At 44.9% G+C, this 121,896-nt stretch overlaps 1 protein-coding gene across 1 annotated transcript; it reads left to right on the forward strand.

Moving 5' to 3' along the window:
- Positions 1-42,379: 42,379 nt before the first annotated feature.
- TRPV6 (transient receptor potential cation channel subfamily V member 6) lies at positions 42,380-121,189 on the forward strand. Its single transcript, XM_048504571.1, has 15 exons — positions 42,380-42,607; positions 90,682-90,779; positions 91,461-91,583; positions 93,424-93,564; positions 97,848-97,946; positions 100,084-100,259; positions 101,567-101,713; positions 104,081-104,293; positions 105,387-105,473; positions 106,383-106,459; positions 108,259-108,424; positions 108,921-108,987; positions 110,109-110,377; positions 112,471-112,583; positions 120,508-121,189. Exons 1-15 carry the CDS (start codon positions 42,480-42,482, stop codon positions 120,785-120,787), a joined length of 2,184 nt encoding a protein of 727 aa, XP_048360528.1. The 5' UTR covers positions 42,380-42,479; the 3' UTR covers positions 120,788-121,189.
- Positions 121,190-121,896: the final 707 nt, after the last annotated feature.

The raw sequence follows: 121,896 nt of genomic DNA on the forward strand, positions 1-121,896 counted from the left end.
AGTATTCATATTACATTTAAAAAGGTGAAATATGAAGGATATTGCTGAAATGAGGTATAAATGATTAATAACCTTTATGATATATTACATATTATCTTGAAAAGGGTGGGTCTGGTGAGGGGAGGGACTTCAATTAGGTATAATTCCATAGACTCCACCTTCCAGAGTGGCCATTTTCTCCAGGTGAAATGATCTCTGTCACTTGGAGATCAGATGTAATAGTGGGAGGTCTCCAGGCACCACCTGGAGGTTGGCAGCCCTAACTTTATGGCATTATACTCATAGAGAGAGAAGTCCCTCTTCTCTCCAAAACGTACTCTCCTCAGACTCCACCCTCAAAATCTCCAGGAATTTCCCAACACACAGCCAAGGGGTGGTTATACCTCACATCAGGAATGCAGCCATTCAACCAGCAGATGGAGTCTGGACACAAAACAAACTTTCAGTTTGCCTTTTACTTGTTTTGTTACAAATTATAGCATGGGAAAAATCAAAATGTACCAATCTGGTCATTATCTCCATTGGCTAAAAAAACTTCAGCAGAAAATTTTTACGATTTTTGAAGGCCCTCAAAAGTTCATATAATTTTTATTTGGCAGGTTTTCTGTAGTCCAAGTTCAGTGCATCTCTGAGCTCTGTCCACAAGGAGGATCCAAGAAAGACCCTTGACAGGATCCCTCTTGGTGAGTGATGGGATACATATGGCTAGTAGTAGGCAAGCACAGCTTTGATGAAGGCATCAGCAGCCTGAAGTGTGGTTCACATAGAAATTAATAGCAACCATGCAATTGTATGCCAATCTGTTAGTATAACCCAAAAACTACTTTAAGTAGGCCTTGATCCAACTGCTGGAATTGGGACTGGGTAAGGCTAAATCCCTGGACAAACAATGCTTTTGTAATATTGAATTGCAGATTGAGTTAGCACTGCTTCCAAAGATGCATTATGATTTAGTATCTTGGTTGGGAGGGGTCTGGCTCCATATTTATCTAACATTACCTCACCTCAACTAAGATGGACTTTTTCCAGAGCCCAATTTGATGCTCTACTTTCTGCTGTCCTCTCTAGTAGATTCAGCATCAACCAAGTGAGATGCACAAATGTTCATGCACAGCAGAAGTGATGGGGGTCTCACACATTCTCCTGGACTGTGAATTCTACTCTGAGATTAGAAGATTTACTGTCGATCTTTAGATACATCACTTCAGCTACTTGAAAGTCTGGTGCCTCTATCTTCAAAAATGTGCAGCCTGCTTACTTGCTCAGAAATTCCCCATTGGCTACAATGGAGCCAAGGCACTGCAAATCAGAGAATCTGTGCAAATTTCTTGGGATGCCTGACAGGAGTGCATTTTTAAAGCTAGTAGCACCAAAGTTTCAGGGTATCATCCAGGGACTGTCCTGATGATACCACCTGAGTTTGGTGAGGTTTGTTTCAGGGGGGCAAAATTTATGGGTACCCCTCAAAGGGGTAGCCCCCATCTCCTGTTAGCTCCCATTGGAAACAATGGGGGAGATGGGGGCTACAAAGTTTATAACTTTGATCCCCCAAACCAAACTTCACCAAACTTTGGTGGTATCATCAGGACACTCTCCGGAGGAGACCCTGAAATTTTGGTGCCACTAGCTTTAAAAATGTGCACCCTACAGACCAAAACTCGAAAAACACCCCCAAAATACAAAAAATCAGACGGGCCTGAATTTTTCGGATATACCCAAATATTTGGGTATATCTGAATATGTTATTTGTCTTATTCGGGCATACAGATAATTTTATGCCCAAATAAATCCGAATCCAAATTTTACTGAATTTCTAGGGTATTGACCAAGCCTACATCCCATCTAATCTGTTCAATAAATTTTACTTTTGTTTGACAAACTTGCCTGAGTTCTTTTGTGCCTTGAAAAGGGGGATTTACCAAAAGGGAAAACAGATTCTTGTTCCCAAGGCTGAGCAGATAAGCTTTAAACACCTCATACATTACCATCAAAACTGTTCAGTCATAGAAAAGGTGGGAAAACCTGCCTAGAATAGTTAGGAAGGCAAATGGATATGCCACACCAGTCCTTTAAAAAAAAAACTGATGATCACCAGTATTTTAACCATTTCATTGATCAAATTGAAGCACATTTTCTGAAATCTCAGAATAATGGCAATTTTGATCTATATTGAGTTTAAACCTGCCACTCTGCTAAACAGAGTTTGAAATCTTCTTTTAGTTTAAGGAGCCTTCCTGCAACAGAATTGGCTCTGCAGCTGGTGAATGAACTAGTTGATGGTGGAGGAAAGTGGCATCAAGTCTCGGCTGACTTATGGCAACTCCATCTTTTCAAGAAAAGAGTTGTTCAAAAGTTGTTCTGGCTTTGCCTGCCTCTGTGGAGCAGTCTTTAACTTCCTTGCTGGTCTCCCATCTAACCAGGTCTGATTCTGCTTTGCTTTCCAGATCTGAGAAGGTCAGGCTAGCCTGGGCCATCCAGGACAGGTCCGGAACAGTTAAGAGAACGTTTTTAGTCTGGGGAAAGGTTTCAGACTTTGCTGAGCAGAGCAATGGGAGCTCTCCATTGAAAACAGTGTACAATAATTTACAATGCAACAAACTTACAATATAATATCTTTTTCAGTTCCCTATCATCAGATCCAGTCCTGACCAGGATGACCCAGGCTAGCCTGATCTTGTCAGAGTTCAGCACTGTTGGTCCTGTTAGTACTTGGATGGGAGTTGCTAAGCTGAGGAAGGGTATGGCAAACAATTTCTGTTAGTCTCTTGCCTTAAGTTGGCTACGACTTGATGGTACTTTATATACATGCATTATCAGATCCAGAATAGTCTTTGAAATGTGCTTTACTGATTGAAACATTTTAAAATGGTTTTTAAAATTCAGGATCTGTCAATAGTTATTAGCCATGGCTGCGAGATGAGAGTTTCCTGGAAGCACAGGAGGAGGGGCCACTGCTGAAAACAGCATGCTAGAATAGCTGGTGTGATCTGGAAGGGTCAACTTGCCTTGCATTCACCATTTGTTTAAAGCATACTGGCGCACTCCGCTCCAGAAGGATGAAAATGCCATTATATGCTGCTCCTCTAAAGCAATTTGTGTGATGACACGGTGCAGTGGCAAGTACAATAATTTAATTACCAAATTCCTCAGGATATATGCGTTCACATATTTTGAACAAACTGAGTGATTTGTGAACTTTGGACGTGTTAGTCATTGACAAAATTCTAACAATGGAAAACACAGCTTAGAATCTGTCTGCTCCATACCAGCCAATATTTGTGGAATGTATGCCAGGCAGGAGTGCATCCAGGGTTCACTCTATATTCCCCCCGCGTCCCGCCCCCCCTGCGCCCCCCTGACCTTTTCCAGCAGCTTTCTGCTGGCTGAAAATGGACCAGGCTGGTGGGGCGGGGGGGGCAGGCCTGGCAAGGCGAGACATAGCGAGGGGGGAAGGGGGCGGGGTGATTTTTGCACCCACTAGGCACATGCCCGGTGCAACATGCACCCCCTTGTCCCCTTGTAGCTCCACCACTGATCCCAGGTGACATTTGTATCACATACCTTCAGCAGTTTGGACTTTTTTTGCATTCTGATTCAAACTCACCATATATGATTTTCTTTAAAAAAATAACAAGTCAAAAAATCTGCTTCTGATAAAAGCAATACTAACCTCGCCTTTATATCCATTTCTGCTTGCAGTACAGAAGAGGCGGCCAGATTGATTCATGGGCTCTGACAAAGTGAGTGCTCTTTTTAGAAATGAAGACACCTGACGGCTCAATACAAAATGAGAAAGATCATTTCTCCCCATAGATCTACTGAAAGCAAGCTGCAGTCTCAATTTGCCCCTAGCTGTGCAGGAAAGGAAGTATGGGTTTTAACCCTTCAGCCTCTTTATGAAACCAGACTCCCAACTTCGTTATTAGCATTTTCAAACAGGAAAGGTGGGCCAAACTTGAATCCGATGGGCAACTAAGATATACAATCTTAATCCCTTCTATTTGAGCCCTGAAACAGAAAAGTTCATCATGAACAAGGACCAACCCTTTGAGGCGGGGTATGCCAGTGAGTTCAAACGATATACTAAGTTCAACTATATTTTGCAAGCAACATTTCTGGAAGGCACAATATATGAGGGCTAAAGAACTGGAACAATCTGGAATGCATTGCTGTGAGTGTTAACAATTTGTCTGGGTCTCCAGGGTGCATGAATGTGGTTCCACAGGTACTGGAATCTACATGCCATTTTCTTTCCACGGAGAGCAACATAGCAATTTCCCCTGTTCAGCCCAGCCTTAATTACAGTCTAGACAGTGGTTGCAGCACCACGTCCCATTTTGAGAACCAACAAAATATCCACATTTTCTCCAGTTCTGTCCCTAGATTTCAAAGATGTTCTCAGGAGTGCCGTCTGCTCAGAAGCAAGACAGGGCAAGTGTGGTGCAGTGGTTAGAGTATGATGATTACTATAACCCAGGAGGCTGGCAGCTCTAGACACCTGTATTCTCTGACCTGGCACAAGATCTCTGAACGGGAACTGATGAACCAAACTTATTCAAAGCTCAGTTGACTGAGACCCAAGGAAAGTTCTTTTCTCTTGCTGCCCCTCACATCTGGAATGCCCTCTTCCAAGAGCTGAGGGTGACCTTTTCATAGTGATTTAAAGACCCATAGGCTAAGGGCAGAGGTGGGATCCAGCAAATTCTCACAGGTTCCCGAGAGTAGGTTACTAATTATTTGTGTGTGCCGAGAGGGGGTTACTAATTGGTGATTTTGCCACGTGATTTTTGCCTTAGTTACGCCCCTCCTCTCAGCAGTAGTGCGCAGAACTTGAAGCAGTCTAGAAGGAGGTGCACCAGTGTGTGTGGCAGCCTGTGCCTGCGTGCATTCGTTTCCCACCCAAGGACCGGCGCAGCGGCTGCGTCCTTGCCACAGCCTTGCCCAGGAATGCCCCACCCCCGGAATGCCTGGTCACGCCCCCGTCATGCCCCACCCAGCCCCATTGGCGCTACCCCACAGTTTGAATCCCACCATCATGGGAACCTGTTACTAAAATTTTTGGATCCCACCACTGGCTAAAGGCCAATATGGGGATTTATATGGTGGCACTAGGGTGGCTAACTCTGGCTTGGGAAATTCTGAGCACTTTGAGGGTGGAGCCTTGGAAGGGTGGCTTTTGGGGAGGGGAGAGACTTCAACAGGATATAATGCCACAGAATCAACTCTCCAAAGCAGCCATTTTTTTCCCCAGAAGAACTGATCGCTGGGGATCAGAGGATCAAAAAACAATTTTGCAATCTGTTGCAGATCTGTTGCAAATCTGGGAATCTCTGAGACAGCCAAGTGGTTGCTGCTGGCTGAAAAGCTGCCTCTCTCTTAAATTCTGCCATTGTTTGACTGTTTTCAATGTTATTTTTGTTTTGATGCTGTGTTGTGAATTGCCTTGGGCAGCAATCATGGTCCAAAGATGTGCTGTAAGCTTTAGGATACAGCCTGCCCTCGAGCTCTTGGATTATCTGGGGTTTAACTCCTTACCTGCAGACCCTAAGGGAAAAACTACAATCCTAGCATTCTATGTCAGATCCCATGTCCTAGTGACCAATCCATGGATATGGGCAGTTTTCTAACTTGGACAAGTTCTGATATCAGCCCTGTGGAACTTTGTGCCACAAGGTCTGGTGGTGGCTACTGACTTAGATGGAATTGAAAGGAAGTTGGGCAGATTTAATGAAGAAAGGCTTCTGCTGACTCTTAGCCATTGTATCTGAGCATGACCTCTGGGTTCAGAGGAAGAATGCTTCCAGTTGTCAGATGCCAGGGAGAAGTCAGTGGGATAGGGTAGCTGCCAAGAAACTTTGTTTGTGGGCTGACTGGCCACTGTTGGAAACAGGATACTGCCTAAATGGAGCATTGCTCTGATTCATTTGTTCATATGCTTGGATTTTGACAGAATGTTGAAGAAGAAGAAGAAGAAGAAGAAGAAGAAGAAGAAGAAGAAGAAGAAGAAGAAGAAGAAGAAGAAGAAGAAGAAGAAGAAGAAGAAGAAGAAGAAGAAGAAGAAGAAGAAGAAGAAGAGGAAGAAGAAGAAGAAGAAGAAGAAGAAGAAGAGGAGGAGGAGGAGGAGTTTGGATTTATATCCCACCTTTCTCTCCTGTAAGGAAACTCAAGGTGGCTTACAAGCTCCTTTCCCTTCCTCTCCCCACAACAGACATCTTGTGAGGTAGGTGGGGCTGAGAAAGTTCTGAAGAACTGTGACTAGCCCAAGGTCCTCCAGCAGGAACACGTGCAGAAACACATCTGGTTCACTAGATAAGCCTCTGCCACTCAGGTGGAAGAGTGGGGAATTAAACCTGGTTCTCCAGATGGGAATCCACCTGATCTTAACCACTACCCCACACTGGCTCTTAAACATTGTTTCTTCTTCCTGCACCCTGCAAACATTTCAGCCAGTTCAGCTTTCAGCCACAGCCTAGGAGAGGGTTGTAGAGTTTGGGTGGCTGCCCAATGTAGGAAACCTTTTATCTTTTTTTGAAGTTCAAGCTTTCTTTCCTTCTCAGTCCAGTTACAGAGTTCCTATAGACTTGAAAACATTCTGTTCTCAAGTATCCACCCGCAAAGTTCTACTGGGAGCTGGAACTGGTTCTGCTGGTATTTGGTGATTGTTGTGACGCAATCGAGGTAAGGATTCATTGGAGGGGACCAGTTATGGTATGCAGCCAAGCACAGGGGTGACATATGGACTCAACACAACCATACTCAAATTTGGCATGGATTCCTCTTTGTGAGTTCATTCAAACAACTGTTTGAGTCTCAAGAAGCTCTAAGCCATGAGAAGGTTCATTACATTTCAGCTGAAATGACTGTGGGGGTTTTTTTCCTTAGTTAATTATGCCATAGTGCAGGTTCTGCTACTATTATTCATTCCAGTAGTTTTTGTGCTCTATTTTCCCACTAGGTTGGGAAATACCTGGACATTTTGGGAGTGAAACCTGAGGAGGGTGTGGTTTGAGGAGGGGAGGACTTCAATCGGGTACAGTGCCATAAAATCCAACTCCCAAAGCAGCCATTTTCTCTAGGTGAACTGATCTCAGGGTCATGTGGGGACAGGGGTGGAGTAAGGGGAAACCGTGCCCAGTGCGTGGGCGCACCCTGTGCCCCTGCCACGGTGTCCCCTGACCCACCCCAGAATGCCCCAGAACACCCCACCATGCCCCTGTCACACCTTCTCGATGGCCAGGCCACACCTCCGCCACTGCTCTGCCCAGGGTGTCGCCCCCCCCCCGTCCTGTGGGTGCTACGCCATTGTGTGGGGAGGCTGAATCGAAAGCAGTTCCCTCCTTTATCAATGGAAGTTGAAAACGGGAAATGTATGTTTTTGAAGCGCATGTCTTTGCTCCTTTAAACTTCATAGCAACTCTAGACTTCCACCAATGGAATCTGGGTTTTGAATAGTGAAACTGAGTGGAGATTGAAGGGTTAAATATAATCTCTTGAGGCTACACAAGTTGCATTTTGCATTTTATGGAGGGACTGAGGCATGGAACCATTGTCTTATGTATTTGAGCCACCTGAGAAGTGGCTTGAATATCTGTAGAAGTTGTCCTAGTTCAGCCATACTGTTTATTTGCAGTAAACAGGAATCATTCATCTCTACCGCTTTCGAATACATGACTTCCACGGGTATTTGTTTGAACTTGAAAAGCATTTCAAGATGGTTGAGGGCAGGACCAAAGGTAGGGTTGCCAGGTGATGGCTATTACAACTGATTTCATTGTAACAATGATCAGTTCACCTGCAGAAAATGGCCGCCTTGGAAGGTGGACTCCATAGCATTATACCCTATAGAACACGTCCCCCCACCCCACCCCCACCCCACCCTTCTTCCTTCTCAGTCTCCATCTCCCAAATCACCAGGTATTTCCCAACCTGCAGCCGGCAACCCTACCCGAAGGAGACGAAGAGTAACTGTAGAACAGGTATTTGCTCTTTCTATGTCTGCAGCAAACCCAGTGACACCAAATGTTTAAACTGGAAAATGCCCTTGAGTACTGCTGGCAGTGTTACAAGCCTTTCTTTTGCAAATTCTGTGCAATTGCCACAATTGCTCACAATTCCTTATCTAGGTAAGGATCAGTTGAAGCTTGCTGTAATTCATAGCTTTGCGGACTGCTGGAACGGTCTTCTGATTTTACTCACAATCTAAGTAAACTATAGTTTAGGGCTTCAGGTCATCTATTTTTTAATTTAAAACCTTTTGATGCCACCTTTCCAAGTGATCAGGGTCCACCAGGAGGCAAACGTTTGAGCAATTAAAAATACAGTAAAGGTGACAAAATTATTCACAGCCCATCCGGTTGGGGGGGAAGGGTTTGGGGGAACTGTACAGCCTTGCGCTGGTGCATTTGCTCTCGCTGAGGCACTTACCCTGGTGTAGGAGGCAAACAGGCCGGCAGCCACCCTTCCCTCAGCCCAGCTGCTTCAAAAGCTGGAAATTCCATGGCAGAATGGACACCAGCATGGGTGGTGGCAGGCTGAGGCATTCCCAGAGGTGGAGCCAATATTAGTCAGCTGCCACCCAAGGTTCAAGGCCAGGAGCACAGCCCTTTGGCCCTTGGATTTATGTTGCCCTTTGGCTGGCTCAAGTCCTGAAAGTCCTATGGAGGGTTTTGGAATGGTGTTGGGGGTTGTTTGTGTGTGTTTTTTGCTCTCCTCACTACCGGAAAACCCTCTTTGTCAGGTTGCCACCTGTCTAGCTTCAGAACCTCCACAGATGACCAGCGTATACAGGTAAGTGCATATGAGGAAAGGCAATCATAAACGTGTATTGGTTCCAGGCAGTACAGGGCTTAAAAGGTCTGACCCCATATGTCCCAAGAAGGCCTCTGCGCTCTGCAGAGGCGAATCTTCTGGTAGCCCCCCGCCCCTCAATGATACGGCTAGCCTCTACCCGGGCCAGGGCTTTTACCCCAGGCCCCTGCCTGGTGGAACACTCTTCCTCCATCTGTTAGGGCTCTGTGGGACCTTGGGGAGTTCCGCAGAGCCTGTAAGACTGAATTGTTCCACCAGGCTTTTGGGGAGGCTGGCCGTGGATTTGCCACCCCTCACGATACCCCACTTTGATTCTGTTTATGTTATTCTCAGCTTTTTGCCGAGTCCCCTCCAAAGCCTGGGGTCGGGCGCTGGCAATAAATTTTTATGTGCCACTGCTACTGTATTTTAAATGATTTTAATGCTTTTATATTTATTTTTCCTATTACTGTATTTTTATGTGCCTATTGGCCTTTGTTCATCGCTCAGAGCCCTTCGGTGATTGGGCAGTATAAGAAAATTAATAAATAATAATAAATAATAATCAGCACATTATGAGAGGCTTCTAAATACAATTTTTCTTACTAAATTGCAAGTTGTAGACCTTTTTAATAATGTGATCGCCAGGGCCTCTTAGAGTTGATCCAATTTAGCATGCAGGGTTGCTGACCTCCAGGTGGGGCTGGGGATGACCCGGAATTACAGTTGTTCTGACAACAAAGATCAGCTCTCCTTGAGAAACTGGCTGCTTTGGAGGGTGGATTCTATGAGTAGACAGGTATAACTGTAGCCTCTTCCAGATACATGGATCTGAGCAAGTTCCTCATCATCCCCGCCAAGATGTGACAGGGATGAGATGGGCAACTGTAGTCCGATGGAAGCATCTGGAGAGGGCTGCGAAGCTTGACACCTAACACCTGGGCGTGTTCTATGGCATTACACTCCACTGAGGTTCCTCTTCTTCCCAGTCCTCACCACCCAGGCTCCACTCCCAAATCTCCAGGAATTTCCCAAACTCGACTTACAAACCCTACGAGCATATCTTAATGCTGTCCTAACAGGAAGTGACTGCAATGTTTGATTGCTCTTCAGGTCTCCATAATGAAACAGAAAGCTTGCTGTGACCCACCCACTAACTAGAAAATAAAAGATAATGCAATTAATAGAAGGATGTTGCGAATCTAAATTATTCTCACCGGGTAGCTGATTTGTGGAAAGGTGAGAAACATTTGGGTAAAACAGGCAATTTAGCCATGGGTCATTTAAATGAACAGTTCATTAAAAAATGAGATAAAAATAGATTTTAATCTGAGAATGATCTTACTATGTAATGATCTCCCTTAAACACAGCTAGATGAAGAGAAGGAAGCTGTTTTCTGGGGATATTTTAAGGGAGCATGACTAGCCCCTTAGGACAAAGTGTGATGATAGTTTTGTAGCCACTGTGGAGATATCATATGGTCGACAATGTAGTGACAGCACTACATTGGTGGAAGGCTATCACATAATTTTCACTTCTGGGGATCTAGAGCTCAGCAAAACCCTTACAGTATAAACCTAAATTATTAATTTCATTGGGCTTGAACTGGGGTAACTCTTCTTCAGATTGCCCTATTAATGAACTTTCGCCTTCTTCCACTTTCCCCAAGTGGTATAAATGGTCAAAAATTGTGGTCCTGGTTGATGAATTACAGACATTGTGATGTATTCAACCACTCATGAAGCAGAGTCTCCCTGATTTTGTGGTACCAAGCGTTGACACCTCCTCCATGTAGGTCTTAGGGGTGGGTGGAGTTTCAGAAACAGCGTTAGAATAAAATGCAGGGGGGGAGGGTCACTGGGATGTGGGAATAAACAGAAATTGCATCCTGTTTTCAAAACAAGTCTTTGGAATACCATGGCTGAACGTATGCCACTATCTTTTGTAAATATAAGAGGCGCTGAGGGAAGTAGTGAAAGGAAATAATTGTCTGCACCAGCAACAAGAATTGTGAGACTGAAAGAACGTATTATTTCACAACACACCCAACTTCATTGTACTTAGCACAGCTAATAGGAAAGTTAATGGCACACCTGAAGAAAAGGCTTAAGCTGGTTTCATGTTAATTCTCTCTCTTCAGGTAAATGTAGATCTGTTAGAGCAGCAGAGGTAGAGTTAACAGAAGTCTAAGGCTGTTTCTGCACAGCCACGATGGGGGTTGGGTCGGCGTACACGAACGGTCCTGGTTGCGGTGGGGAAGACGGCGCCACGGAGCACCATCGTCCAATTGACCTACCTGCTCTGCGACCATCCGGCGCGTTGCCGAGGCCAGGAGACACACACACCCTGCCCTGCGCAACCGCTCCGGCGTCGCAGGGCAGGGTGTGTGTGTCCCTAGGCCTCGGCAATGCGCCGGACGGTCGCAGAGCAGGTAGGTCGACCGGGCACAGGGGGGAGGGAAGGCGCCTTCCAGCCACTGCCATTCGCACAGCAGCGGCTGGAAGCCGCCGTTTTCCATAAACCTCACTCAGGAAGCGAGATGGGAAATAAACGGCTTCACGCCGCTTGGGAGGAGCGAGGGCGGCGCGGCTGCAAAGCAGCTGCGCCTCCCGTGTGAACGGCTCCCTGGGGACGGCGTTTTTGCTGTCCCCAGGGCGCTGTATTAGGCCCGTGCGGAAAGGGCCAAAGCATCCTCACTGAATAATAATTCACAGAATTCTTTGTAGGAAGCCAGTTAGTGCCATCAAATCAATAGAAGCATCACCTACCAAACTGAACTGTATTGACTGAAGTGGGTTACTCTTTATTGTGTGTGTGTGTTTCATCCTTTAAATGTATGTATCCTAGTCAGCCGTAATAAAATCTTTCTTAGCAGCTATGATTGTGTTAATAGGGTAAATTCTTTAGCTCCAGGATATTTCTGCTTCATTAGCATCACCTCTCTAAACAAATACATGTGAATGTGCATCCCACTGATTTCAAAGGACTTCATTTCCAGGGAAGTGTGTGGTAGACGGCACCCCAAGGTTAAGCAACTGGTCTACAGCACCATTCAAGATGAATAAGAAGCCATTTTCCTTGACCCGCAAAAATGCGCCCTGTAGAGCACTGAGTACAGCAGTTCACCCAGTGCTTTTGTTCTTTGAAATTCTGCCTTTAAATGTATAATGTAACATATCTCCATTCATATAATTTCAAAGAACAGTTTTCTAGCAGTGTGATTGCATGTTGCAGTCCACTGGCAGGCATAGTTTCTAACCTAAGATTGCACATGGAGGAAAGGTCTTAAAAGCAGTGTTGAGCTACATGTTCTTTTGGGAATGCAGAAGTAATGGGGTGGGGGTGGGGATTTGCTTAACCTCCCTCCCTTCCACCTGCAGTTATTCCCCCAAGTTGCTTTTCCCTTGTGGGGCTCCTGGCAAAACCAGATCCACAACATTAGGGGAAGAGTTAACTTGTCCCCTCCAAATTTCTCCTTCCTCATAAGAGCAGGATCCTGTTACAGATGTTTGCATGGACCAGGTAGTTACGCCCTCCCCTCTGTTGCAAATCTTGAACTGAAGGCCTGAAGGATGTCATAAATGCAGCCTCTGTACCATCATAGGCATCTAAGGGAGACCAGTCACAGCAGACAAGAGCAACCTAACCGGCGGCGGAGCCTGTCAGGCGATCCTTCATATTATAGTAGGTCTTTAGTGATAGTCTTTTGGTCAGCCACATTTGTGGGGAAAGATTCAAGACTGCCCTTGGCCCTTTTGGGCTCCTTCTATGCACACATTCAAAGAATGCATGTAAGAATGAGTAATTTTTAAAATTGGCCCTTCCTGTGCATTCCTTTCTTGGGGGAGGGGGTAGAAGGATTGGGCAATAGCAAAAAATACTAAGTTTCTAAAGAAACAAAGCAGTTGATAAGCAAATAAATCCTTCATCTGACCCTCACCTTCATTTTTCCTTGGGAGAGGCTGACAGCCTATTGAACAAAAATGAAATAAACTCCAGCAGTAGGCCAAAGCTGGCCAGATGCCTCAGGAAGGAGTAGGGATGCCAGCCTCCAGGTGGAACCGGGGGATTCCCTGGAATTACATCCCCTGACCACAGAGATCACTTCCCTGGGAGAAAGTGGATCCTTTGGAGGGTGGACTATATGGCATTGTACCTACTGAGGTTTCTGTCCTCTCAGGCTCCATCCCCAGATGTCCAGGAGTTTCCCACCTGGACATGGTCACCCTCCCCTACTCTCTGGGATGTGGTCATTGGAGTTCCTTAGGGCTGTTTGACTTCATGTGGAAACAAGCTAGTGAAAGAAGGTATTGGTGAGAATTTGGAAGCAAATATACATGCCAGAGCTCTTGAAGTGTTAGTGGGGAGCAGAAGGGATCTCGAAAAGCAAAATAGCAAATTGTAAGCCAAAGAAGCACACATGATTTGGAATTCTGCATTTCTGGAAGGAATGTTTTGAAGGAACTGCTGTTTCAGGATCAGAATACAGATACCATATATACTCACATATAAGTCGAATTTTTCAGCACATTTTTTGTGCTGAAAAAGCCCCCAACTTCTATAAGCACTAACGCAATTTGTCATGTGTATTTTAAAAAAAATATTTCCTTTTTAGGGTTTCTTTACTTTGTCGGCCACGCAGGGGCGCAAGTTTTTAGGGCTAGTGGCACCTAAATTTCAGGGATTTTTCAGGAGACTCTCTTGATGATATCACCCAAGTTTGGTAAAGTTTGGTTCAGGGGTCCAAAGTTATGGATCCCCAAAGGGGTGCTCCCCATCCCCATTGTTTCCAATGGGGAGCTAATAGTAGATGGGTTACATTTTGAGGGTCCATAACTTCTGGGACCCCTTGAACCAAACTTCACCAAACCTGGGTGGTACTCATCAGGATGGTCTCCCTAAAGATACTCTGAAATGTTGGTATTAAGCTAACATAAACATTCCTCCTGACCAAAAAAATCCAGTTCTTCTGAAGCTGATTTTAACTCCTTGTGTTTCTTTAGCTTAAGGTTGCTGGTTGAGCTAAGGTATTTGTACTTTTACAGTTATTGATGAGACCATATTGTTTTTGTTGACCCTCTTTTTCACTTACAGAGCTAGTTTCCTGTTTTTCTTTGAAATAAATATTCAAAAACATTTAACCTACTGATGCCTCAATTAATGTAATTTTATTGGTATCTATTTTTATTTTTGAAATTTACCAGTAGCTGCTGCATTTCCCACCCTCAACTTACATGTGAGTCAATAAGTTTTCCCAGTTTTCTGTGGCAAAATTAGATGCCTCGACTTATATGCTGGTCGACTTATACACAAGTATATATGGTATGTCTAGTTTAAATGCCAGCATGGTGTAGTGGTTGAGAGTGGTGGACTCTAATCCGGTGTTTGATTCCCCACTCCTCCACATGAATGGCAGACTCTAATTTGGCGAACTGGATTTGTTTCCCTGCTCCTTCTTTTGTTTTGAGGGGGATGTTTGCGAAGCTACACCAACATGATTAGAGAAGCTGCAATGTGCACATATTTGTGTCACTGTAGCTTCGCAGACATCCCCCTCAAAACAAAATGAAAGAAAAAATGACACGTGCATGGGATCGCTAGGCAAAACAAACTTTATTCATCTACTTTCTACAGTGAAATCATGGGCAGATGAGGTCAAAGCAGAGGAAAACTTAGTGGAAAACTTTCACCAAATGGTGGAGGCGGGGAGAATCTCTGCAGGGCACAAAACAGCAGACACAACGATATGCAGCAGGCAAAAAAACCCAAGTCCATTTTGCCTGGCAACACTTGTGTTCCCCCTTGCTGTGGAAACACAAAATGCCAAAACAGATCTTTTTAGAATGTCCCAAAGACATTGTGTGGAATCCACCACAATCTTATAACTTTAGTCTTCCTTCCCTGTGTCATACTCACAATAACAATCTTGTAAGGAAGGTTAGGCTGAGACTGCTTGACTGGCCAAGAGCTTCCATAGCAGAGTGGGAATTTGAACTTGGGTCATAAACATCAAAATATAGCACCCTAACATCTACACCCACTGGCTCTCTTTAGTTGCTTTTTGCCACAAGATTTTTTTAAAAATAATTTTTATTTTACCAACAAAATGTTATCAAGAAAAAGTTACAGAAAAAGGGAAGAAAGTTAAAAAACAAAAAAATTAGCAAGCAGGAAAAAATAAAGTAAAAAACTTTTGAAAGGAAAAAATATTTTTTTTAGAAAAATCTACTTCTGGAAGCTCACAGCTCACACAGAATCTCAGGAGCCGAGAGCTGAGGAAAAACCTCGTTCTCAAGCCACCAAAATTTCTCCTTTCAGCAAGAATAGTCAGGAGTAGTCAGAGGCCCCTTCCGCACACACAAAATAATGCGTTTTCAAACCACTTTCACAACTGTTTGCAAGTGGATTTTGCTATTCCGCACAGCTTTAAAGAGCACTGAAAGCAGTTTGAAAGTGCATTATTCTGCATGTGCGGAATGAGCCAGAGATTCAACTGGAGTGAAGTGCCATTTCCTCGGAGGTTTTGCCCCCAGATTTGAGTGGTGTGTATATGATGGTCTCACCCAAGTTTGAATAAAGCAGAATGATAGGGTCATTCAACACATTACATAACATCATTTTTCCCTAGCCCATCTACATATAGAAGTATAGCTTATTGGATAAAATCTTGTACCTAGATTGGAGAGAATAAAATTTGAATCCTGGATTTATACCCAGAAGACTTGAATTTGAATCTTTACTGAAGTTCACTGGAAAATCCATCTATGCAGATATTCCTAGCCTGTGTCACAGGGTTGTTGGGAAGATAAATAAAATGAGGACACATGTGCAAATCTGGTTTCCTCACAGGAAGAGCAGGGTAAATATGTATGAAATAACAATGTGTTCTACCAGTCTCGCCTTCCTCACCAGTGGACCTGTCTGAAATTTAAACAGGTGTCAGTTTCATTTTTAATGTTTTTTTTTAAAATAGTCAAGTTGCACTATTCAGGCTGCCCTAACTTTATTTGCATATTATGCAAATCACTAATTGTAGACATTACTTGTTGCCTTTTCTACCGGGGTCTTTCTGTCCACTTCCCCAGAAGACAACTGGGGAATTATCACAGAAAATATTTGTTTGACAGATCTGTTGCTCATACCAAGACATGCTCAGATTTTCTTCTGAGCAAAGTCTGTCTGGGAAACAGGAAGATGGATCCTGGCCGGCCATGTGGGCTCTGGTTTCATGGCTCCAGTTTGATTAATGTACGAGAAGTCCTTGCATTTTTTCCTGTTGTTTCAATCCTTGACAATTAATACTCACAGAATATACAGTTCAGCTTGTAGCATTTAATATTGGGGCTGCCAATTACCAACTCCAGGTTGAGAAATTCCTGGAGATTTGGGACTGGAGCCCAAAGACAGCAGGGTTTGGGGAGAGGAGGAACCTCGCCAGAGTAAAATGCTGTCAAGTCTACTATCCAAAGCTGCCATTTTCTCCAGGAGAACTGGTCTTGTAAGCTGGAGATCAGATGTAATTCTGGGAGATCTCCAGGCCCCATCTGCAGGTTACCAAGCAAGCAACTATGTGCACACTTATGTGCAAGATTGTGAATTTACTAAGTCTACAATATATGCACTTATAGAGTTGTATCTTTGTAATGCCCCAGTACTCCTTCAAATATTTTTGAATACTTGAAGGTGCGTTGGGGCATTACTGCGACACAATTCCATAAATGTTTATACTGCAGACTTCACAAATTCATAAATTATACAGTCTATGACTGCTCTCCTTATTGTGTACATGCAATTGCTTGCTTGATTACTTCAGTTGCACACACACACACCCTTTCTATTGTACATACTATGGATTCCCAGCTGGAGGTTGGAAACCGTAGTTGGTGAGTAGAAATCATATTTATAACCAGCTATCTTTTCTAAATAGAATCCTTGGGGACATCTGTAGAAGAGTTATTTGTGGAGAGAGCATGTGTGCACGAGTACAGCCTCTTCTGAATTGGGGCAATATCCACATGGTGTTTCTTATGTTTACTAGAAACAGCCGAGTCAGACCATTTGCTCATAGATTTAAAATGTTGTGCAAACATGCCTCCTGGGAAATATAAACGGCATAACTTAATTTGTCTCCCTAGGTCACTTTCTCATCATCCCTCCTATTTCTTCTCCTGTTTTTCTCAGTCATGGAGGAGTCCCTCTGAATTTAACAACGATTTCTTACTCTTTGAAGCTCAGTTTTGATTCCTTGCTTTCGACCCCATAATAGCCACACTTTTTACCTTTCTCTTCCCTGTTTCAGACTCTGTCTTTCTTCTGTCTCCTTTAGGGATGCCACATCTTCCAACTTGTCCAAGAGTTTGAACCTCCTTTTCATTAGTTGGGTCCAAATTTGACCCTGACAATGCCCAATTAGCCAGCCGAGTTACAGAAGCTCTTGAGGCTCCAGGGACAGACATGCCGCTTGGAGTATTTTTGCTTTCATCCAGAGTCAAGAGTGTCAAACTTCACAAGTGTCTAGTCAATGAGGAGAAGTCATTCTGTTCTAGATGGAACTCATTCTATTCCAGATGATAATGATAACTCTGTTGTCTTTTAAAAAATATTTTCCCCCTTTGAATACACAAACCACAAGTCCCTGTACCCATCCTTGCTTTAAAAATAATCAAACAATGCTTTTTCAGTTTCAACATATAAAGTCAAACTGAGGTAGGGGGAGACACCTTGCATATTTGATTTATTACATTTTACTTCTAGCTTTTCTTCACCAAGGAGATGAAAATGGCGGACTTGTCTTTTCCACTGCATACTCACAAAAACCTATGAGGTAGGTTATTCTTAAATCCTATCATCTGTTCAGTCTCTCTTCTCCTTATTGCTGGTTCTCTCCCCACCTGTTCTGACATCCTCTCCCAACCTATTTCCTTTTACCTCCTGCATCACTGGTCTCCAGACGCAATTTAGGCAACCAAAAATGATACCTGGAGCATGGATATTGCTTTTACTGTTTTAGAAATTATTATTTATTAAGCCATCCCATTTTTTTTGAAACTGGAAAGTCTCTGGTTTCATCATTATTGTGGAGCCAGGAGTGGTGATGAGAGAAGAGTGCGACACAGGAGAAATCTGCTTAAAAGAGAACCAGAAGAGAGAACCTATTTACTATTTATGAGCACAGTGTTTCCACTTTCTGCCAATCATTTCACCATGACAGTCCCTTTAGAAGAAGAAGAAGAGTTTGGATTTATATCCCCCCTTTCTCTCCTGTAGGAGCCTCAAAGGGGCTTACAATCTCCTTGCCCTTCCCCCCTCACAACAAACACCCTGTGAGGTAGGTGGGGCTGAGAGAGCTCCGAGAAGCTGTGACTAGCCCAAGGTCATCCAGCTGGCATGTGTGGGAGTGTACAGGCTAATCTGAATTCCCCAGATAAGCCTCCACAGCTCAGGCGGCAGAGCAGGGAATCAAACCCAGTACCTCCTTTAGACATACTTTAGAAGTCTATATAAGTATGGGTCCTTTTTTGGTAGAATTATTTTGTTCACAGGTGTCAATAACCTGACACCTTGGTTTGCCATGTCTTCAGGGGAGGCCAGGAGACTATGGAAACCTGCCTGACTGTAACTGCTTGTAGTGGGTGGGTGGTGCTATGCGTTGCTATGTAAGAATGTGCCGGCTTAATTGGAACACTTTTCTCAGGACAGAAGTGTACCTAGAGTGGACTCTTATCTGGGACAACACAGCCTTGGGAAAATGCAAGCTTGTACTGGGAGGTAAGAAGAAGGGGTTGCCTTGCAACAGGGCAAAGGAGGGTATGCTGGGGAAAACGAATGGGATGGTTGGGCACGAAAGCTTTAGTTTTAGCAAAGATTCTTGAAATATAATCTGTTCGAGCTCCAATCAACAAATCAATTTCATATTCACTGAGTCTGTTTTTTGGGGAGATCCACTGAACACAAAAACTGGGGCTGCACCTATCAACAGAGGCTTTGCTGGTATACACTGACAGGCAGGCACAGTAGAGTGTAGACTAAGCAGAGATAGAGGGAGATGCTATCCCTTCCCTCCCCAATAGGCATGCAACTCATCAACAGGTTGAGAGGACAAAGACTTCTTTCACTCTCCTATTCTGATAATGAAAAGCTATTAAAAGATGTGCAAGAGCTCAATAGTGCTGAAGGATCAAATGATCTCTCCTTGTGCAAGAAAAGTGCTGATTCAAGATCGGAGGATTTATTTGAATGTATTTAAAAACAGCCTAGAGGACCAATGTGCCCATGTCCAACGACTCTTATATCAAAGCCCTCAATGCAATTGTTTTTAAAGTCCTCAAAATGTCAGTGAAACTGGATCAGGGATAGGAGACCTAGGGAGCTTTGACAACTTTGCTGACTGCATTCTTCCATATCTACTTACAATCTTTGCGAGCTTCTCTCAAAACAAAACTAATTGGGCCTTGTAAAAGTGTTTATATGACGCACCTGCATGTAACAGCATCAGGCTCTCTCAATATGATGCAATGTACACAAGTCTCAAAACAAAGTCATGACTGAAGACACCGTACATATTGCACCTCCCTGGGATTAGCTGCAATATAATTAGTGCATCTCATTAATCCTAGCTCAGTTCCAGGGTGGACAAACTTGATGTGAAGCCGGGATCTGATTTATATTGTCCTGACTGAGGGGTTTCGTTCTTTTCCTGACTTGCTAACCTATGTTCGAAACGTCTGGTGCTCAGTCACTCCTGTGCTCCTTTGCCATGCAGTTAGTCAGGCAGGGAATGTGATTGTAAAAGGATCGGAGCAAAAGGACGTTATATAATATTATCAGCCATGCCAACATTTTTATTGCTGGGAGTAAGGAACGTCCTGAAGAGTCTCAGTTTGTTTCCCACCTGTAAAACTGATCATAAGGAGTGCCAAGTTAAGGACGTGAAAAAGTCTCTGCCATTTGCGCAGTTATAAAATTCACTGGGTAGCTTTCAGCGGCCACACACACCCCACCCAGCGCCTCCTGGCCAAGAATCAAACTATCCATGCACAATTTTTTATTTATTTATTTATAAAAATGTATACCCCAAAATCATAGCCGTATCTCTTGGCAGCTTATGCTGGGAAAAAACAACTTTAAAACCACTGCCCCCCCCCCACTCAGCCTTGTGATCGGGTGCCATATATATATATATCTATGTGAGTATATATGTAATTTAATTGATGCTGCTATAGGAATTTATGGGTTTTTAATATTATTTATGTTTATTGTTTTATTGCCGAGATGGCCTTGTACACGGCTCAGAGCCCTTCGGGGGTTGAGCGGTCTATCAAGTTGTTGTTGTTGTTGTTGTTGTTGTTGTTGTTGTTGTTGTTGTTGTTGTTGTTGTTGTTGTTGTTGTTGTATTAATATTATTAATATTAATACAATAACAATAATAACAACATCATAAATGAAATATAACAATCAAAACAACAATAAAAATAACATTAAAATAACCCCAACCCACACTTCCCTGCCCCCACCCCCCAGACCAGTAGCTGTAGACAGGGTTTTCATGGAGGCTAACCAAACAACTTTGACAGGCATTTGTGGGAAGAGAACGGTGAAGCATCACCAGTGAGATGTTTAAGTGATGCTCAGAAATGGGCAGAACAAAATAACTGCGGATTAAGGAACACACTAAAAATCAAGCGAGTAGAAATCCACACAACCACAAAATGTCAAGCACATTTTTTTTTTAAAAAAAGAGCAAGGAATCCCTCTGTTTTCCCTGAACCTGCAGCAAAAGCTGCTAGAGCAAATCTGGATACCTGAACAAAGTATGAAGATTTAAATGGTCAGACTTGCAGAAAATACTGTACGTGGAAACAGTGCCAGTCAGGTTTGCCATCTGAACCTTATTTTGGGATGGAGTGTAGAGCTGCCAACACCAGTGCCGTAAATTCCTGGAGGTCTGGGGGTGGAGCCTGGGGAAAGAGTTTGTGGAGGGGGAGGAGCTCCACCCTCCAGAGCTGTCATAGCCTTCAAGGGGATAGATCTCTGGACTTGATGATAGATAGATAGATAGATAGATAGATAGATAGATAGATAGATAGATAGATAGATAGATAGATAGATAGATAGATAGATAGATAGATAGATAGATAGATAGATGATCGATCGATCGATCGATCACTGTAACTTCAGGAGATCTCCAAGGCAAACATGTCTGGAGATTGGTAGCCTTTGATGGATTGGAGAGAATATCCCCTCCCCCCACCCAGCCCTCATAGATCTTGGTTGAAAAGAATTGCCTTTCCCAGCAGCTGACAAAGCCAGCCCTTTCTGTTCTAAATCAAACTGAGGATTGTTTGCAATCAAAATTGCAAGCTGCTGTCGAAAATCACCAATGTTTTTATGTTGAAGATTGCTCCTACTTTAACACAATACTGCAGGTTCCCAAAATTCTTCTCATCTATTCATTGGCAGTTCTCCCAAAGCAAACAGTTGCAACATATAACTAAGTTTCTTCTGAAGCTAAAATAGTGCACTGTGAAGAAAGCAATAATGGTTAGGTGGCTGGGACTGCAAAATTATTTTTTCACAATCCTAATAACTTGAGACAAAATAAAAGAAATTGCAGAAGAAATTTTGTTTTGTTAAACATGAAGACTTGAGGTGGCTTTCTAGGAAGTCAAAGGTCTGGTAGAGAATGGCAGCAGGTTGTGAGCATGTCCTTAATATGGTACAGGACTCCATTCAGCAAATACATTATCTGCCTTTGCTCAAATAGTTCATGGAATGCCATCCTGAGAGGAGCCCCAAACACCATAAAATGTGACCTACCCACCTGCCTGCCAACACTCAGTTTATGAAATTCAGATTACATTGCTCTGCCCAGCCCTTTCAACATTTCCCAGGGGAAAGTTAGCATGCCAGGGCAGGGAGATCATTCATGGTTTCTAGCTTCTGCCAGTACAGCCCGGTGAGGAACTCTCAACAGTGAGGAACTCTCAACGAGGTAACTGTATATAAAAAAGAAACTCTTAATGGGGTAACTGTACAAAATTGCACCACCAGTATATGTAGAGATGTAACCCTACCTTTCTTTAAACCATAGTTTAAAATTTTGGAGTCAACCACACAAGCATGCACTAGGGGTCAGATTAAGACAAATAGAGGGCCTACATGATGTCAAGATGCCAACTGTGACATTTTGGGGTAGAGCCTAGGGTGGATGAGGTTTGAAGAGACGAAGAACCTCAGCAGAGTATCACGTCTCCCTCTAAAGTAGTTTGCCAGGCCCTCCTTGGCCACCTGTGGCGGGGAGGGGGGGAGGTAAGAGTAGCCAGATTCAGGTTAGAAAACTCTGGAAATTTGGGGAGTCCTCCCAAGACTCTCCCCCTCCCCTCAAAATCGCAAGGAGTTTCCCAACCTGGACCTGGCAACCTTACCCTTCCCATGCCAGAGCCCAGGGGGACCTGGCAAACCTATGTTCCTTAATCCCATAGTGTGATCGTCCAAAGCCACAACACTCTTAGTCCTAATGATTTGTCTTCAGGGACTGGACTCTTCAGTAATGAGGTGGGAGTGGCACTTGCTTTCTGCAGCTTTGGAGCCTCCTGCTGGAAGATGCCAGCATTGCACTTAACAATGCTAGATCATATGATGGATCAAATCAAAGGTTCTTTCTCGTTGGACTCTCTCTTCAATCATGGTGTGCCTGATGTCTTTGGAGAAGCTCATAAATGGGATTGGAAAATTCAAGTCCCATAAATCTCGGAGCCATATTCTTTGGACTAAGTACACTTATGGTTGCTGATTGAAATGTAGCTAATGGTTAGGAAAGGCCAGATTTAGAATGATTGGCAGGTTAAATCAGATTTGCTGGTGTTTGTTTTTGTTAAGGGGGTAGAGGCAATGGCGTGTAAGGGAACAAACATTTCTCATATTGGGAAAAAATGATAATTAGGGTTGCCAACATCTAGGAGAATTAAAGTGCATTTCATTGCTCAGGGTCCACAATTCCCATCAGCCTCTGTCAGCATGGCCAATTGGCCAATGCTGGTAGGGGCTGATGGGAATTGTAGTTCCTGAACATCTGGAGAGCCGCAGGTTCCCTACCCCTGATCTAGGGAGTGGCTGGAGATCTCCAGTTATTGCAACTCCAGATGACAGAGAGCAGTTCACTTTGAGCAAATGGCTGTTTTGGAAGACATACTCTATGGCAGTGGTGGCGAACCTTTGGCACTCCAGATGTTATGGACTACAATTCCCATCAGCCCCTGCCAGCATGGCCAATTGTAGTCCATAACATCTGTAGTCCATAACATCTGGAGTGCTAAAGGTTCACCACCACGACTCTATGGCATCCTAAAACATAATTCGGTAAGGGATGGAACATGAGTCGACAATGTGCATCCCACCAATCAGCATGCAGGACTCACTTCAAGTTGTGGAAGTGAGTCTTGTGCACCAATTGGTTGGAAGTGCATCCCTCACTGCCCGCCCATCCACGCCCATGTTCCCCACCAATGCAGGAGCAAGCAGGATCCGGTGGGGCAGTGGTGTCAGGTTGCCTTCTCCACTAGGCCCAACCCCAGCCTCCCCATTCCCCCACTTGCCCTCTCCCCACCCCAAACTGCAAGTTGGGCCTACCAGGGCACCAGCGGCTTGTTACCCACTATCCTACTAGCCCTGGCACCAGCCTCCCCATTCTCCTGGCTGCCCTCCCCTCACCCCAAGTACCAAGCTGGCCCCAGAAGCTTGTTGGCAAAAAAACAAAACAACAACCCTCAATTGAAGACAGACATTGGATTGCCAAGGAAAGAAGTAAAATCCAGAGAGAGAGATCAAAATGTAAACTGGCCATAATTTTGTATCATAACATGGGTTCAAACCTTGTACCTGTTGTTTGAAGAGAACAGAATACAGTGTGACGTGATATTGAAAGCAAGGCTTTTTAAAACCCTGTGATTTACTAGTTATTATAACAGTTATCTTGTGGATATATTCTCACAGGGAATTAATTCTGTTTATATACATCTGTATAAAAAAAACGAGAAACAGTTTCGTTCATTTCTCTTCCAAATATAGTTTATCCTTCTGCTCACCAACTAGCTGTTATCTCTCTCCTCTCCTCTCCTCTCTTCCCCTACCCATCTCACATCTCCAGGACAAACAGAATGCAATGGAACATAACAAAGAACTAATTTGTCAGCATGGGTGGGTTTCCATTCAAGCTGCACCCGTTCACCCTGTTATATACAGAGATACGGGTGACACTAACACACCCAACACACATCCACAGGGAGGGACCTTCCAATTATGGCCCCACTTATGTGTTTGCATAAGTGCAGTTCCAACTTATTGGCCTTTAAATCGGAGAGGGAAAAAAACGGTTTATGACCCCCGCTACCCTTAGCTCTTGTGCCTGCCCACTGAGTTAGCAAACAATAACCCAAATTGCTTCTGTGTATCAAAACCAACGAGACGACTCCCGTCAGTTGAACGATAACTAACCATTTTATTGCCCCAGAGGTTCACCGGGTTTATCTTCAACATGGGATAGCTTTGCTAGCCTGCCGAAGAAATATGAAAAATTGGCTCCTTCATGACGAACACACATATTGGTGCAGCACTCGCTCTTCAGATGTGTGAGGTAAATTCTCAGTCAGCATGTTTAATATGTGCGTAAAGTTCTGTCGAGTTGAAGGCAACTTACAGTGACCCCTCATGGAGTTTTCAAGGCATTATCTGCTTCTGCTGAGCAACCTGGACTTTCTTGGTGGTCTCCCACCCAATTACTAACTAGGGCTGACCCTGCTTGGCAGCGGAGATCTGATAAGATCAGGCTAGCCTGGCCCGTCCAGGTCAAGGGATACATTCTTCAAGCAGTGAGAAAGAAGGAAACGGAAAATGTGAATGACGTTTCTAAGCATGCAGATAAGCACAGAGATCATTTGCAAAAGCTGTAATTAATGATAACAATACTTGCTGAGTTAGGTTTATTTTGAGAAAAAGTGCTGAGAAGAGAGCAAGGGGAGATGAGAACATCTGGGGGATCAGGCATGCCAAGTGGTTCCCTGCACCCCACACAATAAAAGAGAGAGAAGCGGTAGCAGGAGAATGACACCGCGGCAGTGAAGGCAGGTCACTTCTGGTGAATGCCTGGATTCCCCACTTCTTTACATGATGCCTGCTGGGTGACCTTGGGCTAGTCACAGTTCTTTCAGAACCCTCTCAGCCCCACCTACCTCACAAGGTGTCTGTTGTGGGGAGGGGAAGGGAAGGTGATTGTTAGCTGCTTTGAGACTCCTTAAGGATTTGGAGAGGAGACGTCTGAGGGGGGATATGATTGAAGTCTATAAAATTATGCATGGGGTAGAAAATGTTGACAGGGAGAAATTTTTCTCTCTTTCTCACACAATACTAGAACCAGGGGGCATACACTGAAAATGCTGGGGGGAAGAATTAGGACTAATAAAAGGAAACACTTCTTCACACAACTTGTGATTGGTGTTTGGAATATGCTGCCACAGGAGGTGGTGATGGCCACTAACCTGGATAGCTTTAAAAAGGGCTTGGACAGATTTATGGAGGAGAAGTCGATCAGTGGCTACCAATCTTGATCCTCCTTGATCTGAGATTGCAAATGCCTTAGCAGACCAGGTGCTCGGGAGCAGCAGCAGCAGAAGGCCATTGCTTTCACATCCTGCATGTGAGCTCCCAAAGGCACCTGGTGGGCCACTGCAAGTAGCAGAGTGCTGGACTAGATGGACTCTGATCTGATCCAGCAGGCTTGTTCTTATGTTCTTAAGGATAGAGAAAAGTGAAATATAAAAATCAGCTCTTCTTCAGATCTCCAGGAATTTTTCTGGAGCTGGCAGTCCAAAACAGAGTGCTAGAAGGACATTGGAAAGAGGTTCCCAAAAGAGATCATTTCAACACCACAGGAGTTCCAGCAGAGGATCTTGCTTGGTGGTATCAACAGAACACGAGAGCCCATGGATCTCTCAGATGTAGAAACCTCTGCAGATAGCTGGGCTTCAGAACAGCCCGTAGGGCCGTTCCTGCCAGAAACTATTACAACATCCTGTGGCAATGAATTCTAAAAAATAATTAGGCATTGCATAGACACATATTTCCTTTTGTTCTTCCTGAACCAGCTGCCAACTGAGTTCCTGAGTTTTGAGAGGGAGCAAAGAAGGCTGGTGAAAACACCCTGAAGGCAGGGCTGGAACTGTTCCTCGGAGACTGCTTCAGGCAAGAAGCTTACAATTGGGAGCAGCTTGACCGTAGCTCTCTGTACTTCCTTTACAACCAAGGAATTAAGAATCTGGATGTTTCCTCCCAGGGAGAGTTGAAAATGTCTGAAATGACCTTCCAGGGGCTTTCTTCCAGACCAGCTTCTCTGTATGCTCTCCCTATTGCCAAGCCTTAAGGTCCCGGTTGCGACGAATCTCCGGTGATAATTGATATGCTGCTGCTCTCTAATTAGATTTAAAACAGAAGTGGAATATTTGTCACGTGTTTTGAACATCTTTTGCTCCCAGCTTCATTTGTAAATAGGAGAGCCACCTCCATAATATTGATGAAACCAAAGCTTGCCCAACAGGTACCTGGCCTGCAGAAACAGACAGGCCACAGGGTATCGAATGAGACATTTGCAGGGAAGCAATATGAAAAGCAAACTTTGAAAGTGCAGAAGGGGAAATGGAGGAAAGAGGGTTTCATATCCTCGCCCCTCGCCTATTAGTAGGTAATTCCACGGTAATCTTTTACCTTGAGGGATGGGGACTTACAGTGACCCAGTTGGTGAATGGACATTGAAGAGGCAGCTGGGAAATTTTAAATGTGGCGTCAAAGATTCTTTCCCCATATGGATTGATGCTTTCAACTCAGAAATTGACCTAACTACGAGTGTACTGTATAAATCAGGGGTAGGGAACTCATACCGAGAGTCGCATGCTCTTTTGCTCCTTTGCACTGTGGTTCCACGAAATGTTTCTGCTGCTGGCCCCATCTCTAAGGGTGGGCGCATCCATGCGCTTCTCAGAATGAGTGGAGTAAAAGGTAAAAAAAACCCTATATATATAGTGTTATCTTTATTTTAAATGCCAAAAATTATTTGCGGCTCCAAGTGTTTTCTTTTCCCGTGGAAAACTGGTCCAAATGGCTCTTTGAGTGTTAAAGGTTCCCTACCCCTGGTATAAATTATTATTGGAGCAAACAGTAGTGCAGGACCCGATAAGAAATTGCATGATTCAATGGGTGAAACTCAGAGGGAAAATAATATCATTGGAAATATATGTATAAATTCACACCGAACACCGACATGTGAGAGTATAACAGTGGTGGCGAGCCTGTGGCACGGGTGCCAGAGGTGGCACTCAGAGCCCTCTCTGTGGGCATGTGCGCACAGAGTTTGTCATGTGGAGGAGCAGAAAACCCCACTGATTTTCATGGGAAGAACTAAAGCATAATCCTTTACCTGGGAGTAAGCTCAGTTGCTGGCAATGGGGCTTGCTTCTGAGTAAACCCTCCTAAGGGTCGTGATTCATCCGTTCAAAGCGTTTGCATGGTTGCTTCACCAAGCTTACTCCCAAGTAACGCACGCCTCAGAGCCAACCGTTTTTTCTAAACTACAACCTCAGTATTCAGATTAAATTGCCGTGTTGACATTTTGTGATAAATAAGTGGGTTTTGGGTTGCCATTTGGGCACTCGGTCTCAAAAAGGTTCGCCATCACTGGAGTATAATCTCAAAATGTTTCACTGAGATTATATAACTCCGGAAATTCTCTCAAGAATAGATAAAACGTCTTTATCTCTCTGGTGGAAATGTGGGGAAGAGGTTGGAACTTTTGAACATGTGTGGTGGCATTGTATCAAAATAAAGAAATATTGGCGAGAAATAGGTAACAGAATTGAGAAGGTTATTAAATGTGATTTTCCACTAAATCCTACCAATTATCTATTAGGTTCATCATTTGCTACTGATTGCTACTGCTACTGATTTGCTACTGATTGCAATTTGAAATCACATATACATGTTTTATTTCATATGCTGATGGCGGCGAAAATAGTTCTGGCCAAGAAATGGAAATCTAATGATTTACCCAAATTTGGTGAATGGATCCAAAAATGTCAAAGCTTTTATATGCTTGATAGAATGAATCATCAAATTAGAAACCTACCTTTTGAAACATATGAAGGGAATTAGGCCGAATGGGTAGATTATATGAGGAAAGAGGAGGGTGTTCATGTTTTATCTATGGTTTACTAATAGTTTATATATGAAACCAGATACCACGATTTGAAAATCGAGCTTTAGCGTCTATGGTGCAAACCAGTTGAGGTCGTCCCAGTGGTAATTGACATGCTGGGCGCCATCTTGAAAATGCTAGGGCAGCACTTGTAACATCTTCGAATTGACAAAATTAACATATGTCAAATTCAGAAGGCAGCCCTGCTGGGATCTGCATGAATACTACACCAATACATTACAACTTCCTAGGCCTCTGGCTGAGGTTCAAATTGTAATGAAAGGCCAACAACCAGCTAAAGATCTGGCAGCTGTGAAATCTACCATAATAATAATAAAAAGAAAAGAAAAAAAGAAATTGACCTAATTCAAGCCACATTTTTGAGAAGAATAATGTGAATCCCTAATAGTATTACCTTTACCACTCTGTGTCTCGAATGTGGACTGTCTTCAGTTGAAACCTTAGCTTGGATTTCTACAGTAAAATTCTGGCTTAAGATCCACTTCAGATCAAAGGATGACGACATTATTTCACATCTACTCAAAGACAATCACGTCTCCTATTGGTCTAAAGTAATTACCAATAAAATTAAGAGTATTGGAATAGACTTAATTGCCCTCCAAAACAGTAATAAGAACTTTATTTTGTCCCAGATTAAAGACAGACTGAGAGATCACGAACGCCACATTTTGTACTCAACTAAAATCCCAGTCTGTTCTCCTTGAGCCTTAGGCATCTTTCCTAAATATGGAGCTATAGCCAACTATCTTACATCTACCCTGTCTGTTGATCAGCGTCGAGCACTTATGTTAGCTTGCTTCAATAGTTTTCCCTCACCTTCAACCAAAGGGAGGTACCATCAAATTCCAAAACAACAAAGATACTGTCACTGTGGATCTCTTGATTCTCTGATTCATGTCCTTTTAGAATGCAAAATAAATGCAGACGTGTGTTTTTGATTAATACATCCTTTGTTGGAGGCAAGAAAAATTCAAAATCCCACGATCGCCATGCGTTTTCTTCTAGGAAATTATAATGTAACATATACGGTAGCTCTATTTCTGATGACAATTTTAAAGCATTAATTTTATTTTCTTTGCTTTTTACTATTGTTAATTGTTTTATTTATTTGTCATAAGCATTTTATATATATTTTAACTTGTCTTTTATATGTATGAACTTGTATTTTCTGCTATTTATGACAATAAAGTCGTGATTGGATTGGATTGGTAATGTGGTGTACTCAGTTTATTATTAGCCTGATGTATTAGCTGAATGTAACTATATAATGATCCAACCTATTATTTGCATTGAACATGGATTGACACTTGATTTTTAATTTTGGAAATTCAACTTTTGATTTTATTTGATAGTCTGACATTTGATACTGTGTTTTTGGTATTTTGTATGTTGAAGAAGAAGAGGAGGAAGAGGAGTTTGGATTTACATCCCACCTTTCTCTCCTGTAAGGAGATTCCAGGAGGCTTACAAACTCCTTTCCCTTCCTTTCCCCACAATAGACACATTGTGAGGTAGATGGGGCTGAGAGAGTTCTGAAAAACTGTGACTAGCCCAAGATCACCCAGGAGAAATGTAGGACTACGGAAACAAATCCAGTTCACCAGATCAGAGTCCGCCGCACATGTCGAAGAGTGGGGAATCAAACCCAGTTCTCCAGATTAGAGGCCTTTTAACCACTACACCATGCCGGCTCTGGTACTTACTCTGTGGCTCACTAGGCATGGCTGGCAACTGGTAGGAGATGGGAAAGGTGGGGGGATTGCCGCCACCACATGATGATGACACTTCTTGTACTACCCAGAAGCACTTGCATCACACCAAGGCAATGGTCTAGCACTTACCCAAAAAACTTTGTGGAAACCATAGAGTTTTTGGGGTGAGTGCTAGAGTGTCACCCCAGCGTGATGCTAGAGCTTCCAAGTCATGGTAGAAGTGATGTCACTGCATGGGAACAATGATCACTGCCCTCCCATTTGGCTGGGTAGTAATTTGTTTCTGCCTGTTGACTAGCTGAGAATCAGTAGGCAATGCCTAAAACTGCTAGGAGTTTGCCTGCCATAAGTGAGCACCTGGCAAACTAATGGAGAGCCACATTCGAAATTATACCATCAACCAAAAGAGCCACGTGACTACTATATGCTCTGTATGCCACTCCAACCATGTACCTAAAATCAGATACCTGTCAATATTAAATATGTACAATTATACCCTTTCAAATGACCAGAGTACCTCTGAGCATGTAGAATGGTCTCTCTAGTGTGGAACCTTAGCCAGCCTGATGTATCCAGAGTGAGCGAAAGGGATTGCATGTCAGAGTTATGACAGAAAACAGTGTGCAAGCTTTCAAGTTCTCTAGAACTGTTCATTAAGCTGGATGCTAAAAATGAATGCTTTCCTATGTACCCTTCTAGTTGAAATGTTGTATTGCAAGAATTGGAGTGGTTAGAACCTCTGTTGGTTCTAAATGAGAACCTCCTGCCAACCTCAACTCCCATTGGGTAATATCTCCCCTGCATTCCTGAACATGTCATGGTGGAAGGGGAGTTCATGAGCGTTTTTGGCAGGGTTCAAGAATACTCCTCTCACTTTCCCGTGATTGTCCAAGGACTGCTTTGAAAAGTGTTTGCCAATTCAGGGAGCAGGCCTCATTCCTAACAGGCTTTGCTCGTTTTGCATGATTTTAGCAGAAAGCCAAATTTTACTGGGACGTTTGTGGCCCTTGCTACTTGGTTAGTGATACCAGGGTTCTTGTCAGATACAAGATATAAAACAAACCATTTAGCAGAGTGGCCTTTGAACTTGCATAAAAGCGGGCTAATTAAAGAGTTCTTCAACTCAATATAAAAATTACAACGAAGCCAAACATGAGATGAAAATTCAGGCACTCCAGCTTTACTTGGGCAGAGTCTTTCCTGATGAGGAGTTCTCAAGGATCTGCTGTAACAATAAAAATTTAAAAAAAGGGGGGGGGATCTACCATAAAGGATTGCTGAGGGCAAGGCCTGTGAAAAACTGATAATAAGCCCAGGCCAGATGGGAAATGTCGACCGCATTTCAACCTGCTCATTAAGTATTTTTGTAGTCAGTGCTTCATACATGATTTATGTATCTAGGATTTTTATAACAAGTTGCAATCATTATAATGAATTTGTTTTCAAAACAAGTTCATTTATAATGATTGTGACTCGTTATAAATGTGCTGTGCAGAATCAGCCATACACTTTCATATTTTTTTCACTGACCCACAAAACTGATCTGAAAAAAAAACATGAGTTGGTTTCAGGCAGGTTTTGTTTCAGACCTGGGATCAGAAAGTTGCTTTCTCCTGCCCAGCCTGGATCAGAATTCCCCCTTTTCTCTCTCTTTGGTTCTCAGGTAAACACTGTTTCCTGCCCCCCCCCCCCCAATCAACTTCTGATCTACAACCGTTTGGCCACTAGCTTCCTTTGTGTAATTTATTCAAAGGCTTTGGGCTTCCTATCCGGAGATCAAAGGTCCTTGTCAGACTAGTGTGAACCTGCCTGATACTGTAACGGGAACAACCTTTTCACACTGACCCACAAAATTGATCTTAAAAAAAACCCATACGTTGGTTTCATTATCTACATTTATTTATCTATATTTTATCTGTATTAAAGTTTTATGATTATGAATATTCTTTAAAATATTAACATTTTGTGCTAAAGAATCTCCTTTGACTCTCTCTACAATATGAGTATTCTTTACCAAAGGATCCCCTTTGCCTCTACCTGACTTAAAAGGTCCTCACAATATTTAGGCCCATGCCATCTGGGCCATTTGGCCAACACTCTGTGGGCAAAACACTGAATCATCAAGCATAAAAGTTCTGTGGATTTAGGGTGCAAGAAAGAAGCTGTTGGACCCCGTAATCAGGCACTGTACCACAGATAATTGGGGAACATGTTTTACAGGGCCTGTAAGTCAGGCATACGGGGCCCGTTCCACCAGGCATACGGCTGTTTTACAGGGCCTGTTCTACCAGGCACACGGTTGAGGCAGATGTGATACCATCTGGCCTCTTCCGCTGCCGCCTCTTTTTATTGAGTTCCACCATCAATTGCTTGAGGGTGTGGAATACCGTTGATCACTGTCTTGGTGGTTGTAATATGTATTTATAGGTTTATTCAATATAATTGTTGATATTGTAATGTTTTGTATTGTTTGTATTGTTAACATGGTGTGAACTTCCCCAAGACTGAAAGGGAAGGGGGTGACATAGTAAATCCAATAAACTATACTAAACTATTAGCGAATGAGCACAGAGTTTGTCTCTCAATGCCCAACAATTTCCAGCATATCACTTGTTTGTTCCTCCAATAACAACAGCAAACAAGTTTTTCCAACATGAACATTGAGTCAAGTGAAATGCAAACTGTCTTGATTTTCCATAAAATTAAATGTGGCCAGTTGCTTGAAAAAGAGTCAGACAAGATAATATGCACAAAACTAGGGCATTCAGATATTAACTCTAGGCGTAGACAGAATTTCACAATCTCGAGCAAGGCTCTTGTTTCTAAGAGACTTGACCCAGTCTCTAAACACAAAGCTACATATTCTACATAGTTTGGGGCACCCAAAACCTGATGCAGGAAAGAAACTTGAACTTTTCTAATGATCTGATTAAACGCACTAACTGAAGTAGGGATTCGATATAATAGCCAGATGTGTACCTACAATAAATAGCACCTGGGGCAAGCAGTGAAACTACGCCTGTGTGCGCACACAGTGTAACTTGTTGCTCTTTTCTCCATGGCCCCTTCCGCACATGCAAAATAATGCGTTTTCAAACCACTTTCACAACTGTTTGCAAGTGGATTTTGCCATTCTGCACAGCTTCAAAGAGCATTGAAAGCAGTTTGAAAGTGCATTATTCTGCATGTGCGGAATGAGCCCATGCATAGGAGATGGGCAAACTGGACCAAATTTCTCTTTCTTTTTCAAAAGTGGCCATCGATTTGGCTGCTCTCCGAGGAGCCTCCCCTTTCACACTCCCCCCCTCCTGACCGGTCTGGGAGGGCGTTAGTGCTTAGCCGGCTTCCCAGCGTGGCACTACTGTCCCTTGGTTTCCTAAGAGGTCCCCATTCACTATACGGGATGCCCCCTCCCCCTAATCTTTGGCTAGACACATCCCTTGGAGATAACCTGCTTGCCCCACCAACATGCTGCAGGCTCTCACTCACCAGGCCTGGTTCCCCCGTGCTTATCCTCCTTCTTGCAATCGCCCAAAGTCCAGGCTGAGTGGAAGCCAGTTGGTCTGGCCCATCTAGCCTTGCTGAACTGGAAGGAGGGGGTTGTGTGAGTGTAGGCCACATCCCCCCAGCTTAAAAGAAATCTCCTAAATTTAAAAATGCCGAAGTGTTTGGGTTTTTTGGTCAAAGTTACAGGAAGGGAGATCAGGGAGACCCAGCAGGGCAAAATTTCCAGGTTAGGAAAGCAGGCTTTGACTCAGAGAAAGCTCAGGTGGGGTTGAATGTTGTTCAATGGCAAGCGAGCAGAAGGTGAGCAGCAAGTTGGGGGAGCAGGGGGTGGCCCATAATGCACCCGCAGGAAGTGGCACCCAGGGCTTGGGCCCCCTCTTCTCTCCCCCCCAGGTATGCCATTGATAATAGCTGACCAACAGATTATAGAATTATAGAATCATACCCTGTTTCCCCGAATATAAGACATCCCCGGAAAATAAGATGTAGTAGAGGTTTTGCTGAAGTGCGAAATATAAGGCATCCCCCAAAAGTAAGACGTAGCAAAGTTTTTGTTTGGAAGCATGCCTGACAAACAGAATACAGAAATATAAGACATTCCCTGAAAATAAGACATAGCGCATCTTTGGGAGCAAAAATTAATATAAGACACTGTCTTATATTCGGGGAAACACGATAGAACAGACCACAAGGGCCATCAAGTCCAACCCCCTACCATGCAAGAAGACACAATCAAAGCACTTTTGACAGATGGCCATCCACCCTCTGTTTAAACATCAAAGAAGGAGACTCCACTGCCCTCCAGGGGAGCTCATTCCACAGTCAGTCCTAACTGTCAGGAAGTTCTTCCTATTGAAGATGAAGTCTCTTTTCCTGTACCTTGAACCCAATTCTCCTTGTCCTAGTCTCTGGAGCATCAGAAAACAAGATTGCTCCATCTTCAACATGACATCACTTCAAATATTTAAATATGGCCATCATATCACCCATTAATTTTCTCTTCTCGGAATAGCATTAAAATATGTGAATGGCCACAAGCACATATTGGCAACCCTGAACATTTTAAAAAAATGCACTGCAGATGTGCTGCAGTGGCCCAAATTAAGTACATGTTTCCATTGAGTGGTCCATCTGTTATTATATAGAAAAATGTAGCCAAATATCTAAACTGTCTAACTTGATCAATAACAACACCCTTGACTCTCCAGCATAAAGATACACATGGAAAGACCATGAATTTGGATTTATCACAATCAACAGATGATAAGTTGGAGTTACAAAAAGCCACAAATGTGGACAAGAGGAGCTTAAGGCCCAATTATGTCTGAGGTGATACCACAGCATCAACGATGCATGGCAATAATGAGATATGATGGGAATCAAGCTGAGGAAACTGGCCATCAATCATCTTCAAGAATGCCAAGCAGTGGCAAAGCTGCAATGGGGCGGGGGGTGCCACGCTCCGCATGTGTGCCATTGGCGTCATGTGGGGGCAGAAAATCACCCCCAGACTCCCCTCCCAGGGTCTGGGGCAGGGAGGGCAAATCAAAGCAAGGGCAGGGCGGAGATGTGGGGGGCACGCAGTCAGGTCTCCTTCCGTCCCTGGTGCCAAGTAATCTATATATATAAAAAGCAAACAGTGACTTTGTTAGTCACTCCCTAACGCCGAAACGGCTGGACGGATCGCCCCCAAATTTTCACATGACGTTCCTCCCTGTTACGGGCAAGTAATGGGGCCTTCAAATTGCCAAAAGTCCATACCTGAGCCAGGTAAAACGTCTTTTTCCTGGCGCACCAGGCCATGAAGCTGCCTCTGTTTAACTGTCACCCTTAGAATGTTCGTGCAGCCTGTCTGTCTGTGGCCTGAGGGCTTAGAATGTTCGCTCAGATGGGCAGAGAGGAGCAGTGAAAACTGTTAGGTAATACGACTGAAAGTGAAACACATACACACTTTGCCGTGTGAGACACCAGGTGGGGTTCCCCCCCCTCACACGCAGGTAACTTTCACTCTCTGTGCCTCACCCACTGCTACCACATAACACACATACTTTCATACACATCCAGCTCATCCTCACACACCTCACTCTGCCCTCCCTCATATCCAACAACCATGTTACCCTCTTCCTCGCCCATATTCACCACAGCTCTCTTTTACTAAAAGCAAGCTGTAGATTGCCTTTTTCTCCTAAGAAAATCCACAGGGTGGGGGCGAACCAACACTACTGGCTCCGCTTCTTTTGCACATGACCCTTTAAGAACCCAGGGAGCTGGCCTCCTCGGACTGAGAGTCACACCACCCTGCCTTCCTGCTGCTCGGGACTGGGATGGGGCCTCCTTGCCCCAGTGTTCTGTCTTACCCAAGCCAGGGACTGTGCATGTCAACCAGCCTCATGGGACAGTGGGATTTACACTCTGGACAGTTCTGTTGTAGAATGGGAAGAGTTACGTTATACTAAAAAAAAAGACAGCACCATATAACAATGTGCATTGAAAAGGGAAAGGAGGATTCCATTTGACCACCCCAAAAGGCTATGCTGTGGATCATTGGACCTCAGAGGCGTACCTCCCATTGGGCAAAGTGGCAGTTGTCTCTGGGCACCACCTTGTGGTGGGCGACAAAATTGCAGGTGGTTTGTGAGGGATTTTGCATTTTCAGTGTTTTTCCTCCGTTTTTGGCCTGCAGGGGGTCCAGATTTTAGGCTAGCATAACTAAAATTTTCAGGGATTTTTGGGAGACTCTGATGATGTCACCCAGGTTTGGTGAGGAGCTTGGCTTAGGAGTCCAAAGTTATGGACTCCTGGAGGTGTTCTTCCATCCCCCCATTGTTTCCTAATGGGGAGCTAATAGGGAGATGGGGGTTGACCTTTGAGGGGGTCCATAACTTTGGGACCCCCCCTGAACCAAACCTACACCAAATCTGGGTGGTATCATCAGTAGGGTCTCTCACTGAAGACACTCTGGAAATTTTGGTGCTGCTATCTTAATAATTGCACCCCTGACAACAGTAAGCACCCCCTAAATTTCCCCTGTGACTCTTTTTAAAATTCACTCTTCCCACCAATGCTTGTTTTCTTTCTTTCATTCCTCTCCAAAGTGCCCAATAAAGGTTGCTGTTGTTGCTGTTGTTGTTGTCGTTGTTGTTGTTGTTGTTGTTGTTGTTGTTGTTGTTGTTGTTAAATCTACCCCCTTCGGCATGGATTTCAAGGGAGAATCTGAGGTCCCCAGTTTAAAACACCATTGAAAATGATGCTGTTTGGGGGTGGATTCCGCATCACTTGTTTAAACCAGGGAGCCCAGATTCTCCTTTTAAATCCACCTTAAAGGGAGAGTCTGGGGCCCCCCCCAGTTTAAATAACATTGAAAGTGATGCTGTTTCCCCCAATTGGGGGGACTGGATACAACCCCATAAAATGTTTTCATATAGTAGTATTAAACATTTTGGAAAGCATTTTGAAAAATGTTTTCCAAATATTATTTCACAGTGTGTAATGGGCCCATTGCTATGTTCAGATTTGTGAGTTGGGGGATGTTCTATAATGTGATGGTGACTTTGAAACGACCTGGTGGAAAAAATTATTGTTTGGTCATGGTGGGGGCCACCCGTGGGGGGGGCATCAAACTCAGGTTTTGCCCAGGGCTCAAGTTTGCCTAGGTACGCCCCTGTTGGACCTGCAGGGACATCTGTGTGGGTTGCGGACTGTGATGAGAAGGACAATTGCCACAGCAACGTGTGGCCGGGCCCTGCTAGTTGATAAATAAATTGAATAGCTTTGGGATCAAAAATACACCCATTTAACCTCCAAATCAGAAGAAATCTTGTATGTTTAATCATCCTGCAAACTCTAGCACAATTGGCAACTGGCTAACTAATATAATTTGCATATAAGAAAAAAGAATCTTTTGTCCACCATTCAATTTATTCCACAGAAGATTCCTGTGGACAGAATCAAAATACCCCTTTAAATCAAGGAAATTGGGGAATAACTTCTGCCTGCCTGCGTCACTGTATTTCTTGCCAAATGTGCAAGAATAACAACATGATCAAGTATACTTCCATCAAGACAAAAACCACTTTTTCTCTGGACCCAGAACCTTTTGATTATTCAGCCAGGAAGACAGCTTATATAGCAGATATCTTGCATAAAGTTTATGTAATAGACAGGAGACTTACTGGACAATTTTGAGATCACCATTTTAAAAAATCAGAAAATTGTGGTCTTAGTTCAGATTTTCGGCATCTTCCCAATTTTATCAATAAGAATGAAGACAATGGCCAGTGGGGAGGCCAACCTTTCTAAATGTTTCTTCAGTAATTCAGATTGAAGTTCACCTGGGATAAGGTTGCCAAGTACCCCTACTAACTGGCAGGGGATAGAGGGTGACTTATCAGCAGTAAAGTGAGGTTTCAACCTCTGACATGGGCAACACATTGATATCACTTCTGGATTGCACCAGAAGGAACATCTTCATGTCACCAATGACATGGGGACGCTCTGGTATTTGAACAAAAACTCTATGGTAGAAGCCATTTGTACCATAGACTTTTTGTTAAAATACGAGAACGCTCATGTTTGTCAGCGATGTGATGACATCACTTCCAGATGTCAGCAACAACAGAGGCCTAGGCCACATTTTGCACAGTTTTACCCCCAAAAAAAGATGGCAATAAAAGGGAGCCGAAAAATCAGATCCTGAAAAATGCTGAAATCTTTCGATATTTTTCAAGGCCAGATTTGTAGTTGAACCCGACGAGGAACAACTACTATAAAACATCTCAACTTGAGGGCATCGTTGTGACAACTGCAAGCTCTAATAACCTCTTCCCCAGAGCAAACCTAAGCGATCTGTTATGAATCCCATTCAAGCCTATTCAATAAGGCTTAATCTCAGGAAATTGTTTTTAAGATTTTTGTTTAAAATTTTGTCACTGACAAGTGTTCCTGTAGCGCTATTCTGATTGTTTATTCGTTCATTCATTCCCTGCCTTTCTCTCCTAAGGGGACCAAAACAGCATACAAAACAAAATTATCCTCTTCACAACAACCCCGTGAGGTAGGTTAGGTTGAGAGAGCGTAACTGGCACAAGGTCATCCAATGAGCTTCAATGGCAGAATGAAGATTCAAACCTTGAGTCTCCCAAATCCTAGCCTCACACTCTAGCCCAGGCGTGTTGCTTATTTATTATGAGGGCCAGATATGACATAAGTCGACTTGGTCGCACTGGCTGAGCGGGGGGGTGCCTTGGCAGGCCCCAGAATGGCACTGGGGCGTGGCCTAAATTGGTGATCCGCAGAGAGGTGGAAAGGCTGCCTGGAGAGGGAGGTTTGCCTCAGCTGGCTAATAGGTCTGATAAGCTCCCTCAAGGGACTGGATCTGCCCCCCCCCCAGCTGCATGTTTGACACCCCTGCTCTAGCCACTGTACCAGACCAGCCTAAGCAGGGGGCCATGCTTCCAAACCCACTGGTTTACAAGGATGTAATTCCTTTTAAGATGGCACGAATGGAGTTGATTCAAGAAGCAGCCTCCCACAGCAAATGATATGCGGACAGTATTGTCCAGCTACCATAATTGTGACTTGTACTCCTCAGGTGCAGAACAAGAACTACAAGAATAAGAATAAGAAGAGTTGGTTTTTATAGCCTTCTTTTCTCTCCTATAAGGAGCAGCTTACAAACACCTTCCATTCCTCTTCCCACAACAGAAACTTTGTGAGGCAGTTGGGGTTGAGAGCGTTCTGAGAGGACTGTGACTGGCTCAAGGTCACACAGCAGGCTTCATGTGTAGGAGCAGGGAAGCAAACCTGGTTCTCTAGATTAGAGTCTTCCGCTCTTAACCACTAATTATTGAATGGTGTGGTTGCAATCTTTTGACTAAAATAATAATTAATCTTATACATGTATTTGTTGTTGTTTCTTTTTGATGGCCTAATGGCCGTTATAAAACTATCCGTCTATTTGTTGTTGTCTGTTTACCTAACATCAGTAAAGATCTAAATTGAACCCCACGATAGGCTGGGCCCAACCTCTAAAATGACTAGGTTGACTAGGCCCATCCTGAATTCCACCCCTGCTAATGGGAGAGGGATAATGGAAAGGCCTCTAACCACCTTCCCCCTGAGGCCCCTGCAATATACAAGGCATCTCCCCACACATGCCCAACCCATCAGTTTAACAGGTATTTTGTGGTATAATGGTTAGACTGTCAGACTAGGATCCAGGAAAGCCCAGATCTAATCTCCACTCTGCAGTGGGCCAGTCATACGCACACTCAGTCCATCCTACCCCATAGTGTTGTTGTGAGGTCGATAAAAGGGAGGAGGATGTAAGCCATTTTGGGCCACCATTGGAGAGAAACATGGGGTAAAACAGAGTAATTTAAAAAGCCACTACAATATTTCTGGTCTACATTTAGGGATGCCAACCTCCAGGTGGGACCTGGGAATTTCCCAGAATTACAGCTCCAGACTACAGAGATCAGTTCTCTGGAGAAAATGGTTGTTCTGGAGGGCGAGCTCTATAGCCTTGTACCCCACTTAGATCCCTGTTTTCCTCAGACTCCATCCTCAAAACTCTAGAAATTTCCCTACCTGGATCTGTCAACGCAGAATTATGCAGGTAATGTGTATAATGCCTTCCAAACACTTGAAAATGTGTGCTATCAAATGCTTCCCAAGAATTATTAATAACTATGTCTGTTTGTTATACAGGGCATCATATCTATGGCTGTGTCCAGCACTAAACTTCCAAAGGCCAGCTATTCAGAAACCTGTTCTCACCAGGTTCCACCCCCAAATCTTCAGGATTTCGCCAATCTGGATCTGGCAACCACACCCATTTGTATGAAAACAGAAGTGGAGTTTGGAGTATATCCCGCTTTTTCCTACCTTTAAGTAGTCTCAAAGCCACTTACAATCACCTTCCCTTCCTCTCCCCACATCAGATCCTTTGTGAGGAAGGTGGGGCTGAGAGAGTTCTGAGAGAACTGTGACTGGCCCAAGGTCACCGAGCAGGCTTCATGTGGAGGAGTGGGGAAAACACACCCGATTCTCCAGACGAGTCAGCTGCTCTTCACTACCACAAACTGGGAAGAAAGTAAAGCAGAAAGAGCAGTGGCGTACCTAGGCAAACTGGAGCCCTGGGCAAAACCTGAGTTTGATCCCCCACCCCACCCCCATGGGCGGCCAGCCTCTCCCACCGTGACCAAACAATGATTTTTTTTCCCCACCAGGTCGTTTCAAAGTCACCATCACATTATAGAACATGCCCCAACTCACAAATCTGAACACAGCAATGGGCCATGCCACATAGCCATGCCACACAATCAAGATAACCAGTTCCCAACAGTGGTGTAACTAGGCAGACTGGAGCCCTGGGCAAAACCTGAGTTTGATGCCCCTTCCCCAGGTGCGTGCCTGGTGCAATGCGCACACCCCCCCGGTCCCCTTGTAGCTACGCCCAGTGGTGTATCTAGGAAAACTGGAATCTGGCCGCCCCCATGGGCAGCCGCCCACCCCCACCATGACCAAGCAATGATTTTTTACACCAGGTCGTTTCAAAGTCACCATCACATTATAGAACATGCCACAACTCACAAATCTGAACACAGCAATGGGCTATGCCACACAGAAGAAATATGTTTTGCAAACATTTTCAAAATGCTTTCAAAATGTTTTATTACTGCTATGACAACATTTTATGGTGTTGTATCCAGTCCCCTCAGTTGGGGGAAACAGCATCACTTTCAATGTTATTTAAACTGGGAACCCCAGATTCTCCCTTTAAGGGGGATTTAAAAGGAGAATCTGGGTTCCCTAGTTTAAATAATGTTGGAATCCACCCCCCAAACAGCATCATTTTCAATAGTGTTTAAACTAGGGAGCCCAGATTCTCCTTTTAAATCCACCTTAAAGGGAGAATCTGGGCTCCCCAGTTTAAACAACATTGAAAGTGATCCTATTTTGGGGTTGATTCTTCCCCACCCTGAAACAGCATCACTTTCAATGTTTAAACTATGGACCTCAGATTCTCCCTTTAAAGCCATGCCGAAGGGGGGGATTTAAAAGAAGAATCTGGGGAAATTTGGAGGTTGCCTGTTGTCAGGGGTGCAATTGTTAAGCTAGCAGCACCAAACTTTCAGGGTACCTTTAGAAGATTCTCCTAATGATATCACCCAGGTTTTGTGAAGTTTGGTTCAGGGGGTCCAAAGTTATGGACCCTCAAAAATGTAGCCCCATCCTTTATTAGCTCCCATTGGAAACAATGGGGGATGGGGAACCCCCTTTCGGAGTCCATAGTTTTGGACCCCCTGGACCAAACTTCACAAACCCTGGGTGAGATCAGTAAGAGACTATTCTGATGATCCCTTCCAAGTTTGGTGAAGTTTGATTCAGGGGGTCCAAAGTTATGGACCCTCAAAGGTGTAGCCCCCATCTCCTATTAGCTCCCATTTGAAACAATGGGGGAGGGGTGCACCCCCTTTGGGAGTCCATAACTTTGGATTCCCTGAACCAAACCTCACCAAACCTGGGTGATAGCATCAGGAGAGTCTCCTGAAACATCCCTGAAATTTTTGGGCTGCTAGCCTAAAAACTGTGCCTCCTGTATGCCAAAAACGGAAAAAAACACTGAAGATACAAAAAAAATCCCACAAACGAACCTGCAGTTTTTGCGCACGCCCCCCCACAAGGGGGCGCCCTGGGCAACAGCCCACTTTGCCCAATGGAGTCTCTGAGAAAGAGCACCATATAGAGAAGAGTCTTGAATGCACTTTTCGTGGGGGTTGCCTTTTTGAAGGCAGCTGTTTTGGAAGGCACGTGCCTCCCCCCCCCCCCAATGCCCCTTTCGAAGAGCGCCCAGTGCAGGGCCCTTGCGGGTGTGCCGGGGCGGCGACTCTCATGGGGGCTGCACGCAAAACTTGAGCGCAGGGATGGACAAGCCCTCGCGGTTGCAACTGCTGGGAAAACAGGAAACGGGCGCCGGGCGAAGGAGGCGAGGCCGCCCACGTGCCAGGCCGCGGATTTTGCACAGCCCAGCCGGCAGGGCGGGCCTTGGGCGCACCCTCCGCCCCTCCCCGGCAGGTTGACCGAGGCCGGTCCACTGGGCTCCGGCCGGGCTCAGCGGCCAGATGTTGCAACCGCTATCCCCCGCTCGCGGCGCTGTCGGAGCGGAGCGGCTTTCCACGCGCAGCCGGCGCCCAGGGGACCCCCGCCGGGGATGGGGATGCTGCTGCCTGGGGAGCGCGGCTGGCTGCGGAGGCTGTGCGCGGCTCTCCTTCGTCGGCTGCAAGGCGAGAAGTCCTGGGACAGGAAGCTGGACGAGCTCAACCTGCTACAGCAGAAGAGGTGGGTCCCGATCCCGGGCGGCGGCGGGGGGGGGGGGGAGGCGGACTCCGGAGCAGCGCCTGGCTCCGGCGAGGACAGGTTCCCGGTGGTCCTTTAGGAGGGACTCACTGCATCCCTCCTGCCCGCCGCGCTTCGCTTCCTCGCCTCTGGATCTGGCGCAGGCTCTGGATCGCTTCTCCCGGCCGGTCCTGGAGCCTTTCCCACGTCTCCCCTGCCCGGCCTGCGCTCAGATCGAGAGGGACGCGGGTCGGGACAAGCCAGCTTTGTGCGCCCGGCCAAGCGCGCGGGGGCAAGTTGAGCGCTTCGGTTCCTCTCTGGCTCCCGAGATGCCCGGGCGAGCTGCAACCCGAAATTCGCCTTGTATAGGAATTTTAACTAAGATTGCCGCTGCCTTGCTGGAAATCTTGGTCGGCAGAATTGGACACTTGTAGATTGAACCCAGAATTCCTGGAAGGAACTTTTGGGGAACTTGGTTTCTGCAGCTGGGACAGAATTGAAGCATAGCCCAGGGCAGGGGAAGGAAGACAGTGCCCCTGAGCGTGTGGACACAGCCCCACTGAGGCACAAACGCCATCAACATATGCACAGGGAGGGAAGTACATCTCGGTTCTGTTTGCATTCCTTTGGAACCCCTTTCTATACACCGAGAAAGGTTTGAATTTAGGTGAGAGGGCATCACCCGGAAAGGATGAACCCGGACATAGTTTTGGTGAGGAAGCCCAGCTGGGCAGGAAGCCTGTGGATTTCTAACTGTGCTGAGTAGATAGGCAGTGGATAAGAGCTGCTCCGGTTGCCCAGTTGCCTGGGTCAGGCGGCAACGCTGAGGACAGTTTTCTGGGAGAAAGCCCTGTTGAATAACATGGGGTTTATGTCTGAGCAAATCCAGTTAAGTAGCATCTCACTGTTTGGCCTTGTGTAGGAGCCAAAAAAAGCCCTTTTTATTTTCAGATTCAACTCCAGGTTGGGATTCTTGGAGGTTTGGGCTGGAGCCTTGAGAGGGCAGCATTTGGGGAGGGAGCTCAGCAGGGATGAGATGCCATAGAGTCCAGCCTCCAGAGTGGCTATTTCTCTCCAAGGGAAATGACCTTCTGAAGTCCAGACATCAGGTGTAATGCCAGGAGATCGCCAGGCCCCACCTGGAGGTTGGCTACCCTAGTTATGGGTCCTGTAGAAACAATGACTTGCAAAGTTACATAGGTCAGAAAACAGGTAACAGAAGAAAACCACTTGCACCAATGACAGTGCTTCAGACAATTATACCTAAAGACAGCTATACGTAGTTGTGTGAATATATGATGAGGTCAAGAAGAAGAAATGTCTGCCTTCAGGAGAAGCCATCAGAAAGCGCTGCATTTTGCTCTTTCTATGTTTCTTCAAGATTTTTCCAAGTGCATGCCACTGCTATGGTTTGAGTTGCCCTGTCTTCTTGACGAAAGATGAGACGTGGTATTCAGTTCATCCCCAATGTTCATAACCCAACAATCAGAAAAACTAATTGTCATCTCCCTCTGACAAGTTCACATGCATGCTTCACTCACACATATGCTGCACAGTGCACACTGCAATTGCTCTGGTGATGGCTCCAACTTGGAACCTAAAGTGCTGTCAAATTGTCCCGTAGAGTTTTCACAGCAGGAGACATTCAGAGGTGCTTTGCCCACTGCCTGCCTCTGTGTCAACTCTGGACTTCCTTGATGGTCTCCCCTCCGCATACTAACCAGGGCCGGCCCTGCTTAGCTCCTGAGATCTAATAAGCTTGGGCCATATCCATCAGGGCTACACTCCCTTTGCATTGGAGCTGCAAATCATTTTGCTTGTGATACAATTAATATCATAGTGACATGTTGTAGGTTGTCTCAGATATAGTTTTGTACAGATGTGACTTCTTGATATTTTTCAGCAACTTAGCAAATGTGACTCTGGCACAAGAATGGTGGAAGCACAGACTTTGGGTGATGCTGATGCCCAAGATGGGAGACCCAATTAGTGGCTTCTGAGCCTGGTTTGTGAAGGCTCCACTCCTGTTGCACGCAGAGACTTCTAGATGGGGCGTACGACAAGCAGTGGAAGGGGGGATGTATGAGATGTTTTTCTCCTGAACCATAATTTCTGCTGAATTTCAGAAATAATCACATTCTAAAGGCAGACTCCAGAGTTCCAGGGAAGATTCCTGGAAGGGATCTTACTGGGGTTTGCTATAGCTCCAAAATGGCTCCAAGAAGCCTACCCTCCCCGCCACTTTTTTACACGATCCGACGTGAGGTCTTGTACAACGATGGGAGTTGATTATGTAGTTACTTCATACATTTTTATTTCACTCTTTGTCTAAGATGCCCAGAGCAGGTGTATGTGGATTTATCCTCCTCCTTTTTAACCTTACAAAGTTTGAGGTAGCTGAAACTGAGAGAGACAAAGCAATGCTGGTCCAAGGTCATCCAGCAAACCTTGTGGCAGATTTGAATGTAGGACTCTCAGATCCTAGCCTGGTGCCTAAATCACTGCGCTTTAATGGTATCTACATATAATCCGGGACTCTCCTCGGGCCTACGAAGTGCAGATCTGGTGTGGCTGACATTTAGGTCTCTTGCCAGCAGCCCTCTCTGTCCTCTACACCACAGTATCACTTCCTGGAAAAACAATAGATCCTCTGAAGATGCCAGCCACAGATGCAGGTGAAACATCAGGAGAAAATGCTACTTGAACACGGCCATACATCCCAGAAACCATAAAACACTCCAAAACAGCGGAAGGTTTCCAGTGATTCCTAGAGCTACCAGACATCACTTTCAGGTTTTCCCCAAGAAGTAACATAGTAGCACCGAGAGTGTAGCACCCCCATGTCCCTGTCCCCAACCCTCCTGCTGGTTGCCAGGCAACAACACTGACTCTTCTGGGGGACACTTTCCCTCTCCCCTTTTCAGTAGCTGGAAAATTGTTGACTTACTAAAATTTGGAGTACCAGTGCAGGCAGACGGCTTTGATTTGATTTGGAGGCCAGAATTATGTCCCATTTCTATCCTAGCCTTCCTCCAAGGAGTTCGGAGTTACTTGACTCTCTTGTCCTCACAACAGCCTGTGTGTGAGATGAGTTATGTTAAAAGAGTGTCAGAATCACCCACTGAGCTTCATGACTGCTTTGAACGCAGGTCTCCTCAGTTCTGGACTAGTGCTCTAAACACCACAGCTTCTCAGACCTTCAGTCTAGGGGTAGAAGACTCTTCACAAGTACAAGTTCAATCCCTGTTTTGTCTGCTGACAAGTGATTTGGAATTTAAAAGGGAGCCTGAGTCATCCCATGGACACTAGTAGGAGTCTAAATGATTCATCTGGGTCAAAGGGTATAAACAGGGCTAGTTGGCCTAGGGGTGCAACTGATCCAGGCCTTCATTTATTTAAGTGACCTTCCTGCTGACTGGTTTCCATGGCTATAATGCTGCTACTATAAGAGAGTTACTGTGGTGTAGTGGTTAAGGTGTTGGACTAGGATCTGGGAAACTCAGGTTCGAATCCTCACTTTGCCATGAAAACTTGCTAGGTAACCTTGGACTGGTCACACACTCCCAGTCACGACTTTGGCTAGTATGTAGATGGGAGACCTCCAAGGAAACTAGGGGAGTGACGAGGAGGAAGGCAATGGCAAACCACCTTTCAGCATTTCTTTCCTTGAAAACCCTACAGAGTTGTCGTAGGTTAGCTGTGACTTGATGACAAAAAAATGCAATCAGGGTCAAGGAAGGGCCTGTAGATCTCGGGAGGAAATAGTGGGAGAAAGAATTTGTGCCAGTGTCATTCTGGCACTCTTATGTCACCTCTGGTAAAAATTGGAAGCAGCAAAGGAAATGATCTAATCTTTTGCAAAAACTTCCCCCAACTCTATCCTTCACAAGCACTGCTCCCAAATCTCCAGGAATTTCCCAGACCAGAGTTGGCAACCTTTGATAGCATCACATGGAGACTTGTGGTCTGCTTGGGTATCTTCAGGAACATTAAATGGACATGTCTGACATTCAAAAAAAAATTATCCATCAAAAAGAGTTCTTTGAAACAGGGTGGATTTGACTTAAATCAGGTTGATTTAAATCACAATTTAAATCAATGGTAAAACTAGATTTAAATCATGGCTTCTTCACAAAGACTTATTTTTGCTGGTATAATCTTAATAGTCCCAAACTAGGTCTCTTTTACAGTCTGCAACCATTATAGATTTTCTCCCCAGAAAGAGAATAATACGATAAACTTCAGGCTATACACACAGTGGGCCTTTCCCCACTTTCCCCTCTACCACCGTTGCTGCGCGCTACTCACTGCGTGCGTCATTTCTGGCACGCGCCCTGGCTTCCCCACGACCCTGCACTCTGCGCGGTGTCGTCAAAAGGCGCCGTTTTCTCCAGCGCCTGCATGGGAGATGACACCAGCTGAGAAATGACGCTGCAGCTGTCGAGGGTTGCCTGGGCGTTGTCGCTCGCTTCTGTAGTGGGGGGGTGCCCCGGGACCCCCCGCTGCCACTTGGCCTGAAAGAAGCGCCAGCTTAGCAGAAGGTAAGTGGGGAAAGGCCCAAAGATCCAAAGACTTGTGGAGTATTTTACTCAAAACTTTTCACTTTTATTTGTACTGCTTGTCATTCTCTCTTTACACATAGTTCTTTGTGCAGATCTGTTCCACTCCAAACAATCTATTCATTGAACTTCTTAAGACTTAGCACTTAAGAGGTAAGGGGTTGATTCTGTGTATATAGATTTGGAAGGAACAACGGGAATAAGATCTCTTTTCAATTCTGTATGTTCATTTCATAACATTTTTGCTGTGAAAAAGAGGCATGTTTACCGGCACAAATTCACAGTTTTGAGAACTGCATAACCAAGCATCTGTGATAATCTAGATTGAAAAATTGCCTAAAATAATCTCTGAAAGAGCATGACATTGTGAATGGATTAATGGAATTCATTTACCGCAAAAATATAAACAGCATGGGGTGATGGTGGCAGTAATTTTCAGCAGGAAATGTTTAGGATTGTCAGCCTCTGTGGGAGACCTGCGGATGTAGTAGAGCTGATCTACAGCAGTGGTCCTCAAACAAAAACAAAAATGTAGTGGTAATGGGTGATTTGAACTATCCCCATATAAACTGGAAAAATACATGTTCAGGTCATAGTAAGGAGAGAGCATTCCTGGATATGCTAAATGACTGTGGCTTAGAGCAGATGGTTGTGGAACCAACCAGGGGAGAGGTGATCCTAGATCTAATTCTATGTGGGACCCAGGACCTGGTGCAGGAAGTCAGTGTTGTTGAGCCAATAGGGAACAGCGACCACAATGCTGTCAGATTCAGTATCTCAGCATGCGAACAAGTGGCAACTACTAGTGTAGTTACATTTGCCTTCAGAAAGGGAAATTTCTCAAAGATGAGGGGGATAGTGCGCAGGAAGCTGAAAGGGAAAATCAAGAGAGTCCAAGGCTGTCCAGGATGCTTGGAGGTTATTTAAAAACACAGTAATAAAGCTCAGCTGGAATGTGTCTCCACAGGTTAGAAAAAAGGCAGCACCCAGTCCAAAAAAGAAAGCCACCATGTAGTTAACAAGAGAGGTTGAGGAAATTATCAGAAAAAAAGAAAAATGTCTTTTAGAAAATGGGGAAGTCCAAGCCTTTGGCTGATGAAGACTATGAGGAGGGAACACAAATGGTGGCAAAAGAGAAGCAGAAGATTAGCTGTAAGGGAGGCAAAAAAGGATTATGAGGAACGCATGGCTGCTTGAACATCAAGACCAGCAACAAACAGTTCTTCAAGTTTACATCAAAAGCTTATAGAGGAAGCCAGCAAAGGGAAGCCCAGTAGGCCCGTTAGGATGACAAAGGGAACAAAGGGTGTGCTGAAAAGATGGCAGGGAGATTGCCAGAGAGAAGCTGAATGAATCTCTTTGCATCTGTCTTCACCCAAGAGGAGGTGAGGAACATTCCTGCACCTGAACCAAGCTTCTTAGGAGGCAAATCCGAGGAACTAGCTAGAGATAGTGGTAGACAAGAGGAAGAAGTTCTGGCAGCCATTGCTAAACTAATATGTTACCAAATCCCCTGGTCCAGATTGCATTCACCCCAAAGAGTTCTCCAAAAAAGAGCTCAAGCATGAAATTACTGATATTTCTCCACTTTAATATAGCAACTTATCCCTGAAATCAGGCTCCATCCCTGAAGACTGGAAGATGGCCAATGTCACACCAATCTTTAAGAAAGGATCTAGGGGGGACCCGGGAAATTACAGGCCAGTCAGTTTGACATCTGTTCCTGATAAATGGGTAGAATCTATCATTAAAGATAAAGTTATAAAATAAGTAGAAAAGCAAGACCTGCTAGAAGAAAGAGTCAGCATGAAAAGCTTTTGCAGAGGCAAAATCCTGTCTTACAAACTTACTAGAGGTTACTTTGAGGCTGTAAACTGGCAGCATGTGGACAGGGGTGAACCGTGGACATTGTCTACTTGGATTTCCTTAAAAGGCTTTTGACAAAGTTCCTCACCAGAGACTGTTGGAGAAAAAAAAGCACTCAGCAATTGAAGGAATAAGAGGGGAAGTCCTCCCATGGATTAAAAACTGGTTGAGAAACAGGAAACAAAGGAAGTGGAGTGTAAGGGGGAAGTTCTCTCAATGGAGAGATGAGGGAGTGGTGTCCCCCAATGGATCCGCTTTTGGGACCAGTGCTCTTTAACCTATTCATAAAATGACCTAGCGTAGGGGTGGGTAGCGTGGTGGGCCAAGAGTTTTGCAGATGATACCAAATTATATGTAGGGTGGTGAGAACCACAAAGGATCTTGAAAAGAGCTCCAAGCGGACCTTTGATAGAAATTAGGTGGAGTGGGCTCAGAAATGGCAAATGCAGTTCAATGTAGCAAAAAATGTAAAGTGAGTGCACATAGGGGCAAAAAAAATCCAAAACTTCACATACTGCCTTCACAGGGGTCAGTGCTATCAGTCACAGACCAGGAAAGGGATTTAAGGCGTCTTAGTTGATAGATTCCATTAGGGAATGTCAACTCAATGCATGGCAGCTGTAAAAAAGGCAAACTCTATGCTGGGGATCATTAGGAAAGGAATTGAGAATAAAACTGCAAAGATTGTCATGCCCTTATATAAAGAAAACAGTGGTGCGACCGCGACTTGGAGTACTGTGTCCAGTTCTGGTTAAGCACATATCTCAAAAAAGGATATTGAGGAGATAGAAAAGTGCAGAGAAGGGCACAGCAAGGATGATTGAGGGTCTGGAGCAGCTTCCCTATGAGGAGAGGCTGCAGCGTTTGGGACTCTTTAGTTTGGAGAGGAGGCGGCTGAGGGGGGATATGAAGTTGAAGTCTACAAAATTATGCATGGAGTAGAAAATGTTGACAGAGAGAAATTTTTCTCTCTTTCTCACAATACTAGAACCAGGGGGCATTCATTGAAAATGCTGGGGGGGAAGAATTAGGACTAATAAAAGGAAACACTTCTTCACTAACGTGGTGATTGTTGTTTGGAATAATGCTGCCACAGGAGGTGGTGATGGCCACTAACCTGGATAGCTTTAAAAGGGGCTTGGACAGATTTATGGAGGAGAAGTCGATTTATGGCTACCAATCTTGATCCTCCTTGATCTGAGATTGCAAATGCCTTAACAGACTAGGTGATTGGGAGCAACAGCCGCAGAAGGCCATTGCGTTCACATCCTGCATGTGAGCTCCCAAAGGCACCTGGTGGGCCACTGCGAGTAGCAGAGAGCTGGACTAGATGGACTTTGGTCTGATCCAGCTGGCTTGTTCTTATGTTCTTATGTTCTTATGTTCTTTGACAGCCGTCCACTTGGTTTCATAAACTCAGTTCCCCCTTTGCTGTAAAAAAACAGTATTTGAAATAGTGGTCTGCATGACTCACTAAGGAAGATGATAACCATTAAATTAAAAACAGTAACAATTAATTGCACATCTATTAAAATTCAATTAAAACTTTTTTAGTTTATTCAACAAAATGGATGAACATAGCCCAATTATATCAGCTTTTAAAAATCAGGGAAAAAATCTGATCGTTTACACCAGATTTGCCAGCATGGTTCCATAGCCTAATCTGTTGTAAACAGGTGAACAATACAATTGAAGGGGGGGCCCTTCAGCCCCCCTGCTGCTCCCCTTGCCTCTTAGTGTCCCCTATGTAATCCCACTGCCCTCCAGAGGACAGTACCTCCCACTTAAGGATCCATTGCTCTACTGACTTCAGAGATCTGTTTCTTGGGAGAAAATGGCTGCTTTGGAGGATAGGCTCTATAGCACTATATCCCATTGAGGTCCCTTCCCTTCCCCAAATCTCCAGAAATTTCACAACCAAGAGCTGGCAACCCTGTGCGAAAGGAAAGAATAAAACAGCAATCTGATAAAACCCAATAATAGAACTCTGTGCCATGTGGTGTTCCACCCTCACAGAGTTTCTAGAGGTGGCAGTTTTGGCTGTTACTCTTGGTACTCTGCCGGGCCACTCCCTAACCAGGTATAGTTTGATGATGGCTACTTGATATGTTTCCTGTTGCTCAATGAAGCTTCCAATTACTCCATTTGGCATGTTTACAGAAACGGTAGGACAGGTTGGATGGGCAATAGCAAGGGGGGGGGGGGAAGGACAAGATAGAAACTCAGAAGGTGAGTTGAAGAGGTTTAGTAGGCCTTGTAAGGCCTATGGCTGCTGCTCTGCCTGCTGTGGAAGCAGTGAGGTGCTGCACACAGGATAAAAGGAACCAGAACTTGAAGTGGGGGAATTCGGCCTGCACAAGTGACAGGTGGGTGTTGTTTATGCACAAAGCGTGCACTGCTACAACACACCTCTGCATTTTCCTTCAGAGTGAACACATTCTGTCTGACATTTAGGAGCTTCTGGGGTGGGAGTGCAAGGCTCAAGTTCAGTTGTTAAGACCACAAGATTTCCAGGTTATAAGCTTTGGAGAGTCAAGATATCTGGTGAAGGGAACTCTGACACGTGGAAGCTTATACTCTGGAAATATTGTTGGTCTTTAAGCTGCTAACTGGACTTGAATCTGGATCTTGTACTGCAGACCAGCATGGCTACCCAACTGAAACTACAGAGTCGGAGAAAATCCTTAGAGATACAAATTTGATAGAAGCACGGAAGAGTTGAACCTGCAAACAGCACAAATCTTCTTTTGGAATTGCACTCCTCACCCTCCCAGAGCTGGAAAGACAAAGGAGCAACGATGCATTCTTGAGCGTTTCCGCTCAGCCACTGTACAGACCTAACACAAGCAGAAGGATGTCAAATTCCCGTCTCTAATTACCCTTTGCTCATCTCTCCTTTGGTCTTGTGTTAACTCTGCCTGGACACTGTATCCCTCATATTCCTGTGAATGCGGACAAAACAACCCATGAATATAACCTCTTAAGTATGATTAAGCACTAGATTTGGACACGAAACACCTTTCATTAAATAGTCATAGGAACATCTTTCAATAATTAATTGTGAATTTACAATAGGTTGCGGTGCGTCGAGACACTGAGATACAGTTTCAAGCCGGCCGAGGGGTAATTATACAGAGTGGCCAACTTGACTGCACAAACAGTCACTTGTACTGACACTGAGGCGGCTGAGGAATGACTCGGAAGCTGTGTGCAACTTGAGCATCCTCGGGCCTGCCAAGGCATCCCAGGATGCTGTACTTGGTTTGTGTGGTACTGCAGGGACTTGAAGTGCCGCATTGTCTCGGCGCATTCCTGACCACCATTCTAAAACCCCAAGAAATTGTTCCAAGTCTGTTGCTCCAGTGTGTGGGTTTTTTGTTTGTTTGTTTGTTTGTTTTAGAGAGCCATGGTGTGATCAAAGGGCAAGGCATTCCTCTGGAAACAGGTCCTGCAGAATTGGTGGGTGGGATGCCTTCATACAGCTCAAACACTTCCATTTCCCTTCAGCTAAATCACTTCTGCCTGTAATATGAAAGTGCGCTTTAGTCTCATTGACAATGGATTTCTTCCCTACACTTCCAGTCTCAAAACGTAACCTTTTTTTCCTGTTCCCTCATGTCCTTCTTCAGTGCTGGATGTACCTATAGGCTTAGTAGGCTAAAATCCAGGGCCTCAAAATCTAGGGAGCCTCCGACCAAGGCATATAATATTTTTGACACTGTCATAGGCCTTTCTTACTCATGCTGTCATAACGCACTGTAGTCTCTAAAGAACCTTTCAGTAATTTTCCTTGCACTCAATTTCAGAATAATACTGTCCTTAGTCGATGTCTCCACACTAGCATTAATTTCTGGACTGATTTTGTCTTGGGAGGGGTCTCACAAGTGAAATAGCCTAGGGCCCCCCTTCATTAGTCACTGCCCTTCTTGTACACATCTTGCACCCCCCAGGACTGAATAGTGACACAGGATTCTTATCTCATTCTGCATGTGTATGTGCGTGTTTAGGTTCTAGATCAAATCAAACCTGAAATATCTCCAGAAGCTAAAATGACTGAGACTGCCATATCTTGGTCACATTATGAAAAAACAGAGGCACTGGAAATGACAATACAGTTATCCCTTCCACATTGTGAGGGTTAGGAGTACAACGCCCCTTGCAGTCTGGAAATCTGCATAAAATGTGTTGGCCCTCCTTTCGTAACCAGAGAAGAAGCCTGAATTAAAAAAAAACATTTAAAAAGAAATTGGGTATATTTTTGGTATTAAAAGATAAAATATGTTGCTGTTATACAATACTGTATATATACTTTATGCATTTCTGAGTTTCTAAGGCTCATTCCGCACATGCAGAATAATGCACTTTCAAACTGCTTTCAATGCTCTTTGAAGCTGTGCGGAATGGCAAAATCCACTTGCAAACAGTTGTGAAAGTGGTTTGAAAACACATTATTTTGCGTGTGCGGAAGGGGCCTAAGTGATTTCTCTGTCGTCGTCTGCTCTTTGTGTGTCATCTGTCTTCTGCAAAACTCCCTCCCAAAAATCCCATTTAATTTCTTATGCCAGTCCACGATATATCAAAACCACGATGGGGAAAGTTGTGCTGTGGAAGGGATAACTGTACTAGGAAAAGTTGAAGGCAGCAGGAAAAGAGGCAGACCCAACATGAGATGGGTTGACTCTATCAAGGAAACCAGGGCCCTCATTTTGCAAAACGGAGCAAGGCTGTTAACGCGGATGGGCCATTTTGGAAGATATTGATTCATAGGGTTGCCATGAATCAGAAGTGGCTCGATGGCACAACACACACACATAACTGCAGCCATGGTATCCCATTTTCAGAGGCAACAGCACTGATTCCATTTGCACACCTTCTTATGGGTCTGTTTCACACCCTGAGCAGAAGGCAATTTTTTGCCACCATACGTACAGGAGATAGGGAGCCACAGTTAAACCCCAGTGCATTTTGTGATGCAGCTCTCAGTGGACACGTGCTTGTTGTGTTCAGGTATATGAATATATAAATATAAAATGATTTGCAAGGGAGATTGAATGTGGGACCTTGTGCATGCCAAACAGATAATTTATCCCTGAACTGCAGCCTCACCTGGAAACTCTCAGGTCATGGTTGCGTGTGTGTGTGGATAGGTTTCAGAGACACTCTTGAAGCATCTCTGATTATCCATCTCCCTTGATTAGCAAGCTGACTGATCTTCTATGCTAGTCTATGCAGAAGAGTGTGGAAACTGCAAGGGGAACTTTGCACAACACGGTACCTTCGTTTATTGTGTGTGGGTGGGGTGAGAGAAAGGCTTCCATGCCTTCTGAACTCTCTGTGGAGGTATTTCCTAAACTCTCACATGAGTGTTATGTACTCTCCCTTGAGAAACCAAGAAGTTCTTTCTATAGTTCCCTTACTGTCTTCCTCAATCAACTTGAGATTTCCAATAGTGTAGAGTTCATTCCACTTTTCTGGTCTAAAAGAATTGGAAGAACTGCTTTTGGGTTGGCAGGGAAAGGCAGAGAGGATCAAGAAATCTCAGTGAAAATGAAACATATGCTGACTCCCTTTGCTTTCCCTGAAAAGGGAGAAGAAAATACATGGTTTCAGAGGTTTTGGAAATCATGGAGATTCGCTGATCTGAGGTGTGGTGAGTTAGGGAGAGGGTAAAACATATGCATTACAGAGAATCCAACCCACAAGTGTGTACATGGCCTTAATTTTGCAGCTGAGGGGGAATCAAACCCCAGTCTTCCAGGTCAAAATCCAACAGTCCAACTGTTACAGTCAACAGGCTCACTGTATCTTCTGCTAGTTTTTGAGGTCTCAGTGAGAAATGTGGACAATAAATGGTGCAAGTAAATAAATCAATTGTTCTGGCTGATTCCTTTGGGGAGGATGTTATTTCCCAAGGGTTTATGGGACAGTCAGAGATGGATGTATTGCATACATTATCAAGGGTGTTGGCATCTGGTATTGGCCGATGTTGACCTAAGAACTGAGTTACTGGATTGAACAGACAGTTTTTATAATCTTGTTTGACAGCTGTGAGTGATGGCGGTAACAACTCTGATGGCGGTATTAATAATACTCCTACTCAAGGATATAGGAAGAGTTTCACAGACACCCTGAGAGGAGTGCAAGTATCTATCATTACCTTGTTTCTGATTAAGAAAACTGAAAGGAGAAATGGTCGGGCTGGTCGCACACTTTTAGAGTTCCCAGGGTTAAAAAACAACAACAACTAAATATGGCAAATAGGCATTGTTCTTTGATACTGCTTTTTATTGAAGAATGAAGGAACTGTGAAGAATTGGCCCAACATTATGTGAAACTTGTGTGAAACAATGTAATGACATAAGTAAAGCTTGCATTGTGCAAATGTAGGTAAATGTTCCTGGCCCCTCTCCTAAATTGAAGTTTGCATATCAATGGATGTCTCTAGCTCCATCCCATGTATGACTTGACTTGATCTATGCTGTAGTACTGGTCTTTATTACAAAGTAAATTAAATGCCCCATATTTATTGAAAAAAAATATCCCATATTCACACTTCCCACAGTTTGCAGATTTGGAGTTGTGCTAGACTTCCTTGTCATCCTTTCCAGTTCCGTCCAGGTCCCAGTGGTCGTACATACACCATGAGTTCCACACACAGAGGTCAATTTCCTGGTGTTTGAGATCCCAGTTTGGATCAGGACTGTGGCACAGAAGAGGAGGGGTCATAAGATATTTTCCCCGCATGCTGTTTTCCCAGCCTAAAATAGCCCTTGGAAGTGGCTGTTTAACTCATGGTGGAAGCATGCATGGACATATACCAGTGATGGCGAACCTTTTTGAGACCGAGTACCCAAATTGCAACTCAAACCCCACTTATTTATTGCAAAGTGCCAACCCGGCAATTTAACCTGAATGGTGAGGTTTTAGTTTAGAAAAAAACCGGTTGGCTCCCTCTTCCTCTGCCCCACACACTCGAGCAGTGGCCAGCCTGCTCTAGCCTCCAGCAAGTCCCATGCGCACCGCTCTGTGCCTCTCTAGCATCTCTCTGCCGCCTTCTGCCCTCGGCAGCAGCCACCTGGAGCACAGGCACCAGGCCTGCCAGCTGAGTCCTCCCTGCTCACCGTGATGCATGCACGTCATGCTCAGTGGCCCAGGCCAGCCTAGATGTGTGTGTGAGTGTGGGTGATTTTCCGCCCCCCACATGATGAACTCTGTGTCCGCGTGCCCACAGAGAGGACTCCGAGTGCCACCTGTGGCACCCATGCCACAGGTTCACCATCACTGACATATACTGACATGCAATGCAGAATATAAGGAAAATATGACAGGATGAATCCTATCTAGGGTAGCCAACTCCAAAATAGGAACTTCCTGGAGATTTGGAGGTGGAGCTTGGAGGAGTATATATATAAAAGGCTAGCTGTGGTGGCAACGACTCACTTTTAGCCAGTCACCATGCATGATTCACTTTCAGCCAATCACCACCCACACACGGTTTGGAGGCAGGGCTTACATGGAATGTGACAGTTACTCACTCTCCCGCATGCCCACACTTCCCCCCCACTGCTGAATAACTGCAGTCATTGTACCATCTGCAGCTGCCTCATTTCTGCAAACACTGCAGAAATGAACTTGTGACTTCCACTTTTTCATGTTTTAAAATTTCCAGGCTGTGTGGCTGTGGTCTGGTAGATCTTGTTCCTAACGTTTTGCCTACATCTGTGGCTGGCATCTTCAGAGGCGTGAAGTGTGTTACACACTGCCAGTCATCGGACACAGTATGTAACATACATAACACACTTCTCTCTGTGATACACTTCTGAAGATGCCAGCTACAGATGCAGGCGAAACATTAGGAACAAGATCTACCAGACCACGGCCACACAGCCTGGAAAGCCCACAACAACTAGTTGAGTCTGGCCATGAACGCCTTCAACAGTATATTTTAAAATTCTGTTTGTTTCTTTGGGGGCAATTTTGTATGATTATAAGTTATATATTGTAAGTTGTAAACTGCAATAGCTCTGACATGGCTACCCTGATCTTGGCAGATTTCAGAAGCTGAGCAGGGTCAGCCCTGGTTAGTACTTGGATGGGAGACCACCAAAAGAAGTTCGGGGTTGTGAGGCCGGGGCAGGTGGGCAATAGTAAAACCACTTCTGAACATCTCTCACCTTGAAAACCCCATGAGGCATCTAACAACAATTCGCTATGTCTGTCTGTCTCCCCACACTCCTCCATCATTGTCAATAATGGCTGCCAGTCCTGTCAGAGTTGTTGAGCAATGCTGTTTGTTTCCCTGTCATTCTCATCTGCCAGCCAGTGATTAACTTTCAGTCCTATGGTTATGCAATCCTCCAGACTAGTTTTCTTAGATCTCTCGGCTTTGGAAAGTCTTGCTTCCTGAGGTGTGTTCACTGACCCTGCCGTTTGGCAAAGGTGAAGAGTCTCCCTCAGTCAATTGTTCTTAGGGATCGGTAAAACGTGGCAAACGGTCACTTCTTTGTTTATTAATAATTTTTACATTAGATGGGTTGGTGATGACTTTGGGGGATTTTTTTTTGCCTCAGGTGCTACGAAGATTTGAGGCAGTCCTGTTCTGGGACACATGGCTGATAATCATGTTGGTCTCTGCAGTTTGCTTTTACCTGCAGCCTTCTGTGCCCTTAAATGCCTCCATCTACCCTCAGGAGTCCACATAGGGCCTTTCCCCACTCTCCCCTATTCCCTCTATGCTGCGCGCTGCTCTCAGCGCGCTGCATCCCTGGCGCGCGCCCCGGCATCCCCATGACCCCGTGCATCCCCACGGCGTCCCCACGGCGCGCGGCCCGGCGTCCCCGCGACGCCATCAAAAGGCGCCCTTTGCAAGAGCGCCAAGGATGCCGCGCACTGAGGGGGACCCTGCGCTACTCTCCTCAAGTAGCGCGGGGCTTAAGGTAAGTGGGGAAAGGCCCATAGTGTAGTGGTTAAGAGTGGCAGACTCTGATCTGGAGAACAGGGATTGATTCCTCACTCCTCCACATGGGCAGCAGACTCTAACCTGGTGAACCAGATTTGTTTGCTGCTTCTCCACTTGAAGCCTGCTGGGTGACTTTGGGCTAGTCTCAGTTCTCTCAGAACTCTCTCAGCCCCACCTACCTCATAAGCAGTGGTGGGACTCACCAGGTTGTTAAAATGCACCACTTCGGCAGAACCAGCTGTTAAAATGGTGCTTGTAAACAACCACTTCTTTTACAACTCTAGAAATTGCATCATTTTGGCTGTTGCTGTATTGGCCATTAAAAACTACCAGTGGAATTGGACTCTCTATAAATATGATTATCCCTCATTCAAAACAGGCCAACTTGTATCATGTACACTTGACTCTGTAATGATCATCCTGCAAAGGTACCATCTTTGTCTAGGAGAGCCAGCATAGTATTATGATTAAGAGCAGTGGACTCTAATATGGAGAACCAAGTTTGCTTCCCCACTCCTCCACATGAGCGGCAGACTCTTATCTGGTGAACTGGATTTATTATTCTTATGCGCAAAGCCTGCTGGATGACCTTGGGCCTGTCACAGTTCTCTCAGAACTCTCTCAGCCCCACCTATATCATAAGGTGTCTGTTGTGGGGAGAGGAAGGGAAAGGAGTTTGTAAGCTGCCTTGAGACTCCCTACAGGAAAGAAAGGCAGCTATAAATCCAAATTCTTCTTCTTCTGTTCTTGTAAACGAAAGCAAGAGCTTGAAGTGTTATTTCAGGTAAGGTGATGGAGAAAAGTAGTAGAAATGGTGTTGGCCAGATGAGATTCTCCTCTCAGCTTAAGAGAAAGTTGGGTGTTTTTCCTGGGCAGAGTTTATTGATGTCCTCCTTGTAATAGTCTCCCAGCTATGGGTTCTTAGTGACAATTTAATTGTCCATTATGCAAATGGGTCTTGAGCTCATTTCTCATTGAGATCCAGTGTGGTGTCAGAGCCAGTGTGATCTAGTGGTTAGAGTGCTGCAGTAGGATCTGGGAGACCCAGTTTCAGATCCCGACTCTGCAAAGTGACCTTAGGCCAGGCACACTCTTAGGCCCTTTCTGCACGGGCCATGCAGGCGTCCCTGCACCGGCAGGAATTCTGCCGGTGCAGGGGTGGGGGCCGTTCGCACAGAAGCGTGCGAGCGGCCCCCGCAGAGGCCAGCGCAGGAGAGGCAGCTCCGCACGGAGCCGCCTCTTCCCCGTCCCTCTCCCTCTCCCACTCACCTGCATTTAAGCCTCCCGTGCGCCCTGCCTGGCCTCCTTAGACTCGCCCCACGCTGCTCCTCTCAGACACTCCAGGGGTGGGAGGACAGCGAGGGAGGATTTTTGGAGGCCAGCAGGGCGACGGAGGTGATGAGGTGAGTGGGAGAGAGACAGGGAAAACAGTGCATTCCTGGCGGTGCCGTTCGCACCGCGCCGCCGGGAATGTGCTGTTTTGCCAAAAACCTCCCTCCAGAAGGGAGGTTTTTGGGAAGCGGACCTGGCAGCTGCCCTGGGGGGAGGGGAGGGGAGCCAGGTCGGGCAGCTGCTGCATTTTAGCATAGCGCTGCCTGTCTGAGAAACAGGCTCCTGAGGGAGCCCAGCGTTTTTGCCAGAATCCCAGGGCACCACCGGTTTATGGCCTGTGCAGAAAGGGCCTTAGCCAAACCTGCCACAGAGGGTTGTTGTGATATTAAAATGATGGAGAGGAGAATTATGTGAGCCACCTTGGGTCCCCTTCAGAGAGAAAGGTAGGGTATAAATAAATAAATAAATAAATACATTTCAGATGGGTCGATGGAAATACTTCTCTCGATTTTTATTTAGGTTTTTCTTTAATGTGTTATGGGTTTGAACTATGACTCCCATCTGCTACACTGGATCTTCCTTTAAACATGCCTTTAACAGAGTGAGACTTCCTCCAACAATGAATTATATTTTCTTGACTGTATAAAAGTCCCTCTAATGGAGGAAGACCTCTTTCAACAAAGAAAAGAATAAGAGTTAGTGAAAGGGAATCACAGCATCCAACCCCATGTGTTTTATTTTTTAGAAAAAGAATTGTTTATAAGCCAGATGAGGCATATAGCAGAAAAATATCCTATAAGCCTTTTTTCACCTTCTGTTGACTCTTCTTTTGCACCACATGGAGGAGAGTCTTTCTTCTCTGACTTGTGGTGCTTGAACCCGCTGGGCAGAATAACTTGGCAAAAGCCCAATAGGTCATTCTCAATACAATTTATCTTCTAAACGTCTGAGATATTTATAGCTGGGTTGCTCAATGTTTGAGCTGCAATTTATCAGAGGTTATTGGGCATTCCAAGATTCTTTGTATTATACACACACACACACACACACAGAGTGAGAGAGAGAGAGAGAGAGAGAGAGAGAGAGAGAGAGAGAGAGAGAGAGCTTCATCATTCCAAATATTAACACCTCGCAGAAAATAAAAGCTTGTCTTGGGATGCTGAAACAAGAATGTATCTCATGGACAAAGAAGTCTGCCTACCTGCTATTTAAAATGGAATCTGTCCCATGCACATCAATCTTGTGAACATTCCCTTGAAAGTCTCACTGTGTTCGGCTTCAGATGCAAAGCTTTGTTGATAACTTATGGAAGTCATGACTTGGTTGGTGTATGAGCCTCGTGTCCTCATGCTTCATATACCCCGTGATGGTTCTTGTTTTCTTCCAGTCTTCTTCTTTTGTGGTAAATATAAGTTTGCACTGGCAAGCTATGATTTGCACCTGCCATCTGAACCTGAATTGGAAATGGTTTTCAAACATAAAATGTTTGTGCAGCAGGCATGGTCTACTTTAAGGTTCCCCAATATGGTGCCCTGTGGTGCTGATAGACAACTTTTCCTGAGTTTTTAGAAAGAGGGCTTGGACAAAGAGGGCTTTTGCCCAACAGAGTTTTGTCTGGCAAATCGGAGATCTGATTGACTATGCAGAAATGTTGCTTTGGCAGCTGAGACAACAGCAGACAGATCTTCACTGTGTGACTAAAGGTAAGCCATTGACAGCTTTGTGGCTGGTTCGACCTCCTTTGGTAGCCATTTTGTGGCTATGTCTACCACACTTACCAGAACTCCAAAGGTGCCCACAGGCTATAAAAGGTTGGGGTTACTGGTTTACTTCAACCCACCGATAAAGACCCTCTGGCGAGTGATATTCCCCACCAAGGCACAACTTTGTTGCTTTTTTTGGAAGGCCTGCTGCAAAGGTATTTGCATGGGGAGCAAGATCATCGTGCTTTCTGACTCTCCTTGTGCATGTGATAAGAGCAACAGCAAGCGAAGAGCACTTTAAGCACTGGCTGGATCTGAGACTTCTCCTTTTGTCATGGAACTATGATGTCGTCTCTGATGTCACATCCTTGCAGTTCAGTGGGTCCCTCCTGCTGCAGAGGGGGGTTGAAAGTGGGCCCTGAGCCTGGAAAAGTTTAGGCCCCACTGGTCCAACCTAACAGGGTCTAGTGTTGGTATTCTCTCTGGCAAGAGATACCTTTGCATTATAAGTAGAGCGCATGGAGGCGTAGCACAGCAGAGCATCCCCAGGCATGCTTGTGTGTGCATTGGCAACAAAGAAAACTCAGAGTCAATTCGTAGTTTCTAACAAACAAGAGGAGTCTTTATTAGTGAACTCCATTCTGGATAGAAAAGTGAAGAGATAGGTTCTCTATTCTAATCTACCTGACTAGATGGTGTGAGGTGAGGTTTGCATCCCTCTGCACACATGGTGCAAGATGGAAGGTGTGGGCAAGAAGAGCGGTGAGAGGGGGAGAAGTAGCAGGAAGGAAGTCCCTAAGAGTAGCAATCTACACATCAAAGGGATAGTGTCAGTGTCATAAAGGGAAAGGTGTCAGTGTCTTGACCCTCTCTAGTTATTCTGACTCACTGGTAAGTCCCCCTCTGTCTCTGAGGCAGGAAACAGTGTACACATCCTTAACTTCCAATATCTAGTACATCCTCTATTGCATCTCGACGCTATTATAAACTACACAGGGTTTTTCATCACACACAACACCTTTTTCCCTGAATTTCTTGTGGCACTGGCTGCTGCATTTTTCTTTTCCTGGGCTGGATTGCTGCTTGCGAAATGCCGCACTGTCTATCCCACTTCTTGTCTGCGTTTATAGAGTGTTGACACAACAGTTGAACGGCTCCACGTTGCTTAAATATGTAGTGTTGTGAGTTGCCTTTATCTCTCTCTGCCATCATTGTCTTTGATAAAAATCTAAAGTTCAATTCTAGTGCTCAGACCGCCCCGAGCCTGTGTATTTTCAGAACCGAACTTTGCTTTTGGCAAAACCACTCAGCCTCAATGACCTGGCACAGCTTGAAGGCTGAGTGCAAACACTGGATGAAAACATATTTATTCCCCAGCGTAGAGCTGTGTTGTGTGCCAAAATAGCCTTCTGGCTGTAACTTTTTTTTCCAACCCAAGCTAGCCTGATGAGGAGGGACTTTGGCTCAGTTGTAGAGTGTCTGCTTGGTCCCTGGTTCTGTCCCCTGCATCTCCAGTGAAAGGATTGGACAGTAGATGATATGAAAGACCTCCAGCCATTTTTGCCTCCCCCTCTTCCTCCATTTTTGAAAGGATTTTTTTTCTCTGTCACATTAGCGATGTAGCATAAAGGCACAGACACAAGCCAGATCGGTTGTATCAGCTTGCCAATTTTAATCTGAATAAGTGATGACACATGAAGATACGCTGTGTCCACAGTCAGGAGCTATGGAGCAAAAATTAATATAAGACCCTGTCTTATTTTCGGGGAAAGAGGGTAGTGAAAATGAGAAGGGATGTTGGTTTGGCAGTAGGAAATTGACAAGGGACTGCAATAGAGAGAAACATTCCTTTAGAAACCGGAGAACGAGTGGGAGGAGAAAATGGCTGAAGGGAAATGTTGTTCTTCTGTGTCACCGATGACATCCCACAACCATTATGAGTTATATGTTCTTAGCAGTGGCTTATGAAATAAGTGCAACTGAAGAGACAAGGGGGGAAACACTGGGGGGAATGGAGATTTGCAGAAAAGTAGCAGAAAAGGGGGGGGGGCATGGGCTGGAAATGCCAGTCACCCAGCAACATCACTTCTGGTATACACCAGAAGTGACATCATCACATCTCCAGTGACATGGGGAATCTGGTATTTGAACGAAAACTATCTTGTTTACTATAGAGATTTGCCCAATACCATAACATCCTTTCATCGCTAGTGATGTGATGACATCACTCCTGGTGTTTGCTGGCAGAGGCGTAGCTGGGCCAAACTGTGCCCGGTGCGCATGCTACATTTTCCGTGCCCCCATACTCCCCGTGGCGCCCTCCGCGGTGCCCCCCTGCAGCTTTCCCCCCTTGTGAGCCCCAAGGTCTCCTGAGAACTGTAGTTCCTCAGGCCGTTTTTACTGAGAACAGGCCCTTTGCAGCCTGAAAAAGTTTTGAAAAAGGAAAGGAACTAAGGTTAGTGTGGGAAGAGGGGCAGGGGGCGCCACGGGGGGGGGGGGGGCAGGGGGCGTTTTTTGTGCTTCCCAGGCGTGCACCCGGTGCATGGCGCACCCCCCGCTCCCTTGTAGCTCCGCGGCTGGTTCCTGGCAATGCTGGCCTAGACCTGCTTTTGCTGCCAATAAAGTCTCCTGCTACCAGCTGATCAGTGGTTAGGGGAGGGACCCTTGGGCAAGAGATTCTCCACCCCCAGTGGAATCTTGGCAGTCCTGCGTCTCTTGCCTTGAAAACCTGTGGGGTGTCCATAACTCAGATGCGACTTTATGGCAAAACGGAAAAAATGGAAAAATCATAGTTTTTCATACCCAACCAGAAATATTTAATATACTAATTCACCACTTGTCTATGACCTCGTGAGAAAATTAGTTTTACCTAAAGTTGCAGGTGTAAAACTAGCCTCGAGGCAGAAGGAGATGCTACTATACAGCTACAGAATTGATCAGGGTGCAGAGCTCAAGTTGAGTGCTGAACAGCAAAAGTTGAGACAAGCTTACCTGTGGCTAGGTTGACATGTGATCATATCTGTCGAAAATGGTTAGAATTTGAAACTTGCCAAAACTTTGTTGCTCTGGTCTGAATGTCATCCTCCTGGTTAGCTGCCAGAACAGGAAGATGTAAAACTAGAAAAACAAAACAAAGCCATGTCAGTGTTGGTATAATTGGCATGCACTCTTACGAAGATTAGGACTTTTACAAGATAACGCAACAAACTGGATTGCTTCAGTAATTTACTTTTGTTATTTCAGTTGTTATATTGACCATTTAGGTTTTTAAGGTTCTTTTGGGCTGGTATGTGACTACTCCTCTGAAATTTATTTGCTGATTCTTTTAACAAGAGGAAAAGACTCTGCACATGTGAGGCACTATACCAGGCACTATACATATCAAAAATTGGCAACCGTAACTGAAGGAAAGTCAGAAATTCTAGACTCCTTGGCAGTTTCTGCATGGCACAATTGCACTGAGGTAGATTGGGATCGTACATACCGGGGCTATTTTACCCCGGTTTCTGCCTCTGCACGACTCCATGCTTCTTCCCAGGAGCTGAGCTAGGGCCAGGAAGTAATACTCCAGTTTGTTCCACATGTCCTGGGTCTTTTATATTTACCCCATTGATGAAAGACTGAGGGAATGCCTCTGCCCGCTCCAAGCTTTCCCCTTCCTAACCAACCCACAGCTCTCCCCCCCACCCCCCGCCCCAGCGTTCCCGTCTGAACTGGGATATTTTTCTCGCTCACCCCAGAATATTTTGACCATGCGGAAATGGCCCTTGTTTGACCTAGAACATATTAGATATTATCTTCCAGCATGTCAGTAAAATGGGACAAAAATTTTAAGTAGAATGCACAACATGGTGGTGGTATGGAGCTGTTCTATGCTCAGATTTCTGGGGTTTTTTTGCTGACAAGTCACAGCTGACATATGGGGTTTTCAAGGCAAGAGACATTTAGAGGTGGTTTGCCATTCCCTGTCTCGTCAACATGACCTTGGTATTCCCTAGAAATCTTCTATCCAAATACTTGCCAAGGTTGAACCTGAAAGCATGTGCCTGGCCCAAGGTCACCCAGCAAGTTTCTATGGCAGAGTGGGGATTCAAGCCTGAGTTTCCCAGGTCCTATTCTACTTACTTAATCAAGGAAAACTTTACTTAAACACATCTCTTTCCATCTACACACAACATAGCCCAGAATCTGAACCGACCATTCCATTAGTATTGTTGTTTCTGTCTGTTCCCCTACTGACTTTTTTCAGAACTCAACAGGGGAGATCTTCATCCCCTTGATGTCATTCACATAATTGGTTCACGGTTCCCATTTATGATTCAAAAGGTATTCGTCTAAGTTGATGTATTTTGCTGTACTTTGCTGTAAATCTTGATGGGTCGCCTTAAGCCTGGGTCTTCCGCCCTGATCTATCTTATCAAGTTGCTGTAAAATGAGCAAAGGAAAACCATTAATGCTGCTCTGAGCTCCCTGAGGAAGGATGCGAAACAAATGTGCTAGGCAGATTAAGCACGCTCTACAGGAAAGTATAAAACATATTCAGGACATTAAAAAAATAGGTAGGTGCCAGGGCCACGAGCAATTTAGGAATAAATAGGTTAATAGGCTGGGGCTTGCTATTGAAAGTCACACACCACCCATTTCCAGCCCTCCGTTCCCTTAGACTGTACCTCTGTTTTTTCTCAGAAACTGGCTGATCCCTCTTGGCACTGCCTACAGGCCTAACCATATTAGGGTGCAGCCTGTCATGGAACTCTGTTTAATAAACAGCTCTGTATATTTTGTCATTTCAGTCAAATGTTAGGGGGGGGGGGGGGAGAAAAAGGTTTCCACAACAAACCTATTGCCCTAGGAACTAGGTTTACCGAACTCAAGGTGGAGGCTAGAGCTCTCCTGAAATTAAAACTGATTGCCAGACTGTGGAGGTCATTTCGGCTTCAGAGAATAGCTTCTAAATAGGGTCGCCAACTTGGGCCTAATTCCTGGAGATTTTGGGGTGGAACCTGTGGAGGGGAGAATTGGGGCAAAGGGGCATGGTTTTCACCTAGAATTTACAGTCTATCATAGAGTCTGCCCTTCAAAGTAGCCGTTTTCTGCAGGGGAACTGAATTCTGTATCTGGAGATCAGTCATAATTCTGGAATCGCTGTTTTTGTGGTATCACACTCTTAGCAAGTTCCTGCCTCCAAATCTCCAGGAGTTGTTTGGTTTTTTAAACAATTTTATTTAATTTCTTAATTATAAACCCTAATCAGAAAGAAAGAAAGAAAGAAAGAAAGAAAGAAAGAAAGAAAGAAAGAAAGAAAGAAAGAAAGAAAGAAAGAAAGAAAGAAAGAAAGAAAGGGCCTTTCCCCACTTACCTTAAGCCCCGCGCTACTTGAGGAGAGTAGCGCGGGGTCCCCCGGCACTCCCCATGACAGGGGCGGTGACAGCGCAGCTGCCCCGACACTGCTGCTGTCGCGCCCCCTCAGTGCGCGGCATCCCAGGCGCTCTTCTTAAGGGCGCCTTTTGTCGTGGGGACGCCCGGGCGCGTGCCTGGGATGCCGCACACTGAGAGCAGCGTGCGGCATAGGGGGGATCCAAGAGAGTGGGGAAAGGCACAAAGAAAGAAAGAAAGAAAGAAAGAAAGAAAGAAAGAAAGAAAGAAAGAAAGAAAGAAAGAAAGAAAGAAAGAAAGAAAGAAAGAAAGAAAGAAAGAAATGTTGCTACAGTACACTGGTGGTGGCATGTCTGCAGATAAGCATGTATAAAATATTTCCAAATATTTAAATATGTCCATATGCCATTGCCGTCTATATGCCATATGTTCCCTTCAAGGTCTCCAGTTCCTTGGATGACCTGAGGTGGGCATTTCTGTCTCCAGTGTTGTCTTTTAGCAACAGTAATAACATTTTATTGACCCTCAGTTAATCTCAAGGAGACAGGCAAATAATTTAAAAGTACATAAGCATCCTCAAAAATCAGTGACTATTCCAGTACAAAATTGATATGGAAACTTAGGGATAGTCAGTGTTGTATTTGTAGATTGGTCACACCTCCGGTGCGCACTAATACTTTAAAAACAAGGGCGTGGTAGGACACTATTTTACCAAGGACGGTTAATGATAGTAGGAACTGTTGGAGTGTATGCCATATGCGTGTTGTATAAATGTCAGTTTCCCAGAATTTCCCAATTTCAAGGTCCTTCATTACACTTGCACAACAGATGTTTGGGAGGCCTTGAAGCACTGAGTTGAATTAATTGACTGATCTGACACTCTTGTCTTCTGGCCCTAACCAGAACTGGGGTTGAGTCACCTCAAACTGTCATGCAACTATTTATTTTCGCAATTAAATCCTTTTCAAAGCCTGGGTGTGCCTAGGCCTATCAAAATCTCCGGGGCTGGTTTTACCTAATATGACTGGACCTGGTTAATTTCTGTTTATTGATTTGTGTATGTAAAGTGTTTCTCATTCTGCTCCTTTAACTTCTCGTTTCCCCTTATAAAAGTCTCTGCATCCACTGTTGCACACTCATGGTATAGTACAGTGGTGGTGAACCTTTGGCACTCCAGATGTTATGGACTACGATTCCCATCAGCCCCTGCCAGCATGGCCAATTGGCCATGCTGGCAATGGCTGATGGGAATCGTAGTTCATAACATCTGGAGTGCCAAAGGTTCACCACCACTGGTATAGTAGCATAAAGCAGGTGGACTCAAATCTGGTGAACTTTGTTTCCCTGCTCCTCCACATGAAGTCTGCTGGGACACCCTGGGCTAGTCACAGTTCTCTCTGAACTCTCTCAGCCCCACCTTCCTCACAAGGTGTCTGTTGTAGAAAGAGGAAGGGTCCTCCAAACCCTTCTCTGCCAAATATCTTGACTGCCCTAGTGACAAGATGCAGAGTATAGCTTCTTATTTTTGTGGGGTTAATAGTGTTGCAACAAAATGGTCGGGAACAGAAGTCATCCTAAGCAGATAGTGAGTATTCTCCTCCATTCCCAAAGAAGCATCTTGCCATAAGCACCCTCATATCTATGCAGCCAACGAATCTGAGGAATTGCTATGCCCTTCAGCAAACCTGTTTTCAGTTCTCTTTCTGAATCTTCTGGGCTTTCAATCCTATCTCAGACATCAGACAGAATCCAATCTCAGTAGCTACCCAGCGGCTGTTAAAAATTAAATGGAGAGGCAGCTTTGAAAGGTGAGATGGTCTGTCTATAAAAAAACAAATAAGATGCCGTTCTTTTAAAAAACAAATAAGTAAGCACAATAAATAGCACATCAACGGGATCCAGGCGTTCTCAGCCTCAGGCTGTTTGCCAGAAACGGAAATTATAGGCTTTGTTGAGGTACTTCTGAAGGCAGCGTCAAGCAAATCATTTCCTAGTTTGCAGCGTTTGGAATTTGTAAGGCCCTGGCTGGGTCCATGGCATGCACGTAGGTGGGGGGGGGGGGTTCTCGGGTTTCAACCCCCCCATTCATGTCCGAAGCTCCGCCCACCCGTTTGTGGGTTTTAAAAACATTTTAGTGCTTTTTAGGTTTTTTGATCTCTTTGCAGGGCGCGCAAGATTAGTGCTTGGGTTAGAGAGCAGCAATCTCAAACTTCTCAGGGGATTTCTCATTTGGGGACTCTCCCTGATGTATACTCACCCAGGCTCTTCCAGTGAGGTTTGGGTTCAGGGGTCCAAAGCTATGGACTCAGGTTGGGGTGCCCCCATCCTCCATTGTTTCCAATGGGAGCTAATAGAAGATGGGGGCTGGCGACATTCTTTGAGGGGTCTTCATAATCTTTGGACCCCCTGGGTTATAATCCTTCACCAAACCTGGGATGTATTATCAAGAGAGTCTCTTACTGATACCACCCAGGTTTGTGAAGTTTGGACCAGGGGGTCCAAAGCTATGGACTCCCAAAGGGAGTGCCCCATCCTCCATTGTTTTCAATGGGAGCTAATAGGAAGATGTGGGGCTACACTTTTATGGGTCCATAACTTTGGACCCCCTGAACCAAACTTCTCACCAAACCTCTGGTGGTATCATTGGCCAGGAGAGACTCCTAAAAGATACCCCTGGAAAGTTTGGGTGCTTCTAGCTTTAACAATTGCACCCCTGACAGCAGGCACCCCTAATTTTTTCTCTTAGGATTCTCGCTTTTTAAATCCACCCTCTTCGGCATGTGGATTTTAAAGGGAGAATCTGAGGTCCCTAGTTTAGAAGAAGAAGAAGAGTTTGGATTATGATATCCTCCCCTCTCCTGTAGGAGACTCCAAAGGGGCTTTACAAACTTCCTTGCCCTTGCTGCCCTCACAACAAACACCCTGTGAGGTGGGTGGGGGCTGAGAGAGTCTTAAAAGCTGTGATCTAGCCCAAGGTCACCCAGCTGGCATGTGTGGGAGTGCACAGGCTAATCTGAATTCCCTCAGATAAGTCTTCACAGTTCAAGCTGGCAGAGCAGGGAAACCCGGGTTCTTCCAGATTACAGGAATGCACCTGCTCTTAACCACTCACTTTGCCACATTGAAAGTGGGATGTGCTGTTTCAGGGTGGGGGATAATCCACCCCAAAACAGCATCACTTTCAATGTTGTTTAACTAGGGGCCCCAGATTCTCCCTTTAAGGTGGATTTAAAAGGAGAATTTGGGCTCTCTAGTTTAAATGCCATTGAAAGTGATGCTATTTGGGGGTGGATTCCAGCATCACAGCAGCTGCCCGGGGGTGGGGGGGTGCAAAACTCAGATTTTGCACCAGGCTCCATTTTCCCTCTATGCCTCTGCCCAGAGGGGAGGGGCAGGGGGGCAGGGCAGGGGAGTCTGCCATCCCCGACCTCGGAGAGCTGCTTTTATAAGTGCTAGGCCAGGGGCGGGGCTTGGGGAGGCGTGGCCATGCGCTAGGGGCGGGTGGGGGTGTGGCCCCCCCGAACCCTCCCCATAAAAAATCTATACCTACGTCCCTGGTCCATGGCACTTTGTGTGCCACATTTCCATCAGCTGCTGGAATGCACGGAGACCCTTCCAGCAAGATGGAGGCAAAGTGCACTGTGAAGGCATCACTTGAACACTTTTGATCTGCGGCAAACACCATTTTGCTGTTACCCCACCTCTGGGGGTGGGGATGGCGCTATAGAGTTCTCAGAATCGCAACTGATCTCCATATTACACGGATCAATACAACAGCTGCTTTGGCGGCTATGGCAATATTCCCCACTGAGGTCCTTCACCTCCCCAAATCCCTCTGGCCCTCAGGCTCTACCCTCCAGTTTCCAAAAAAAAATCCCAACCTGGAGCTGGCCACCTTAAATGTTTGCTACTGGTATGTTGCTGTATGACTGGCAAAGTACAGGAGAGGATGGGAGCAGGATTGAAATGGCCCAGGAGCAAACCTGGCCTTGGCTATGCACTCTTTCTTGTCTAGCAATCTTTCATGGCAGCAGCCTACCTGGAACTTCGGGTTAATTAAGTAGCCAGCCTGCTCCAGGACATGGGCAGCTTATAGGATTTGTGTGTGTGTGTGTGTGAGAGAGAGAGCTTGCTTATGAGGAAAGGCAGAAGTGTTCTTGAGCTTCTTGGTGAAGGGGGGAAAAGAAGGAGGAGGAGGAGGAGGAGGAGGAGGAGGAGGAGGAGGAGGAGGAGAAGAAGAAGAAGAAGAAGAAGAAGAAGAGGAAGAGGAGGAGGAGGAGGAGGAGGAGGAGGAGGAGGAGTTTGGATGTATATCCCCCCTTTCTCTCCTGCAGGAGACTCAAAGGGGCTTACAATCTCCTTGCCCTTCCTCCCTCACAACAAACACCCTGTGAGGTAGGTGGGGCTGAGAGAGCTCCGAGAAGCTGTGACTAGCCCAAGGTCACCCAGCTGGCGTTTGTGGGAGTGTACAGGCTAATCTGAATTCCCCAGATAAGCCTCCACAGCTCAGGTGGCAGAGCAGAGAATCAAACCCGGTTCCTCCAAATGAGATACACGAGCTCTTAACCTCCTACGCCACTGCTGCTTAAAGGCAGTTTAAAGGAAAGACACCAAGGAGATCTCTGAAATCACAAATAGTGTGCTGTGCTCGGAGCAGAGGGACCCAACGTGCTACTCACGGGCTCCATAGGATCAACTGACAGCCAGTGCCCGCCAAATGTTTTCAAAAAGTGGGTGGAACCAGGTAGGGCACTTGCCAAGCAAGGCCTTCTGAGTAGCTACTGAAGATGCAATTGACTATGCAGATTGAAATAATGTTAGTTTGGTGGCAGCTGCTCCCACAGTGCACATTTTATGCCGTCTCTCACTCCTCTTTCCCAGTGTATTGTTTAAATTATCCCCCCTCCTTTCTCTTGGACTCTCTCTGGGGGAGGGGGGAGGGGTGCATGGCTCTGCCTCCTGTGGCATCCATTTTGTGGTTGAGCCCACCACTCTGTGTCAGAATTCCAAAAGTGCCCTCCGGCTCAAAAGAGGTTGGGGACCTCTGGGTTAGAGCCAGTGGGAAAAATACCTTTGCACTTTTGTAGCATTGATGCTGGCACAATCTACTCTAAGTTGTGGAGTGAGCCCCACAGTGGCCAAGCCCTAAAAGATTTGGTTCGTGGAAGGACAACTATGGTGGGTGATTTGCTGGCCACATTCAGTGTGGTATCAGTTTGCGGTTGACGTATGGCAACCCGTAGGGTTTTCAAGGTAAGAGCCTAGCAGGTGGTTTGCCATTGTCTGCCTCTGTGTAATGACCCTGGTGGTCTCCCATCCCAGTACTAAACAGGGCTAACCAGGCTGAGCTTCTGAGATTTGTTGAGGTTGGTTTAGCCCAAGCATTCCAGGTCAGACCAATCCATAGGTTAGCACATTCTTTGCTCTCTTTCGTATGCAGCTTGCTCATGGGTACTGATCGCATAGTTGACACTGCAATCTTCCTGCCGACTGCTGCTCTTTGATTTATAGGATGCAGCATTTTGCTGCGTTTTAAAGGACATGATCTTGCCCGTCAAGGAGATTTTGCATGATTTATGACATCCATGTATTTTGGATTTCTGGATGTTGCTAGAAAGAGGACGATTTCAGGGTGGTTGCTTTCGGTGGAGATGATCTGGTTTTGTAGCATCCAGCTCTGCCACATTCACTCTTGGTACAAGTTCCAGTCATCATAGTGGATGGCCGTTAAAAACCCTCTGCAGCTGCCACGTTGTGTTCTGGCCACGGAGAGTGCAAGCCCACCCATGGTTTGGGGGTGGATTATGAGCAATCCCTATTATTGTGCAAATTGGGAAATGTATGGATTTTCCACACAGGGTGCCAGATACCCGGTTCTGGTTGGTGTGAGTGGAAACTGTACCAACTTGGAAAATCCAAGCATTGTCAAATGCGTTGTTATGGTGATTGCATGTATCCCGCACCCAAAACGTACAGCTGGCAGGTCTGCATGAGCAAAATCAGTGGCATACCTGTACAACCACCAACCGTGCACCCAGCACCCAACCGAACTCCCCCTCCCTCATTGCAAGAGGGGGTCTACCAGTGAAAACTGCCTCGGCCCCTCTCCTCCTCTTCTGGGCCAGCTCAGCTAGTTGCCAAGGCAACTTGGAGGTGCCCCGTGGGAATGGCCTCCAACCTTCCTGCCAGCAGTCCATGGCTGATCACTCCAGGCCCTCACACCCAGTCCTGTTGGGGCACAGGACCCACAGTTCTCCATGCTGTGGTCTTGCTCACCTCCCTGCTGCCCCGACTGACCTTCCGCCAGCTTCTCTGGCTCCAGCATTCAGAAAGAAAGACACAGCAGCAGGAAGCTGGGCCAAGCCTCCATGGCAGGATGCCCCCTCTCTTGCCCCTCAGTGCAGTGCTTTGTTGGGGAAGATTTGCCTGGCAGGCTTGAGTTTGGGAAGGGTTTTCAGCAAGGGGCATGGCTGAGGACTGGGCTTGAGGCAGAAAGGGAGAAGGCGAGAGTTTGGGGGTTTTTTTGTCTGATCCAGCAGGCTAGTTCTTATGTTCTTATGTTCTTATGAGGTGGGGCCGGGCGGCCTATTTAGGCCTGAGCGCGGCCTCCCCACCTCCCCATTTGTTGGAGCATTGCACAAGACCTTGTTGGCTGGGACAGTTAGGGACAGTATTTTTTTTTCAGGAAGGAAAGGGTTTCCAGGGGGGAAAAAACAATAAAAATTTAAAAGCAACAAAAGAGCAATAAAAATAAAAAAAAGACAATACAAGTAAAAAGATAATAAAAGGGAACCCAGAAACTGAATTCTGAAATGCCTTGGGGTGGGAGGCATTTCTTATGTCCATTCAGTTCACTGCCTTAAAGAATTTTTTTTGCAATTTCAATAAGCCTTTATTGGCATACAGAACATACAATATAAATACAATTAAAATCACTAGATAAAACTTCACACTGGATCATAAGTTCAGTTCGCAAACCTCAGCCAGAAACTTTGCCACTGCGAGACAGCAGTCAAGGTCATTACAGTTTAAGAGCATATTTACTTTATCAAGCTCTGTCAGGGTTTTCATAGAGTCAATGATTTGTAATAAGCTGGATCTTGGATTCTGGTAAAGTGGGCAGTGGAGGAGAATGTGCGCAATGGAATCCAACTGCCCTGGACTGCAGGGGCAAAGCCTCTTATCGTTTGGTAGACCCTTGAGTCTTCCTCTATGGAGCGGGGATGGCATAATGTTAAATCTAGCCAGCATCTTTGCTGGCTAGAGAAGGCAAGAGTGAGGCAGGTGGCCAAAATGTGCCCCCCCCATGTGACCCAACCAAATGGTGCCTAGGTTGTCTGACCCCTCTTGCCCCCCCCCCCCCCGATACCCCATTGAGCAAAACACAATGTAACATCCATGGAGAGCTAAGGATTGTCTTCAACCTACCCATGGGAAGTCTAATGACAGCTGCGAAAACTTCTGACTTCTCAACCATAGTGCAGTGTAGTGATAGATTCTTAGCAAGCTAGATTCTTAGCAAGCTGAGTAACATCACTCCTTCAGAAATAACTTGTTAATTAGAGGACAAGGGAGAGGAAGCAGAGCCCGCAGGGTGTGGCGTAATTTCTTGGCGAGGCATTAGCAATCACTGAGCATCAGCACAAGTTGGCAGAGGTGTGCACGTGGTTGTATCTGGCTCACCTGCTGCCTGCAAAACTTAATGTCCTCGCCCTTTTACTTCTGGCTTTGCCCTGCTGAGACAAAGGAGAAGGCCATGATTCTCAAGCCACGTGCCCATTCGTGACTTCCTGCTGGAGGCCTTATAGAAAACTGCTATATTTGCAGCACGCAAGTCAGATGATTGTTATTGTACAGAGCAAGCAACATCAATCTGTATGCAGATCAGATGTTGTTGTTATTGATCGATCAGTCTTTTATTACGGTCGTGGACCAGCATATGGTAAATAAAATAAAACGAAAAGGGTAAGATAGATCAAAACAAAACAGTAAATATACATCTTTAAAAAAACAAAAATAACCTACAGGTTAAAGGAAATTGGAAACACAAAAGGGTATGGGAACATAAAGGAGATTGGATAAAAGCGTAAACATTAAAAGGAATAAAAAGCTTTAAAAACTATTTTTTAAAGAACTGTAAAAGGGGGGATGTTAGTGGACCTTTCCTCACTTACCGTTCGCTACGCGCTACTCTTGCCAAGTAGCGCAGGGTCCAGTGGCACTCCCCACTACAGGGGCGGCGACCATGCAGCCGCCTCGACTCTGCCGCTCTTGCACCCCCTCAGCGCGCGTCATTTCTGGCGCTGCTGAAAACGGTGCCTTTTGATGACCCTGCGCAGAGCGCGGGGCAGTGGGGAAGCCGGGGAACACAATCCCCACGCTGAAAAGGTCCACGCCGGATGAAGCCGCCGTCATTTTTAAAAGTGGGGAAACGGCCACTGTTGTTGATTTTTCAAAGAGCTGAGAGACTGAAAGAGTTCTTGTGCATATCAGATGATGCCAGAGATGACTTTAAAATTCCAGGGGCATCCAGCTCTTTTTCCTTTGACCCAGAAAGCTCCATCTGTACCCCAAAAATCTCCTCTATGAAAAAGTGTGTATGCTTAATCTATTGGCACTGGCCCTTTCTGCACACACCTTTTGAAAAGTTTGTAAAACATTTGTAAATTGTTTTCAATCTTCTTTTTGTTTGCAGCCACCCCCTGGAAACCATTCATGGCTGCCATTACATGGCTTTCCTCTTTTTTTGAGTTCATTGATAAATTGATGCCTCATTGCTTCACATGCTGCAATTCTCTGCGCCTTGTATACTTAATGCATGGAAGACACCCCCCCCCCCCCAGCAATAAAAAAAATTAAAGAAATGTTCTAAAACAGGTGAAGGGGAACAGAAAGTGAGCTCACAAAACTGCTCCACGGAGTAAGTTTGGGGATGGCAGAAAGGCTAGTAAAATGTTTTAAAGAGATATGTACAGCAAATGAAAACATTTTGAAAATGTTTCAGCCTCAAGAAACATTTTCATAGGGGTTTCATTTAAATTGGTTTGAGGCTGGAAATAGATCATTTTGGGGTAAAAACAATGCAGAACTCCATGGGGGAAATATTTTATTTCTTGTCTCAAAACATTTTAAATGAATTGTGCGGAAAAGCCCACTGTGTTCCATTTCTTCTATTAAAAAAAAGGTCGCTGAGAGGCAATCACACTTGATGAATACGGTCTTGATGCTTTTTGTGAACTGTTTTGTCAGGGCACAGGTGTGTGTAAATGCATCACATGAAGCATTACACATAAGCAATCTTGACGCACAAATACAGGAATGTCCAGATCATTTTGAATAGTGTTTTATTCATGTACATGGGCACATTTTGTAATGCAGATGAAGAGAAGAAGCTGAAAGTTGCACACAAAGTGCTCTCACCAAAATTGTATGTTAAAGTAAAACAATGAAGCCATGGAGGATTCCTCACACATCAGGTCCATAGGAAACAATGCACGCAATGCTTATCAGTGGCTGTCAGTTTTACAAAGAGTTTCCCTGGGTTTTTTTAGTTTGTTTGTTTAAACGGGATTTCCCTTCTGCAAAATGTCCTCAGCCAATCTGATGCACCCTTCTGAATTGCTTCCCCAAAGAATGGAAGGAATTACTGTTGGTTGCATTGGGGAAAACCAGGGAAGAGTGAGAAAAGTCAGTGCGGCCAAATGTATTCTTCCTCCTTTTGCTTTCCTTGTGAAGGGAGAGGAAAAGTTGCGCTTTTAGAGGTTTTGGAAGCTGTGGGATTCTCTGATCTGAGGCACAGTGAGTTTAGAAGAGGGGAAAACATGTGCATTATAAATAATCCGACGCGATGGGAATGTACTCTCAATGTGAAGGACACCACAATGTGTAAATGTGAGGTATTTGGGGACTTTATCTGGAGAAGAGTTCAGATGCAGAGAAGTTAGGGAGTGTTGCTACTCATGAGAGAAGTTAAGTCCTGGTTGTAACTTGGTAGATAGATTTTAATGATGCTAGTGATGAATGGTGACCATGACTAGATGACCTACCCTGATGTCACAGAAGGGGTGGCATATACAGAAGGTACCTCACTGCCACTGATTGAACTTGCTTCAGTTTTTTTAAAACCTAAATTATATTACTTTGCTGACAGAATTGCAACAGTAAGTCTAGAATGAAATCCACCAAGGAATTTAGGAAGTCTCCAGTTTCCTTTTGGTCCCCCTACAACCCCATGGGATTCTCTGACCAGTAGTTCCCAGGCACTCATCCACAATTTCTGGTTCTGGCCTCATTGGCAGAAGAAGAGGAGAGCAACTCCCCACTTGCTTGGGATTCCTAGCAGGGGCTTCTGCCCACTCTGTTCACTATTACTTGGTTTCTCAAAATATCTGATTGGGCACTGTAGAAAATGGAATGCCGTAGCAGATGGTTGTCAAAGTCATAGTTTGCCAGGGACACCAAAAACTTTAAACCAGCCTTGGACGAAACAGTGGGGCCTGGTAGGAGGGTGGAGCAATGGCTTCTACTTTACATGTGGAAGATCACGGGTCCAGACCTAAGATTCTTCTCAGGTACTATGAGACCAGAAAGATCTATACTTGAGACATTGGAAAGCAGCTACTGGTGTAAGTAGAAAGTACTGACCTGGGCAGACAAGTGATTTGACTCAGTAGAAAGCTGTTGTATGTGTTCGTGTGAGGTGGTTTACTGATTAGAATCGCCACCAGCCACTAATATGCGGAGGACAGGAATATGGCCACCAAGAGAAGTGCCAGTGAAGAAGAGTGACTTAGTCATAGGAAGAGTATGGAAGAAGAGCTGATTTTTATACCCTGTTTTTCTCTCTTGTAAGAAGTCTCAAGCCCCTTTGCCTTCCCCTCCCCACATCTTGTAGGGTAGGTGGGGCAGAGAGAGTTTGGAGAGAGCTGTGACTGGCCCAAGCTCACCCAGCAGGCTTCATGTGGAGGAACCAGGAATCAAACCTGATTAGAATTTGCTGCTCTTTAATCACTATACCACATAGGAAGATTTCATGAGAGCCAAGGCTGACCCCTTTTGGGTAGTGCCCCCCTTCTCCCTCTCTCCCCTTCATACCTCCATTTTGTTTTTTGGGGATCTGTACCAGCTCTCTGCTGGTTTTTAGGTATTTTTAGCATTGTATTTTCTGTAATTTTTATAATGATATTTTATATAATGATATTTTTTAAATTGTGCTTGTCTGATTCTACCCTGCCCAGGGACTTTTGTGATGGGTGGGAAACAAATTTACAAAAATAAATAAAAATAAATAAACATGGTGCAGTAGTTAAGAGTGTCAGACTAGGACCTAGGAGGGCCAGGTTTGAATATCCACCCTGCCGCAGATCCTTGTGGGATGAGGTCGGCAAGTCATGTTGTTGTGAGGTAAAATGGAGGAGAGGGGAATGATGTAAGCTGCTTTTGGGTCCTCTCTGGGGGGAAAAGTGGTGTATACACAAAGTAGAACAGTTAAAAATAAAGTCTAGAAGCTAATCTGGAAGACAGCATCAAGTGGGCGTGCCGCTTTTTGTTTTGTTTTGTTCTTTTTTGCCATCAACTAACATCTGACTTCTAGCGTCAGTGTCCAGATATTCCTTGGAGGTCACCCATCCAAATACTTACCAGGCTTAACTCTACTTAGTTTCTGAGATCTGGTGAGATCAGGCTAACCTCAGCTATCCCAGTCTGGGCTGTTCGTTTTTAGCCCAGTCTTTTACATGTTGCTTTGACAGCATTTGATGAGAATGTCACATACCAAGTGAACAGTAATGGATTATTTTTGTATTTATTTTGTTAGGCCAGAGTGGTTTGCAAACATACAGTTTTAATAAACAATGAGGGGAAAAATAATAACGAATACTTCAATCAATTCAATTTTTCACATTAGGTCAAAGCCACAGCCAAGCAGCAAATACAAAGAGTACAATATATCACCTTTGGGCTGCCTGAAGGGTCATACCTCCAACCATGCCTGGGGTTTCATACCTGCAACAGAAAGGGAAATAGCAGCTCAGCCAAGATTGTAGTCAGATGACGGACATGTTTTGAAGAATTCCCATCCGTTAAAGCTTGCAAAGATCTCACTAGGCCCCAGAAGTTAAAATAAAAGAGAGCAATGTAAACTGCTTCAGACCAACACTGAGTAGAAAGGCAGGATATGAATGACGTAACTAAATGAAGTAGATCGACTGAGTTTCTTTCCTCTCTCAATTGCCCCTTTAGAAAGTTGCTAAAGTCACCGTCGTAGCCACTGCTTGAAACACAGCGCTAGACTGGATAAACCTTTTCTTGCTGGACTAGATAAACCTTTTCTTGATGGAAGTTTATGATTTATTAGCCCACTAGAAATTGCAGTTCTCTTTCATCACAGAAAATGGGCCCTATAGGATATTTTATTTTTATTTATTTTATTTTTCTATTTATATCCTGCTGCCCCAACAGAGCTCAGGGCAGCGAACAATAAAACAATCATAAAAACAGTTCAGTACATAAAACCAATATTTCTAGTCGCACCAATTACCTAATGTATGCAACCATGTACGTAATCTATGCAACAATCTTCTGATGTACCTTCACTATGGATTTCCAATGAGATCTTGTATCTTGCAGAACACTTCTTCAAACAGTTCTTGCACTCAGTATCAGATGGAAACACCTGCCTATCTAGATAAAGCTGAACTTGGTCAGCTTCCTGCAGGGTTGATCATATTAGGTTTCCTCTGAGCATGGATTGTTTGAGACATGATTGAAATGTTACATGCAAATTACATCAGTGCTCGGGGGTAACCAGAGCAGCTTCCCAAAGAGATGCTGTCAAAAGATCGGTGTTGATTTTGGGCCTTCACAATGACGAGGAAATGTTTGTCGTGGCGCCCCGAGTGGAAGAAGGCAAAAGCTTGTAACCCGATTTGTTGCGAGCGGTATTGGATTGCCTGTGGATATATTAGCACTGTTGGGGATTAGTTTTTCTCTTAGGTAAGAATCTTTACAGTGTTTGTTGTCTCACTGACACCGATACACGAGAGCAGGGGTCAGCACCTGCGGCCGCAGAGCAAAATGTAGCCCAGAACGAAAACAAATATTGTTCTATGAAAAAGTAAATGAAAATTTTAAGCTAAGGGCTATTGGAAGGGCAGTTGGGATGCTAGAATAACCAGTATGTGAAGAGAACAGCAGGAAAAGAGTTTTCTAGGGTCTAAAGATAAACGCCAGTGTGGCATAATGGTTTCATACCATAATAATGGTTAAGGTGCTGGACTAGGGTCTGAAAAACCTGGGTTCAAATCCCCACTCTTGCCATGGAAACTTGTTGGATGAGCCAGTCAGACACTCTCAGCCCTGACCCTGGCTAGTATTTGGATGGGAGATCTCCGAGGAATAGCAGGGTCATGATCGGGAGGCAGGCAACGGCAAACATCTCTTGCCTTGAAAACTCTGTGGTACTTCCTGACTGAGAAAATGCCAACCTGTAGAATGCTGAATACTCTTTGCATAGATTGGCAGGAGGTGCACTGAGAGCTGTAGAGATACCCTAGGGTTAAAAACAATGTCTTTCAGTGGCACAGCTCACACGTGCACATCAATGAATTGGCTGTGGCTGCATGTCGAAGTGACATGAAACCTCTGAATGCTCCAGATGTTGCACTTGCTGCAGGGAATGACATTCCCATGGCAACCTTTCCCGCTCTAGAACACTCCCATGAGAATCCTGGGCTTACATCCACACATGTTTGGCTACAGTTCTGCATCAGTACTGGATTGTGTTGTCCACATGGGAGAATCCAGTTGACTCTGCTAGGGATAAACAGCTTGCTGTGAATCAAGCGTGACATTTAGAGCATCACCAATTTAATGGGTGGGATGTGGCAAATCCCTTCCTAGTATACAAAACTGAACAATGTTGTGTAGTACTTAGATGTCAGACTAGGATCTAGGAGACATTGAATGACATCTGCACTCTGCCATGGAAGCTCACTGGGTGACCTCGCAGCCTAACCGACCTTGCAGAGTTGTTGTGAAGATAAAAATAGAGGACAGGAAGCGGCAAGCTGCTTTGGGTCTCCATTGCGGAGAAAAGGAGGGATATAAATGAGGTAAATAAACAGGTTGCAAAGACAGATACAGGGCAGGGCGCCATTCTCGGTCAACTTCTGAACGGTATTCTTGGCTGGATCACTGGATTCAGAACCTGCAGGCATTTGCAGCTGATATATTTTTTAAGTCTGTGAATGCTGAGGCGCCAGTCCAGTTATTCTGGTTGGGTAGAATGGTATGAAACATTGGCCAAACTCTCTAGGAATCTGGTTCAATGAAGCAAAACATCCCCTTCTCCCTATCAACCTGAGCAGCTGGCTGGCGGGAAGGATGTTGATGACAATGATGGAGTTCTTCAGGTCAACCAGAGAAAGTTGTCAGGTTGGATGTGTGGGGAACTGTCTTTGCCTCAGGACAAATTTTTTGTTTTCCCGTGAAATGGCCTCAGGGACTGCTGAACCAGCCCCCGGCTTCATTTCACGCCACTGCTCCCCACAAAAGTCCAGGACTCTGTGGAACATAACTTGAAAGCTACCCCTCTGTGGTCCTGAGAGAAACTCTAGCACAGCATCCACATTTGCTTAGCAAACACAACAGCCGAAAAATAAAGAAAGAAAAAGAGGAGAGCCAGTCTATGGAAATCTGCAAAGAGCCCGGTCCCCTTTGCTTCAGCCACTGATGTAGCTTGGCTCTATACTGCCACTGTTTGGGCAGACAGAGCCACTGCATCTAAGATGCTATTGTTTGCGCAAAACCGTAGAGGGATGCTGTCCCTGCTTAGCTTGCCTGTCTCAAATTTTGAAGTAGAATCCAAGTCAAATAATATTTAGGGGAGGAAAATGAGGCCAGCTAACCTAGGCCCCTCATCTAAGGAGATTAAAAAGAGCATTAATCTAACATTACTAGCAACAAAACTGAGAGGGGAACAGCTGTTGGGGTTGGCTGTTGTGGGTTTTCCGGGCTGTGTGGCCATGGTCTCGTAGTTTTTGCTCCTAATGTTTTGCTACATGTTTCACAAGCCGTATCTGATACAGAATAGCAGCAGTGGCATAGTAGTTAAGAGCAGGTGTACTCTAATCTGGAGGAACCGGGTTTGATTCCCAGCTCTGCCACCTGAGCTGTGGAGGCTTATCTGGGGAATTCAGATTAGCCTGTACACTCCAACACACGCCAGCTGGGTGACCTTGGGCTAGTCACAGTTCTTCTGAGCTCTCTCAGCCCCACCTACCTCTCAGGGTGTTTGTTGTGAGAGGGAAAGGGAAAGGAGTTTGTAAGCCCCTTTGAGTCTCCTACAGGAGAGAATGGGGGGATATAAATCCAACTCTTCTTTTTCTTCAAGATTCACAGTTACAATAAATGGAGTTAAATTGCTTTTCAGAGGCTTGAATCTCAACCCTAATGTCTGCAGAGATCTGAGCCATGTCTTCCCAATCAGGCAAACACTGGGGGGTCTTAAGAGTCATAAACTGAAAAGTCACTTGAAGGATCTGCATGCATATGCACGTATGTGAGCTCCAAATGACTGGTGCAGAACTAGTGGAGAATGTAATGGAACCCCTGTGAGATCATCAGAAGTGTTTAAACATAAGTATCGGTTTTTGTTAGTCTTCATGCTGGAATATATTTTGTTAGCCTTTAAGGCGTTTTGTTTTCCCAGGGCATACAACTATTTGCGTTTGTTGTCCAACAGAAGAAAGGATGCACACTGCAGGTGTGTACAGGGCTACTTTTTTAGTGGCTTGGAAGGTGTGCACTGTAGCCTCAAGCTGTTGTGATGGAGAGACCAAGCCACACATTATATCTATGGCATGAAAAGGAGCTGCATATTAAGCTGTGCTGTGGCTGTTGAGAATTTGGGAGTGGCCCCAGCGTGAGGCAGAGAAAGCTTTCCCCACTGTTTGCTGATGCTTAGCTTACCTATCCTGGCTCTGTGCAGACGAAATGAGAGCAGAAAAAGCCAGAATAATTAGCTTAGTAGAGATAAGATAAGCAGAGATCGGCCAAGATGGTTTGGGACAGGAGGATGGCTAGGATCAAAGATCCCCACCAGTTTTCTGTCCTTGCAGAATTCTCACCAATCAGATCACCATGAAATTTGGTGGACAAGTTCATGTCAGAATTCTCACCTTGAAGTTCAAATGCCAACTTGACTCATGGGCTATTTCTAAGATGCTGGAAACATCCATTGCCTCCAACATTACTAAAAACTGGATATGAAATGTTTGTGTTTTTTAAAAACAGAGAATAATGACTAAATTGCTAGTTCCACGGTTGCCACTGAAAGGCTTCATGACACTTTAGGATCAGTTCAGGACATTTTGCTGTTCTGAGTGGCTGTGCTGATTGGACATTGCATGGGATCTGGGAACATCCCTCATAGGACTTGGGCTTTTCTAATTAGGGCTGCCAACTGATCACCAGATTATAAAGGCCAGTTCCCCCTAGATAAATGACTGCTTTGGAGGGTGGAATCTATGGTGTTACACCCCACTGGGGTCCTTCCCCTCCCAAAAGGGTACCCTGCCCGGACTGCACCCCCAAATCATTTCCAGGAGTTTCCTAACCCAGAGTTCTTACCTTTCCATTCTGCCTGCTGTTGCTTAGCAGAACAGAGGTGGGAAAGTGAAAGTCACAACAATGGTGCCACCCCACTTCTAGTATCCGGAAATGGCATTACCGTGTACTCCGACACTCTAGGATTCACCTACAGGGGGTGGTATCCTACAGCATCATGGCAATATGGTGATGTCACTTCTGGTCAGTCGTCTCATCCTCACCCCATCGCTTTTCTGCTAGTTTCCAGTCAATGGAAACCAGCCAGTGTGATTGAGCTGACCAAGCGCTGACAGCCAGAGCGGTGTAGTGGTTAGCAGTGTCAGACTAGCATCTGGGACAACACTTGGGCCCCTTCCGCACATACGGAATAATGCACTTTTAATCCACTTTCACAATTGTTTGCAAGTGCATTTTGCTATTCCGCACAGTAAAATCCAGCTGCAAAGTGCATTGAAAGTGGATTGAAAGTGCGTTATTCTGTATGTGCGGAAGTGGCCAAAGAATTGGCACTAAATATAGGCTCACCTGTAATACATCAATCACAACACTTAGGAAAAGTGTGTTATGATTATATATTCATAGTTATGAAACTCAAACAATATGCCTCACCATGGTTTCAGTGGCAAAAATGATGAAGTAGTGCAATACAGAGCTAGTTGGACCTCCGGATAAAATCCGACCTTGACCTTCCAGGACAACTTGTTTGAGGAAAGCTTTGCAGTTCACTGTCCAGTTTGAAACTTTACTTGAAACAATTACGTTCTGTAACTTTCTACAAGAATATTCATCTGACCCAACCACAAGACTTTGAAGTCTGTATTCAAGGTTGCATTTTATCCGGAGGACTGACTAGCTCCGTGGGATATTTTGTTAATATCACTCCATTGTAGGTTATTGTGTAGCATAAAGTGTGCATTCGAAATTGTATTCCATTACTTAATAATTTTTGCCACGAGAGCATGATAGTGCATGTTGTTTGAGTTTCATAACTATGAGTCTACAATTGTAACACACTTTTCCTGGATGTTGTAATTGATGTATTACAGGTGAGCCTATATTTAGTGCAAATTCTTTGTGTTGCTACTTGCGCACTAACCCCCAAATTCTTTTACCATAGTATCTGGGACAAGCAGATTCAAATCCCCACATGTGCCATGGGAGCTTGCTGTGTGATTTTGGGCCAGTAACATTTTCTTAGCCTAAGTTACCTCAGAGGAGAGGAAAATGATGTCAGGTGTTTTGGGGTCACTACTGGGAAACAAGAAGGGTAGACATGAATTCAATCAATCAATGGTGGCAGCCCTAGTTTGCATATAAAGGGCAGGGTTTTGGCATTTGTTTTAATCTGTGATAATCTGCTTTTAATTTGGTGTTTTTATATATGACATAATCCAGTAATTATAGTCTTGTTCTTTGCCATGGGCCATTACAAAAAAGAAAAAAAGAATCAGACAAATGCAGTACAAGTTAAAACCAGGCACAATGAATAATGTGAGCATTTGTTCCCAGTTGGCAAAAAGGAGATGGTCAAGGATCACAAAACACATTCCTGTGTTGTCTTACTTGAAAGTACCCCCAGTGAAGCCAGGAAGACTTGCGTCTGCTTAAAAATGATTGAAACTGCAACAGTGACAACATTAGTATTTTTTCCTATGTGGCATATGCAAAACTAGCAGCAAAGCCCCTTGTGGGCCCAAGCAAAGGGTCAAAGAAGAAGCATCCCCCCCCCCCGCAATGGGCTCTACTGGGCCTGTAGCAGCCCCCAACCCACCCATGCTCACGGTGCGACACTTGCTTGGGTCTAGATTTGTGCCTGGGGGGTGGGTGGGAGAGGTTTGACTTGGGGTATTTAGGAAGGCGAGGATAGGGGGAAGGTGGAAAGGAGTGGTTTGGGGTCTGAGTGAGGGTGGCAGGTGAGGGTGGCAGTGGCATAACTAGGCAAACTGGAGCCCTGGGCAAAACCTGAGTTTGATGCCCACCCAGGTGCGTGCCCAATGCAATGCGCACCCCCCCTTGTAGCTACGCCCAGTGGCGTATCTAGGCAAACTGGAGTTTGGCGCCCCCCATGGGCAGCCACCCTTCCCCACTGTGACCAAGCAATGATTTTTACACTAGGTTATTTCAAAGTCACCATCACATTATAGAACATGCCCCAACTCACAAATCTGAGCACAGCAATAAGCCATGCCACACAGCAGAAATAATTTTTTGAAAACATTTTCAAAATGCTTTCAACATGTTTTATTACTGCTATGAAAACATTTTATGGTGTTGTATCCAGTACCCCCAATTGGGGAAAACAGCATCACTTTCAATGTTTCAAAGGAGAATCTGGGCTCCCTAGTTTAAACAAGTGATGCTGGAATCCACCCCCAAACAGCATCATTTTCAATGGTGTTTAAACTAGGGAGCACAGATTCTCCTTTTAAATCCACCTTAAAGGGAGAATCCTGGGTTCCCAGTTTAAACAACATTGAAAGTGATGCTATTTTGGGGTTGATTCTCACCCACCCTGAAACAGCATCACTTTCAATGTTTAAACTGGGGACCTCAGATTCTCCCTTTAAATCCATGTCAAAGGCGGGGGGATTTAAAAGGAAAATCTGGGGAAATTTGGAAGGTGCCTGCTGGCAGGGGTGCAATTGTTAAGCTAGCAGCACCAAACTTTCAGGGTATCTTTAGAAGACTTCCCTAATGATACCACCCAGGTTTGGTGAAGTTTGGTTCAGGGGGTCCAAAGTTATGGACCCTCAAAGGTGTAGCCCCCATCTTCTGTTAGCTCCCATTGGAAACAATGGATGATGGGGCACCCCCTTTGGGAGTCCATAGCTTTGGACCCCCTGGACCAAACTTCACCAAACCTGGTTGATAGCATCAGGAGAATCTCCCAAAACATCTCTGAAATTTTGGTGCTGCTAGCCTAAAAACTGCGCCCTCTACAGGCCAAAAATGGAAAAACATTGAAAATACAAAAACATCCCACAAACAAACCTGTGCCCCCCCTCAGGGCTGCCCCCAGGGCAACTGCCCACTTTGCCCAATAGGAGGAACGCCTCTGGAGGGTTGAGGTGGAGAAGGATTGAATGGAATGGCTTGGGGTGGGAGATGGTTGAAAGGGGAGGCTTGGGGTGGCAAATTGGGAGAGGGTGGAGCACAAGTTAATGGGGTTTTTTTAAAAAAAAAACTCAAGACATTTGGGCTTTCAGAAATTCCCAGATATTCCCACTTAGAACAGGTAGGTGAGAGTGGGATTCTGGTTGCTAAACAGCAAAGACAAGCCACTGGTGGGTCAGAAGTGCTGTCTAGCGCAGCTACATGGAGCCAATAAGAAGAGTCAGGACAGCATGAAACCAAGTCAGCAAAGGCAAAAACGAGGGCAGGATCTTTTGAATCAGGGGAGTCGCCATGGCGGAACTGGAAAGATTTGGGGTGAATCCTACAACATTATCTGGCATTCCCTGGGGCTTCACGATCACTACTGGTTATGCAGATACTGTTTTGTGAGTCAGACGTATAAAAAAATTAGCTGGTTAGCAACAATAAATGTTTCCCAAGTTGTGAAAAATTCCCAGTTACTAGGCACAGAATTGCCCCTGCTTTGGTAGAGATTAAGAAGCTGCGCAGTAACAGTGATCTGATGCCACCATTTCTAGTTGAAGCCAGACCCAGATTTTGATCAGAATGAATATTGTGTCTGCGATATTCGTTGCATAACAAAACATTGTTAGTTTGTCACAGCAAAAATAAGCAGAAATTCTGGGTTTAAAATAATATATTATTCCAATGTGCACTTTTATGTTGTTATTTTTCTAATCCTTCAGATAATTACAATAATTTCTATAATGTCTAGACCCCTTTCCTCCAGATATTTTTTTTGACACTGTTCATCAAGTTCTGTTTTCTTGTGTGGACATGTCTGCTCGTTTTTTCATCTGTACAATGAATAGAAGCCAAGTTTCCTGCCAGATGTAGCAAAGGTTAAAAAAAAACTTGCCAGGAATCTATGCCAGCCTAGTTGGGTGAGTCCAAAGCTTCTACCTTGAGGGTGGTGCTAACTTCCTAATTTTGAGGGCATGTTCTGGAACTGGGCTTGACATTTTTAATTAAAAAGGGCTGAAATGTGCCGGTTGGAACCACATCCTTCTTCTGGTTGACCTGCCTCCCTCTAACCAGATCCATGTTTTCCTTAATTGAGGTAATCCCTGGCGGTGTGCGAGCACAGGAACTGATTCACGCTGTGCTTTGGTTCTTGACATTTTCCTCACGTTCCCAGTCATGGCGGGTTGGCAATCTGCCGTTTCAAAATCCAACTTGGGAAACAAGCAAAGATTAAATCTTTTGAATTTATCATGCCTTATTGACAAGAGTCAAATTAAAGCAGCTCCCCTATTTTAAATTCTTCCTGAGAGGATTGATTGGCACCTGGATTGGATTTGTTAGATGCTCCTGTATTGGGAGTGGGGTTGTTCTCTGCTGGATCCCCCCCCCCCCCGCCAATCTTTTAGTGGAGTTTGTTTTTATATTTAGAGGACCTTGTTGCATGTATTTTAATTGTCAAAAATCATCCCTTGCATCACACTGAACATGTACGTGCAGTACATGCTGCCGGGCCAGGTTATATCTTGGTAATGTGTGACTAACAGTAAACTTGAGTAAATCTTCTCTATTACCAAATAATTGGCATACTGCCCCAGTAGGCCCCTCCGCTCCTCGGAGGGGAATCTCCTGGCAATCCCTGGCCCCAAAATTATCCTGCTGGCCTTGACAAGGGCCAGGGCCTTTTTGGTCCTGGCCCCTACCTGGTGGAATATACTCCCGATTGAGATCAGGGCCCTGCGGGACCTGAGTAATTTCAGCAGGGCCTGTAAAATGGACCTATTCCACCAGGTTTCCCTGATGGCCAGCCAGGTTAACATCTTTTTAACATCCTTTTCTGGCCTCCTGGTGGGGGGGAAGGGAGGGATATATCTGAACAGTGTAAGCCGCCATCTGATATTGGTTTTCAGCAATGCTGTTTTGAAATTTTTATGATTTTATTGTTTGTTTTTAACTGTTGTTGCCACCCTGAGCCCCTTGGGGAAGGGCAGGGTATAAATCTAATAAATAAATAAATAAAATATATTGCCATTGGGTCATTAAAGTGACATACTTACACACAAACATTTGTCAAGCATAGGACTGCTCACAGTTGGTCCCTTTTTACACCTTTAGTTCAATGCATTCTTTCAGTGACCAACACTGAACATATTTCACTATTTTTTTTTTGTGATGGCACAGTCAACGACCACCTGGATCTTTGCAACCCTAACCACAGACAATACAAGTTCTCACTCGAAGGCCTTGCTGGTTAATCGCAAAGCCAGGTGGGGTGTCATGCTCCCCTATAGCTGCCTTTATCAATCTCCAAGGCTATTTCAGAATTCTTTCTTACCAGGGACTGGCTCATATATGGCTGGGGGTATACAGCTCCCAAACAACATTTCGAACGCTGCATTGCGTATAGAGACTGGCCTAATTTCAGTACAAGCAAAACTATGGACACTCTCTATACTATATTGGCTCAGGCTATGCTATTGCCAGAGGGGGGGGTCTTACCAAGAACTTGTCTTGTCACGGACATATTGTTCCCATTGGCTTAGGAGAGCAGTTTTACGGAAACTATCACATTATGGACTCTCTCAACAACTAATTACCAGCATGAATTACGATAGAGCTAGGGATCTTGTTAAACTTAGAATCGCATAGATATGATGAGAGGCAACACTATCTGAGATAAACTTAAACACCCTAATTTTTCAGTAAAAGATAATGCTGAATAAACTTTCAATAATGCCTTATCTTACTTCTTTGTTTAACGTTAACTATCAAAGAGCCTACAGCCCTACTCCGTTATAGCAGCCCTTTAGATTCTAATTATACCAATGGGATTTATAACAAAGTACCAACTGAGGGTAGAATTTGCAGCTGTCAAATAGGAGGTGTTGAAAACTCGGAACGTATATTATTTGAATGTTCATACTATGATGAGATACTTCTGTTGGATGCTTCTGTCCTTTGACCAGACAAACTCTCCTTTGGCTAAGAAAGAAAAGGTTAAAAGACACCAATAAAAATCTAACGTATTCTGTTGCCAAGTTTGCCTGGATATCAAGTAAAATCAGGAAGGCCCGACAGAGCTCTACTGGCTCTGCCAGCTAATCCTTATTATTAATTATTATTAGACTGACATTCCACTCATTATCTTGAGCTGATGTTCTGAGTTCCTGAGGCCTATTATCTGCACTTTGTTAACTGTTTTAATCTGTATATTTGTAATATCTGTAAATTTTATGATTTTAATTCTTTTGGATCTTCCTGGTCAATGACCGTAAATAAACTATGATGATGGCTGGGGGTGCGGTGGGGACTTACCAAAAGCAAACTGAAGCCTAGGTCTCTGTTGCTAGCCATGAAGCAACGTCATTATTTCCGGCGTGCGCCAGAAGTGATGTCATCACATCACCAGCACCCTCATGAACACTCGTTATTCAGGCAAATCTCTATGGTCCAAAATGGCTTCTACTGCAGAGTTTTTGCACAAATATAAGAGCAGTCCCGGGGCAGTGGCAATGGGATGATCTCACTTCTGGTGCACACCGGAAGTAATGTCACTGTACTGCTGATGAGAGAGGCCTAGGCCTCAGTTTGCTGCCAGTTCACCTACCCGCCCACCACACACCCTAGAAAACCTAATGGTTGGTAGCCACCAGGTGGGACCTGGAGTCCTTCTGGAATTTCACTTGATCTCAAGACTACAGAGATCAGTTCCTCTGAAGAAAATTACAGCTTTGGAAGGGCATACCATAGAGTCTAGGATAAATAGAAGTCTTAGAATGACTGTGGTGTCATTCTAAGACTTCTATTTATCCTAGACTCTATGGCAGTGGTGACGAACCTTTGGCATTCCAGATGGTATGGACTACAATTCCCATCAGCCCCTGCCAGCATGGCCAATTGGCCATGCTGACAGGGGCTGATGGGAATTGTAGTCCATACCATCTGGAGTGCCAAAGGTTCGCCACCACGGCTCTATGGTATCTCCTCGTCAAACTCTACCCTCCCCAGGCAGTGGGGCCAAATCTTCCGAAATTTTCCAAGCCAATTTTCATGGGATGACTACATCATGCATTCAGTTTCATAAATTTGTGTATTAAAACTTGGCCTTATTGACAGTTTGTATAGTTTGTGAATATTTGTGGATACAGTTTGCATTTCCTTTCGAAAGTGGCACAAAATGTAACTGAAAAGTTTATTGCATATATTGCTGAAATCACATTTCAGTTCTTTCCCTGATGGTAGTTTATGCTGCTAGCAGATCCTGCGAGAATAAAGAAAGCTTAAGCTGACTGAGCGTTTTATGTCTTTTGTGAAATTATTGCCAGTTCTCAAGAGCTGCATTTTCTTTGTATGAAATACCCAGCAGCTGGCCTTGGGTTGAGGGCAAACTCTTGAAAAGGGAGCTTCTTCCATGTGTCCATCTGTGTCTATTGGGCGTTTTTTAAGCTGACTTGCTGAGTCAACACTTGACCTCGTTTTGAAAGACAGCTTTTCTGTTGTATTGGATCTTCAGAAGATCATGAGGGCTGAGATCTATAATATTAAGACTTTGCTTTCTTCCCACCCTCCATGTTTCAGGATTTGGGAGTCTCCTCTCCTCTCGGCTGCCAAGGAGAATGATGTCCAAGCCCTCCAGAAATTGCTTTCAAGTCAAATCTGTGACATTCACGAGAGAGGTACTGATCCGCATTACCTACACCGGGCACACTGAGGGAAAGGATTGCTTCCCAATTCCTTGGGCCCTGAACTTCCCAGATCCCCGAGCTCCCAATGCAGATCTTGTTTCCAAAGAAGAATCAGTCCATTAGGAATTCTCCATTGTAGTTTTCAGTAGCTAAATTTGGTATGGGCCATTGTGAATCTGCAGCGTGGTGTAGTCAGTTTACCAGTTTTCACTGCCAAAGCATACATATGCGCTAACGAAACATTGCAAAAAATGTTTGATGTTATTATAGATTAATTTGGGGTATGTGTGTCTGGTGTTTTACCAGTGTGCAAGTGCACATGTGAACATCTGTAGAACAATGTATTGTCGAAGGCTTTCACGACCGGATTCAACTGGTTCTGGTTCCGAGCTGTGTGGCCGTGGTCTGGTGGATTTTGTTCCCAACATTTCGCCTGCATCTGTGGCTGGCATCATGGTCTTTCGCAGACCCAACCACCAATTGGGCCCCACAGTATACAGGAAACCAACACACACAGACCGGTATTTACATAAAAACTCCAATCATCATCCACAACAGAAAAGGGGCATAATCAAAACTCCTGACAGATCGTGCAAAACGAATTTGTGAGGACTTTCAGCACATCAGTGGAATGGTATGCGTCATGTTCTATGCATTTCATGCTCTTTATAGGAGCTGCAGGCGAAACGGCTCTTCATATCGCTGTTTTGTACGATAGTGTTGAAGCTGCCCAGCTCTTGATGAACGCAGCACCAGACCTTGTGAACGAAGCTATGATGTCGGACATGTATGCAGGTAAGGATCTGAAAAGGAAGATGGGAATCATATTTTACCATGGAGGAAGGTAAAAAAAGAATTCAGCAAAATGGTTGCCTGGTGGTCTGTTTGCCAGAATGGACAGCAACTGGCCCAAGATCTTGCAGCAAGCTTCTATGGCAGGATAGGAGTTAGGGCTGCCCTTTGTCCCCTGCTACTGATCAGCTAGGCAGCTAGACTTACTGGCAGTGGGGGGAGGTCTGTCCTGGCATGGCAATGTCATTGTTGGTGACACGGTGATGTCACTTCCGGCAAACACTGGGATCACATTGCCAATGACACGGAATGCTCTGGTATTTGGGCAAAAGCTTTGAGGTAAAAACAGCCTCTACCTTGCTCCATCTTCTGTAATTATCTTCTGTGGTTAATCCTGTGCTCAGCTACAAACTACAAGTTTAATGGGGGAGGAGCCAGGGCTCAGTGATAGAGCTTCTGTTTGGCATGCAGAAGGTGTCAGGTTCGATGCCCAGCATCTCCAGTTAGCAGGTGATGCCCAGCATCACCGGGTAGCAGGTGATGTGAAAGACCCTCCGCCTGAGACCACAGTGTACTGCTGCCAGTCAGGAGTAAGAGAAACACTGGAGAATTGGCATAGCAAGAGCTGTGAGTTGCTAATTATAACATTGTGCAAAAAAGGGACCTGATCAGAATTGTCTCATAAAACGCCTTTATGTATGTGTGTGTGGGGGGGGGGGGGGTGTTTCTTCATGATTTTCATATAACTAAATCCTATTATATACACATAATCTCTAATCAATTTTCTGTAGGAATACAGATATACGATATCTTGGTGAAGTGCTCCATCAAGAAACAAAAAAACACAGAGACATAAAGGTGTTTTATGAGACAATTCTGTTCAGGTACCAGTCAGGAGCGGACATTTCTGATCTTCATAGTCTAATGCAGTATAACGTAGCTTCCTGTGTGTGTGTGTGTGCTTGTCCATTTGCTCATGCCACAATTTAGAATTAGTGTGCAACTGTGTCTCCACAGGTTGTCATTAATGGCATGCCTCAATCTTGTATTCACTTGTCAGCAACATTCTTGTGGGCAGGGCAAGGCTATAGAGATCATATACCAGGGTGCCCTTTCAGGGTTTTTCACTCCCTTTATATTGCCATTTTCATCTTACAACCCCTGAATGGTGTATGTGCGTATTCCACACATAGTTTTAAATGTTTTTCACATCAGCCAAGGTGACTCCTATTTCATGATATGTATATATAAAAAGAAAGGTTCACAAAAGGGTAATTTTCTAGTCAGCAGAAGTTTGCCCAACAAAAAGGCTGGAGACAGCCAGTCTAGGGACGAGAAGTATCTACAGTTAACCTTTAACATGATTGATGAGTTCAGCTGTGACTCTAGACCAATGAGAGGCTGTTGCCAGGGTGGGGACAAGTATCCTTGTTGGATGTATAAGCAATGCATTGTATATGCTAAGTTCTGAGTTGAGTCTAAGTTCAGTGTGAGTTCAATGTGAGTTCAACTTTGTTCTTGCTGAATAGTTCTGTATAGTTTTATAGTCTTGTATAGAATAGACTTGTGGAACCTTGCAACTGCTAAAGTAAAACCTTCCTATGGAAAGAACATCTTGCGTGGATAGTATTCTTTTCCAAAGGTGCTAGGAGGCTGCAGTGAGTGCAAGAAGACTATAGACCTTTTCATCTTACCAGAGCAGCTCCGCTTTAAAATCTGCTGATATCCCCTCCCTCAGAAGTCCTTACCCAAACTAGTCCAGTGGTTTTTATTTTTAAAAATGCCTTTTCTCTCAATTTTGCCATGCCATGAAGCTCACTAAGCATCCATTTGTGACCTGCAGGGCAGACGGCTCTTCACATTGCTGTGGTGAACAAAAACCTGAGTCTGGTGAAAGCTCTGCTTGAAAAGGGGGCAGATATTAACAGCCCACGAGCCACTGGATACGTCTTCAGGCGCAGGAGTGACAACCTCATCTATTTCGGTAGTTCTGCAGTTCCAAATACTGCCTGCTGACTGGATTGTCTTTTTCAGGGCTTTCTTTTTCGGAGGTGATCAGTAGGGTATCTTACAGCATAGAATCCACCTTCCAAAGCAGCCGCTGTCTCCAGGGGAATTGATCTCTGTAGTCTGGAGATCAGCTGTAAGCTGTAAGAGATCCCTGGACCCCACCTGGAGATTGGGAATCCTAGATGTATGTGGGGGTTGGCTGCTATGGGAACTGAGGCAAGAAAAATGGTGCCAAGTTGTGTGGGGACATGAACAATTGTTGGATGTGTTGCAGAATCACCAGATGGAGGGTGGGGGACAAGTGCAATCTTGCTTTCCACCATGAGTTATGGGATCAGACCTGGTTTTCTGTGACTCTGGCTCAAACATGTGAGCTGGCTCCGATGAAAAACTGTTCTGTTTGAGGAGATGGGCATTGATTATGAAATCCATGCCCCTGGTGTGTGCTGTGTGATGGATGAGTGACATACTCAAGGTGTCCCTCCGTGCTGAAGGGGCGGATGAAATACCAGCAAAAGGAGTGGAAAGTGAAGAAGGAGCTGCTAAATATCCTGCTTTGGGGGGATTTCATGTTGTAGCATCATTCTAGCCTCCAGAGCCATTCTGATAAGATAGCTTTGTGATTAACAGGAATGCCAGTGGGGATGAATGTGTGTGTGTGTGTGTGTGTGTGTGTGTGTGTGTGTGTGTGTGTGTGTAAGTCATCATGCCACACCATGTCCACGCTGCCAGGTGAGTATCAAGAAGTGATGTCACCATACTGTGAATTCAGATGTTTGACAACTGTTTGTGACTTGGTGTTAAAGAAAAGGTGTTCTGTACAAACTCAGGGGCCTCATCTGTTACTATTATTTCTTCACTTTTTCTAGGTCTGACTCCTGGCTTTAAAAACAGGCGCTCTGAATCAAATAAATCCCCAATTACTTTGTCAAGATAGCTCTTACGAGAATGGCAAAACACTTGGGAGGATGGGTAGATGGTCAGATTCTGTGTAAGGCAGCTTCTTGTGTTTACTATTCCCCAAATGGAAGATAGCTGCCTGAGACTTGCAGCTTGTCAAGTCACTTCAGTGACTAAGGTCAAATTTTAGCCAGAGATTTCACAGCTCAAGCTTTTGGAGGAAGTTCTAGGCCACCAACTTAAGTCAGTACATTAGTAATGCCCTAAGGGATCCTGGAGTTGTACTTTGGAGTAGCAGGGCTAGAGATTTCTCACAGATTTCTTGTGGAACAGGAGAACCATGGCCATTAAAATAGTATAAAAGGGATATAACTTGAGATGTACAGATGGATTAGCATCTGTGCTACACTAGAATTTCTTCTCTTCTTCAGCAGTTCAGCAAAAAAAAATGTTGCTGTATGAAGCATGTAGCAAATTATTTTATTTCTAAATTCCCTGGTCTGCTTGGAGTGTTGTTGTTGTCATTATTAAGAGGCGTGTTTTTGCTGGTAGAGCTTGAAACTCCAGTGGATGTCAATTGGAATTTTCCAGCTAACTTCCACAGAGCTGAGGATTCAGCCCACTGTGCTGAGACAAGATTCCCCCGTTGCCGTTATGTCAGACTGTAATCAAGCTGTGCTTAGTACATCAATTTTCAAGCATTTGGGTAATCAATCTTCATTAATTTTCCCTCAGAATAGATTGCCATACTTGAGAGAGAGAGAGAGAGAAAGCATGAAGAGGCGTGTGTCTTCTAATCTTGGCCCTCTCATCTACCTGTTTTTGTGGAAATTGGTTTCCGGGCCTATTCACAGGGAAATGTGCACTCGAGTCTTTCAGTCTTCTTTTGAAACATAACAGGTTATCCTTTAATGAGAGTTAAGGGCATTTATCTTGCTCTGCTGTTGGACTTTTAATCTCTTTGAGCCAGGGGTGGTTACAATTATTTTGATGCCACAAGCGGTTATGATGCTTGTCACTGTTATTCCAGAGACCAAGTCAAGTATCAGTGGCACTAACAGTGCCCCCAGGGGTTAGCTCGGACCCAGCCTGGTGGTGGCATGGGCCTGGCGTGGGGGAAGGGGGGCAATATTTAGTGTAAGCTGTTCTAGGGTTGCCATTCCTTAGCTGACAACAGGTGACTGGGGACAGGGAAGACTGAACCAAATGGCATTCCATGATGCCACAATGTTACTTCCAGATGCATAAGAGGGAGAGACGTCACCACATTACAGGATGTTCTAGTTAGGGTTTCCAGGTGCCTGCTACAAGGCAGACAATCTCCTGATGATTCCTGCTGCTATCTGCCACCATTTACCTGTTGGGCAGGTGGAAGCAGACCAGATGACAGGGAGGGAGTGATTGGCATGTGCATGCGATCATGTCACTTCCAGCCAATGTTCCTTGAACAGTGCGCAGGTGGGCGGCCATGCACTCACCATGTCGGTATTGCCCAGATAAAATTTTTGCCACTCATTGAGCCACAACTTGTTCCTAGTGGGGCCCAGTTTGAGGCAACCTGTGGATTCTTTGCCACAGGCAATTCCATTGCCTTTTTTCAGTCCTAACAATTTGCAGAATAATATTGCTGCCTTTATCACATTCCTGTGGCTGAGCATTGGACACTCAAGCTTTGCCTTCTTAAGCGGTTATGAAGCTCCATGAAAATGTGAGCAGAGAATATTTTTATACCAGTATTCACAATGTAAGAATATATGTTTTCGTGTCCTAAGAGTGTGGTCATGGACATGGTGTCTGGGTGTAGTGATTAATGATGTCTGGTTTTTATTCTAGACCAGCCCCTCTTTTTAAAAAGGCTTTTTAAAAAGGGGGAAACAGGTGAGCCTTGTATTGTCAAGGAGGGCTCTCACACATTTGAGGTGTGATCCTTTGCATGTATGCTCAGGAGGAAATCTCATTGGCCCAGACCTAGATAGCGAAACCAGTTGGTGGAAGTCTAGAGTTGCTATGAAGAGGTAGGCAATGGCAAACCACTTCAGAACATCTGTTGTCCTGAAAACCAGCTGTGACTTAGGGGCACTTTCCTCCCCCCCCCATTGAGAAATGTCTCTTAAAAGCTGAATTATTTGTATGTCTTATCTAGATGCTTGCCATGCAGTCATAACTCAATAGAAAAGTCCTTTTAAAATTGTAAATATGTGCTGGATAAGCTGTGTGAAAGGTTGAATGCCATGCAGTAGCTTTGAATTTAAAACATTTTTGCCCAATCGTCATGCTCTATCACTCTCCACAAAACTCTATGGGAACCATACAGTTTTGGAGGCAAGTGCTAGAATGTCCCCTGGAGTGAGGCCAGAGCTTTCTTATTGCACTGGAAGTGATCGCTGCCCCCATTCCCTCCTTTACAAGATCTCCTGCTAGTTGCTAAGAGTGACCTGGCAACCCTAGCTCTAGTGTGTTCTACAACAGGGTGACGTCACTTCCAGTTATGCTCCCCAGTTTCTCCCTCACTGCCCTATCGGTTGGTGGAAGGGGACAGAGTTTGACAGTTGGAAGTTGCCAATGTGGGTAACCATGCCAGCCTAGGTTATGCCCATTGCTGCCACTGGTAGGCAAGAAAAAGAAAAGCCCCACCGGTGCTGCTAGCACCACATGGACTTCATCATTTGGACCCAGCTGATGGTAGGGGTCTGAGGGGAGCGGGAAATGAAGGGTGTATCTGTTGCTTCCTTGCATGCTGCCACTGACAGTGAGTCAGAATCCTCTTTATGTCATCTCAAGTAGGTGCTCAGGTGTCTTGGAAGAGAACCAGCCCTGCTTGCTAACACAGCTGACTTTTTGAAATGAGGTAAAATGGGTTAAGGCAGGGGCTAGCCTGTCGTGCTTGCTAAAATTGTAGAAGCGCAAGTTGAAATATTACAGGTGAAGCACTGAAAAGCACAGTTCAGAATGAGTTCTACCCTGCCCCGAAAGGTTGCGCCTTTGCCCACCAACCACAGACAATGGGCACACCTACACCACAGATTATTATGGCCATCATTTCCCTGTGCCCACTAGGAGTCTCTATTAGACGACATTCCAGAGTCCAGACAAGCAATTCCCAGGATGATGGCCAGGAAATGTAACTGCATCACCACACAGAGAAATAGCTTTTTAATGGGAAATTAAATGGGCCAGTGAACTCTCTAGCCAGTGTACAGTTTTAATCTTAAGAATATCCTTGATAGGGGCTTTTGAAACTTTGGCCTGTGAATTTTGCCTCCTGCCCCCATCCTTTGTCATGCAATCTGAGATTGAACCCTTGATGTTATTTGTGTTACTTAATCTCCCCCACCTTTTTTCCTCTTTCCTCCTCAGGAGAGCACATTTTATCTTTTGCAGCCTGTGCAGGAAGTGAATCGATTATACAACTACTGATTGAAAATGGTGCCGACACCAGAGTGAGAGACTCATTAGGTATGAAATTTTCCAAGGAGGTCTTGCAGGGAATGTGCTTTGGAAGAGAGGGTGGTTCTGTGGATTCCCTGCCCTGTGGTCCTCTGTCTGCTTAACCTGACAGTATCTGGACCGAGGGTCCTTAAGCTTTTTGAGCTGGCAGGCACATTTGGAATTTTGACACAGCATGGGGTGGGGGGCACATCAACAAAATGGCTGCCACAAAATAGGTGCTGCTGGAACAGAGGTGTAGCTATAAGGGGACAGGGGAGCACCATGTACTGGGTGTGTGCCAGTGGGGTCAGAAAATTGCCCTACCCTACCCTGACCCCTTCCCCCCTCACCCCACCTCGCCAGGCCTGTTTTTGGCTGGCAGAAAGCTGTTTTCAGCCAGCAGAAAAAAGTAAGTGGGGGGGGGGCAGGATGGGGGCAGGGCAGGGTGAGGTGCCATTTTCCCCGGACTCCATTTTCTCTCCCTACACCCTGGAGGCTGAGAAAGCCACAAAATGATCACCACAGCTTAATTTCAGTAACACAGTGTAGATATTTGCTATGGTGACAGCTGCTGACAAAGCAACATTTTTAAAATCTGTACAGCCAATCAACTCTCCAATAGTCAATCAGAAGCCTTGCTGGGGATAAGCCCTTCCTGACCCCACCCACTTTCTTAAAATACTTGACGGGTTCCCAAAAAGGGTTGGCAGGAACCATGGTGCTGAAAGGCACCATGGCAGGGATTCCCAAACAAGACATCTTCCTCTGCCTCAGAACTCAATATGTCAGAACTTCTTTGTTGTAGAATGGTCCTCCTGGATCCTAGTGCCTGCCTAGTCCTGCTGCCTCACCTCTTAGAAAGAAAAAACACATTTTGTTCAATGAGCTATAAATGCTCTTGTATCAAAGTACCATGTTCAATAATGCTCAAAATAATGGTTTTGACAAAGGCAGCACAAAAAAATGAATGATAATTCACATATTCATTCGGGACTATATTCTAATGCGGAAGCATACAATTTTCTCAACTGCTGCACCTAACTGACCTAATTAACAACTTTATCTGAGCCGGAGTATAAAAGGTAGGGTTCTAAGCAACACTGGATAATGCTCGGTGTTATCTTGATTTTTCCTGTGGGAGAAACTAAGATCCATTTTCAATACTATCTCATAGAATCACATGATAATGATATTTTAAAGACTGCACTATTTCATGATGCAAGAAACAGGAGGTGGTGATGGCCACTAACCTGGATAGCTTTAAAAAGGGCTTGGACAGATTTATGGAGGAGAAGTCGATCTATAGCTACCAATCTTGATCCTCCTTGATCTGAGATTGCAAATGCCTTAGCAGACCAGGTGCTCAGGAGCAGCAGCAGCAGAAGGCCATTGCTTTCACATCCTGCATGTGAGCTCCCAAAGGCACCTGGTGGGCCATTGCGAGTAGCAGAGTGCTGGACTAGATGGATTCTGGTTTGATCCAGCAGGCTCGTTCTTATGTTCTTATGAGGTGCACAGGTTCATGGGCATTTCATGTTTGAATACTTCCCTGCAAATTTAACAGAGCCCCTTGTCTGTGGGAAATTACCATGGTAGGGATTTATGTAGACTTCTTGTGTCAGGGGTTGCTAGTCAGCGGCAGGAGTCTGCAGCAGGTGTTTGTGGGGGAGGGTGGAAAATGGGGTGCACCATTGCTTCAAATAATTTAACAACCGATTCCAGTGGTGAGAATTCAAATAATTTAACAACTGGCTGTTTACAAGCATCATTTTAACAACCGGTTCTGCCAAAGTGGTGCAAACCTGCTGAATCCTATTACTGGCTAAAAGGTGTTATGTCACTTTTAAGGGGAACCACCCAGTGGTGGGATTCAGCAGGTTCACACCACTTTGGCAGAACCGGTTCAGATAATTAACTATCGGTTAACTATACCAGATGTTAACTGCAACCACCAGAACTGGTTGTTAAATTATTTGAATCCCACCACTGTAACCACCTCTACGGATTGCTAGAAGCTCCACATTTTTTTCGGACTCCTCTCTCAGCAATGGCTGTTAACTGAAACATATTTTGAGAGAAGCTGGAGCAAAGTCCATATGTTACTTATCAATCTCTCCTCTGGATGCAAGAGTGATGCTTGATTTTTCCCTTTGTGCCTCTGCAGGTAATACTGTCCTTCACATTCTGGTTCTCCAGCCCAACAAAGTGTCTTCATGTCAAATGTTCAATCTGTTTCTCTGCTACACAAAGGAAGATGGGGAGCTGGGAGCCCTGGACTCAATTCCCAACAACGAGGGGCTCACTCCATTTAAGCTGGCTGGCGTGGAAGGCAATACTGTGGTGAGTTGGTATAGAGGCACAACTGGCTATCTTTGGAGTTTAATAAGACAGCCTGTAGACGTTTTAGAACAGTAGTCCCAATTGTGGTGTCTGGGGGTATTCTGGCATCTATTTGCTTCCTGAGAATGGAATAGGGGTGATGATTTGGTAAATTCAAATTGCCTTAAGAACCCAAAAAGGGGGAATGCGGGGAATTCACCAATAAAAATCTCAAGGCTACTCAGCAGAGCCGAATAGTCTTAGCGCTGAAAATGCCGAACATGGTTTGTCTTTTTCCTATTGGGAGGAGCAAGAGCTTCAACTGAATGCTGGACTTCAATCCAGCATTCATTTGAAGCTCTCCCCACAAGAGTTTCTCAAGTCTGTGTAGACTTGAGAAATGGCGGCAGGGAATTCAGTTGAAGCTCTCCCCATTGTGGTTTGCCAGGTCTGCGTAGACTTGGGAAGGAGCCATGGGGAACGCAGAGCTTCAGCTGAATGCTGGACTAGTTTAAACTCTTCCCACTGCAATTTCCCAGGTCTACATAAACTTGGGAAACTGCAGCAGGGAGAGCAGAGCTTCAACTGAATGCTAGACAGAAGTCCAAATGAATCTCTCCCTCCCATCCCCGCTACCATTTCCCAGGACTATGTACCCTTGGGAGATGGCGCTGCAGCAGAATAGGGAGCACAGTCATTTTTATTTGGCAATATTCAGGTTCAGGTTTTAGAAACCCAAAAACTTTTGGTAAAAAAACAAATATGCCTGGTGGTTATTAGCCTTATTCATCGTTACCAAAAATTTCCTGGTTTTTGAAACTTAACCCCGAAATTTACCAAATAAAAAAGATTGGGCTCATCTTTAGGACGAGAGGATTCTTGCAGAGAGAACTGAGCTACTCCTGGGCAGGCAGATTACAGCCATGTGCCCTTGACCTGGCCAAAGGCACAGATTTTGTTGTGCATGTGGAGGCTTCTTCCTGTAACCATACAGGAAGCACACTCTTCTGTTTTATAAATCAAAATCAAACAGCATCTCTTATCCAAAGCAGAAAGTCAAGTCCAGCCCTCTGCTGTTTTCTTGGGTGCTTTAGAAGAACCCGGGAGGCATGGCCTGTGCACCCTCAGAGAGGCCCTGGTCAAAGCAGCTTCCTTCACTGAAGGAGGACACGTGGCTTCCAACTTCCAGGGCATCTATTTTGTGGTGGCACTGTGGTCTCTGGCCCACGGCTGAGAACCAGCAGATGATGGGTGTGGAGAGGACTTGTGTTATTGATTGCCTGCCTTTGGATGTAGTCAAATCACTTTTTTTTCTTTTCAATGATCAGATGTTCCAGCACCTAATGCAAAGAAGAAAGCACGTCCAGTGGACCTTTGGGCCTTTGTCGTCCACGTTGTATGACCTCACAGAAATTGATTCATGGGGCGATGATCAGTCTCTCCTGGAGCTTATTGTCACCACTAAAAACAGAGAGGTATTTGGGGAGATTATAGCACGTACCACCACAGTTTTCCAGCGGTCTTCTGGGGGATCCCTAGCTTTTCTTGCAAGCTTACGAAAGTTTCTCCTTGAAGATCAGCACAGGCAGAAAAAATTCCCTGCAAGTTGATGTGTCCTCTTTTTTTTTTAATGTTACCTCACGTGGTCAAGGGAGAATATTACGTGATTTCTAGTTAACACTTGCACTTTTGTTATGATTTTGGAAGTCCAGTCTTGTATTACTACTCATGGACCTCCCCTCCCATGTTCCTGTATTATATGAATGGAGCAACATGTGAATTCTTCAGCTGTGGTTCATGCCAATGTAAACCCTAAAACAAAAATCTGGATTTCTGATCCAGCAATCACACAAAATGGTAGCTGAGTATCTCATATCAAAAGAATCAAACAGGCTGTCCAGTGCATGGGAAGGGGAGCAGTTTCACATGACTGGAGATGGCATAGCCATGCTGCTTCCAAAGAGGAATGTGGAGGTGCAGAAATGAAGGAAAAACCCAAAAACTAAGCCATGTCCCAAAACTCACCATTGTTCATCAGTGGGCTCAGCCTGCATTTTTGCAGGCATCAGTCTTGGCAGCTGAAGGAGGTGTTCCCAGTCTGAAAGCCCTCAGGAAGTCAACTTAAGTTGGCTCGGCCCCTGGGAATGCTCCTGGAATGCCATCTGGACTGGCACTGACACCAGTGGTGGGACTGCAGCCAGTGGTGGGACTGCAACCTTAGTGTGATTATGCACAGTTGGATCATTAAAACTGTAACAATTGAACAGAACTAATGTCAGTTCAAGTGGGGCAACAACGAGAGCCCGTGTATCCTGAAACTACCCATCTCGCAAAAACCTTTCTTCAATTCTTGGAAGATTTTGGGTTCTGGGGCCAATATTGTGGAAAGCTCCTTTGTTCCCTGAAGGTATATAGTATGAAAATCACTGTTCTAGAAATTGTTCTGCTGCTTTGTATTTTTAATGCCCACAACCTACTACTAACATCACTTTAATAATAGTTAACATTTATATGAGGTCATAAAGGTTCAAAGCACTTTTGGGTTAGTGGTGATCTCTATAACTCTTTTTGGAAGTCCAGAATTATTATTCCCATATCACAGATGAAAGAGATAAGTTACTCAATTCCACTCAATTCAGTGAATTCAAAACTGGGATGAGATTTGAACCCATGTTTGCACCTGCATCATCCTGGAGTCTCTAATTTTTATTGACAGCTGGCTTTATACATAATGGATCATGGCTTATCTCTGAGGCATTGCTGCCATTATGAAATCCTTCATTGCAGTAGCAGTAATATAAGCAAAGAATTACATGTGGGTCATGTGGATAGAGATTCACATAGGGTTGCTAGCCTCCAGGTGAGGCCTGGAGATCCCCTGGAATTAAAACTCATCTCCAGACTACAGAGCTCAGTTCCTCGGGAGAAAATGGATGCTTAGAGGCTGGACTCCATGGCACTGTCCCACACTGAGGTTTTTGTCATCCCCAAATCTCCACAAGTTTTCCAACCTGGATTTGGCCACTTGACCCCCATCATCCCCTGCCATTGGCCAAGGGGGACTGGGAACCATAGTATCATGTGATTCTTTCCTGTACTGGTGTCACAGTTTCTAGTAACATCAGAAGTGCTGATGATGGAAGTACTCAAGGGTAATGGGAGCATTACCATTTTTATAACCATCCCACCTTCCATTGTTACCCATCAAGTACCAAAAACAAAGAATCTCAAAGTTATGTATTAGTCCTTTATTTCGGTTCAGAGAGCCAGTATAGTACAGCATGGTGTTCTTAGATATTGCATTGCCTATAAACCAAGGAGCTTGCTGGGAGATGTATTATTGTAGAACAGGAAACAGGAAGTCGAAGAGTGGCGTTCTGGCCTGGGCCTAGGCTGCCTTACTGAATGATGCAGCAGTTGTTGTGCCTGTTTAAGGTTTACAACAAATCTTGTTTGGAGTCTAAATCGTAATCAGTTGCTTGGTACAACATATACGTGTTAGGAGTATCAGACTCGGATCTGGGAGACCTGGGTTCAAATAACCACTCTGCTAGGAAATTCACTGAGTGACCTTGAGCCAATCGCACTCTTAGCCCAGCTCGCTACACAGGATAACTATGAAGCTACCAGGGAAAAGTACATCTGCTGTCTTGAGCTCCTTGGAGTATGTAGGGAGAAAAGTATTAGAGAGAGAAGGCATATTTTGTCTTTTAGCTCTTATCCCAGCTCCATCTTTTGTCTTGATTTTCATATCCTTCAGGGTCATTTGTTTATTTTGTGTTGGGGGGGGGGAGTCTATTTGGGAAGGACTATTTGACCAATAACTTATTTCTGTCCTCTAGGCTCGGCGAATCCTAGACCTGACTCCCATGAATGAGTTGGTAAACCTTAAGTGGAACAAGTATGGAAGGCCGTATTTCTGCATCTTGGCTCTATTCTACGTACTGTACATGATTTGCTTCACAATGTGTTGTGTCTACCGACCTCTGAAACACAGGGGCTATAACAGAACAAGTGAAAGAGACAACATGCTATTTGTTCAGAAACCTTTGCAGGTAAAATCTCATTTGCTGTTCTGCAGAATTATAATTTTGGCTGTTCTGCCTTGTGTACCAGCAAGGCACCACTGTGCACAATCCTTCAATATGCGAGGTTGCTGTTTTGTGTGAACCGGGGCAAATCTGTGTATTTTCCAGCTTCAGAAGACACAATTATAAACCCATGGTGCTTATGTGCACATACTGAAGGTGGAAAGCATGCACATTGTCCTAACTGCACCAAATGGCCACCCCAAGTATTGAGAGAATCATGGGTAGCCCACTGTCCAAGCATGCAAGGGGGGAGCCTCAGAATCATAGTGACTATAAACAATTTTCTGAATCTTGAGATGTGTTGAGTTCCCTAAGACAAATGAGGTAGAAACTATCTGTCATTTTCCATTTCCAGAAACCAAAAAACCAAAACAACAACCCCTTCAAATAGAGTGACAGAACATTATTCATGCAGAGGCATGAGGATTTGTTTCATGTGAAGTTTACTATTTGAAAAGAGGTACAATAACTTAGCAGGATACACAGCAACAACTCAGCTAACAAATCTGAATCCAGTGGAACCTAAAAGGCCAAAACTGCTTCTATTCTACAAACCCACAACATGAGACAGAAATCAGCTATCCTTTGACAATGACCACATGCCCCAGCTAATGAGTCATAGATTTTAGATAGGATCTTCCCACCATTTTTCAAAGTGAAATCCCAATCCGACATATCTCCAGTTCGGATCAGATGGAGCTAGGAAAGAGAGAAGGGTGTTAATTCCTCCATGCTAGCATGTTGTGTCTTATTAAAACTGCTGTACCCTATGCTTCTTAGAAGAGGAGAAAGGCACCCATCTTTTCCCCGCATGTTTTGGTGCTGCAATTATGCAATTTAGCTTTGAAAACACCCTCGAGTCTCTAAGCCCTTTATCCGGCTTAATTTTAAAAGTCGTGGTGGAAAATACAGCTGGAAATGCACTGATCTCTGGCTGTTTCTAAGCACATCCTGCATTTTGAATTGAGTAGGGAATACACCAAAGTGGGTCCACACTTACAATTTACATCTAAACTAGGTGGTATTTCTAACCACACTGGCCATATTTTTTTTTCAGGAATCATATATCACTCCACAGGATGACATCAGATTGGTGGGGGAACTCATCACTGTGATTGGAGCTATAGTGATCTTGGTTCTGGAGGTAAAATCTTTGGTTGATTTTTTGGTTGATTTGGAATGATTCTTGTTTTTCAAAGGGATGAGCCGGTGTGGTGTAGCGCTTGAGAGTGGTAGACTCAATTCCCCACTCCTCCATGTGGAGCCAGAAAACTACATATTGGCTTTGTTCAGATTTTTTGAAAATTTCTGGGTGTAATGAACCTGAACCCCCTAAAATCCCCCCCTTTTTTTTGCCCACCACTGGTTACTTGTTATATAGTTATGCATGCATGGGAGTTGCTTCTGATTTCAAATTTTATCCAGGTCTTTAGCATTCTGGGAGTCAAGATTTCTTAGGATAAATGAACATGATAGTTCTGGGGGAAAGGAGTTGGACCCACATGGATCAATTTCTCTACTCTTTCCTGCCTCTCCTGGCCCCACCCTGAGGGGAAATTCCCATTGTGAACAGAGGAGGCAAGCACAAAATAGTATAAACCTCACTCAGTTTTTTGTCTAACACTCTACCTGTTTGTCACTGCTGCCATTAAAGAGGAAAGAAACAAGGGCAGAAACAATGAACCCAGGGAGAAAAAGTGATGGGACGCAGCTAATTGGTCAGGTAACAGATTGGTCAGGAAAATATTAACTGAATCAGCTCCAGCCCCCTTGTGTCTCTCCCCCCCAAAAGCAAGCCAGACAACTTCTTCTCATGATTGTTCTCTGGTGAGAGATAGCAGCTGCACATATTTATTACAATTACTGCATCAACTATAACGTTGAAAAAAGTTATAGTGGCCTTCATCAACATGCTCGTGAACCACGAGAGACAGTTTAGATCACCCGCGGCAACTGTTTGCTTAGATTTTTGACCTTAAAGATGTATGCAATGGTTATCCAAAAGGTTTACGTCTAAGAAAGATCATTCATTTGATCAATGGATCTCTCTCAGATTCCAGATATCATCAGAGTTGGAGCCACCAAGTACTTTGGACAAACAATTCTTGGAGGACCTTTCCATGTGATCATGTAAGATCATCCTTTCTTGTGAGTGTGGGTGTTTGAATTATCCATACCAGGCTGCCAAGCCCTCAGTGGGGGAGGGTATGCAGCAACTCAGGTTTCTGTTGCTCACCACCGTATGGGCCAGCAGTGGGGGGAAATTTAAAAGCAGCGTTGCTAGCGTGTCATCATAAGAACATAAGAACATAAGAACTAGCCTGCTGGATCAGACCAGAGTCCATCTTTGATCCAGCATTCTGCTGCTACGCCAGAAGTGGCCACCAAGGTTGCCTTTAGAGACTCCATGCAGGATGTGAAAGCAATGGCCTTCTGCTGCTGCTGCTCACTGAGCACCCTGGTCCTGCTAAGGCATTGTTAGCAATCTAGCGAGATCAAGGTCAAGATTGGCTAGCCATAGATTGACTTCTCACTCCATGAAATCTGTCAAAGCCCTTTTTTAAAGCTATCAGGTTAATTAGCCATCACCACCTCCACTGTAGCAGCATATTCCAGACACACCTGTCTACCGCGTTAGCGTGAAGAAGTGTTTCCTTTTTATTAGTCCCTAGATTCTTCCCCAGCGACTTTCAATGAATGCCCTGGTTCTAGTATTGTAGCAGAGAAGAGAAAAGAATTTCTCTCTATCCCACCGGCAGTACTCTACCCATGCGCTTAATTTTATGGGCTTCAATGCGTCATCCTCAGGCGTCCTCCCTCTCCAAACTAAAAGAGTCCCAAGCTGGCTGCAGCCTCTCCCTCATAGGGAAGGTTGTCCAATCCTTCAATCATCCTCGGTGCCCTTCTCTGCACTTTTCTATCTCGCCCGATATCCTTTTTTTTGGGATGTGGCGACCAGGCTGGCTACAATTACTCAAAATTGCTAAGGCGATTGCTTTTGTGTTCTATATAAAGAGGCATGACAATCTTTGCATTTCTCAGATTGCTTTCCTAATTATCCCCAGCATAGGTTGCCTTCTGGTTTTCACGGCTGCCATGCATTGAGTTGACGATTCCCATGGAACTATCAACTAAAGGCCTTTCCTGGTCTGTGACTGATAGCACACTGGCCTGTAAGTCATATGTGAAGTTTGGTTTTTTGCCCCTATATTGCATCACTTTACATTTAAGCTACATTGAACTGCATTTGCAATTTTCTTGCAGCCCACTCACCTAATTTATCAAAGGTCAGGCTTGGAATCGCCCATGGCAATCCTTTGTAGTTCTCACCACCCTACATAATTTAGTATCATCTGCAAAGCTTGGCCACCACACTACCCACCCTACGCTTCCAGGATACGTTTTATGGATAAGTTAAAAGGCTTACTGGTCAAAGACGGATCCTTGGGGGACACCACTCCCTACATCTCTCCATTGTGAGAACTTCCCATTTACACCCACTCTTTGTTTCCTGTTCCTCAACCAGTTTTTAATCCATAGGAGGACTTCCCCTCTTATTCCTTCATTGCTGAGTTTTCTCAACAGTCTCTGGTGAGGAACTTTGTCAAAAGCCTTTTGGAAATCCAAGTAGACAATGTCCACTGGTTCCCCCTTATCCACATGTCTGTTTACACCCTCAAAGAACTCTAGTAAGTTTGTAAGACAGGACTTGCCTCTACAACACCTAGAAGTGACATCAGGTAGCTCTAGGACTCATCAGAAACTCTATGGTTTTCCCTGGCAGTGACATCATCATGCGATACCACTCCCCCACCATGTCTCTGTCCCAACTCTCCTGCTGGTTGTCAGGGTTGGCAACCCTAATCTATATAATTCTGTGATTTGGAAAGGCTGGGGACAGATATGTGATCCTCATTGATCTTTTACAGCATCACATATGCATGTATGATCTTGGTGACCATGGTGATGCGTCTCACCAGTACGACGGGAGAGGTGATTCCCCTGTCCTTTGCTCTGGTGCTCGGCTGGTGCAATGTCATGTATTTCGCACGTGGATTTCAGATGCTGGGGCCCTTCACCATCATGATCCAAAAAGTAAGTGACGAGCTGTCTCTGGAGCAAGTGAGGCTCTATTATCAGTCTCCTCTCCCAGAAGTTCAAATTCTGAACACATGAAATCCACCCCATTATTTCTGCAGCTGTATGCACCTTAGACCATAGAGATCCAAATGGTTATATTATTACCTGCTATTAGCTTACTTGTGCATCTGTCCCATGTTTGGAAATACAGCATAATGCAGATCTGAGTGGTTTGCTTAACTATTTGCCTCCTTAATTCTCCACGTATCTAACGATAATTGTTGCAAGCCAACTGTCAGTTCAAGACAATTATTTTCAACAACAGAGACTTGGCTGTTGTATTGGGACTGTATTCATGATATCTCTGTTCATAATGTTGCTCCTCCTATAAATTTGTGTAAGTCTATTGCCAGTTAAAACCATTTTGAACCCAGTAACCTGCACTGTGCCATTAACTGGCAGTAGGTACAGGGTAAACAAGAAGGTGTCTGTTGTCTCTTTGTGTGTGCAGATGATCTTTGGGGACCTCATGCGCTTCTGCTGGCTAATGGCAGTGGTGATCCTTGGCTTTGCGTCTGGTAAGCAGCACCTTCTAGGCCTTTCTAAATCAGTTCATATTGCAGTGGTTGGCATCTGTTTGTATCTGTATCGTGCAACAGAATGATGTAAAACAATCATGTGTGTCAAGCTGGCAAGACCAAGGACAGCCAGTGACATTGTATAGTTCCATGGTTCAGAAGAACGGGATTCAGATCCCTGTTCGGCTCTGTGTGTGTCTCAATCTCAGTTTCTCATGCATTAATATAGGTAATATGTATTGTGAGAGGTGGAACAGTACGGTATAGGCCACTCTTGTCCGATCTTGGAAGCTAAGCAGGGTTGGTACTTGGAAGGCAAACTGCCAAGGAAGGTTTTGCAGATGAAGGCAATGGCAAAACACCTCTGCTACTCACTTGCCTTGGAAGCCCCTTGCTGGGGTCACCATAAGTCAGCTGTGACTTGACTGCATTTTACATGCTCAATATATATATTGAACAGTAGTTGGTTAAAGGAGAGCTGTGAGGCTCCCAATCCCAGTAGCCTGCATGTCTCCCTGGCAGTTCTAAGCATAGTGCTAAGCCTTTCCATCTTTCCTCACCTTTTGCCATACGAAATGTATGATTCATACTGCACGCAGAAGATGGGGGGGTTGTGCAACTTGAATAGAAAACCAAAGCAATTTGCACTAGAATGGCTAGCAAAGGACCGAATAACTTAACAATTTACTGATTCAGCAACGTGAACTGCATCTACAAAGGGGCTATAGAATCATAGAATCATATAGAATCATATCATCCACATCCCCCCCCCCTACTGGTGTCTGAGCAGAAAGCCAACGCAGCCCCACTGCAACCCAGACTTCCAGGTTCTGCTGTGGTGGGGCTGTGGGACAGGTGGCCGCTGGCACGTCTGCACCCTCCACCTGGGGAGGGCAAACATGCCGGTGCAAGGCCACGCTGCTCCCATAAGCCCTTCCCACCCCCCTTTGGATGGGGCTGACAGTTACTCTGTTCTGGGTAGAAAGATGTGCCCACATGTGACAGTAAGACCTGCCATAGTACCCAAACCGGGAGAAAATCTTGTAGGTGTCCTGGATGCCCCTTTACACAGCTGTGTACACCTGTCAGTATTAATGTGGGAAATTGCTTTCTCCCGCCAGCTTTTTATATCATCTTCCAAACACAAGATCCGGATGAACTGGGGCACTTCTACAGCTACCCCATGGCACTCTTCAGCACATTTGAGCTCTTCCTCACCATCATTGATGGTCCAGCCAACTACGAAGTGGATCTTCCCTTCATGTATGGGATCACCTACTCTGCCTTCGCGGTCATTGCTACCCTCCTGATGCTCAACCTGCTGATCGCCATGATGGGTGACACACACTGGCGTGTGGCCCATGAACGGGATGAACTTTGGAGAGCTCAGGTGAGCTCAGTTCACAACTAAGTCCACAACTAAATCCAGCCTCTTAACCTCAGCTTCCGTATAATTTGTGACAGCTCAAACGGAGCCCTTTTTTCGACTCTTCAATTGGCTTTTCTTAACATGTTGTATCATACTATAATCCTTTAGTGATGTCAGCTAATTTTTATCTGTTGGCACTGCATGAGAGAGGGACTAGTCCAGGGGTGTCCAACTCTGGCACTTCAGATGTTCATGGACTACAATTCCCAGCAGGGGCTAATGGGAATTGTAGTTCATGAACATCTGAAACACCAGAGTTGGACACCCTGGGCTAGAACCTCTGATTCTCTTATCAGCCATCGATCTAATCCATTCTGGTCCCTGACTCAGAGAATCATGCCAGCAAGGTTTATGTATGGGATTCATACCAGTTAACCAGGAAGGTTGACAAAAGGCCTAATAACAGAATGAATACAGATTACTTGTGAAAATTATAACAAACTTTAATATATCACAAGTTGTATTTTGCTCACATTTTGCTTCCTGAATGTGAACATACACGCCATGGAACTATGATTTACTCTGACCTTGCTTATTTGGATCATGAATAACAACATTCTAAACGTTTTTTATTCCAATAATGAAGAAGGCATTCCAATAGTAAAGGAATTATTCAGTTAATGAACTATCCATGTTTCTTTTGTGTGTTTAAAAACTTTGATTAGAAATGTATTTGATCATTTTGTATTTTGAATATTTAACTTTTTGGTGTGTATATTAACAATTTGTACCACTGAGGAAGACCCTGTGGCTGAAACATGTTTGGGTTTTATTAAATTTTAAAACTATTTGTGATGTATTAAAGTTTTGGATAATTCAGCATATGTAACCCATGGGTATTCATTTTGTTATCAGGCCTTTTACCATCCTTCCTGGTTAACTGGTTTTTATTCATTTTTATTTATTAGTTTTGTGTAATCTCCCCTCTCTATACAGGCTCCGGGTGATTTTCTAGGTTGGTATTTCTTCTTCCCCTTTCTGTTTGGGATTCATACTAAGCCTCTCTCTGTCCCCAACTCTTCCTTATTCCTGCTCCACTTCTGTAATTTTCCATGTAGAAGCATAGACTGTGACTTCATCTTCGAAGCATCTGAAGAAGCAAGATCCAACCCTCAAAAAATAATACGGGGGGGGGGGGGATGCTGTTAGCCTTTAAGGTTCCCTTGGACTTTTATGTAACTTTAGACAATTATTGGCTAGATCATGCAGCAACATGAGGGGAAGCATAAGACCATTATATCCAGTGGCTGACATCTCTGCCCCATCCCAACCAAATAGAAGGAGCTGGCAGGAAATGGCCTCTGCAAATGTGATAGCATGTCCTGAACCTGTGACTACTCATGAGGCACTGTGAGAAAACTGGTCTCAAGCAAGGAAATGAAAGTTAGGTGAGGATCGCCAAGTAGGAAAAGGGAAAGAGGAAGTAGGGGTGGCTTGATATCTGGAAGGTGACGACCAAAGAAGAACACTGCAGCTTGACCCTAATTAAAAGGAAGATTTACAGAGGAGTTGATGTTTAGTGGGTGCTTACCATCCTCCTTCCTATGAGGTTCAGGGAACTGTTACTAGAACTAGCCTGTACCCCCCCCCTCCACCATCCCTTTCAAATTTGCCAGACTAAGCTGAAACTCCTTCATCTCTTCATTCAGCCATCATTGCCCTACTCTAGTAGTTTTATGTTTGAGAACAGAGCAGTTTGTTTTTACCAGTCCCTTCTCTGCTGGTGTTCATGTTGGATATTCATTGAATATTCATATAATACTTTTCCAGTGTAAAAATAGAATCTCTTTTCATCCTAAATTGTTCTCAAGAATCAGTGTAGATGAGTCCGAATATTCGGTAATGCATGGCATGGGAAGATCATCCACTCTCCCCCCCATTTTCTTCTTGTTATTCCTCATCTGACTTATTTTAGGGGATTTTTTTTTCAGATTTCTCTTTATAACGCATGGGACTTTTAAGGCTAAAATGTCATGTCCTGTCGCTTTAGTTTTTCTCTGTCTCAAAATTTCACATCACCATTACGCTTCTTCAAACGGAATTATTGTTCTGTGATTGCGGCTTTCACAACTGGCCAAATGCTAGAACGCAAGCTTCCACAATGCCTCTGGCCACGATCGGGGATCTGTGGGAAGGAATATGGTTTGGGTGACCGATGGTACCTCAGGTAGGTCTGGCACATCAAATTAGTAATGGTTGAAGATCTTCTATGTCAAAAAAGGATTGTATGTGACAAACAGGCATCATCTGTGCGGGAGTAAATCAGAATATATTTGCTTATTACCCAGTATTTGAAATATGCTTGTGTGTGGAGGCAAGGCGAAAGATGGGCTAAGAGAGACTGTGCCTGTGCAGGGGTACAGAAACGAGCAGGGAATGATGCAGAGATAGTATCATTCAGCAATCAATTGAGCTTCTAGTGTGGAAAAGCATGATGACCTCACGTCTCCCGCAGTGCACCAAGGATCACTCTACCATACCTTTTTTAGTATTTTTATGGAACTGCAGCTCTTGGTACCATTTTGATAAAATAAATCCACCTTCTTTATTCTAGGAAGGTTTCAAGTGCACCTATTTACCACTGCAGGCACATATTTGGCTGAGGGCAAAAGAATCCCCTTACTGTTTGCTTCCTTTCAGAGCTACCACTGGATGCACTATAATCTCACTGCTTCTAAGAGGAAGAAGTCAATTGTTTTTAATGAAATGGTACCAAACACCTGAAGGTAGTAGTGTTGTCAGTCCTGGCTTGGCAGTGAGTGGGAGCCCAGTGTGTGGAAGGTGAGGAGAAGGGGATGGCTATCAGCAATGATGTGACACCATTTCTGAGAAAATAAGGAAGTGACATCATACCTCTCTAGGAACACTCTGTGGTGAAATCATAGAGCAGTGATGGCGAACCTTTTCGAGACCAAGTGCCCAAATTACAACCCAAGACCTACTTATTTATCACAAAGTGCCAACACAGCAATTTAACCTGAAAACTGAGGTTTTCGTTTAGAAAAACCAGTTGGCTCTGATATGTGCATTACTCGGAAGTAAGCTTGGTGGTAGTCGGTGACTTTGCTTTGAAGCAACCGTGCAACTCTTCCAAAGGGTGAATCACGACCCTAGGGGGGTTTACACAGAAGCAAGCCCCATTGTTAGCAACCGAGCTTACTGCCAAGTAAAGGATCGTGCTTTAGTTCTTCGCATGAAAATCAGTGGGGTTTAACAGCACTTAACAGGGTTACATACACAGCTTCCCCAAAACTAGGTCTTAGGTTTAATGCTAATAATTGAGCCCAATGGCCCAGGCCAGCCTAGATGGGGGGGGGGTGGCGACTCTGTTTGCTCGAGCCCACAGAGAGGGCTGAGTGCCACCTTTGGCACCCATGCCATAGGTTCGCCACCACTGTCATAGAGTGTTTATGATTACTAAAGAGGACTGATGTTAATTCCAGTTTCCCTGGAAGTGATGCCCCACCAGCAGCAATTTTTTTTCTTTCATCCACCAGCCAGGTACATAATCTATCACAAGAACCGCTTAGATATTAGGAGTTGATTGTAGGAAAGACTGATATTTCATCAGTTCTCGCCAGCACGCCAATTGGCCATGCTGGCAGGGGCTGATGGGAACTTTCAGGTTCATAACATGCCAAAGGTCACACCACTGGTGTAGGAGGACTCTTTAATTAGATGCTATGGATCATCATCTCCCCGCCAGCCTACGGCCAATTGGCCATGCTGGCAGGGGCTGATGGGAATTGTAGTCCATAACATCTGGAGTGCCAAAGGTTCGCCACCACTGGGTTAGGAGCATCAAATTGTGGGAGTGCTTATTGAGTACTGCAGTAGAGAGATTCTTAAAAGTGACATCTTCAGAAAATAATGTCGGAGCCATCCGAATTCTCAAGCCACCTGGGATTTTACTATGTGTTATGTAATCATCAAGAGTAACTGCGTGCAAGTGATAAGGTGTAATTTTTTTTAGCAGTATGGCTGTGGACCAGTCTCTACCTGAGTCTCCTAGAGAGTCATGTTTATCTGAGATGCTTTTCAAAACTCTATTTTTATCCTCTTCACTGTAGGCAAGCATACTTGATGTAGCTGACGTCCCACGCTGTGAATCCACCATGACTAATAAATGGGGAGATTCAAATGAATAATCTATCACAAGAACAATGGCTTACTGATTTCTATCTATCTAGACAAATGAGCAAATCAAAACCTGTCCAATTCCCTGAAAATAGGGTGAATTTGTGTCAAATACTAAATATAAGACCACGGGAAACTGCTCTAGAACTAGTATGACGCTCTAGTGACCCCTGACAATTTCCTGTGAGTGAACAAACGCCAGGCAATAGCTTGTGCAGGCAATAGCTATATTGATTCAATACAAAACCAACCAAAGTATGCTTATTTCAAAACAACAAAAATCAGGAGTGTCATATCATATGCATTACAAATCATTCCTCTGTAATAAAAAACAACTCAATCCAAAGTAAAATAGATAAAACAAAATACTTTAGAGCAGTGTTTCCCAAATGGGGGGTCATGACCCGGCACCGGGTCATGAAAGCAAAATGCTGAGTCACCTAATGTCCGGGGCTGAGGCTGACCGCCCCACCTCCATCCTTGCTCAGAGGGAGACGGACCAGCTGGGACTATACAGCAGCTTCGGGGCTCCTCCCTGGCCAACTGACCACCCAGAAAGGGGCCGGGGACAGAGCCACAGCTCACAGCAGATGCTGGTACCACGAGGAAGGTGGGGATGGAAGCAGCACCCTGGGGAGCCTCCCTGATGCTACTGCATGCAAATGAGGCCCGGTGCAGGCCTGGGCTCGCCCCTGACGAGCCAGGACAGGCAGACACGTGTCGGGGTGACGTTCAAAGTTGTTTTATTTTACTAATACATAGGCCATCAAAATTTTTAGTGGATGACGGAGAGGTATTAAAATAACCGTGCCATGGTAAAAAAAAAAGTTTGGGAAACACTGCTTTAGAGAAATTTCTTAGTAGATGCTAACGATATCAAAGCTATTCTAACAATGCTTTTCATATGTGCTCATTCTTGAGTAGAGTTTCCCATAGTCTTATGTTTAGTCTGTTTGTATTTGACCCATTCACCCTATTTTGAGGGAACTGCACAGGTTTTAGTTGATGATTATTTCACCGTCATAGATTAGAGGTCGGGAACCTCGCGTGCTCAGGATGTTCAGGGACTACAATCTCCCATCAGTTCTCACCAGCATACGGGCTGACTAATTGGCCATGCTGACAGAGGCTGATGGGAATTGTAGTTCCTGAACATCTGGAGAGCCGCAGGTTCCCTACCCCTGGTCTAGACAGACAGAACTCAGTTAGCCACTGGATGGGAAATTGTTCTTGTGATAGATTATTTATTTGCATTTCCTCATTTATTAGTCATAGTTCTATTCCGCACAGCATAATTATACCAGGTTACATTCGGTATTTTCAAATCTAGGTCTATTTTACCCCGGTTTCTTTCTTTGCATGGTTGCCTGTTTCCATGATGGATTCCCAGTAGGTACACGGCAAATAGTCCCCTGGTGCAGAAAGGCAAGAAGTAGAGTGGGAACATTTTTAGGAAATGTTTAACTACCATCCCAAATCCCATTTTTTGCACGGAAATTTGGTATAGCATTAGGGGTAGCCTTGCTTACAACCAGTGGTGGAATTCAAATAATTTAACAACTGATTGTTTACAAGCACCATTTTAACAACCGGTTTCTGCCAAAGTGGTGCAAACCTGCTGAATCACACCACTGCTTACAACCCCTCATGCTGTGTTACCACTGCAGGCATTCAGACCCTGTGTTAGGACTAACGAGAAGGTAAATTGTGTCATGTTCTAGGGTAGCGCTGTTCTTTTCTTCTTGGTCTCACACAGTTCAGTTCCAACATGATCTACCAATGTCCCTCTGAAAGTAATTGAATCCTTTAGATGAGAGTTAATAATTATATGGAGAGAAATTCACACACATGCACTGTTGAATGTGTCCTGTGTGTTCTGTCGTGGTGCTGAGCTCCCTAATCTACTGTTCATGCACATGAGATATAGTCTTCCTTTCTGTGCACGTTTAAACATGATGGATTTGCTAACAGGCTACCCTGGGACTCAGCCAAACTTGAGGCTGCTACGATCCCTGCAGCTCTTTCCAAAACAATTAAACATCAATCCCTTTTTGCATGGCAGGTAGAAAATGCAGGGTTTTTATCATTAAGCTTCATCTCTGAAAATGCTTCAAGATATTTTGTTCCAGCTTTCCAAAACAGCCAGCATTCAGTAATTCTCACAACTAGTTTGGAAAATTTCATGAGGAATGGAGGCAGATAAATCTGGGGAGAAAGAATTACATGTACCGTATATATTTGTGTATAAGCCGACCCGTGTATAAGCCGAGGCACCTAATTTTACTGCCCAAACCTGGGAAAACTTATTGACTCGGGTATAAGCCGAGGGTGGGAAGCCGGGAGGCCGAGGGAGCTCCTTCTTTGGGCAGTGACTCCCCCTGATATCACTACCTAAAGAAGGAGCTCCTCTACTCGCCAGGGGTCTTTGTCAAACTAAAGTTTCCATAGGCAGAGGAGCTTTATTTGGGCAGTGACATCAGGGGGAATCACTGCCCAAAGAAGGAGCCCTTTGCTCTGTTTGGCTAGCTGCTTGTCAGCCCTTGACGGGCAGGCAGAGGGAGCTTTTGCCTGGGCAGTGACATCAGGGGAAATCAGCTGTGTCTCAAGAAGGAGCTCCCTCTGCTCGCTGGCTGAAGCTGGCTTTGTCAGTCCATGCCGGGCAGGCAGAGGGATTTTATTTAGGCAGTGACATCAGGGGAATCACTGCCCAAAGCAGCGAGCCCTCTGCTCCGCTGGCTAGTTGGGCTTTGTCAAATCTCCAGCCGCAGGCAGAGGGAGTTTTTATTTGGGCAGTGACATCAGGGGGGAATCACTGCCCAAAAGAAGGAGCCCCCCTCTGCACTGCTGGCTAGCTGGGCTTTGTCAGCTTCCAGTCGCGCAGGCAGAGGGGAGTTTTTATTGGGCAGACATCAGGGGAATCACTGGCCCAAAGAAGGAGTCCCTCTCGCTCAAGCGGTATTGGCTAGCTGGGCTTTGTCAAACCTGAGCCTCGGCAGGCAGAGGGAAGCTTTTATTTGGGGCAGTGACATCAGGGGGAATCACCGCCCCAAAGAAGGAGCTACCCTCTGCCTCAAGCTGAAGAAGCTGGCTAGTTGGGTCAACCGAGTCGCAGGCAGAGGGAGTTTTGATTTGGGCAGTGGCATCAGGAATCAGTTCAAAGAAGGCTAGAGCCCTCTGCTCGCTGGCTAGTTTGGCTTTTGTCAATTCCAGCCGGACAGGAGGAGGGAGTTTTATTTCCAGCAGCACATCAGGGGAACCACTCACCAAAGAAGGAGCTCTTCCTCTGTTTTGCTGCCGCTGGGCTTTGTCAAATCCCAGTCGGGCAGGCAGAGGGAGCGCTATTTGGGCAGTGACATCAGGGGGAATCACTGCCCGAAGAAGGAGTCTCCTTCGTCTGCTCGTCGGGCCAGTTGGGTTTATCAAATCTCCAGCTCGGGTGAAGGAGGGAGTTTTGCCATTTGGGCAGCACATCAGGTAACGCCACTGCCCAAAGAAGGAGCTCCCTCTGCCTGCTGGCTAGCTGGGCTTTGTCAAACCCAGCCGGCAGGCAGAGGGAGCTTTTTATTTGGGCAGTGACATCAGGGGGAATCACTGCCCAAAGAAGGAGCCCTTCACCACTGGCTAGCTTGGCTTTGTCAAACTAGCAGTTAGTAGAGAGGGAGTTATTTCCAAGCAGCGACACTGTGGGGAATCACCCAAAGAAGGAGCCTCCCTCGTCTGTCGGCTAGCCGGTCTTGTCAAACCCAAAGCCGCAGAGGGAGTTTCTCCTTATTTGGGCAAAAGACTCCCCCCTGATGTCACTGCCCAAAGAAGCCGAGCCCTCTGCCCCCCCCAGATTTGACGAAGCCCAGCCAGTCAGGGTGCCTCGGGGTTCCCCCTTCACCCTGGATGAGGGCAGCAACAAGCGGCTTCCTGGGGGCAGGGAGATTGTCCCGGCCCCGCCCCCAGCCTCCTTGTGATGAATAGAAAATGGTGACTTGCGTTTAAGCCAAGGGAATTTTTCTTTCAGTTTCTTTAAAAGCAGGGCTAGGAAAACTCAGCTTTATATCGCGCAGTATATATGGTAACTACTGGACTATATAATGACCCGTACATTGTAGCCCCAAATGAAAGCACTATTGAACACCTATTCAAGCTACTTTAAAACAGTTCCCCGTAAAAGTCACTTTGGAGGAACAGGAAGCTCCCTTGCTGAGTTTAATTATTATAATTATTATAAATACTACAGGAGCAAGCTGTTTTCGCAATGGCCTGTAGAGCTTTAAAGACTGCAACAAATACTCTGTCCATGGATTTAATGAAGTAGACTCTAATTCATTAAAACTTCTGCCCCGAGTAAAAATGGTTGGAGTATCACAAGGCTCCTTTCTGTTTTCATTTTGTTTCTCTTTGGTTGTAGAAAGCCATGGAATTTGAGAATCACCATTCATGTAATATGCAGCTGCAACAGCAGCAATTCTGGGTTTGGCTACAACCAGTCCGGGGGCCTTGATAGATGTTGCTGTAATTTTTTTTGCAGATTTCTCGTGCTACAGCTGTAGAGATTAGGATGTACAGATCAAATCTGAGTAGATAGCGTCATTGTGGGTTTGAGCAAACAGTTTACCGCTGTACATCAAAAAGAGGTACATCAAAATGATGGAAAGAGGAAATTGCCCCTGGCTGATCATGTGGTATTATTTTGATAGTTGAAACCTCCATAAGGTTCTTATCCCCTCCTCTCCCAAATATTTTTGATTCTGGGCCTAGCCAGAAATTAGGAAGGGTTGTACCTCAGTGGGAGAAGGTTCTGGTTTCAATCCCTGGCATTTCCTGTTGGAGGGATGTGAAAGACCTTTAGCCAGAGGTGTAGCAAGGGGGGAAAGTGCCTAGTGCACTGGTGCGTCCTCCGCCCCCACTCCGGAACGCTCCTGGAACACCCCTGGAACGCCCTCACCACACCCCCACAGGTGCACATGCTTGGTGCATCACACACACCCCTCCCCGCCCCCTTGGAGCTACATCTCTGCTTCTAGTTGAGACCTCAGATGATGTGAAAGACCTCAAGCTGAGACCCTGGAGTGATGCTGCCAATCTTGAGTAGATAAGCCTGTCCATGATGGACCAGATATACCATATATAAACTCGTGTATAAACTGACTCCTGTATAAGCTGAGGCATCTAATTTTTACTTACCAAAACCCAGGTTAACATATTTACTCACTTATAAGTTGAGTGGGAAGCCGGGAGGCAGAGGGAGCTCCTTATTTGGTCAGTGACTCCCCCTGATGTCATTGCCCAAATAAGGAGCTCCCTCCACTTCCCGGCTGGGTTTGAGGAAGCCCAGGCAATCAGGAGGTGGAGGGAGCTTTTTATTTGGGCAATGACATCAGGGGGAGTCACTACCCAAATAAGGAGCTCCCTCCACCTCCCGGCAGGTTGGGCCCGGAGGTAAAGGGAGCTTTTTATTTGGGCAATGACATCAGGGGGAGTCACTGCCCAAATAAGGAGCTCCCTCTGCCTCCCCGGGTTTGAGGAAGCCCAGCCAGCCAGGGTTCCCCTTCACTTCTCCCGGAGTAGAGGCAGGGACAAGCAGCTTAGCAGCCACAGAGAGGCTGTCCGGCAACACTCTCAGCCCCAGCAGAGGCTTCGAAGAGCCGGTTGGTAAGTTGAGGGACTCTGTGAGGTTTTCTCAGAGGGGGCATTTTTCAGCCTTAAAACAGGGCTGAAAAACTCAGCTTATACCCGAGTATATACGGTAAGTCATCTTCATGTGTGAGTGCTGGTTTAGAGGCCACCACTGTACCAGATTTTATCTTATAAGCTTACACTTAAATTTTTGAGAAGTTGTAAGGTGACAAGTAGCCATCTTCATTTTAAGAAACAATGAGGCTCCTTTCTGACATGATTTGGGAAAGAGAAAGGCTGGGTTGAAACAGCTTCCTTGACTGCTTTCTTTCACTTTTTACCTGCAGAGTCGAACGTCGCTGTGAACTCCGGCAGCAGAAGGTAAAAGCGTTTGAACCCCACCGAAGGGATGGATTTGAGAAGTACTTGATCTGCAAGAAGGCTGCACCCCTAGATAATGGCGGACTGTTTTACTCAAAGAAGCAGGGGCCCTTCAACACTCCTTCAGACACGCCCTGTTCATCACGGAGGAGCTCCGCTTGCGGCTGGGACATCTTGCGCCGCAGTGCGCTGGGGCAAGGGTATATTAATTATGGCATGGAGGAGGAAGAAATCTACCACGTCTGAGCTATCAGCCCAGGGATTTCCTTATGGCTTCACCGTGGATGATGGAGGGGTGCATCCACTGTTCATATAGGCACCAGTGACTGCTTGGCGCGCTCAATGGCTATGAGCAACACTCCAAAAAGCCTTCTGTTCCTAGAAGCAAAAGCAAGCTTGGCGATCCTGAAGCAGTAGCAGAACTTCAGCAGATGGTCTCCATCACAGCATCCCCTAGAGGACAGAGACTCTTTCCCAGAGCCTTCCATAAGTGTGTGTAGATTTTGGTTTTAGTGGTAGCCTAAAATGGGTCAACTTTTGCCGGTTATAGTGGATAGTGGCACTTCTCTTTTTAAAGAGCCAGCGTGGTGTAGTGGTTAAGAGTGGTGAACTCTAATCTGGAGAACTGGGTTTGATTCCCCACCCCTCCACATGAGCTGAGGACTCTTGGCTGGTGAACTGCATTTGTTTCCTTGCTCCTACTCATGAGGACCTTGGGCTCGTCACAGTTCTCTCAGGACTCTCTCAGCCCCACCTACCTCACAAGGTGTCTGCTGTGGGGAGAGGAAGGGAAAGGTGTTTGTAAGCTGCTTTGGGAAGGAGGGGAAGGAATTTGTAAGTGGGGTATAAATCCAAACTCATGTTCTTCTTCCAAGCTCTATACCTAGGCCATTTGTCTATTTTATGAGCTAATAACTTCCCTAATTCTGTAAAAATAAATAAATAAATAAAAACAGAAAGGGAAAGGGAAAGTGGCATGGTATATAGCTTATTCTTATCCTATGTCAGATATTAAGCACTTAATTGGGAGATGACCAAGGCAGACTCTTCAGAGGAAGGCAATGGCCAACTACCTCTGCTTCACTCTTGCCTTGAAAGACTCCTGCTGGCGTTGCTGTAAGTTTGCTGCAACTTGGTGGCACTGATTTACATTACATAAGCAGGAAGAAGTTGCCAGTAATTGTATGGTCCAGTTGAATGCTCTGGGGTACATTTCAACATTTCTTAACTACTAGATCTTCAGATGTTACTGGAGCAGTGCTCCCTCTCACCCAGCCCGTCATTCTGCTGGGTGTTTTTCTTTTCTTTTCTTTGGCATAGACCAGGGGTCTGCAACCTGCAGCTCTCCAGATGTC

The sequence above is a fragment of the Sphaerodactylus townsendi genome, linkage group LG07 (genome assembly GCF_021028975.2).
Source record: "Sphaerodactylus townsendi isolate TG3544 linkage group LG07, MPM_Stown_v2.3, whole genome shotgun sequence".
Classification (NCBI taxonomy): Eukaryota; Metazoa; Chordata; class Lepidosauria; order Squamata; family Sphaerodactylidae; genus Sphaerodactylus; species Sphaerodactylus townsendi.

Coding starts and splice junctions, on each gene's coding strand:
- TRPV6 (XM_048504571.1), top strand. CDS start 42,480: ATGGGGATGCTGCTGCCTGGGGAGCGCGGCTGGCTGCGGAGGCTGTGC. Junction 97,947..100,083: donor CAGAGTGAGAGACTCATTAG/GTATGAAATTTT, acceptor GTGCCTCTGCAG/GTAATACTGTCCTTCACATT. Junction 108,425..108,920: donor TCACCATCATGATCCAAAAA/GTAAGTGACGAG, acceptor TTGTGTGTGCAG/ATGATCTTTGGGGACCTCAT.